This window comes from Pelobates fuscus, chromosome 1 (assembly GCF_036172605.1).
Source record: "Pelobates fuscus isolate aPelFus1 chromosome 1, aPelFus1.pri, whole genome shotgun sequence".
NCBI classification, from domain to species: domain Eukaryota; kingdom Metazoa; phylum Chordata; class Amphibia; order Anura; family Pelobatidae; genus Pelobates; species Pelobates fuscus.
The window spans coordinates 121313636-121457814 of record NC_086317.1 but is presented as its reverse complement, the minus strand read 5'-3'; the positions used below and the strand labels follow the sequence as shown (position 1 = coordinate 121457814).

At 43.7% G+C, this 144179-nt stretch overlaps 1 protein-coding gene across 1 annotated transcript; it reads left to right on the top strand.

The window, feature by feature from the left end:
* The first annotated feature begins 46002 nt into the window (after window positions 1-46002).
* Window positions 46003-108059, top strand: LOC134588810 (organic solute transporter subunit alpha-like). The gene is made up of 8 exons (XM_063444295.1): window positions 46003-46645; window positions 81509-81660; window positions 86414-86487; window positions 88837-88995; window positions 91690-91801; window positions 94461-94607; window positions 96109-96214; window positions 107670-108059. Exons 1-8 carry the CDS (start codon window positions 46561-46563, stop codon window positions 107858-107860), a joined length of 1026 nt encoding a protein of 341 aa, XP_063300365.1. The 5' UTR covers window positions 46003-46560; the 3' UTR covers window positions 107861-108059.
* Window positions 108060-144179: the final 36120 nt, after the last annotated feature.

Here is a 144179-nt window from a genome sequence, read left to right as displayed (position 1 = left end):
TCTATTTATGCAGCCGTAGCCACACCTCCCCTGGCTATGATTGAGAGAGCCAGCATTGAAAAAAAAAAAACTGGTTTCACTTTCAAACAGATGTAAATTACCTTAAATAATTGTATCTCAATCTCTAAATTGAACTTTAATCACATACAGGAGGCTCTTGCAGGGTCTAGCAAGCTATTAACATAGCAGGTGGATAAGAAAATCTTAAAGGGAAACTCCAGTGCCAGGAAAACAATCCGTTTTCCTGGCACTGGAGGGTCCCTCTCCCTCTCACCCCCCAATACCCAGTTACTGAAGGGGTAAAAAACCCTCAGTGACTTACCTGAGGCAGCGGCGATGTCCCTCGCCGTTGTCTCCGCCTCCGCAACGCTCCTCCTAACCATTGCGTCTGTCGGTGGGCGAGACTGATCTCGCCCACCGGCCGAGGGGACCTAATGCGCATGCGCGGCAATGCCGCGCATGCGCATTACGTCTCCCCATAGGAAAGCATTGAAAAATCATTTCAATGCTTTCCTATGGGGTTTTGAGCGAGCTGGAGGTCCTCATACAGCGTGAGGATGTCCAGCGTGCTAGAAACCAGGAAGTTCCCTCTAGTGGCTGTCTAATAGACAGCCACTAGAGGTGGAGTTAACCCTGCAAGGTAATTATTGCAGTTTATAAAAACCTGCAATAATTACACTTGCAGGGTTAAGAGTAGTGGGAGTTGGCACCCAGACCACTCCAATGGGCAGAAGTGGTCTGGGTGCCTACAGTGTCCCTTTAATTAAACAGAACTTGCAATAAAGAAAGCCTAAATAGGGCTCTCTTTACAGGAAGTGTTTATGGAAGGCTGTGCAAGTCACATGCAGGGAGGTGTGACTAAGGTTAATAAACAAAGGGATTTAACTCCTAAATGGCAGAGGATTGAGCAGTGAGGCTGCAGGGGCATGTTCTATACACCAAAACTGCTTTATTAAGCTAAAGTTGTTCAGGTGACTATAGTGTCCCTTTAAGCTTTCTGTCAGCTTAGGTTAATGCAGGCTGGGAAACCCCAGCAAAGGTGCCACAAAGTGATCCTATAGAGAGTGTTGGTTGTTGCTTAAGGGTTTAGAGGAGTTTTGTAAAATGTTTCTCTATGTGTGTTGCACTCACCTAAACATACTTAAATGGGATGCTGCTGGGGGCCAATAAGTACAGTAAAAATTTAAATCCAGCGCACTCACTTATCTACTAAACAGTTATTTTAGTGCTGAACAATTTTGTTAGTTTTATTAAAAACACCTAATCTAGGCAAAAAATAATGGGAGTTTAGTTACATTATATGATCATACATTGCATAAGCCTGCCACAACGCCAATGTACCCCATCTTTGGCAGGTCCTACTCTGTCTGCTAAATTAGCTACTCACTTGGGGAAATCCTTCCATCTCGAGTTCTTTGCAGTACAAGGCTAGTAGGGTTAGGGGTAGGGTTAGGGGTATGGTGAGGGAATTGCCGAAGTCCCGAATTGCCGAATTCCCGAATTGCCCAAGTCCTGAATTTCGGAAGTGCCGAACCGAACTGAATTTTTTGAATGGCACATCCCTATTTTTCATAGACTGCCTACTTCGATGCCAGCCCACACATTTATCACATTTGCCTATCTAAAGTGTTATTTCACCTCACTATGATTTAATCTGGTTTGACATACATATTCGTGACGCAGCACTGATTGTAGTATGTCTTTATTTAGCTTGATTTCTTACTTTACTTAAGCATGTTCATAAAAAAACTGGAATATGCAGATTGCTTGTCTTGAACGCTTAAACATCTTGCTCTTCTTCTGACAGTTTGTCAAGACTATCAAAATGTTATTTTTCATACACAACCAAAATAAAGAATAAAAAAAAACAACAAAAAAACGCGCAAGATAGTCATAAGGCTATCCTAGCTATAAGGGACTAATGAGAGTATTTAGAAAATTGGGCAGACTAGATGGCCCAAATGGTTCTCATCTGCTGTCACAGTTTATGTTTCTATGTCATTAGTTTTTAAGCCCAATGGCACATTTTTTATGTTTCACTTTTTGAAATGGCTCAGGAGTCACCTTTCAACCTGTAGCAGTATATACATCTTTGTCCATTCGTGTGTGTGCTGGTTCAGGACCACAGGATACCAAAGATGGACCCTTGACCTCGCCCTAGTCTTAGTGTTTGGCATGTGCAATGTCTCCAGTCTCAAGCATTAGGTTTGAAGACTTTATAAGAAATACGTATTAGTTACCAAATAGGAACTCATGATGCTACAGGCCTTATAATAAAAATGCATTTGCAGTATCAGTGCCATTTACGTTCAAAATCCAGCATGTTGCCTATTGCAAGAACTCTGTGGTCTTTCCCAGTTTACACATTTTGCCTCAGTCCTGTATAGTCCTAGCTATGTATAGCATTATATATATATGTGTGTGTGTATGACCCCATTGTACTGAAGAATATCTTTAATGACACTGGACTAAGGGGACAGAGTATTTAAGGACTAGGTGGACAAGGGATTAGAGGGACAGTGACACAGTGCTAAAGGCCAATAGGATGGGTGGTGAGTGACTGGAGCGGTACTTACCCGGTCCTCGTGCTGGCTGGGGTCCTCTGCTCATGTCGCACGCAGCTTGAACACTCCTGGCGGCGGCGCGTGCCGAAGGTCTGATTAACCCCTTAGTGACCAGACCATTTTTCCATTTTCGTACCGTTAAGGACCAGGACTCTTTTACCATTTTTCTCGCCATTAAATGGTCATTCTAAAGATACCATTATTTTCATGAAATAATTTACTATAAAAATATTATAAAATATTGTTTTTTTTTTTTTAAAATACACTTTCTAACTTTGACCCCCCAAATCTGTTACGCATTTACAACCGCCAAAAAATACCCATGCAAAATAGTTTCTAAATTTTGTCCTGAGTTTAGAAATGCCTAAATGTTAACATGTTCTTAGCTTTTTTTTGGAAAGTTATAGGGCTAAAAGTCAAGTAGCACTTTGCTATTTCCAAACCATTTTTTTCAAAATTAACGTTACATTGTAACACCGATATCTGTCAGGAATCCCTGAATAACCCTTCACATGTATACAACCTAAGATATTACATTTGGGGTATTTTGACTCTTTTCATGCAACCATTTTGCCACCAATCCATGCCAAATTAAAAAATAAATAAAAATTGGTGATTTTTTTTTTTCACACATAGCAATTTAAGAATACATGTACGGAGAACTTTAAGGGTTACTGCCAAAGAACACTCCAATATGTGTTCAGCAACATTTCCTGAGTATAGGGATACCACCATGTATAGGTGTGTCGGGTTCTCTGGGGTCTAAAAGACCTTATTTGGAGGGTGCTCATTCCTGTTTTCAAACTTGGAATTTTCTCAGCTGGTCATCATGCACCCATGTCCTATTTGGGACATTTTTGAAGCAGGCCAGTGTAATTTACCCCCATCAAACCATATATTTTCGAAAAGTAGATACCGTAGGGTATTTCAAATGGTGGTATTTTAACACTTTCCATGCACTAATTCTACCACCAGTCTTTAGTAATTTTTTTTTGTGTTATTTTTCTCTCACATTGTACTTTAGGCATGGATTCTCATGTCCTGTTATGTGTTACTGACAAGAACCCCCTATTCTTGTGCCCCCTATGTACAGGTCTTATGTGTTTTTGCAAACTTACAGTGGTCCAATGTAAGGCTCTCTCTCCTCTTTTCCATGTTTTGACATTGAAATTTGCCAGATTGGTTTTCTGGGCCTATGTAGCTTTTAAGACCGTATAGCAGGCCAGGAATGAAAATGAACCCCATCATGACATACCATTTTCAAATGTAGACAACTCAGGGTATTCCAAATGGGGTATGTCCAGTCTTTTGTTTTAGCGTTCATATTTGTTTTTTGCATTTTTTTTACACAAAAACTGCACTTTTACTGGTGATTTCATCGTCGTGATAAGTTTTACTGTTTTAAACACTCATTTTTGTGTTCAGAGAAGCCTCCCGAGTATAACAATACCCCCCATGTACAGGTTTTATGGTGTTTTGGAAAGTTACAGGGTCAATTCAGTTTGCCAGATTGGTTTGCTGGGTCTGTGTTGCCTTTTGAGACCATATGGTAGCTAAGGAATGTGAAATAATTCCATTTTGGCTATGCTTTACTCTGTCTAACGTTAAGTCCGGCCACTCTAAGGCCCGGTAAGACTTTTATATTTCCACTGTTGCTGCCATGTGAGTGACATCCAGGTTCTCTAAGACAGGGAGAGACTGTCGGCTGTCCCAAGCTGGGGGGAAGCTTCATCAGGGTGGTTTAGGGGGCTGCTAGTCCTGTTTTATATTCTACCTTGCCACCAGGACACCTGGGGATCTAGGAGGACAGCGGAGAAAGTTGTGCCTTCATGACATCTTTGGATGAGCCAGCAAACACCATTGCCATGTTGGAGCCCAAAAAAAACAAAACGGAGTTGAGCTGGTGGCTAGGGGGTTCGGATTTGTGTTCCCACAACCACAGCGTGGCATAATAAAGAAGCACTGGCCCTGAAAGCTAGTGGGGAATGGTGGGAGAAAGCGAAAGACAAAAAACATGGGGACGTGAGTGAAAAAACTGGATGTGAAAGAATGGGGAAGAATGCTGAAATATTTACCACTTGCCTCTTAAAGTATACAACATCAATGGATTAACTATGTCAGTATAACCTGTCCGCAGTATATATAAATATGCAATGGAAGATCTATGCCTTGTTCAGTATTATTTATATACAGATCTCAGTTTTTCTAACTTTGTTCTATTTGAGTATTTGAAGTTTTGTTTCTTGTATTCCTTCCTCCCTTTCTCCTCTTCTCTAAACACAGACGGTTTTGAAACATGTATGTTTGGCAACAAAGTATAACTAAGCATGCTATGTGTAATCAGCAATAGGGCCTGCATTTATATAACCGATACTATGGGATTTAATCACTGAATGTAGTGATTTGGAAACGGAACTGAACAATTCAGGCTTTAATAGCCAGATTATGACTATAGATAGACAAGTAAAAAAAATTTGCAGGGGGGGCGGGGCCTAGCCATCGAGCAAGCTGGTCGCACTACACCAGAGCTCCGAGCAGGAACCTGCAAATAAGCTACATATTACTAATATAACGCGACAAAACTACTATTTGGGTGCACCAGAGAATCGGCGTTACCCTGAGACACATTTGAGCGACCAGCCGTGCTCGGTGAGACACGTTGAAGCTGACACAGCGTGGAGGCCTACCAGCGGATGCAAGCGTGGGAGAGGCGGCTGACCTCCCTGCGAGCAGCCAAGCGGGAAGCACTGGAAACCCCGTTTCTCCCACTTGCCGGTGAAGGATATCCCGGCACAATCGTTATGCCTACAGACTCGACCACGAGACGAAAAGAGGAACCAGGGAACTCACCTGATCCTGTCTCACCATACTGCTACACAGCCAGAGCTAAGATGGCGGCTGCTATGCCGACGACATACGGCCTGCTGGACAATTACGAACAGCGGCTGGATGAACTCTTCGGAGCCTTGTGGCAAAGTCTGTGGGGCAGGGGGACGTGGACACAGGGGAAGCAGAAAACGACCGCCAAGCAGCAGAACTTACCTCCTAGTGGCTCGTACCACGAGGCTGATGGGCCTCGGAGCATACGGCCAGGCCCCAACCCACAGAAACCCAGGCATAAAAGAGCCAGCTTGAAAGCAGCACCCGGTCCATTACCGCCCACCGCTCGCTTCCACCCTTAAGGGTCGAGAGCCCAACAAACGGGACGACCAGGAGGCCGGCGGCCTAAGAGAACGGCAGCCACCATTAGGCAAAGGCGTTTTAAGAGTGAGCCCTCCCGTAGTTTATGCAGAAGAGCCGCGGAGGCCACCCTGCGCCTCACCACTCGGAGTATCCAGCAGCTGCGTCCCGCAGCCCCCAACGGACTACCCACAGGCCTCATCCACCCACCGAGAGACCGACCCTCACTGTGGCAGGCAGGCAGGCCTACACAACGCCACCAGGGGAGACAACAACATACCAGCAGCTGGCGTGGGTTAAGTGACTCTCGTGAACTCTAAATTAACTGCCCTAATTATGCCGACCTACTCACTGTTAGTCAGCTTAGTACAGTTGATTTTGCCTTATATTTTTTTTTGGCTCTGCCTAAATGTGTACCCTGGCATACCTCTAAGATGTTTCTTGAAACACGATATAAACCTTAGTACCAACATGATCTACTTTGCCCTATCTGTCAATATGTCTACTATATACCAAGCCTCTTCAAACATAAGATAAGATGTAGCTCAGAATTGTTTTCTCTTATATGTATAACCTTGAGTACCAAAGTAGTCAGGAAGCTACAAACAAATCTACTCTTAATTTGATTGTTATCGCATAGGCATATCTACTTAAGTAACTTTACCCTTAAAAATGTGCATGTTTTCAAGGCCACTGTTTAACATATCTATGTTCCCATATTAATGAACGTTGTTGTGGCGCACATTTATACTTTGTACTCACCTGCACTACAAAAATAAAGAATTAAAAAAAAATATATATTTTTTTGCAAGTCATCTCATATTATCAAATATTTGCAGTTTGGTTTTCACTTTTGTAGAAGAGGAGCACCAATAAATGCAACTTAGACCGCTATTAACCTTAACGTTGTGTTTTTATCTCGCTGCCTCCATTAAAACAAGAGGACATTCACTAATGAGTTTAAACTTTATATACTTATATGATCATATACTATATTTTGGCTTTATTCACTAATAGGTGAATGGTAGGTTTGTTCTACAGTAAAACAGTACAGTCAAATGCACTTGCTGGTGATGTGCAAATTAGTTTGTTTATTTTGGAGTTTGGTGTAGTATTGATGATAGATCATGCATGACAGAACATCTACACATGGCAGAACCCGCAGAATGCACACACGCACGCACGCACGCACGCACGCACATGCACACACTATTATAAAAATCATATTAGCCTAATATTTATTGGAAACACTGGATGAATAGCTAATACAGTTACTAAGAATCAAATCAATTAATGTAAAGAAAATTTAGAGATATTTAATAGGTCTTTTAAAACTAGCTGAATCATAGCACACCAATCACCTATCACTCATCACACCCTTAAATCATACTACAGACTGAATTCTTTTCAATTAGTGTTCAATTAAAATGTGATGTTTATGTGTGTTGTCACTCATAATATAATAAGTACATTTATCTGTTGTCACACAAGATATATTTTTGCTTGATATTTGGTATACTATTGTGATTGTAATTTATTCATTATCAATTACATTGTTATTTTAGCTAATCTGCACATATATAATGATATAAAAGGCATCTAATGTATTACGATTTGAGAAAGGTCTGTTACAGGGGAGCAGTCAATTCCCATGATTTTTTAATATTCTGTTTGTTCCCTGTCAAATCCTCATTATAAATATTTTGCTTTTCTGTCATTGAACAAACTAGAACAATGTTTCTGACCTGCTCCTCATTTTCATTGCGTGTCCTGGCAATGCCTGTACTCAAATGGCTTATATATATTTAAAGTTCAGCTAATCCATGCACTGCATGGAGTCGCTGAACACTCCTTATAGAGATGCATTGATTTTGCTTTGCTAACCCTTTAATAGTTTTTAAATTATTTTACTGTTGAAAATGGGAGCACACACACATATATATACACCTATATGCCAAAAAAAGAATAATAATCCAGGGTGCACCCACAGGACTTTTAACTCGTGGTTCAATGGGAAAACAAAATGACATCCGTAAAAATGATCTTGAAAAAGACCCATCTGGGTCAAAACGTTAATATTTTTTACGGATGTAATTTTGTTTTCCATTAAACCGCGCGTTAAAAGTCCTGTGAATGCACCCTGGATTACTATTATTGTTTATATATACCGACGCGTGCAGCACCCGGGCCTTTTATATATTTATTTTAAAAGTAAGGAGAGTGCCAAGCTTTCATAGTTTTTATATATATCCGGATGAAAGTTTGTAAGTAAACGTGAAACTTTGACTACAATAATTAAGTTTTCTTTACTTTAAGAAGTCCCTGAAGTGTTATCAAGTTTTTTTTATTTTGTATATAATATAAACATAGTCAAGAGGAAAGTACTGGCACAACTGAAATTAGATGGCCTACACATAGGAACATGCATAAGTCATGCGAAAAAGAAGAAACTCTCACACCTATACTTACAGAGGGTTGGCAACCTGCACCTGTGTTATACAATGAAATAGCTGCAGATATAAGAGGGACGAGCTTAGAAAAGCTAGCAGTTCTTTATTATACAAAATTGCAAAATCGTAATTGGTAATAACACAAAAAAAGTATTCCACCAGTTTAAACAAAAACGAGGCCGTGTTTTATGAGCAAAACGTTCTAAAAAATTTAGACTCACTGGATAATCAAGCAAGCTATGTTGCCAGGTACAAAAAGTAATACCTACCTAACAAAAAGCAAATCTTCTTATTCTAATCCATTGTGACTAGAAAATGGACTCAATTCAAAACATATATCAACATGAATAGCATTAAGAACAGCACAAATTTACATATAAATATGTAAAATGTATACAAATATTTACATATGTCAAAGCACAAAGAGGTTTATGCAGGATAATAATCAAGCCGCATGTCATAACTGAAGGCAGTGATGTAGAATTATTAAAAAATCTTTATTGAACTTGTATTGATTTATTGCACTAACTCCATTTTAACCTGATACTGTGACAAATCCTCCATTTTGTCCTCATAACCTGACTTCTCCATTTCAAAACTACATTACATGACAGAATTTCCCAACACAACTAACACAATAGACAAAGATTGTATTTTTCCATAAAGACATGACTACCCAGGAACTGCTGAATTTCCCCTAACTCGCAACATAGTATAAAGACAAGGCCATGAGAACACTGTAGTAATGAAATGTTCTATTCATAAGAGACCTTGCACCTGACCACAAGACCTGACATCACTGACCGTGTAGAATGACGCTCAAGCCCCCCTTGTCCCCACCCGTGTCCAAAACAATACCACCTCTTGGTGGGTGGACACGAAGCTAACCACTTAGTTTTTGAGCCAATTAATTATACTGATAGGTGGACACTAATCCAGACACTTAACAATTAATCCAATTAATGATGTTTATTCACTGATATCTTGATAATCAATGATGACGCAAAATGCCTCTTAAAAGGGCAAATTATCCATACCCCTTTCCCCAAGCCACTCCCCAGGTTCCGGTCATGCCCAGTCCGGTAGAGTCTGCCCCGGATGTGCCCACATCCAATATGGCCGCAGCTTCTTCCCTTAACCCCAATGCAACTTCCTTCCCCGCCTCCAATATGGCGGCCCCCAGTCATTCAGCACCCCTGATGCCGGTGCTTCCCGGTGATTACCGATCCCAAGATTATGACCCAATGGCTACTCCCGCCTCCGGGACCCCCTCTCATCCCCCGGCTCTGTCACCTCAGGTGATCCCCTCACGCAGAAGGGCTCAGATCATAGAATTAGACGAGGAAGAGGATGACAGGCTGTCTCAGGATTCATTGGAGGCTGCGGGAGTCTCGGCCCACCGCTCTATTGAAGATCCCTTCGGCCATAAGGGTCGGGGAGAACGGGCCCCTCCTAAATATGTTGCCTTTAACCCCACACAAGCTAGTGCTTTAATGAAATCTCTCCGCGACCCAGAAAAGCAGCCTATGCCTTTTTACCGAGGCATAGTTCAGATTCAAAAGACTTATTCCGCCGCCTGGCGTGACCTACTGAGTATTTGTGCTATTAAAGCAGGGGATGCATATTGGCCTAGCATGGCCCGCCACCTCAGTACAGATCTGCTTACAAGTGATGTTGATTACCCCTCCGGAGTAACTTTTTGCAATCAATTGAAAGATTGGGCTAAGGACAAACTTGCAGATCAGGCTGCTGGTCTTACTGATGTTGTGCAAGACAAAGGAGAATCAGTGGAAAGGTTTCATGCAAGACTGTATCAAATGTTTACAGATTTGGGATTTGATCTTACTGACAAAATTCATTCACAAATGCTGTCAGGTGCGTTTGTCCAAGGTGTTAAAGACTCCATACGGGGTTAAATTTAAAAAAAAAAAATGTATTAAATATGTGAGTGATTGAGTGTGTTTGTATGTCTGTGTATGTCTGTTAGTGTGTGTGTGTATGTCTGTTAGTGTGTCTGTGTGTGTGTGTATGTCTGTAAGTGTATGTCTGTAAGTGTGTGTGTATGTCTGTTAGTGTGTGTGTGTGTATGTCTGTTAGTGTGTGTGTGTGTGTATGTCTGTAAGTGTATGTCTGTAAGTGTGTGTATGTCTGTTAGTGGGTCTGTGTGTGTGTCTGTTAGTTTGTGTGTGTGTGTGTGTGTTTGTGTGTATGTCTGTGTGTGTGTGTTTGTGTGTGTGTATGTCTGTCAGTGTGTGTATGTCTGTTAGTGTGTCTGTGTGTGTGTCTGTTAGTGTGTGTGTGTATGTCTGTATGTGTGTGTGTGTGTGTGTGTATGTCTGTATGTGTGTGTGTGTATGTCTGTATGTGTGTGTGTGTATGTCTGTATGTGTGTGGGTCTGTGTGTGTTAGTGTGTGTGTATGTCAGTGTGTGTGTCTGTAAGTGTGTGTCTGTTAGACTGTGTGTGTCTGTTAGACTGTGTGTGTCTGTTAGACTGTGTGTGTGTGTGTCTGCTAGTGAGTGTGTCTGTTAGTGTGTGTGTTTCTGTTACCTAGTGTATGCGTATTTGTCAGTGAATGTGTGTGTGTGCTTAGAAGGCGAGACGGGGGAAGGGTTCGGTGGGGGTGGCGCGGGTGGGGGGGGAGGGTTGGGTGAGGGTGGCGTGGGTGGGAGGGGGGCGCCTGAGTTTTGTCCTGCCTAGGGCAGCACAAAACCAGGATACACCACTGCTTGAGTACCAAAGTAGTCAGGAAGCTACAAACAAATCTACTCTTAATTTGATTGTTATCACATAGGCATATCTACTTAAGTAACTTTACCCTTAAAAATGTGCATGTTTTCAAGGCCACTGTTTAACATATCTATGTTCCCATATTAATGAACGTTGTTGCGGCGCACATTTATACTTTGTACTCACCTGCACTACAAAAATAAAGAATTAAAAAAATATATATATTTTTTTGCAAGTCATCTCATATTATCAAATATTTGCAGTTTGGTTTTCACTTTTGTAGAAGAGGAGCACCAATAAATGCAACTTAGACCGCTATTCACCTTAACGTTGTGTTTTTATCTCGCTGCCTCCATTAAAACAAGAGGACATTCACTAATGAGTTTAAACTTTATATACTTATATGATCATATACTATATTTTGGCTTTATTCACTAATAGGTGAATGGTAGGTTTGTTCTACAGTAAAACAGTACAGTCAAATGCACTTGCTGGTGATGTGCAAATTAGTTTGTTTATTTTGGAGTTTAGTGTAGTATTGATGATAGATCATGCATGACAGAACATCTACACATGGCAGAACCCGCAGAATGCACACACGCACGCACGCACGCACATGCACACACTATTATAAAAATCATATTAGCCTAATATTTATTGGAAACACTGGATGAATAGCTAATACAGTTACTAAGAATCAAATCGATTAATGTAAAGAAAATTTAGAGATATTTAATAGGTCTTTTAAAACTAGCTGAATCATAGCACACCAATCACCTATCACTCATCACACCCTTAAATCATACTACAGACTGAATTCTTTTCAATTAGTGTTCAATTAAAATGTGATGTTTATGTGTGTTGTCACTCATAATATAATAAGTACATTTATCTGTTGTCACACAAGATATATTTATGCTTGATATTTGGTATACTATTGTGATTGTAATTTATTCATTATCAATTACATTTTTATTTTAGCTAATCTGCACATATATAATGATATAAAAGGCATCTAATGTATTACGATTTGAGAAAGGTCTGTTACAGGGGAGCAGTCAATTCCCATGATTTTTTAATATTCTGTTTGTTCCCTGTCAAATCCTCATTATAAATATTTTGCTTTTCTGTCATTGAACAAACTAGAACAATGTTTCTGACCTGCTCCTCATTTTCATTGCGTGTCCTGGCAATGCCTGTACTCAAATGGCTTATATATATTTAAAGTTCAGCTAATCCATGCACTGCATGGAGTCGCTGAACACTCCTTATAGAGATGCATTGATTTTGCTTTGCTAACCCTTTAATAGTTTTTAAATTATTTTACTGTTGAAAATGGGAGCACACACATATATATATATACACCTATATGCCAAAAAAAGAATAATAATCCAGGGTGCACCCACAGGACTTTTAACTCGTGGTTCAATGGGAAAACAAAATGACATCCGTAAAAAATGATCTTGAAAAAGACCCATCTGGGTCAAAACGTTAATATTTTTTACGGATGTAATTTTGTTTTCCATTAAACCGCGCGTTAAAAGTCCTGTGAATGCACCCTGGATTACTATTATTGTTTATATATACCGACGCGTGCAGCACCCGGGCCTTTTATATATTTATTTTAAAAGTAAGGAGAGTGCCAAGCTTTCATAGTTTTTATATATATCCGGATGAAAGTTTGTAAGTAAACGTGAAACTTTGACTACAATAATTAAGTTTTCTTTACTTTAAGAAGTCCCTGAAGTGTTATCAAGTTTTTTTTATTTTGTATATAATATAAACATAGTCAAGAGGAAAGTACTGGCACAACTGAAATTAGATGGCCTACACATAGGAACATGCATAAGTCATGCGAAAGAAGAAACTCTCACACCTATACTTACAGAGGGTTGGCAACCTGCACCTGTGTTATACAATGAAATAGCTGCAGATATAAGAGGGACGAGCTTAGAAAAGCTAGCAGTTCTTTATTATACAAAATTGCAAAATCGTAATTGGTAATAACACAAAAAAAGTATTCCACCAGTTTAAACAAAAACGAGGCCGTGTTTTATGAGCAAAACGTTCTAAAAAATTTAGACTCACTGGATAATCAAGCAAGCTATGTTGCCAGGTACAAAAAGTAATACCTACCTAACAAAAAGCAAATCTTCTTATTCTAATCCATTGTGACTAGAAAATGGACTCAATTCAAAACATATATCAACATGAATAGCATTAAGAACAGCACAAATTTACACATAAATATGTAAAATGTATACAAATATTTACATATGTCAAAGCACAAAGAGGTTTATGCAGGATAATAATCAAGCCGCATGCCATAACTGAAGGCAGCATATTGCAAAAAAGCAGAATGTGGATATTTTTCACCCAAGATCTCTTGACTGCACTGGATCTAAAGTCCTTATCCATAAAAGCAACTTTTTATGGTCATTACTTGTGAATTTCAACATTGGGAGAGTATGTCCTTTTTACAATAAGTGTTTCAGTGCCGGCAGTTAGGTCCTGCTATCTCTACATGCATTTCTTATACTAGACCAGTGGTTGCATGTTCTTTCATAGTTATATAGTTACATAGCTGAAAAGAGACTTGCGTCCATCAAGTTCAGCCTTCCTCTTATATGTTTTTGCTGTTGATCCAAAAGAAGGCAAAAAAAACTCAGTCTGAAGCGCTTCCAATGTTTCAACAAACTGGCAAAAAAATCCTTCTTGATTCCAAAATGGCAGTCAGATATCTCCTTGGAAAAAAAAGTTACCAGCGCTCTTTCCACATCCCTATGTATTTTTAAACAAATTGAGGTTTTTAGTTACCTCCAATGGCCATGAGAGGGTAAGCCCACCTGCCACATCAAGGCAGACCTCCCAGGTGGATCCTAACTCTAACCATTCACCTTGCTTCCTTGAGCTTCTGGCAAAAATATCTCTAATGAGACAGAAAGGGGTATTTTTTTTATATACATCCCTACATTAACCCTTAATAGGGAACAGAACACATGGGATGGGCAGCAGCATTGCAACCTAGCTGTGTAATACAAAAGTGAATACAAATACAAAGAAACAAGTCCTGCGCTCAAACTCACATTACTCCTGGGCGGCAGCAATGACCATAGTACACATCAGCCTAAATACATATAGTAAAAACCAAAGGAAAAAAAGTTACCTGCGCTCTTTCCACATCCCTATGTATTTTTAAACAAATGCAGGTTTTTAGCTATCTCCAATGGCCATGAGAGGGTAAGCCCACCTGCCACATCAAGGCAGACCTCCCAGGTGGGTCCTAACTCTAACTATTTGCCTTGCTTCCTTGAGCTTCTGGCAAATATATTTCTAATGAGACAGAAAGGGGTATTTTTTTTATATACATCCCTACATGCTTATTAACCCTTAATAGGGAACACATGGGCTGGGCAGCAGCATTGCAACCTAGCTGTGTGATACAAAAGTGAATACAAATACAAAGAAACTAGTCCTTGGATCAAGCAGCTATTACCCCACTAATTATAAGTTATATCCCCGTATGTTATGTTTTTGGAAGTATTTATCCAATTGCTGTTTAAACATCTGTATGGACTCTGATAAAACCACCTCTTCAGGCAGAAAATTCCATATCCTTATTGCTCTTAATGTAAAAAACAACAATTTTTCTTTGTCTTAGATTAAATCTCTTTTCTTCCAGCCTAAATGCCTGACCTTGTGTCCCATGTATAGCTCTGTTTATGAATATATTTCCAGATAATGGTTTGTACTGGCCCTGAATATATTTGTATAATGTTATCATATCCCCTCTGAGGTACCGTTTTTCCAAACTAAAGAGATTTACATATTTTAACCTTTCTTTGTAACTAAAGGATAAATCTGTTTTTCCTATATTGGCCAGATCGCAGGGGTACATCAGTTTATATACAACATAGTCTGTGGTACAAGTGATTCTATGCTTGATGGAATATTTCTTGCCTGTATGTGAATGTTGGAAATATTTTCCAAGAATCATATGTCCACAAGTAGCATACCCTAAGCGTCAGAAACAGTCAAGGTTGTGATGTTTCCTTCGGGTTTATAGCAATAGGTAGGATCTGTGTGTACCAAAAGATCCTTAAGGTTTTTACCGCTCCTAAAGTCCATCATAGGAACTCACAGAATTTATCTGGCAAAGTAGGGTAATTTGCAACCATCCGCCAATTATTCTTCACTATATTTTATAGCTGGTGAGATGCTGTAGTATATGTCGTAGGGGACATCAAATGGTCCTGGTGGAAGTCACCCCGAGAGAGGAGGGGTATCCACCTCCAGAGATGTCCTTTTTCCCTACTGTGGGTAGTGCTGCAGTATTCCCAAATCGATCTCCAAGCATACCATAGATCCAATATAGCTGTATAGCTCTTATAAGAGCTAGAGGTTATAGCAAGTATAGCTGTTCCCTTTACTCATGAGACGAAGCTGCGTGTTGAGGGTGAAGTGAACTGATTTTAATGGGGCCACACTTGGCCTTTTATGACAATCCCCATGCAAGGGGTACTCCCACCTGGACCTGATGGAAGACTGTATTACAAAGTCACAGACCAATGACAACAGTGTTACAATACATGACGCTCCCATACATATCAAACAATCCCTCCCCTCTGCCTGGGAGATAATTGAGTCAAGTACTGTATTAACTCAATTATCTCCAGGCAAAAAAGAATACAATTTACAGGTAACCCAAAAGTATCACAAAAACTCACATAAACCCCACAAAAAGTATATCCCCTGATAGCCCCAATCTGGGTGAGCAACATATCCATAAATCACCCAGATCGGTTCAGGATTTTCATAGAAGTCTTAATTCTGACCGACCGCACACGAGGCTCCTACCAAAAGGAGTTCCATAGATTCAGGTTGTACGGTCGGTCTCTTTTGGGAGCTTCAAACACAACAAAATACCAAAAGTAGCCGTTGGTGGGAAAATTAGTCGTGTGCCCCTCTTTCGGGAGTTTGGTTTCACCGAACACTGCTTTCTTCTGATGAATAGGAACGAACATAGGTGAGAGTGGAAGTCTCAGCGGTGTTCGAGCCGTTGAGTGTCCTACAATAGTGCCATACACTCGATGCCCAAACACCACTGTAAGCGTTCGCCAAAACAAGATTGCCGTCAGCTCGTGTTCGTCCATATAAACGGCGGCCACGCAGCCGACCACTTAGAATGTTCAAGTGTTTGCAGTTTGTGGAGGTGTTAGTGATGTCAAGTGGGTTAATTAGCTGCACACGATTGTTCTGGGTGGCCCATGTGTTCTGTACTTTGTTTGGTGTACAAAACAAATGGGGGCAATCTGTTCGGTTAGGTTCGTATACCGATCTGGTACAGAAAAAAACACTATTTTAACAAACAAGTGTCAAATTAGTGAAAGTGTGTAGCGCTAAAGGTAAATTACTTACTCCCAAAATGAAATAGGGATGTAGGAATTATGCAGATAACTGCAGAGAAAAATAATGATATATAGTGTAACACTATTAAACTTAGAGTGGAAGTATATACTTCAATTGGAAGCACTCACGTGGTCTAGAGCCTATTATGGACTGGCTCTAATCACTTGCGCCGGTGTGCACTTGAGGTGGCACACACCCTATGAATCCACGTATAGGATATTCCTCAGAGACATGTAAACAGAAAAAGGAGGGAAGAGAGACAGGGAAACTTGCCCTGGTGCAGAAATCCTTAATCAAGTATGGTATAATACAAAGGTATACAGGTTGCTTCTCACCTTAAAAAGAGCCTGCCACTTGGCTCTAAGTATAAGAGTGTATGAGTCCTGTTCCAGGGTGACTCTGCCCTTCTTGTAGCAGGATAAATGGTCCACCATATTGTATATTAAAAATGTTTTCTATTTATTCTATCCAAAAAATCTTATATAAAATCAAATACAATACATCCACAGTGGTAGTGTGTCCAAAACGCGTTTCGACGATTCTGTTCGGCTTTCTCAATTGGTGATTTGCTTCCTGCTCTTTTACATATATATTTCCCTATCTGTACATAGATTGCTTGCAGGAGATCGTGGTACAGCCAATCATGAGTATTCCTGTGGAAGAGGGGTGTGTATATTCAACTTGCCAATAATCTATCCCATATTCGTGACGTCATCGCGCACGTATGAGCATGTGCGTGACGTCACTTCCGTGAACTTGGGAGACGTGTATTCGTCTCTATGTCTTCCTAAGTGTAGTAGTTTTATAGGTGTAGCGGCTGAGAAAACATTGTGTGGGTGCTTCAAAATTAGTGAAAAACAAAGTACTAAGTGTTTAGGTGACAAACCCCTAAATCACAAAGTATATTCAGTGCAGCGCTTAAAAGTGCATTTATGGTACAAAACAGGGACTTCACCCCTCAATAAGTAGGGTAAAGTGAAGAACACATGTAATAAAAAACAGGAGAAATATATAGTGCAAAACTGTAATGTAGTTTTGAAATATCTGTTAAGATGCATAAAAACAAACTCGCATGGTATAGAGCTCTTTATTAAACTAAAGTTAAAATAACAATGAGTAATATAAAAACAAATAGTTGAATAACTATAAATAAAAGTCCTTGAGTCCTCCAACTTCCGAGACGCATTTCTCGTACTTCGTTTTCAATCTGTCCCTGTTTTGTACCATATATGCACTTTTAAGCGCTGCACTGAATATACTTTGTGATTTAGGGGTTTGTCACCTAAACACTCAGTACTTTGTTTTTCACGGGATGTGTCTTTCGACATAGTTGTTTAAGAAATGAGAAGCTACTAATTGCATCAGTTGGGGTTAAATAACTTGTTGCCAGCTGAAAGATCATTGCGCATGCAGTAACTATCCAATAGGAGGCTCTTACCTGTTTGCTCAGTTAAATACAGGTGGCAACTTTTTTTTTGGCCAGGCAGTGTACCTAACCTTTGCTAAAATCATCGAATCCTTGCCTTTTGATGGGTTTTGAAAAAGAGAGAAAAAGAGAATTGCATGTTTTAAGGTCTTTTCTGTAAGCTGTGCATTATAGATGTGTACCGCACACCATGTTCTTTGAATTAAATTAATACAGATGGTTTAGAATATTTTCCCTGTTTTTTTATCTAGCTAACATCAAATTCCAAATAGGTTCCATTTAGAAAGAGTTAAACCCTTTATTCATATAACTACATGGATACTATTATGATTTGCAATAAATGTTGACTATATAAAGAACGTGTCTACCCCCATATGATACATAGTTAAGTGGCGTCTCCATAAAGAAGCAATTAGAGGCAACAACTCAACGAACAATATTCATTTTTCTTTTTGATTGAAGTACGAACACTTTAGTTGTGTAACCACCTCCCCACAATTCTCCCAAAGCAAATACTGGATAAACTTCCATTATTCTGTAAAGAAAAATGATCTTTGATCTCAATCATTGGAATAATATTCTTCTTCAAGAGTCAGAAGCAAATCGATCTTCACAGTTTCAATTTTGTTACAGGAAAAAGTGATAAAATGTAGCGTGCTCTGAAGTTACAAATGCAATTGGGACCACATAAGAATTGTACATTTAACCATCATATAGATACTTATCTCAAGATGACTATCTCTGTGCCCTTCAGTGTAATAATTCTAACAGCTGTGAATATGATAGAGAGCTTAAATGTTATGACTCATTTGTATCTACCAACTCAAAAACTCTTAAGAAAAAATATATTGAATAACACAAGGGGCTCTCAGGCAGGCTGCAAATGACAAGCCATTAGCATAAAATGTCACCTATTATTGCCGCTCACATTCTAAAGTATCTAGTTTAAGTCAGAAATGTAGTCAAGCTTTCAAATGAATTATTTTATCATCATATCACAAAAGTAATAGAATTCATATATCAATGTACAAGGCATCCATACGTAATGCAAAAATCTGCGGCTTTTATTACTTGTTGAGAATAAAACAACAAAAATAATAAAGCAGTAGTTTAAAGGAAGTAATATCTTATGTATATGCATGTAATTCATAAAAGTTCTTTGCTTGGTTATAGACACTGGAGTATTAATTTGCATACGTAAATCATGCTGATGGGTTGATTTACGTGGAGAAAACAAATTGTAAGAGTAAACATTTATTTTTTTACATGGTTTTGGTACCAACACTATGGTGATGAAAATACGATTGCTTGAGGTAATACTAAATTTAGCACACATAAGAGGCCGAGATTTGAGCCATGCATAAAATACAGTCAATGCAGCAGATACCCAACATAAACTACAGAATGTTCATGCAGGTATATCTAGGTATATTAGGGAATTTAACCCCTTAAGGACACATGACATGTGTGACATGTCATGATCCCTTTTATTCCAGAAATTTGGTCCGTAAGGGGTTAAATAGGACTCACTTATGCATATTACATAGTTACATAGTTACATAGCTGAAAAGAGACTTGCGTCCATCAAGTTCAGCCTTCCTCACATTTGTTTTTTGCTGTTGATCCAAAAGAAGGCAAAAAAAACCCAGTTTGAAGCACAATTTTGCAACAAGCTAGGAAAAAAAATCCTTCTTGAGCCCAGAACGGCAGTCAGATTTATCCTTGGATCAAGCAGCTTTTACCCTACATTGAAAGATTATATCATTGAATATTCTGTTTTTGCAAGTATGCATTTAGTAGCTGTTTGAACATCTGTATGGACTCTGATAAAACCACTTCTTCAGGCAGAGAATTCCACATCCTGATTTTTCTTACAGTAAAAAAAACCTTTGCTTTGCCTTAGACTAAATCTTCGTTCTTACAGTCTAAACGCATAACCTCGTATCCTATGTAAAGTCAGTTTGTGAATAGATTTCCACACAATGGTTTGTATTGGCCCCATATATATTTGTAGAATGTTATCATATCCCCTCTCAGGCGACGTTTTTCTAAACTAAATCGGTTTTAATTTGTTAACCTTTCTTCATAGTTGATATGTTCCATTCCTTTTATTAATTTTATAGCCCGCCTCTGCACTTTTTCTAGTGCCATAATATCCTTCTTTAGAACAGGTGCCCAAAATTGCACAGCATATTCAATATGTGGTCTTACCAGTGATTTATAAAGAGGCAAAATGATATTCTCGTCCCGAGAATGAATGCCCTTTTTCATGCATGACAATACCTTACTGGCCTTGGCCACTGCAGATTGACATTGCACATTGTTGCATAGTTTGTTGTCTATAACAATTCCCAAGTCCTTTTCGTGTGTTGTTATCCCTAATTCGCTTCCATTAAGAGTATACGTTGCTTGTGTATTCTTTACGCCGAAGTGCATAACTTTGCATTTTTCAACATTAAATTTCATCTGCCATTTGAGTGCCCAGTCCCCCAGTCTATCTAAATCCCTCTGCAGCAAAGTAATATCTTGCTCACATTGTATTATTTTACAAAGTTTTGTGTCATCTGCAAACACTGAAACATGACTTTCAATGCGGTCTTCAAGATCAAGATAATTTCGAAACATGTTAAATAGAACGGGTCCCAGAACAGACCCCTGAGAGACACCACTTGCCACCTCTGTCCAGCTTAATTGTCCATGTATGAGAGTACTTTTAACTTTTATTTAATTTTTATCTGTTTTCATTACTGGGTACTTGTTTTTGTTCTTCTTAACTGGAACTTTTCCAGTCTCAGCAAGCAAAGTATTTTTTGTGCTGCAACTAGTAAAGCAGAATGTATGACGATAGAAGAATAAATAAATAAATGAACGTCTTGTATGACATTGTATTTGTGACATTTGGGGCTATTTTATGCTCAGGTATTGTGCACGATGCTATCATTATTATATCATTATATAATATTATTCTCACCCAGCAGCGGAACTACCACTGATGCGGCTGCTCTGGGATCCAATCAGGTGGCCCATGCACTTAGGGCTACCCAGTGAGTATTGCTGAATAGGGGCTGTAAGGCTGGATATTCCCCAGGGTACCAGAAACTGGCATGGACTTATCAACAGGATTCTGCTTTTCCCTTATCTCTCTGCAGCGCTGGTAAAAGCCTGTTAGAAATAAAACACACAGCACAACGCACTGTATTTCAATCAAGCCTCTAATTTAATTCCTCACAGCAGAGAGGATATATAGGTTTGCAGTCTGGGGTGATACACATTATTCAACCAGTAGCAGTTCTAACATTACGCACTATTCTGTATGTCAGGAGTAGAAAGGAAAGCCTGCTCAGCACAACTCAGGGTGAGGTTTAGTATGTGCTTTGCAAGCAAGGGAGAAGATCCGGATGAAAGCATTTTAAAACATTTCACTGAGACATCTAAAGAGTATGCAATCAATATAAATTATTTGATATGTTAAACATAAACAGTCAGGCGCTGCGGTCCTATAAGAGCGAGACTGGGCCCCTGTAATATTGGCAGCCTGGAAGGAAGAGAGAGCTGGTAACTTCCTTCCAGATATAGAGAGTGCGGTAGGGAGAGGATGCACAGGCAGCAGGGGGAGGAAGAAGGAGTGAGCCAATCACATGCTTTCTATAACTCTTTTCAAAAGTCTATATACGAGGGGGGGCAGGGCCTGACTGTAATGGAGGAAGGTCGCATCTCTACCGAGCTCCTCCATAAACCTGCTATACATAGCTTATTGTGACCTTCCTGGTTCGTAATTCAACGACCCTTGGAGAGATTAATATCCCCCGACCTTCTCGACACTCCTGAAGTCCGTGTGTGGCTCATTGGAGGCTCACACAACCCTCCAGAACGCATGAGGCCTACAGTGCACTGTGCGGGAGAGGCGGACGCTCTCCCGGCTCGGAAGTGCAAGGACGGAACCACCGCAGATCATGAGCCCCGTTACCCCCCCTTTGGACCAGCGGGGGTGATCCCGGTCCGCCCCAGGAGGGCAATCAAGACCCAGTAGGAGAGTGGGGTGAAGCGCGGCACAATGGCGGGGTCCACGGCAACTCACCAAACATGGCGGAGGTCACGTGTTGCTCAAGCGACATTGAAAACAGGCTGGACAGACTCTTTGAAGCTTTCTGGCAGAAGCTGGAACGAAGAATGCGCCAGAATGCCCGAAAACAGCCCAGTGGTCTCCCACAACTCCAGCCAGCAGCACATGGAGGTCAGCAGCCACCAGAGCTCCCTGTGCAGAAGGCCCAAACATGGCAGCAGGTCGGAAGGGGAAGCCCACCGAAACGCACTGTGCCTCAGCACAGCGAACAGCAACGACCCACAACAGAGCATCCAGAAATGAGGGAGGCATTACAAGAAGCCCAGATCCCTGTGCAGAAAGCCCAAACATGGAGGCAGGCCGGAAGGCAAAGCCCACCGAAACGCACTACACCTCAGCACAGCAAACAGCAGCGACCCACAGCAGGGCCTCCAGAAACAAGGGAGGCATTACAAGAAGCCCAGATCCAGGCTTATGTCCTCTCCCACCACCCTGCACGGCTTGCTGGCCTGAAGATTTACTCTGCAGTGCTGACCCGGGTTTTACCCATAGCAGCCTACAACACAAGTCACAACGCTGACCGGGAGGCAGAGAGGATGGTAACCGGCGGGCACAACAAGCAGAGGGTCCAACCACAACCCACAGGAGGGGGCCAGAGCGGACTGTCCAAGGACCTACGCAGCTTACGGCCCGACCGACTCCCACCCTGGCAGGAAACCCAAGAGGCCTACACACGACTCCAACGGATAAGCAGAATAGGCGTTGGCTGACTACAGTCACCACGGTGGACTGAGACGGAGACACCCCGTCCAAGGAATGGAGAGGGACCTGCGCAACATCATGGACTCTCAGTATTATGCAGCCCCATGGTTTTATTTTTTCTATGTTTTCTAAATTTTTCATACTCTCTATATTTTTCCTTCTGTCTTGCCTATAATTGCCTATAAATATGCATATGGTGATCAAATAGTATTTGCAGAGCCGATAAGCGACTATCGCCTGCGCCCCTTACTAGGGGCACAGTTAGACTGAACATTTCTAATAACACCTGACTAAACACTAACAGATTTATACCCTATATTTCACAACATACTAGATGTTAAGAGACCATTGCCTGTTCCTCTTACTCTTCGCACAGATAGACCTTGCATACCTCATAAACTAAAATGGTATAACTACTAAAAATGGTATAACTACTCTCTAACAGTTTCATATCTGATACCTTGCAAGGTGCTAACCGTTATGCGACTCTTACCTACCCCTCCTATTGTTCGCACAGGTAGAACAATCTTGTTTTCTACTCATTTACCCATAGACCCACGCTTTGCGTATCACTATTGTTTTATAATATATAAAAATGTGCAGATATACTACTTGCCATGTTTGAAAATGTTTGTTTGATTATGCGTGTAATTGCTGTTGTGGCAACACACGTGCGTTGTTAAAGCATGCACAACAAAAATAAAGAATTTAATAAAAGTCTATATACGCTACCATTGGTTTGCCATTGCTATGTACTGAAGAAACAAATTATTTGACATTTCTGTCTGTTCAGGTTTAAAAATCTCTTTTTCAGGAAGAGTGAAGGGAAGCTATGTGGGCCACAGCCATGGGAGGTGTGTTTAGAGCTGCACAAACAAAGTGATTTAACTCTTAAATGGCCGAGGATTGAGCAGTTAGACTGCAGGAACATGATCTATCCACCAAAGCCACTTAATTAAAGGGACACTATAGGCACTCAGACCACTTCAACTCATTAAAGTGGTGTGGGTGCAGTGTCCCTGTTCCACTTAATCCTGCAATGTAAAACAATGGAGCTTTTGAGAAACTAAGACTGCCTCTAGTAGAAAGGACCTAATGTGCTCATGACGCTTGTCGCGCATTCAAATTAGTTCCCATCATCAGATGGAGGTGAAGCCCCGACCCAGTGCCAAGGGACATCGGCGCTGGAATTGGGTGAGTAAATAAGGTTTTCTTTTTAACCCTATATGTGCCAATGGGGGTAGTGAGATGGAGGGCAATACTATTGTTTTCCTAACTATATAAAATGCCTTTATGCTAAACTTGTCTTTGGTGCTTAGAGTGTCCATTTAATTAATACAACTCTCTTTAAAAATTCATTTTCAAATATATCAAAGGCATGTCCAGAACCTGAAATAGAATGCAATAGTTCTAGGTGGTGTGAAGGCCCAATAAACGCAGACATAGATACCTCTTTAACACAGATATACACTGTTATCTTCAGGAATCTGAGATGGGCAAGAGTTATTTCCGTATGGTGTTTTACATACAATTTCAACATCTTATGATCAGTCAGATAACAAAAATATGTTGTAATTTTATGAGTTACTTGATAGCTGATGGTGAATATCTAAAGCATCACAATTTGCTTCTTTTTTTAAATTTTTTTTTATCACTTTATGGTAATTACTCCCGGATAGAGATTTTGACATAAGATGAGGAATTTCATTTCAGATCATTTTTTAGATAAACTAAGACAAGGCCAATAACCTGTAATTCAAGGTTAACATTATTATTATTGCAGTCTTATAGTTCATTATGCTAGGAAAATATTTAATCTTGCCATGCAATTGAGTTAAATATTTGCCAAAATGTTTTCATGAATGGTAGCTATACATTTCATTTTTTATATTGGATTTTTTTTCATAGGTTTTTCTTCCAGCAGACCAGCACAGTGTGTTTACTTCACTCCTGTTCTGTTAATTAAACTTTAAATGAACATAGGAGGTTGCTGCAGACAAAACCAACATAATTCCATCAAATGAAAAAAAAATTATATATAGTCCAGTAAATATAACAATATGATTAAAAAAAAAACAATGTTTAGAAGTACAAAACAGGGACAGATGAGAGTAACGATGAGAAGAAAGAGAAGAAAATAGGGAAAATGAAAAAGAAAAGGGCTCCTCCAGTTTATTTTAGTTGTACAAACAGAAATAGCTGTAGACGCACATATAATCAGTTTGACGGAGGGGATGGGAAGTAGAATGTTTTAAACACAGAATATTTATGAGGGATAGGGAGAGTCAGGTGAAATGTCCAAGACAGATTGATGATATTGAACATTAACTGCCACTGGATATCAGCAGACAGACGACCACCTCATGTGTGCATACATTTCAAGGTCATTTCCAGTCAACACTATTGTGTACTGTAGATCTTAGGTACATGTAGCACAAACTGAGAACAATTTATAATAAATGCTTTCCTTTATTAAGACATTCTCAAAAATGGTGCCTCATTCAGAATCTGACACAATCAAATTCAGATATGTCTTCCACAGGGATTGATACTGACAAAGGGACAAGGAAATGCGTTGAAGGAGGATGGAGTATGGCAGGAATATTAGATACAACAATCTTCTTCGTGTGTCTCATATTATCTTAACGGATGTATTACATATAAGTAGGTTTGTCCTACAGATGTGGGAATAAGAATCCACACCTGATATAAAGATGACTTATCAACTTCCATTTTCTAAAATGTGCCCTGAGCAGCAGAAATCAACAATAACTTGCCAAGCACTGTCACAGAGACTGTTCTCACAAGTTCTTCACCATAAATGAGTGGTGAGTCAACAAGCAGAGCTAACCACTAACATGAGAATTGCAGGGAATTTAATGGGAATTTCAACTAAAGGGTCAAAATAGCTGCACTGGAAAAATTCTCCCAGCCATCAATGCTTTCAGTTCAACTACTTTGGCCTTTAATTTTAAATTCACTTTGCATTTCCAATTCTCACCTTAGTGAACAACCCTGTAGGTCTGCCGGGTATGGCTAACACGGAGCGAGCAAAGTGTCCATGACAAAATTCAAATACAGAAAACTGATCAAGATTAAAGCCTTAGAATAGAAATAAACCAAATAATTAATGCAAAGTTATTCAGTCAATTCTTAATCAAGAATCTTTTTTATTTTTATTTTTTGTAAATCTCTTTTTTTATTGAGTGGCATGTGTATCAAATAAACAATCCAGAATTATCAAACGGGTTAATAATGCCAGTTGTATTAAATGGTGCATACCTAAATAGCAGATTGTTATTAATTGTCATTAAAGTAGGTTAAAGTAGACCATTCTTTTTTGTTCCGTTTTGTTATTTATTTTTTACAATGTCTGAAATCACATCCTAATAGAAGGCACATCAGATATTGCATGAAGGGAAATAAAAAGAATAAACATATTGTAACAGTAGTCACCATCATTGGGGACTAGAGTTCAGCGGACACCTGGATGTTCGGGTCCGGTGGGTTTGGCCAAACTTTCTTTTAAAAAGTCCGGGTTCGGGGGGTCGGAGCCTAACTGCCAAAGCGGACGGACGCATGCCTCTGCAGCTCCGGACACAAACCGACTAAAAAAGCTTTTTTCACGGGCAAGAACTGGCGATATCGAGAGCCCGGACAGCACACCTGCACATTTAATCAGCATGGGGCGTAAGAATAAGAAAGCCAAACCAGATCGTCCCAATATGGGAATGGATATTGGCGAACTATGGCGCCAGGCGCAGGGCGCGACTGGGCCCAAGATGGCCGCGATATCTGGCGGCTGTTCCGATTTCTCGGAGGACCTAGCCTCAGAGGAGGACGAGACCTTCCTACTCACACCGACGAAACCCCTGCCAAAACGGACAGACCTGGACACATCTCCGGTCACCATATCGGCACTAAAAGGGCTCCTAGCGGATCTACAGACCACCCTACAGGCAGACATAGCCACGATAAAGGGAGGCCTACAGGGCCTAACAGACCGCATGGGGAACATGGAAACAAACGCCCAAAGAGACTCCCAGCGGATACAGGCGCTGGAGGGGGCAGTACGGGACCTCCAACAGCAGAATCAGGCCCACGAACGCCGCTTTGCGGCCCAAGAAGACCTGCGCCGCAGAAATAATTAGAAAATAAGGGGGGTACCCGATACGGTCCCCGAAACGGAGGTGCCGCATTTAATCAGGAGGATGATGGGGGACTTACTGCCGCCAAAACAAGCCAAAGCCACTCCTCTGGACGGTCTCTTCCGAATCCCTAAGCCGGCCAAAGCCCCTTCAACCGCCACAAGAGACCTGATCATTCAATTCCGCAATGGAGCGGATAAGACGGCAATACTGAAGGCACTCAGGGGCAAGCCGAACTACAGGTTCGAAAACATGGCACTAGAATTCTACAGCGACTTGTCGGGCAGCACCATGGCCTGGAGACGGTCACTCAGACCCCTTACCCTATTGCTCCGCCAACGCAACATCGGATACCGCTGGCGGTCACCTCGCATGCTCCAAGCAACACACGGGGAGACTGTTTACTCTATCCAGAGCCTGAACGATGCAACTGCGCTCCTACGAGACCTGGGACTCTCACAGGACTACCTGTCACAGCCACAACCGCAACCCAATAACAGACCCACACACGCCTGGGACCCGAGTAGGGTCACACCGTTCATCCCACGAAGACCCACGGCTGAGACGTCGGCGGCGGCACCCACATGAGGCCCTCTGGGGCTCCCTGATAGGACCTCACCATGACCGGGACACTCTCCTGCTTATCTTCCGCTACTGATTTTTTTTTTTTTCTCCTTTTTCCATCTCTCCCGTTGTGTTCGGGGCTGCCTTGCAGTTTACGTTATTTGACATGCTTTTGCCACTTATGGCGTTATAACTCACGAGTGTTATATGTTATGACTTTATCTTTTCACGCTAATGGGACGACTCACGCTGCCACAGTCAGAGACACCCATAATCGCGAAAGCGAACTTGCTTAAACGAGAACCTCCCCTGGAGCTATAGCCTACCTAGGCCCCCCACCCACAGCGAAGGCGCACTTAGTCATCCACTCACACCGACCTGCACGACCTGACTCCCGACTGGAAACTCAGACACATAGACAGGAACCATATCGGAGGACACTTAACATTAGACCCCTCAGATAACTCAACACACAGGGCACAGCCTGTACCTAGGCCTAACCATCCCCACTCTCACCTAGACAGCACAATTTATCTCTTAGCTGACCAAGCCGCAATACCAATAGGACTGTACCCTAAGTGCCCACCATACTTAACACTACAGCGGTAATTCTCTAATCTAGTTTAAACCTGAAATGCTCCTAGCGACACGACTCCTCTGGACTTAGCCTAATATTATCAAAAAATAATGTGCTGTTAATCCGTATGCCATATTGACCAATTGTCTACACTCACCTTTCTAATGCTGTTGTGGCATGGGAAGAAAATGTTATATGTCTATATCTGCACAACAAAAATAAAGAATTTAATAAAATAAAAAGTCCGGGTTCGGGCTCGAACTTGACCCCGAACCCGAACCCCATTGAAGTCAATGGGGACCCGAACTTTTGGCCACAAAAATGGCTCTAAAAAACTCCTGGAAAGGGCTAGAGGGCTGCAAAAGGAAGTAAAATGGGGGTAAGAGTAGGACAAGTGCCCTGCAAACAAATGTGGATAGGGAAATCACTTAAAAATATTCACACGGTATTAGAGAGCTATCTACCAAAAGGCTGAAAGACCTAAATAGGTCACCTAAATTGGTCTTTCAGCCACATTTACTAATACTACTAACGATTACTTAGTATTAGTAGATTCAGACCCTACTCGCTATACCGCGAGTAGGGTCTTGTCTAGTAAACATTAAGCAGTCAGTGGCTGCTCACTGTAAAAACAAAAACAAAAAAAACTATTGCCCCCAGCCCTGTGCGACGGGTGGGGGCCCTAAATAAAAATGTGGAGGGAGGGACCTATTGTCCTCCCCCCAGCCCCCACCCCTGCGCGGCGGGTGGGGGCCCTAAATAAAAATTGGGGGGGGACATAATGTCCTCCCCCCAGCCCCCACCCCTTAGCAGTGGGTGGGAGCCATAAATAAAAATTGGGGGGGACCTAATGTCCTCCCCCCCGGCCCCCACCCCTGCACGGCGGGTGGGGGCCCTAAATAACGATAGGGTGGAGACCTACTGTCCTCCCCCCCCGGCCCCCACCCCTGAGCGGTGGTTGGGGGCCATAAATAAAAATTGGGGGGGACCTAATGTCCTCACCCCTGCCCCCACTCCTGAGCGGTGGGTGGGGGCCATAAATAAAAATTGGGGGGGACCTAATGTCCTCCCCCATGGCCCCCACCCCTGCGTGGCGGGTGGGGTCCCTAAATAACAATAAGAGGAGGGACCTAAGGTCCTCCCCCTCGGCCCCCACCCCTGCGCGGCAGGTGGGGGCACTAAATAACAATCAGGGGGGGACCTAATGTCCTCTCCCCCGGCCCCCACCGCTGCTTCACGGATGGGGGCCCTAAATAACAATAAGGGGGGGGACCTACTGTCCTCCCCACCCTGGCTTCCACCCCTGAGCGGTGGGTGGGGGCCATAAATAAAAATTAGGGGGGGACCTAATGTCCTCCACCCGGCCCCCACCCCTGAGCGGTGGGTGGGGGCCCTAAATAACAATAAGGGGGGACGACCTACTGTCCTCCCGCCCCGGCCCCCAGCCCCCAGCCCAGAGTGGTGGGTGGGGGCCATAAATAAAAATTGGGGGGGGACCTAATGTCCTCCCCCACGGCCCCCACCCCTGCGTGGCGGGTGTGGTCCCTTAATAACAATTAGGGGAGGGACCTAATGTCCTCCCCCCAGCTCCCACCCCTGCACGGCGGGTGGGGGCCCTAAATAACAATAAGGGGGGTACCTACTGTCCTCCCCCCCCTGGCCCCCACCCCTGAGCGGTGGTTGGGGGCCATAAATAAAAATTGGGGGGGACCTAATGTCCTCACCCCTGCCCCCACCCCTGAGCGGTGGGTGGGGGCCATAAATAAAAATTGGGGGGGACCTAATGTCCTCCCCCATGGCCCCCACCCCTGCTTGGCGGGTGGGGGCCCTAAATAACAATAAGGGGGGGACCTACTGTCCTCCCCACCCTGGCTTCCACCCCTGAGCGGTGGGTGGGGGCCATAAATTAAAATTAGGGGGGGACCTAATGTCCTCCACCCGGCCCCCCACCCCATTCATAAAAAAGTAAAGCATTTTTATAAACCGGGAACTAGCGATTGGCTTAGAGTGTCATCTGACCACTCTAGTCAATCAGCGGCACCCATGCCTGATGTCAATCTGCACTTCCTAACACTCAGAACCCGAATAACACTGAGCGACCTGGAGATCTGGAGCTGGGGGAAGCCTTTGGGGTTAAACCAACTGAGAACGGTTTAACCTCTTAAAGGAAAGAGAGCACCCAGGTGCCTCCTGGCATCATAGCATTTCCATTTAGATAAAGTTGTTATGATGACCAGAATGTTCCTTTTATTTGATTAAAAATGCATTCCTGACACTATAGTTGTGAAAACGCTATTCACCCTGGCTTTATGTGATAATGACTATGCCCCTTCCAGGGCCGGATTTAGATGAAAAGAGGCCCTAGGCTATTCCACTTATGAGGCCCTTTCACCTCCCATTTTTAAGTTTGTAAATTACATGAGAGACAATAAAATACATCATTACTGTGATCTATATCAATATGTTAAATGAAACATTTTTTTTTTTTTTTTTTTACACACTACTCTTAGGGTTGCCAGATATTTCTCATGTATTTCTTAGGGTTTCCAGGTATTTCTCAGAAGTATTTCTCAGGTATTTGAGGCTGCCTAGCTGGTGCCGGTATTGCAGTAATACCGGCAACACAAATGTCTGTCTCAGTATAAACATAGATTATTCTGCAATACCAGCGCCGGCCAGTAGGGGTCGCTGTTTGTGTGGAGAGAGGCAGTGATAAGAAGTTATGGCATCTCCCTCCCTGCCTCTCTCTACTCACTGATCCGCGGGGGAGCAGCTCTGCACAGAGTGTCCAGACAGCAGCTCCGAGACATGGGGACGCTGATACATTGGGACACTGGGGAACATGGGGACCCTGAGCATGGACGTCCGCAGGAATTTTTCCGTGGGGGGGGGGGGGCATAATTGTAATGACATCCATGCTTGGCCCCTTTTTGACAGTGTCATGAAAGGGAAGGAGCATAGTCATTTTCACATAAAGCAAGGATGAATAGCGTTTTCACAACTATGGTGTCAGGAATATATGTTTGTACAGTATATGTTTGGAACACTATAGTGTTCCTTTCATCAAATTACAGGAACATTCTGGTCACCATAACAACTTTATCTAAATGAAAATGCTGTGATGCAAAGAGGCCCCTGCGTGCTCTTTCTTTGAAGGGGTGACACTGCTCTCAAATGGTTTACCCCCAAAGGCTTCCTTCAGCTCCAGATCTCCAGGTCGCTCAGTGGTATTCGACTTCTGAAACAGAGTGTCAGGAAGTGCAGATTGACGTTGGGCATGGGTGCCGCTGATTGGCTAGAGTGGTCAGCTGACACTCTAAGCCAATCGCTAGTTCCCGATTCATAAAAATGTTTTAGCCAACAATGTTTTAGCCAATCAGCGGCACCCCTGCCCAGCGGCCCTCTGTGTTTCCTGACACTCAGTAAATAAAAGTGAACACATTAACACTGATATTGTTTCCTGTTCCCTCTTCCTAATCCTTGCTGCCTCTTCCTACTCCTTGCTGCCCCTTCCTACTCCTTGCTGCCCCTTCCTGCTCCATGCTGCCTCTTCCTACTCCTTGCTGCCTCTTCCTACTCCTTGCTGCCTCTTCCTACTCCTTGGTGACCCCTCCTGCTCCTTGCAGACTGTCCCTACCCCTTCCTGCATCCCCTTCCTATTCCTTGCTGACCCCTCCTGCCTCTTGCAGACCCTTTCTACTCCTTGCTGACCCCTCCTGCTCCTTGCTGACCCCTCCTGCTCCTTGCTGCTCCTTCTACTTTACCCTCCTGCTCCATTAAAACCTTTCGACCCCTTATTGCTTCTTGCTGCCCCTTTCTATTCCTTGCTGACCCCTCCTGCCCCTTGCAGAACCTTTCTGCTCCTTCTACTTTACCTTCCTCTATGCGGTCTCCCCCACCCCCCCATCCCTCACTTACCTGCTCTGTAGGCTGCCTTTGTGCTGCTCCCCTGCGGTTTCAGTCATGAGAGAGAGGCAGGGATTAGCTGTAGCTTTCTGCCTCTCTCAATTCACAGCGCCACCTACTGGCCAGCGCTGGTATTGCACTGTATTCTCACACTAAAATGAAAAATAGCAGCACAAACTGAAAAATCCGGGGGGGGGGGCAAGTACCCCCCTTTACCCCCCCCCATTCGAACGCCCATGACCCTGAGACACTAGGGACACAGTGGCCCCATGTCTCCCAGTGGCCCCTAGTCTGTGTCCCCATGTCTCCCAGCCACTGTCCCTAGTGGCTCAGTGGCCCCATGTCTCTCAGTGTCCCCATGTCTCTAAGTGTCCCCTAGTGTCCTAGTGACATCAGGACACTGGGAGACATGAGGACACAGACTCTAAGGGACACTGGGAGACATGGGGATACAAACACTAGAGGACACTGGGCGACATGGGGACACTGAAAGGCATGGAGACACAGGGAGACATGGGGACACTGGGCGACTTTGAGACATAGGAGACATGGCAGTGTCCCCATGTCTCCCAGCCAGTGTCCCTAGTATCTCAGTATCCCCATGTGTCCCTGGTGTCTCTCAGTGTCTGTAGTGTGCCAGTGTCCCTAGTGTCTCAGTGTTCCCTAGACTCCCAAAGTCCCCTAGTCTCCCAATGTCTCTGTGTCCCCATGTCTCCTAGTGTCTCAGTGTCCCCTAGTATAAAAGAAAAAATCTCAGGCACTCACTGTGATAGATTTAGGCAGGTTTATTGGACACCGCAACGTTTCGACCTGTACCCAGGTCTTTATCAAGTCTCCAATGTCCCCTATGTATCAGTGTCCCCTATGTCAGTGTCTCAGTGCCCCATGTCTCTATGTGCCCGTAGTGTCTCTGTGCCCGTAGTGTCTCTGTGCCCATAGTGTCTCTGTGCCTGTAGTGTCTCTGTGCCCGTAGTGTCTGTGTCCCCTAGTATAAAAGAAAAAAATCTCAGGCACTCACTGTGATAGCTTTAAGCAGGTTTATTGGACACCGCAACATTTTGACCTGTACCCAGGTTTTTATCAAGTCTCCAGTGTCCCCTATATATAACAGTGGCTCAGTGCCCCATGTCTCCCCGTGTCCCCTCGTGTCTGTCACCCAGTGTCCCCAAGAGTCTCCAATTTCCCAGGTCTCCCAGTGTTCCCTAGTATCTGTGTCCCCATGTCTCCCAGTGTCCCAATGTCTCTCAATGTCCCCTAGTGACATAGGGACACTGGGAGACACCGAGGACACAAACACTAAGGGACTGGGAGACATAGGGACACAAACATTCCCCCTTTTTGTGTATGTTCGCCCTTTCAGCCGTTCTGGTTAGGTGATTTGTGTCAGTAGCCCACCATTTTACCGCATCCATAGACTTCCTGCTTTACTGGACACTGCTGTTAGGGGGTATGGGTTTACTTGAAAGATGAAAGCATGAGATTAGCAAAGGGTATGTGTTTTCTCATAGTTGCATCCTATGAGTTTCCCTACAGCATCATCTCCATCAGATACATGACGCTTAGGAGGTAGGACTGTTTTAGTGTTTTTGGTCAATAAGATTTTGTAATTAGGCCCATCATAATTATCAGCACCAGGCCCACTGGGCTCTTAATCCGGCCCTGCTTATTATACATTATCCTCCCATAGCCAGTAACCTGTGTTTATTATACATTATCCCTCCCATAGCCAGTAACCTGTGTTTATTATACATTATCCTCCCATAGCCAGTAACCTGTGCTTATTATACATTATCCTCCCATAGCCAGTAATCTGTGTTTATTATACATTATCCCTCCCATAGCCAGTAATCTGTGTTTATTATACATTATCCCTCCCATAGCCAGTAATCTGTGTTTATTATACATTATCCCTCCCATAGCCAGTAACCTGTGTTTATTATACATTATCCTCCCATAGCCAGTAACCTGTGTTTATTATTTACATTATCCCTCCCATAGCCAGTAACCTGTGTTTATTATACATTATCCCCCATAGTCATTTATCATCGGACCTAGGCAGCATGATGTCTTAGGCCGGCCCAGAGAGTGAGTGAGTGAGTGAGTGAGTGAATAATATAATATATATGTTCAGAAACATATTAGTAATATATGTAAATCGGGTTCATGCAAAGAGGGTGAAAAGGTATTAAAGAAAAACACACTTATTGCATCAAATTTACAAAGCCAAACTTTTAAAAGCTTTCCTCATTTCTTTCTCGGGATGAGGAATATATCGGTTGTAGACTGAGGATTTCCATCTGCCCAATCTTTTAATAATATGCACTGGAGTGTCAGTGTTGAAGGAGACCGAAGCTGCCCCTATTCTAAATGAAAGACCCGAGACATGGATACAACCCAATCTTAGGAGTAGTGTTGTGATGTAGAAGATGAATTTAGCCGTAGTCAGAGGGATTCAGTGAGAGTAGTGGTGAAATGAGTGTGGCATGACTGAGTGTGGGTAAGTAAGAGTCAAGTATTTTAACTCTTAGTTCTAGGTGGGATAAAGTGGTATAGCGGATGGATTTGTAGTTTGGTTCGTTTTAGAGGTTTGTAGAGAAAGTATATAGTGATCATGATTTTTAGCGATATCAATATTTTTAAGGTGGTCTCAAACAAACATAAAATGCTATATAAAATTTGTGGCAATATCGAATAGTCGTGAACAGTAAATCAGAGAGGGCTCAGAATATCGAACCATCGATGGGATGAAGTAGGAGGTCTATCTGTTTTATTAAATACGCAGTAATATGCTTTTAATGGGATAGGACGTTAGGAAAGGTGTGTGATTGGGATAAGTGGTTGTGGCAGTATTTACCTTATCCTGGGACCGACCTGGCTCCTAAGCTTGAGCCGTGCGTGGCTGGATCACTCCTGCCTCCACACGAGCCTCATGCGGCTTGATCTCCTCTTCTGACTTAGCCGCGTGCACTGACCACAGTGATCGGTCACGTAGCCCGTCTGGCACTAGGAGCACGGCTCGAGTCACTGCCTGCCAGGGCACAGTATCACACCAGTGCAACTCATATCTGGTGTAACAGTAGTGTACATTTAAAAAAAAAAAATACAGGGGGCATGTTGTCACCTTTCGAGGACCCTTGGTGTTGTACGTGGCTGGGTGGAGGAAGAGACCTTCAATGACATCAGTGAGGACAAGGAACGGGACATGGCTAGCTTGGTATCCAACCTTGTGCAAATGGGGAGTTTGCGGTTGTGCAAATGGACTGTTTGCGGTTGTTTGCGGTGCGTTAAACAGGGAGTTTGGTCTGTCACTGTGAAGCAGGTGTAACCCTTACACTACCTGATCGATACAACATCATACCTGATGTTTTAAAGCATGTTATTCCAAACAATTTAGGAATGTTAGGTGATTTATGCCCTTTATGGATTAAAATCAGACTCTGCATCAACTATGTAATTTTCCATGGGAGTTTTGCCATGGATCCCCCTCTGGCATGCCACAGTCCAGGTGTTAGTCCCCTTGAAACAACTTTTCCATCACTATTGTGGCCAGAAAGAGTCCCTGTGGGTTTTAAACTTCGCCTGCCTATTGAAGTCTATGGCGGTTTGCCCGGTTCGCCTGTTCGCGAACATTTGCGGAAGTTCGCGTTTGTGAACGGAAAATTTTATGTTCGCGACATCAGTACCATTTATATATTATATATTTAATATATAATATATACATGATTTTTTTTTACTTGTCCTCCTCTTTCTCTCTATTGGTTACCGTATATACTCGAGTATAAGCCGACTTTTTCTGCACATTTTTTGTGCTGAAAAACCCCAACTCGGCTTATACTCGAGTCAGTGTCAGTGTCATTGCCATAATACAGACTGGGGGCTGGCAGCGAGCGCTTACCTCTCCTGCAGCTCCTGTCAGCTCCCTCCTCCTCCTCGCCGATCCTTTCAGCACCTCTGTCAGCTCCCAGTGTAAGTCTTGCGAGAGCCGCGGGGTCATAGTGCGGCTCTTGAGAGACTTACAGTGTGAGCTGACAGAGTAACTGCGCGGAGGAGAAGGGAGCTGACAGGAGCTGCAGGAGAGGTAAGTGCTTCCTGCCAGCCCCCCTCCACTGAACTGCCAATGCCACTGGACCACCAGGGAGTGAGAGCCCCCCCTGCCATGTATCAAGCAGGGAGGGGGGACGAAAAAATAATAAAAATATTAATAATAATAATAAAATAAATAATAAAATAATAATTAAAAAAAATATAACAAAAGAAACTATTAAAATAAAATAATACAAAAATAATAAAAATGCCTACCCCCACCAAGGCTCTGCATCACACACTCAAACACTGCATTCATACACACACACTGCATTCATACACACTGCACTCATACACACACACTGCACTCATACACACACACACTGCATTCATACACACTGCACTCATACACACACACTGCACTCTTACACACACACTGAACTCTTACACACACACTGCACTCATACACACACTGCACTCATACACACACACTGCATTCATACACACACACTGCATTCATACACACTGCACTCATACACACACACTGCACTCTTACACACACACACTGCACTCATACACACACTGCACTCATACACACACTGCACTCATACACACACTGCACTCATACACACACACTGCACTCATACACATACTGCACTCATACACACACTGCACTCATACACACACTGCACTCATACACACACTGCATTCTCATACACACACACTGCACTCATACACACACTGCACTCATACACACACTGCACTCATACACACACACTGCACTCATACACACACTGCACTCATACACACACACTGTAAATAAATATTCAATTAATATAATTTTTTTAGGATCTAATTTTATTTAGAGATTTACGAGTAGCTGCTGCATTTCTCACCCTAGTCTTATACTTGAGTCAATAAGTTTTCCCAGTTTTTTTGGGTCAAATTAGGGGCCTCGGCTTATATTCGGGTCGGCTTATACTCGAGTATATACGGGTACTTATTCTCACCTGTGAACCAAATGGTTTACCAATTTGCTTTACGGTGATTGGCCCATTTGTGTGCCCTTTTTTGTTTTGTCTGAATAATTTCACAAATATTTTGCATGGATGATATTCAGAAACCACCTCATGGATGATCGGGCTACCCAAACAAAATGTTATTTTCAGACAAAGCGATTAGGCTGAACTGAATTTTTCTGTAATGCAAAAGTCTGAAACCCAATTCCTTACAAGTTACAAGACATCTGGCACCGTCACCCTGCCATAGTAAATTATCAGTCACCTCTCTGTGTAAAGTCTTAGTCAAATATTTGACAAAAGTTCACTTTAATGAGCCATTAAAGGAACATTACAGCGTTAGAATTGTAAACATGTATTCCTAATGTTATAGTGATCCCCTACCTATTAAGGAGTCCCCCCATATCGATTTGAAAGATGAGTTTCACTAACTTTTCTTCCCTTGCTGCGTTAGTCTGGTTGCACTCCTCCACCATAGCTGAGATTATCAAGATTCATGATCTCGGCCAATCCAATGCTTCCCCATAGGTAACATGAAGATGAACATTGAGATAGTGATGCCTTTAGTGGTCCTTTAAGCCTGAGTAGGTTAAATAAAGTTCAGTTTTTTCATGTACTGGACTAATTGATTACTGGAATAATTGCATTTGCAGTCTTAGAGGTTCTCGTAACTGTCCATCATTGAGTGCAAGAATTGTAGGACTGGGATTCTTAGGACAATGGTTCAAAGACATTAATTTGCTTTGCAATACCAACTGAAAACTGCTTCTGCAAAAAAAAAACATCCTGTTAAACTGATCAACTTTCCTTAAATGGATGCTCAGAAATGGTTCAAGCATTAATATTTCACAATAGCTGTACAGGGAATATCCTTGCATTGTCAAAGCTCGGTTTCCCAAATGTATACTGAGCAATCCCATATGATTATGGTTTTTGCATGTGTGTGTGAGACGGCTGACGGCTGTGTTTTTTTTTTGTGTATCTGATACTTTTTCCTTGTGCTGCCAAATCCTTCAGCTTTTTAAAACTTTTTACTTGTGAAAATGACCTACGACCTTAATCATTAGAACAAAGGTCCTTAATGGGCAAGAAAGAAAGACAATGGAACTACTTTAAAGCTATCAGAAATAAATATGCAAAACTATCCTTATTTCTGCATATAAATTACTTTTCTTGATGAATGGAATGGCTCCAGTCATGATTATTTGGTGATTCCCATATAAAATATCTTAAAAGAATTTGAAGGATCGGGGTTGAGGAGGAAGATGTTATCTCTAGATCAGATGTAGGCAACCTTTGGCACTCCGTATGTTGTGGCCTACATCTCCCATAATACTCTTACAGTCATAACAAAGCATCAAGGAAGATGTAGTCCATCACATCTGAAACGCCGAAAGTCATCTACTTCTGCTCTAGATAACAAGAAGATGAACTAGAGAAGCAAACAATATATTATGCCCTTGTGTTAAATAGCACCAATATTAGCTCACTGGCAACCTAATAAACCCCATCTGCCATGAAAGAAGCAACTAAATGTTTGGGATCCTTGAGATCTCTTATAAATTAGGCAAAGCATACATGTAGAAAACACAGATGTAGAAAAAAATTACCCTCTCCGTTTTTAGCACCCTTTCCTCTATGGTTTATAAGATGGATGACCCAATATTTTGGGTTGTGGACCCCTAATGAATTTAATAGGGAAAGCATATTGCATATGCAATCAAAAGAATGACTTCCACCTGCTCCTTATTTACTTATGGTGGCACATGTATTATGTAAGGGGCTCGATGACTCACTGATTCACTGTTCTATTTATTATTACTCCATCCTAAACCACCTGTTGGAATAAGCTTGACAGGGTTTTGAATATATTAATCATATACATAAACATATTCTGCACAGCAGTACAATAGGTAATCAAAACATACAACTGATGACAATCTAACTTATGAATATGGGAACTAGATGTGATGGTGAATCTATTTAGTGATGCTTCCTGTCTAATGCTAAATTAAGGCAAAATATAAGACATATATATATATATATATATATATATATTTCCATTTTTTCAGACGTGAATATAGTTTGCCTGCTGTAAAATCCACTTCAAACTATATACAATGTGTGTATACATTAAATAATATACAATAACTGTACAGATGACATAAAGCACGCTGTAGGAGGGCAATACTTATTTTTGTGAATATGCAGTATTATTTGTGATTATGCCATATAATCCCTGTTTTGCAATGGCAATTGAGTGCTGTTGACAGAATAAATGGACTGCGTTAGATTTAACTTGCTAACATGAGAGGAGATACAGTTCAGATGAGAATGGTGAGAACCTTATACAGTGGGACCTCGGTTTACAAACGCCTCGGTTAACATAATTTCCGGTTTACAAATGAAAATCCATTGAAAATAATGCCTCGGTTTACAAATTTGTTTCGCAATACAAAGCAAGTTTCCCCAGGATGCATTGCACCTGGGAGGTTTATAGCACCGCCCCCTGCATGCTGGAGCCTGTGGGTAGCAGGTGGCGTCGAGTGTGGAGGTGTTGAAGCGGCTTTTGCATCGAGTTTTGGAGCCATTCTGGAAATTGTTTGCAGTTGTTTTGGGACATTTTGGTGCATTTCTCAAGCTGTGGAAAGGTAGCGAGCTGAGCTTCATCGTTTGCATGCCTTTTATTGTGTATTCTGCATTGTTGGTTGGTTTCCATGCCAGCTCATTTTTACTTTTTTTCTGACCTCCAGAACGGATTCATTGGTTTTCAATGCATTCCTATCGGAAACCGCGTTTCGGTCTACAAATTTTTCGCATTACGAAACATCCTGGAGAACGCATTAAATTCGTAAACCGAGGTCCTACTGTAATTGAGAAACAGGGTTTTAGGTTGAATTGTCATAAAGCTGTTTTAAAGGGGCTCTCTAAGCACAATAACTACTACAGATCATTTTAGTTGGCATGGTGCAATGAGCCTACGGCTCCCATCTCATTGTTTTCTCTCAAACATTTTTACAGCATTTGGCAAAAAAGAAAGATTGTCCTGACTCCCATTGCCGGCCAATTAATAGCCACACACATACAATTCCATCCATCCTGGACAGCTATAATAGGCTATGTTGCTAAGAATTCCCTTTAAAGGGGCACTCCACCACTAAATAACTTTAGCTTGCCAAAATACTTCATGTATGAAGAGTGCATCCTCTTTTTTTTTTTTTTTTAATTTTACAAAAAATACAGATTTCAGACAAAAGGTCCTGTCACTTCCTGGTTGTTTAGCTCAGTGGAGCTAAGATCTGGAGGCAGCAATTGCCCAGAGCACCTGACTTACAAAGACTTCTCATTGAGCTGCATTAGGAAGTCTGTGATTGGACAGTCACAGAATGCCTGAGCTGAGGAAGAAAGGGAGGGCTTCCAAAGGCAGGAGACAAGAGAACTGCAGCTTTTGAAAGCTGGTGTTAGATATAGCCCCAATGAAAAAAAAAACATAATTAAATGCATGCTTGTTTTTATTTGGGGTATATCTACTAAACAGTGATTTTTAAAAGCAGTATTCTTTAAGGAGTACAGGGGCAACATGTCAGAAGAGCAATAAAAAATATACATGATTGATGTAAAAAAAAAAAAAAAAAATATATATATATATATATATATATATATATGATTTTAGTATTTAGCTAGATGATCAGAAGTACAGAACCAAAAGTATTATTGCACCGTATCTTAGCCAGATAGTGTGAATGGAATACATAGTATAATGGTGTATCAGCTAGTTTGGTAGTGATTTTGAGCAAAATAGGGAAATGGGAAAAAATGACTTTTATGAAGTGAAAATAATAATTTGGAGACAGAGGAGAGACAGTTTTCCTTTTTACCATTCCCCTCTTTCTGGTTATGTGTTTCCTTTAAAAAAAAAAAAAAAAAAAGATCTTTATTTGTGTTGTGCAAAAGAGGTACATACATACAAGGGACACACGGGAGCAGGCTGCTGGGTTAGAGAGTTGGACCGCTCTTGCTGTTCATGATGCTCAGTTAAATGATTGCAAGTGGTGACAGGTAAGTCCTCTGCTGAGGCCATCTTGGGCCGGCCCTGTTTTTGGAGCATGGTCCCACTATCCCTGTTGTCAGCTGGGGTACTGGGTCTCTGGGAGCCATGCCCCATTGCAGTCATTTGATCAGTCGGTCCAGGCTGTAGTTGAGCAGGGTTATCCAGATCCCTGTCCACATAGGCACAGCTGAGGAGGTTCCCCAGGCCTTGTAATCTGCATGGTGTAGACCAGGGGTAGGCAACCTTTTAGCAGCACTGTGCCGATATAGGATTGTGATGTCCCGTGGCGTGCCGGTCCTATTTTTTTAAATTGAGGTGTGTATGTTGCCGTATTCTGCTTGTGTTATTTATACTGTAAATGCTTTGTATCGTTGTATTTGTGCGTATATGAGCTATTATATTGTATATGTTCAGGAGTAGTTTGTGGTATCGTGTAAGATACATATGAATGTGGGCTGTGTATGGGGGCTGCTTGTGGAATTGTGTGTGTGGATGGAAATGCCACATTGTGTGTTTGGTAGTGTGTGTATGTGTTGGGGCTGTTTGGGGTTGCATGTGGGGTTGTGTGCATGTATGTGGATTGTTAGCGGGTTACGTTTGTGCGGATTGTATGTATGTTTGTTTGTGGGCTGTTCGTATTATTTGTATGAGTAAATCTAGCAGTGTGGATGGCTTCCCTAGGTTCCAGTGGGAACCAGGCTGGCCAGGTACAGGTCAAGGACAGCAGCTGCAGGTTGCTCTACTACAGTGTGGATTCCCATTCACTTCCTCTATGTGCTGCAATGCATAACTTGAGGATTGTCCTTCACCACCTTTTCGTATTAGCAGATATCTGCAGTTTCACTGGGACTCCTGATAGGCCAGAGCCTGTTTGGCTGTAGCAGCCTTGAGTGCCGTGTAAAGACACCTCGAGTGCCGTGCATGGCACTAGTGCCGTAGGTTGCCTACCCCTGGTGTAGACCCTGGATTTATGTCTCTACTTAGACGTTTTAGGCGTCAGGAGAAAGGGCATCAAATGATGTGGCCGCAACCCGTTGTTTCCAGTGAAGGGTCTTTGGAATGTGTAGGCTGAGATTTTGACAAGATTGGGATAGATTCGATGGGACTGTCAGATATGGTGACCGATCAGCTCTGTTGTTGGCTTCGCCCCATGTTTTTCCCCTTTCAACTGGGTGGTTTCTCTGCACCCTAGTCCTGAGATCTCGTGGAACCAGGATGAGGGTTGGAGGTGCCATCCAAACAAAAAAGGAGCGCGGTGGATGGATATCTATTGTTATTTGACATTGACTGTACTGCATAAAGTGACGTACTCTTACTGTTCACATATTGCAAAGGAGTTTAATATATGTTTTTTTATTCTGTAAATGAATTCATCTGTGCTCTACTGCAAAATAAAAAAAAATAAAAAAAAAAGGAAACTCCATATTGAGAGCAAGGGGTGTAGAAGTAGGCTTAATTAACTATGACCTATGTTTAATTAAGTGTAATGGCATAATAAACTGAAACCTAATCTATATATTGTAAAGAACGTGCCTTGACTGTCCCTGTAAAGTAAATTTGAATGTGGAATTTATTGTTGTAGATTGTATTTGATATAATATGTCTCTAAGACATGGTTTAACCTTCTTAAAACCAGCATGGCATGCATAGTAAGACAATGGTAGGATGTTAGGTTTAGGAATGAAATTGCCTTTTTATTGAAGTCAGGAAGGAATTTGCTGTGTTTTTCTTTTTTTGCTCAAAGGAAATTTGATATTACTCAACTGAACAGATCACTGTCAGTAACCCTTCACTTGCCCTGTTTTTTTTTTTTTTGGAATTGTTTTTTTTTACAGAAAAATAAAACCAAAAACAATAGTTCATAAAGTCAACATACCTTCAAGGCATTTTAACAGAAAATGCAACAAGTATATTATAACTGTTATGGCTGCTGACCATGCATTATATCATGTATCTGCTTTCTATGAAAGAGTTACAAATGGAAAATCGAAGCCAAAACACAGCAATCTGCTCTTTTTGTATCAGGATGTCCAAATACACATCCCATTGCCACCCTAACACTGATATTATTTGCAGAATGCATTCATTGTTCAGAATAGATAAACGATTTAACTCATTAATGAAAGAAGTTGGCTGGATTTATTTAATTGGCCTGATTAGTCACATGATATCACACAAATCACTATTCTTGACAGAAGAGTTAATGGGGAATTGCAGAACACAAAAAACATTACTAAACACTTTTAATTTATACTCAAATTGTTACAGGTGGTCTTCCAGTTGTGTTGTTTAATACGTACAATTTTATATGCAGAAGATTACTTTAGGTGATCCAACTATTCACTTGAAGGTGACCATAATTATATTGACAGCAGATGTTGTTTATAATTTTTTTTAATATTGCTTAGACACCTGAGATCAATATAATGTCTCCAGAAGTCACAGGTAAAATTAACTCTCTTTCCATGTAATGAACTAGCACATAGATGCCAGTGATGAAGAGGAATAAATTAGGTCCCTTGCTGAATTTGTTTCAATGTGCTAATCCATCACATTAGTAATGCTTTATAGTTACTACAGAATTATTATTTTTTTGACCTGTAAGGGAATATTTTTTGTGTCTCTCTTCCTCACCCGGCCCCTCAGTGTATCTCTTTGTCCATCACCCCAGCCCTGTGCATGGCTCTTTGTATTTCCCAACTCCTCCGTGTGTCTCTTTGCCCCCCAGCCCATCAGTGTGTCTCTTTACTCCACCAGCTCTCTGTGTGCCTCTTTACCACCCACGGCCCTTTTGTATGTCTGTTTGCCCCTCTCAGCCCTCTGTGTCTCTTTTTGCACCTGTGTGTCGTTTTGTCCTCCAAGTCCTCTGTGCTTCTCTTTGTCCACCCTAGTCCTTTTGTGATCTTTCCCCCCTTGTGCCTGCTCACTTCCCTCTACGAGCCTCGGACCGCGTTAGAGAATCTTCTGTTTCCTCTCCCTGGTCTGACTGGAAGCTGTTTTATGCTCTCTGACACTTCCTGTCAGACCAGGAAGAGGATACAAAAGATCCTCTACCGCGGTCTGTGACTCGGCCAAGCTACATACAGTGACAGGCTGTAGGGGAGCAGTCACCCGGACATTGCTTCCCCCGGGCCTTTGCGCCCTACGCGTATGCCTTACTTTCCTAGCTGTTGCACAGGCCCTGCCCCTAGAAAACTGAGAAAAACAAAATGAGTAGAGGCTTCTCCTATGCCAGAAAAGTGACCCCACAGTGGGTTAGGATTTTTATGTTCTAACGGTGAATGCTAAGCTGGCAATCTAAAAATCAGGAACAGGTATAGGGGCATAGACGTACCTATGTTTCATGACACTAGGCTGGAAATGTATTTTGGCACTGCCCCAAACTGTAGAATTTGTCTAACGATGCACCCTCAACCACTTTTTGTGAGTTTAATTCCATGCAATACTCACATTCGTATACATACATATTTACACTTACTTTCATACATTCATGCAAACACATAAATTCAGAGATATACACATACACACAGACACATATAAACACACATTCATAAACACACAAACTCATGCACACATTCATATAAACACAGAGAGTCATATACACACACTCATATATGCGCACAGCACAGACTCATTTACACACTCTCATAAATATTGTATATATTCATAGTTTTCACCTTATATGGAAGAACTGTAGTGGGTCAGTGGGTTCAATGACTGCCCTGCTCCCTTCTGTTCTATACATCCCAGCTCCAGCAGGGCCCACTCTGAAGCTCCATACAACAGCCGTATAGCAGGCACCTGCCGCATCACCCTCTCCAACAATGTGTCGGTCGGCAGGTGCCTGCTCTATGCACTCCCTGCTACCTGTCACCTGGGACAGGCTACTTCTGAACAGCGTACAAAATATTTTACCATATTTCACCCTTTTCTAAGCAGTAGGTACCGTTATACTATAATATATGTCTTTTCATATGTATTAAGGCTGTTTGGCCTGTATTTGTGGGAGGGGCTTAAATTAATTCACTCCCCTATATAAGAGACACCCCTTACCTGACTCATATCGCTTGAGGTCAGCATCAGAATGACCCTCCCACCCACTCCTCATTTCAACACTTTCTCTTTTCTTTCCATTTACTTTACTTTCTTACTCCTTGGTGGGCCCTCTTTATTTACAGGCCTACCGTATCGTCGGTCTCGGCACACCACAACCGACTTGCTCCCTTTATACTATCCTACGCTTATGCTGGATCCTTACTCCATATACGGCTATTTGCCCCTTACACAAATACATATATTCATAAATATATAATACATGTTTATATATTGTGTCTTTTATGTATAACGTATATCATATGTTCATTTGTTTGTTTCATTAGAAGGTGGAGTCCATGTGTGGGATAGCATTTTCAGACCATAGATACTTTTGAATAAATAGTTCAATGATAAATGTGACTATGATAATTTGTTTACAGTTGGTTATTTTAATAGCGGCTCCCTGATGCCCCCACTTTATATACAATATCCCGTAAACGGTGCAGCTGTTACTTCTGGGGGCCCAAAACAGCTGCCCCATGGACCCAATACCTGCACAAATTTGGAGGGGTCCATCAAGTATGTGTCTGAGAGTGTGTGTGAATGTGTGTGTATCTGATTGTATGTGTGTATGTGCCAGTGTGTGAATCTGTGTGTCTATGTGCCAGTGTGTGTATCTGTGTGTCAAGGTGTGTGGATGTGTCACTGTGTATATCTGTGTTTCAGTGTGTGTATATGCCAGTGTGTGTGTTTATGTGTCAGGGTGTGCAGGTGTGTGTCAAGGTTTGTCTATGTGTCAAGGTGTGTGTATGTATCCAGGTGTGTGCATGTGTCCAGGTATGTGCATGTGCCAGTGTGTTAATAGTGTGTGTAATTAGTTGCAATATGTTGTTAAATAAACAGTCGTGTTCTGTCATAATAAAACACCATGTCCTTATTCATACATGTTTGGTGGCTGTGTGTGTGTGTGTGTGTGTGTGTGTGTTTGGGGGAGGGGGGCACAGTAGCCGGTGAAGCCACCTCCCTAAAATTAGTTTTTCATGTTGGAATGTCTGTAATATCCGTAATAATAATATAGCCTGGCCTTACCTACAGAAGATTGTAAATTTAATATGTGTATACCAGTGATCAGAAACCTTCTCTTAGGGACATATAGCAGCCTATTGTCTTTAATTAACTGTTACACCACACTGTCTGAGTGAAAGACAAGTAAAGGCTGCTAATATTCCTATTCCTGATTGTCTTTATCTTCTCCCTCCCACTCTTCAGTTTGGATTATGTCATTGTACAGTTCAACTTCAGCTCGTCTTGTGCTCTTTCAAAGTACTTGGATAACTGATTTACAACCTGCTTTTATATTCCTTGGTTGATGTTTACCTGGACTTGCCCTGCATTGAAAACTTGTGTAGCAGACTATAAGAAGTGCAAAAAAGAAATCTGCCTCCACAGTGAGTTAGAAAAGTTATATTTATCTGAGCAGCCGTGGGCAATTTTCTTTTAATCCTAGACGTTCCTTGGGGACAGTAGGGAAAGAAGCGGAGCTGACTTCCCCAATTTTTCACTGTGCTACCATTAACAGAGCTGTGGATAGACCGTTCAAATAAGGAGAGACAGAATTAGCAGCCAAAGAGAACCCCACACAGAGAGCACAAAGATGAATGACACACAAAATGGAACTACTCAAATTAACCCCATATGTAGAAACAGGCAAGCGCCTTATTCTTACGAAATCATCCAAAGTAAGTTCAAAATTGTCTTTATTATAACCACGCTGTAAGTTTGGTTGGACTCATTTTCCTTTGTTTTCTTTTATTATATTTTCATTTTCCTTTGCTTTGTTTTTTTGCTTCTTTTATAATATTTTATATTCGCCTTTTTAAGATCAGGATCAATATTAAAAAAACTCCCATTTGCAGGAACTCATTCAATGAATGTGAACCAGGTGCACCAGTTTCTGTTGAACATATGTGACAACTGCATCAGCTTGATATTTATTGCGTGATTGTTATTTTGTTTAATATTATATATATATATATATATATTAAAGTTATTAAACCTTATGAAACTAAACGTTGGAGGTAAAATAATGGGTCACATTGCATAAGCCTGCCATAACATAAATGTACCCCATGGTGACATGTATACATGAACGTTCAGACCTTTAGTACACTTTGTGAAAGCTAATATGTTATGGTTATCTCTTTCTATCAATACTAAAGGCTTGCTCCCAATATTGCCAGTGGTTACCACCAGCCACATGCTACTATGTTTAGATGCCTGTTGCTACTAACTGTGACATTTGAACAGTAGCGACTTTATCTAACACCAGATGCTTAGTTGTAGTTAATGGTTCCTATTATTCTCTATACTAGCAGTTACCTGATACTTAATGACTAGTTTTCAACACAGGCGCTACTGTTTAACAGCTACCGCTAACCCTCAAACACAAGCCTCTTGCCTGGTAGAAAGAACAATATATCCTATAGAAAAAAAATACATGTTATAGCTATATGGAATTATGGTAAAACCGTATAACACATATCAACGCATATTAGACCATATGTAAAAAAAAAAAAAGTATGCCAGTATGAAAACCATGATATAAAAATATAGTTATTCTTTATATAAGGTAAGTATAGTACTAAACCCCCATCATTTTTTGCCCAGGTGAGGTGTTTTTAAATAAAACTATTACAATCTCTAAAGATTAGAAATCACTGTTTAATTAATAAGCGAGTGCCCTGGATTTTGTAATATATATATATAATCTATGTTTATGAATCAGGATTACTCAATCTGGGGTAGCAAGACATAGCCATATTTTAAATGTTATAAAGGGATATTTAACATCCTCACTAAGGGATATATAAATATATACTTTTATTATTGGTATGTTCCTTTTTTAATTATAAATATTAGTAAAAAATAAGCATACTCACATGCAGGCACAGACAATCTCATTGACACACACAGACAGGCAATCTCACTGACACACACAAGTTCATTGACAAACACAGACAAGCTTACAGGTACACACAAACTTAGTACAGGCAAACTCACTGGTATACACAAAGATACTTACTACAGACAAACTCACTGACACACACGCTCACTAGAGACAACCTCATTGACACACACTCTCATTACAAGCTCACTGACATAAACATGCTTACTACAGACATGCTCACTGACACACACATACATGCTTACTACAGACATGCTCACTGACACACACATACATGCTTACTACAGACATGCTCACTGACACACACATACATGCTTACTACAGACATGCTCACTGACACACACATACATGCTTACTACAGACATGCTCACTGACACACACACACATGCTCACTGCAGACATGCTCACAGACACACATACATGCTTACTACAGACATGCTCACTGACACACATACATGCTCACTACTGACGTGCTCACTGACACACATACACAGGGCCGGACTGGGGAAAAAATTCGGCATTCGGCATTTTTTATTCACAGCGGGCCACTGAAAAGGAGGCGGGGCCAGATAGGGTGTGTTTTATCACCCCCAATGGCAAGCGCGCCCCATCTCAAAGTGAGCGTGTTGGTTCAATGCTCTTCCAGGGCATGAGAAAAAGGCCCTGTATTTGTTCTGCACAGCGCAAGCAAATTTAAAAACATGCTTGGGCTGTGTTTGCTTGAAACTTGTCTCAGGGGTTTCCATAATTGGGATACTCACTGTATCCCATTTATGGAGACACTATGTGTTTGCTTAAATGGAATCTAGTGTGTGCATGGGGGGATCCAGAGTGTGTATGTCAGAAATGTAGTGTGTGTGTAGGTTGTGCAGCGTCTCTGTGTAGGGGATCTAGTGCATGTTTGAAGGACTCATGAGTGTGTATAGGAGATCTAGTGAGTGTGTGTGTGTGTGTATAGAGGATTCAGAGTGTATATAGAGATCTAGTGTGTGTATATATGTAGATGATTCAGAGTTGGGTAATGAATCTAGTGTTTGTCTGGAATTTAACGTGTGCAGTATGTGTGTGAGGGGTTCTGTAGTATATATACATATATGTTTGGAAGTATTGTGTATGAGTGGTGCAGTGTGTTTGGGGGCTGCTGTGTGTATGTGTGAGGTGTGCAGTGTGTGTGGGAGGGGTGTAGTGTGCATTTGTGAGGAGTATAGTGTGTGGGGGGTGCAGTATATGTGTGTGTGTGTGTGTGTGTGTGAGGGTGCTGTGTGTGTGAGGTGTGCAGTGTGTCTTAGGGTGCTGTGCAAGGGTGGTGTGTGTGTGTGTGTTAGGGTGCTGTGTGAGGGCTCTGTGTGTGTGAGTGAGGGTGCTTTGTGTTAGGGTACTGTGTGTTAGGGTGCTGTGTGTGTTAGGGTGCTGTGTGATTAAAGGTGCTGTGTGTGTTAGGGTGCTGTGTGAGTGAGGGTGCTGTGTGAGTGAGGGTGCTGTGTGAGTGAGGGTGATGTGTGAGTGAGGGTGATGTGTGAGTGACAGAGGCGGCTCTCTAATTAGGCGGTTTAGGCGGCCGCCTAAGGCCTCGCGCTGGCGGGGGCCTCGCGGCCGCCTAAACCGCCTGTTGGCAGAGTGTGTCAGGTCCTCGGTCACTGACCGAGGACCTGACACCAGGAGGGGCCCTGGCGGCTTGCCCGGTATGCCGCCGGGTGCGAGGCCCTCCTGGCTGCCCGGCCACCATCGCAGACACTGGTCTGCAGCTCCGCAGTGTGCAGAGCTGCAGACCATGTGACTCGCGAGAATTGGCCAATCAGAGCGTTGCCGCGGGTTACCACGGCAACGCTCTGAAATCTCGCGAGATTACACGGTCTGCAGCTCTGAGGAACTGCAGACCGTGAGCAGTGGCCACCGGATCACCAGGGAGACCACTGGACCACCAGGGAAAGGTAGGCTCTCCCTCCCATCACCCCCCACCACCCTCAGGCTCACCCCCAGCTTCACCACCAACCACTCTCAGCCTCACCCCCACTACCACCATCAGCCTCACCCCCACCACCATCACCCCACCACCCCTCCCCACCCTCACCTCCACCACCCTCAGCCTCACCCCCCACCACCATCACCCCCACCACCCTCAGCCTCACCCCCCACCACCACCATCACCCCACCACCCTCAGCCTCACCACCCACCATCACCCCCACCACCCTCAGCCTCACTCCCCACCACCATCACCCTCAGCTTCACAACCCACCACCATCACCCCCACCACCCTCAGCCTCACCCCCACCACCATCACCCCTCCTCAGCCTCACCCCCACCACCATCTTCCCCCACCACCCTCACCATCACCCCCCACCACCCTCAGCCTCACCCCCCACCACCATCACCCACCATCACCACCCTCAGCCTCACCACCATCATCCCCCACCACCCTCACCATCACCCCTCCCCACCATCACCCCTCCCCACCCTCACTCCCACCACCCTCAGATTCACCCCCCCACCACCGTCACCATCACCCCCCACCACCCTCACCATTACCCCCCACCCTCAGCCTCACCCCCCACCACCATCACCACCCTCAGCCTCACCAACATCACCCCCCACCACCCTCACCATCACCCCTCCCCACCATCACCCCTCCCCACCCTCACTCCCACCACCCTCAGCTTCACCCCCCCACCACCGTCACCATCACCCCCCACCACCCTCAGCCTCACCCCCCACCACCATCACCCACCATCACCATCACCACCCTCAGCTTCACCCCCCACCACCATCACCCCTCACCACCCTCACCATCACCCCTCCCCACCATCGCCCCCACCACCCTCAGCCTCACCCCCACCACCCTCAGCTACACCCACCACCACAGTCACCATCACCCCCCCACCACCCTCAGCTTCACCCCCACCACCATCACCCCTCCCCCCCTCAGCCTCACCCCCACCACCCTCACCATTACCCCTTCACCCTCAGCCTCACCCCCCACCACCCTCAGCCTCACCATCCCCCATAACCCCCCACCACCCTCAGCCTCACCTCCCACCACCCTCAGCATCACCCCTCACCATCCTCAGCTTCACCGCCCACCACCACCCTCAACATCACCACCCTCAGCATCACCCCTCTCAGCCTCACCCCCCACCACCCTCAGCATCACCACCCTCAGCATCACCCCTCACCACCCTCATCATCGCCCCTCACCACCCTCAGCATTACCCCCCACCACCCTCAGCATCACCACCCTCAGCATAACCCTCCGTCACCACCCTCAGCCTCCCCCACTCACCATCACCCCCTCCTTCTCACATTACCCCCTCTCACTCTCACATTACCCCCCCACTCTCACATTACCCCCCCACTTTTACCTTACTCCCCCACTCTCACATTACCTCCCCCTCTCACATTACCTCCCCCTCTCACATTAGCCCCCCACTCTCACATTACCCCTCACTCTCGCATTACCCCCTCTCACTCTCACATTACTCACTCTCACATTACCCCCTCTCACTCTCACATTACCCCCTCTCACTCTCACATTACCCCCTCTCACTCTCACATTACCATCACCCCCCGCTCCCTCTCACATTACCATCACCCCTGCTCCCTCTCACATTACCATCACCCCCCGCTCCCTCTCACATTACCATCACCCCCCGCTCCCTCTCACATTACCATCACGCCCCGCTCCCTCTCACATTACCATCACCCCCCGCTCCCTCTCACATTACCATCACCCCCCGCTCCCTCTCACATTACCATCACCCCCCGCTCCCTCTCACATTACCATCACCCCCCGCTCCCTCTCACATTACCATCACCCCCGCTCCCTCTCACATTACCATCACCCCCCGCTCCCTCTCACATTACCATCACCCCCCGCTCCCTCTCACATCACCATCACCCCCCGCTCCCTCTCACATTACCATCACCCCCCGCTCCCTCTCACATTACCATCACCCCCCTGCTCCCTTTCACCATCACCCCCCGCTCCCTCTCACCATCACACCCCCCGCTCCCTCTCACCATCACACCCCCCGCTCCCTCTCACCATCACCCCATACACATAGGGTCTCAGACAAAAACGCAAACATGCTCACAGAGACATACATTCGCACACACAAGGATACTCTCTGTCAGACACACTCTCAGGCACATACACAGGTAGACAGTGCATCAATGTGTATATGTGACACTTTTTTGTTAGTGGGACCTCATGTTTGTGTTTCGCCTAAGGCCTCATAAAGTCTAGAGCCGCCTCTGGTGAGTGAGGGTGATGTGTGTGTGTGTTAGTGTGCTGTGTGTGTGTGTGTTAGGGTGCTGTGTGTTAGGGTGCTGTGACATAATTGCTCATATTACTCCCTCACCACAATACCATTTTACCAAAATAGAGACTACCAACCCATCTTATCCTCTCCTACCCATATGCTAGCCATACACATGCTACCTTATTAAGTCAACTTCTCCTACCAGACATACACACATACACCAAGCCACCTGTTCAGTCACCCATCTAGTTACATAGCATGTTTGTTTACCCATCCATGCAGTCACATAATATCCCATTAATGCACTGCACACATAAATGTAATCACCTAAAGAAATACCCGGTTACCCACTCGTTTACCCCACACACAAAGTCACATGTCAAGTCACCAATTAAATAATATGTAAAAATACGAGCATATACAACCCTAGTCATAAATGCACACATTATATACACAGATGCTATTACCTACACACATTACACATATATACAGTATGTTGTAAAACACACATTACATATGTATTTAAAAAATAAGTAGTGACACACACAACTTACAGAATCACAGACTTTAGAAACCCCCCCTCCCTTCTTACCTGTAGCCTGGAAGGGGAGGTTGTGCTGCTGCCATCAATCCCTGGTGGTCCTCATGGTAAGTGAACTCTAGCCTGTGAGGCTAGAGTTCACTCTCGCGAGACCGGGACCGTTGCCATGGCAACGGTCCGGATCTCGCGAGAGAAACCTGGCGGAGCTGCAAGTTAGAGCTCCGCCGGGTCCTCCTCTGCTGACTGGCTGTCTGCCTCCGTCTCTCCCCGCCGGCGGCCCCGTTTGATTGCATGTGGGCCGGTGAGGGAGATCTTTGATCTCCCCACTGGCCCTTCATGGAACACAGCGGGGCCGGCGCTCGGATAGCGCCGGCTCTGCATGGATCTCCCCGGCCGGCCTCGGCCCGTGGCCATCGCGGCCCACCGGGAATTTGCCCGGTTTGCCCGATGGCCAGTCCGGGCCTGCACATACATGCTTACTATAGATGTGCTCACTGACACACATACATGCTCACTATAGACATGCTCACTGAAACATATACATGCTTACTACAGATGTGCTCACTGACACACACATACATGCTCACTACTGACGTGCTCACTGACACACATACATGCTTACTATAGATGTGCTAACTGACACACATACATGCTCACTATAGACATGCTCACTGTACTAGCAGTTACCTGATACTTAATGACTAGTTTTCAACACAGGCGCTACTGTTTAACAGCTACCGCTAACCCTCAAACACAAGCCTCTTGCCTGGTAGAAAGAACTCAACAACGCGTAACTGAAAATATATCCTATAGAAAAAAAATACATGTTATAGCTATATGGAATTATGGTAAAACCGTATAACACATATCAACGCATATTAGACCATATGTAAAAAAAAAAAAGTATGCCAGTATGAAAACCATGATATAAAAATATAGTTATTCTTTATATAAGGTAAGTATAGGTGTCATATAAATGAACAATTCACACACAAGAAATTAACCTCAAAAGTTACATAAATGTGTCCTTGGCATAGCACAAAATCACAGTTTTATGCATTGTATACATTGTCATAGTCTGCTGCTAAGACAGGTTGTGGTTGTTATGGGGACAACGTACACACCATGTGTTTCTGTACTTTACCAGCGAAAGGAATGCAAGTGGTTGGTATCTTTGCGAGTAGACATTTTTGGCAGTCAACTGATAATGTTGATGCAATTTTAGAATTCAGTCAGTAATTAGAGGCCACTACTGTTATAATAAACAGGTTGTGGTGGCTATTTACCATTTAGGTTGGAAATAAGCCCTAAACTATTCTGCAAAGTGTTGGATGAGTGGATTTTGTGTAGGGGAACAGTAATAGAGTATTAGAGAAAGAAACTGATACATAGGATGCATGCGGCTGCTTTTGGGTGGCCCAGGAGGGATGGAGGGGGGCTCAAAAACCGCCCTGTGCCTTGGGGACCTTTCACTATGTCAAAGTAAGCTACACTGCCCAAATGTACCAGGTCCAAGGGTGGTGTGCAGGATATTCTTCAACTCTAAATATCCCCTTTCTATAATTGTAAAGTATTGCAGAATATGCTGGTGCTGTATACATGCTAATAATAGTAATAATTGTCATAACTGAGCACTGCTTGGACAGCTCCTTCGCACACCATGAAGTGATGCTGGGAGCCAGGGCCGGACTGGGAATGCAAAGCCCAGGAATGCAAAGTCCTGGAAATCAGTATATGCCAGTCCCATAAATCACTGTGCCACTGTAGTGTGTGTGTGTGTATATATATATATATATATATATATATATATACATACACAAACACTACCATGGCAGAATGACTTATAGGGCTGGCATACATTTTATTCCATAGAGTATATGTGTATATATATATATATATATATATATATATATATATATATATGAAACCAAGATGGCTGCACTCACCTGAACATGCATACATTGTAGGGTGCTGCTGGGGCCAAAATATACAAAATACAGAATCCTCCTCCCTGTTACAGGTGCCTCATTCCAGGACCCTATATAGCTTTGACTTGCAGAGAGTCCCAGTAAGGAAGTATTTCCCAAGTAAGTGAATTAATCTCATAAGAGCAAGCATTAGGCTGCTACTAGGATAGGACCTGCCGAATATGGGGTACTTTGACGTAGTTGGCAGGCTTATGCAATGTAGGATCATATAATGTAACTAAACCCCCATCATTTTTTGCCTAGGTGAGGTGTTTTTAAATAAAACTATTACAATGTCTAAAGATTTGAAATCACTGTTTAGTTAATAAGCGAGTGCGCTGGATTCTGTAATATATATATATAATCTATGTTTATGAATCAGGATTACTCAATCTGGGGTAGCAATACATAGCCATATTTGAAATGTTATAAAGGGATATTTAACATCCTCACTAAGGGATATATAAATATATACTTTTATTATTGGTATGTTCCTTTTTAAATTATAAATATTAGTAAAAATACGCATACTCACATGCAGGCACAGACAATCTCATTGACACACACAGACAGGCAATCTCACTGACACACACAAGTTCATTGACAAACACAGACAAGCTTACAGGTACACACAAACTTAGTACAGGCAAACTCTGACAAACACACAAGCTTACTACAGACAAACTCACTGGTATACACAAAGATGCTTACTACAGACAAACTCACTGACACACACGCTCACTACAGACAACCTCACTGACACACACGCTCATTACAAGCTCACTGACATAAACATGCTTACTACAGACATGCTCACTGACACACACATACATGCTTACTACAGACATGCTCACTGACACACACATACATGCTTACTACAGATGTGCTCACTGACACACACATACATGCTCCCTACAGACATGCTCACTGACACACACAGACATGCTTACTACAGACGGGCTCACTGACACACACATACATGCTCACTGCAGACATGCTCACTGACACACATACATGCTTACTACAGACATGCTCACTGACACACATACATGTTTACTACAGATGTGCTCACTGACACACATACATGCTCACTACTGACGTGCTCACTGACACACATACATGCTTACTATAGATGTGCTCACTGCCACACATACATGCTCACTATAGACATGCTCACTGACACACATACATGCTTACTACAGATGTGCTCACTGACACACACATACATGCTCACTACTGACGTGCTCACTGACACACATACATGCTTACTATAGATGTGCTAACTGACACACATACATGCTCACTATAGACGTGCTCACTGACATACACATACATGCTTACTACAGACATGCTCACTGACATACACATACATGCTTACTACAGACATGCTCACTGACACACACATACATGCTTACTACAGACGTGTTCACTGACACACACATACATGCTTACTACAGACGGGCTCACTGACACACACATACATGCTCACTACAGACATGCTCACTGACACACATACATGCTCACTACAGACATGCTCACTGACACACATACATGCTCACTACAGATGTGCTTACTGACACACACATACATGCTCACTACTGACGTGTTCACTGACACACATACATGCTTACTATAGATGTGCTAACTGACACACATACATGCTCACTATAGACATGCTCACTGACACACACATACATGCTTACTACAGATGTGCTTACTGACACACACATACATGCTCACTACTGACGTGTTCACTGACACACATGCATGCTTACTATAGATGTGCTAACTGACACACATACATGCTCACTATAGACATGCTCACTGACACACATACATGCTTACTACAGATGTGCTCACTGACACACACACATACATGCTCACTACTGACGTGTTCACTGACACACATACATGCTTACTATAGATGTGCTAACTGACACACATACATGCTCACTATAGACATGCTCACTGACACACACATACATGCTTACTACATACGGGCTCACTGACACACACATACATGCTCACTGCAGACATGCTCACTGACACACATACATGCTCACTACAGACATGCTCACTGGCACACATACATGCTTACTACAGATGTGCTCACTGACACACACATACATGCTCACTACTGACGTGCTCACTGACACACATACATGCTTACTACAGATGTGCTCACTGACACACACATACATGCTCACTACTGACGTGCTCACTGACACACATACATGCTTACTATAGATGTGCTAACTGACACACATAAATGCTCACTATAGACATGCTTACTGACACACATACATGCTTACTACATACATGCTCACTGACTCACATACATGCTTACTACAGACGTGCTTACTGATACACACATACATGCACACTACAGACGTGCTCACTGACACACATTTTTACTTACTACAGACATGCTCACTGACACATATACATGCTCACTACAGATATCCTCACTGACATACACGTACATGCTTACTACAGAAGGGCTCACTGACACACACATACATGCTCACTGACACACACACATGCTTACTACAGACGTGCTCACTGACACACACATACATGCTCACTACAGACATGCTCACGGACAAACATACATGCTTACTACAGATGTGCTCACTGACACACACTTACATGCTCACTACAGACGTGCTCACTGACATACTTACATGCTTACTATAGATGTGCTCACTGACACACATACATGCTCAATATAGACATGCTCACTGATACACACATATATGCACACTACAGATGTGCTCACTGACACACATACATGCTTACTACAGACATGCTCACTGACACATATACATACTCACTACAGACATGCTCACTGACACACATACATGCTTACTACTGACATGCTCACTGACACACACATAACTTGCTTACTGCAGACAACCTCACTAAAACACACATGCTCCCAACAGCAGGCTCACACACACACACACACAAAAGATAACTCTCACTCACTAGCTGCAGTGCATTTGAAGTCTACCTGGCACTGCGGGCTGCTGCTGTGGAAGCCCTGGGAGGTGAGGATTCCATTCCCTGGCCTCTTGCTGGCCTGAGGTCACCAGCTTGTGGCTGGGGGCAGAACTTGAGTGCCAGAAAGCTCCCTCCCTGCAGTGCTCCCTCTGGCCACCCCATCCTTAATGCGGCCGCACCCGCACCAAGCTTATCCCTCCATAATTCCCTCAAACTCTCACAGTCTGAGGGAAAACTATAGGTAATAGGGCTTTCCAGTCTCTCCCCGGCTCCAAGTGCTGCGGCCCACCGGGAAATTTCCCGGTATCCCGGGGGCCAGTCCAGCCTTGCTGTGAGCCAGCAATGTCCAAATCATTTTGTGTGTGTAATTATATGTATTTCATGATGTATAAAAATATATGTGTTGGTGTGTGATTATTTGTGTGACTATATGTTTGTCTGTGTGATTGAGAATGAGTCTGTTTGAGAATGAGTATGTGTGTGAAAACTTATGTGTATCAGAATGTGTGGGTGTGAGTATGAATATTTATGATAATGTGTGTGAGAATGTTTTGGGGGTGCACTCATATTCTGCTCTTACAGTAGCATTAAAAGTAAAATCAGTGTGAGAGTCACCATTCGGTGTGAGAGTCACCATTGCGTAGCTTTCACAGACATCCTAATTGCTGGGCACCATGCTCATGATATGTGCATGAGAGCCTCACAATTAATGGGTTAAGGGTGTGAGAAATGTATCTACTCATGTGTAGCCAAAATCCTTGCATAGGCCCTGCTGTAAACCTGTGGTTTATATCAGCAAACAAACTGAATTTTTAGAAGATAGTCTGTGATCTGTATAGAAACAGCAGCAAAAAGTACAATTATTTACATGGAAAAAAAGAAAAAAGAAAACAACCTCATATAGTAAGTACGTTTCTGTTAGCTAATTATAAAAACGTTCCGGAGGATATGATTATTTTCTTAGCATTTGGTCTTGTGTTGGTAAAATACGATATGTTCTTGAACAGTGAATTTCAGCATAGAAATTGCTTGTTTTAGCATAGAAATCTGTTGTTAAATAGTAGGTATGTATTCATGAGCCACTATACACCTGCAAGCATAATAATGGTCTGTTTGCAAAGAATTTCCTTATTATTGAGTAAGCCTGCTTTTAACTTTTTTCAGACAGTACATTATCTGTACATTAGTATATTATACGCAGTTGATAGCCCTATATAATATAATATGACTCATACATTATTGCTTACCTATCTGCTTGCTAGTGTATTTTCAGAATGTACCTTGGCCATTAAAATCACATTCTGATAAAATACCCCGCTGATTGCTCTACATGGTGTAAACTCAAGTTGGACAGGAAGAAAACTGTAAAATCCCATTAAAATTGTGTAAGATGTTTGTACCTTTTAATTAGAGACAAAATGTACTTTTCCAGGGAGGGTAGTAATAAAAAAAATAGATACTACTCAGCTTCATTAAAATAAATTCTTCTCTCAAGAGTATTTATTACCCGCTTCCCTTTCTTCTAGAGAAATGTGGTAATTTTATCTGTGTTGGTCAAAGGCTCTTAATGAGGAAATACGATCATACCTCATCATCTTCCATTGGGAACCAATAGTTTCCACAGATGTGACTCCAAGAAAAGAATATACAAAAAAAATCTGATTCAATCCTATTGTTATACTAGGACATAGTCATTAGTGGTAGAACCAATACAGTTTAATACATACAGGAGATCACATGGAATTTCTGGAAATTTCATTAACAATGTTATAATCATGTTTAGTCACTTTTAGGTGGGAAGTCTTTCTGAACTCATTACCTCATTATCAGGAATTCTGTGCTATCTTGAAGGCAACAGGTATATAACTGGTTGGTGCAATCTTTTGGGTAAGGATGAGAAATGGCAGTTCTCAGTGATTTTTGTGTGTGTGGGGTGGCAAATAAGCAGCTTACTTTCCAATGATGGGGAAGAGGGTGGACTTTTGTCCAATCAAAAGGTAGAAAAAAAAAAGAAGAGGATTGATGGTTATGACGACAGCCACTAAATTTTGATTTTATTCACAGATCAAGTGAATTGACCAATAGAGTGGACAAAAGGAGGAGCAACAAAACAACTATACTTTCAAGTTGGATTTTTAAGACACTTTGACATTAGCTATCCAGGGAGACAGACCAGCAGTAATACAGTGTGTTTGAGATTTGCAGCCTGGGTCTTGTATTCTACTTTGTGATTAGCATTAGCTTATTCTGTACTGCCAGAAGAAAATTTTGAGCAGGAAATAGGAAATTGACAAAATACCTGCTAACCTGAATGTCATTGATCTTAGTGTGAGACTAGTTTACAAGTATACAGTTGTTAAAAGCGGGTGGGGTGGGTGGGGGGGGGGGGGGGGGGGGGGGCTTGTAGGCAGAGGGAGCAGGAAGCAGCATAGCTGAGCTCCTCGACAGAAAGTCACAATAATAGCGATCTAACGGGATTAATGGGGCCAATTTTTGTAATACTCATCATCTACTTGAACAGGAACACACTTTGGCTCTGACCCCAATTAAGTTCCTTTAAGGAATACCTGGGGTGTGGTGCTGCATACTTGCCTGCAGCCTGCTAGCTGAAACGAGGTGGGGGAAATGGCCGATTCTCCGCTCACATGCAGCCTTGAAGTCCCGAGCTCTGTTCTTCCCCCTCTGGGCCGGTCGGGGTCATCCTGGTCCACTTCTGCACTGTCCTTGACAGGCTAAAAGCAACAAGGCCTCTGTGTTGGGGCATAAGAGCATTCAACTCTACTTACCTAAAATGGCAGCTGACTGCACAGTGCTGGTTACTGGAGGCCACACAAAACAGGCGCAGCCCCTTAGCAGCTTCCTTGAATACATTGATAGTCTGTGTGCTGCATTCTGGGAAAGGTGAGGCAGGAGGCGGAGGCAGGACGATGGGGATCACGGCTGCAGCCTCAGTCTTCACCACGTGGCCCATTCAGATTTTGGAGAGAAAAAGAAGACATCCTCCATATTCGTGAAGGCGACCACCCGGGAATCCTCATAACCAACATGGCCAATGAGTCCGAGGGGAAGTGAACCGCGATGCGCTGACACCTCTCAGGGTAACTGTAACGGATCGCCTGGCACCCCGACTGGGAACCTCCGTTTGACGGATGCGCCTAGTGCTTCCCTAGGGCTCCAAGCACTCCACTAGATACCATAACCACCACAGACTCCATAAACCGCCGCAGCTTGGTTGGGGTCTCGCCGTCTTCCTCCCACTCTGGACCCAAGACTAGGATCCAGCTTCAAGAAGGCAGACCTCTCTTAGAATCCAGAGAGCAGGAACAGGAACAAGCTCTTACAAGAGCTTAATCTGGAGAGTATAGTGATTATAGCAATCCCCAGAGTGTAGGTAGTTCTCCAATACCCCAAACATGAGCCAAGACTTCATGAAGGGTAGAACAGGTCTGTTTAATGAGCACAAAGGCATTTCTTTTATACAGTTTTCCCCACAAGGTTACCACCCACGTGGACCTTGTGGAGCACAGGACACAAAGTCACAACAGCCAATCAACACAGTATTGAACAGTTAGACACTCCCAGCTAATGTACACAAACCCTCCCCTCTGCCTGTGATACAATTTCCAAACACAATGGACTAACTCAATTACCACATGCAGAAAATATCTAGTTTTACCCAAATTCCAGAAACACCCCAAAACAACAACATATCCCCACAAATTATACATCCCTGGATAGCCTTGATCTGGGTGAACAACATATCCAAAAATCACCCAGATCAGAGCAGGGGTTTAAAAGTTTTATGGAAGTCACATTTAACCGACCGCAAGCATGGCTTTCATGCCCAAAACAGTTCCACAGATTTAGGCTGTGCGGCCGGTCTATCTTCAACTCTATCCTGGAGATAATTGGCTTAAGTGGCTGTGGTAACGTAATTATCTCCAGGTACAGGAAATATCTCTGTCAGAATCTGTTACAAAAAACACATCAAAATACATAACTCTTATAATACAATGTTTAACCTATATGTCCAACATATCCCCAGGTAGCTTGGATCTGAGCGCTCAATATGTCCAATGTTAAAAGTGCGCTATAGCAGTGCTCCCCAACCTTTTTATCGCCGCGGACCGGTAAACATTTGATAATTTTTCCGTGGCCCGCTTGTTTTGATTTAATAAGAAAAAAAAAAACCAAAGTCACATATATTAAAAAAAACACGCAGACACATACATAGTCAGAAAATCACAAACACAGTCACATAAAGACATAGACTCAAAATTGTGTGTATGTGTGTGTGAGCGGTGCAGTGTGTATGTGAGGGTGGCAGTGTGTGTGAGAGTTGCAGTGTGTGTGTGGGGGGCAGTGTTTGTGGGGCAGTGTGTGTAGTGTGTGTATGGGGGAAATGTTTGTGGGGCAGTGTGTGCAGTGTGTGTATGGGGGCAGTGTTTGTGGGGCAGTGTGTGTAGTGTGTGTATGGGGCAGTGTGTGTAGTGTGTGTATGGGGCAGTGTGTGTATGGGGCAGTGTGTGTATGGGGCAATGTGTGTAGTGTGTTTATGGGGCAGTGTTTGTGGGGCAGTGTGTGTAGTGTGTGTATGGGGGAAATGTTTGTGGGGCAGTGTGTGTATGGGGGCAGTGTTTGTGGGGCAGTGTGTGTAGTGTGTGTATGGGGCAGTGTGTGTAGTGTGTGTATGGGGCAGTGTGTGTATGGGGCAGTGTGTGTATGGGGCAGTGTGTGTAGTGTGTTTATGGGGCAGTGTTTGTGGGGCAGTGTGTGTAGTGTGTGTATGGGGCAGTGTGTGTAGTGTGTGTATGGGGCAGTGTGTGTATGGGGCAGTGTGTGTATGGGGCAGTGTGTGTAGTGTGTTTATGGGGCAGTGTTTGTGGGGCAGTGTGTGCAGTCTGTGTATGGGGCAGTGTTTGTAGTGTGTGTATGGGGCAATGTGTGTAGTGTGTGTATGGGGCAGTGTTTGTGGGGCAGTGTGTGTATGGGGACAGTGTTTGTGGGGCAGTGTATGTAGTGTGTGTATGGGGCAATGTGTGTAGTGTGTGTATGGGGCAGTGTTTGTGGGGCAGTGTGTGTAGTGTGTGCATGGGGGCAGTGTTTGTGGGGCAATGTGTGTAGTGTGTATGGGGCAGTGTTTGTGGGGCAATGTGTGTAGTGTGTATGGGGCAGTGTTTGTGGGGCAATGTGTGTAGTGTGTGTATGGGGCAGTGTGTGTAGTGTGTGCATGGGGGCAGTGTTTGTGGGGCAATGTGTGTAGTGTGTGCATGGGGCAGTGTTTGTAGTGTGTATGGGGCAGTGTTTGTGGGGCAGTGTGTGTAGTGTGTGTGTGTGGGCAGTGTGTGTATGGGGCGTAAGGAGGCTTTTTTAAAATTTATTTAATTAAAATTAATATATTCATGTCCCCCCTCCCTTCTTACCTTTACTGGGAGGAGGGGGGACATTTCTTAGTCCCTGGTGGTCCGGTGGGGATTCCCTGGTGGTCCGGTGGTGGTGAGGTGAACTCTAGCCCAGTTACAGGGCTAGAGTTCACTCTCGCGAGATTTGGAGCGTTGCCGTGGTTACCGCGGCAACGCTCCAAATCTCGCGAGAGGAGGACCCGGAGGAGCTGCAGGTAAGAGCTTCCGGGTCCTCTCTCACTCCCCTGCCGGCTGCCAGCAATGTGCCTGCAGACCGGGGAGGGAGATCTCTGATCTCCCCTCCGGTCCGCAGGCACATTGCAGGGCTGGCACTTGGGCAATGCCAGCCCTGCATTAGCCGGCAGGCTCGCACACCCCACACCCCTGGGCGGCCCGGTACCGTTTGATCCACGGACCGGTACCGGTCCGCGGCCCGGGGGTTGGGGAACACTGCGCTATAGTACAAATAAGGGTGGGGTCAGAAAATAGCAAGGGCTGATGGGAGATTGAAGAGGGACAAAGCAGCCAGTTTAATCTGGTCTGGAAGTGTCCTTGGGACAACGCCCTGCTGGAGAAACAATAGGACCGGAAAAAGGAGGAGGGGAAGAGGCACATTTTCCCATGGATTTAAAGGGGCAGAAAAACATCCAATATGCCCAAATAAAGCTTTTAAAAGGCAATACATCTCAGGGGCCATAGTCACAGGGCAAGAGGCTGGCAAGCAGGCCTCTCCAAATCCCAGTGACGAAGGTGCTGTGAACTTGGAGATGACTTTCAGTGCCAAAAGAGTTCCAGCATCCAGATGAGGCTGCAGCTTCACTCCAGGCTCACATATCGGGCCTCCAGGATGGGCATCGGCTAAATGAAGCAAACTTCTGTGGGGACTTACTTTACTCACCACTGATTTAATGCATGATCTGACCGCATAGCCTGTGGTTAATTTCCCCAAGTTTGATCAGTTCTAGTTTGTGTTCTTTGTGCCTCTTAGCTTGCTTATACATAACAGTCTGACTTAACTATGCTGGGCCCTCATCCTTCATAGCAATTGTTCTGTTGTCGTGGTCCCACCTTGCTGGCACCATTAGTAGTTTCTGCTACACCAAGAGAGGGAAGCAGGGGCACACAGGAAGAATAATGTGCAGCCTCAGACAGGCCAAAGCCCACACAGGGCTCTTCAAGATAAGACTTATGAAACAGGTGGCAGAGAGGGAGGACAAAGAGGAAGCTGGAGATTATGCCTTCTGTGTGTGGTGCTCTGTGGGATCCATCAGCTGACTGGCTGTCACCACAGCTGAGATGTGAGGTTAAGAGAGTGGTGACTATCTAGAGCCAGCACACTGCAGATCTAGGTATTAATTACTGAAAGGGTGGGGAGGGGTGAACTGGAGGCAATGGGGTCTAGGAGGAGAATCAGAGGCACTCATGCTGCCAGATTGTGTGAGTAACTGACAGTCACACTTCTCATCCATGATTCCTACTTCTGGAATTATAAAAGAGGTGTGAAAAATATCTGATGTCATCTAGAGCCATCTCTATACTGCAACCACAGACTCCCATCGAGCACCTACTGAATCCAGATCCCACAGGACCCCAGGGAAGCAACCCTCATGCCCCAAGAAGGGTGAAATTATGATTTGCGTGCCTTTGTGTGTAAGTGTGTATCTGTGTGTGTTTGTGAGTCAGTACCTGTGTGATAGTATTTGTGTGTGTCAGTATGTGTGTATGTGTATATGTGTATATGTGCATATATCCTATCATTCAAATGCCAGTGCTACTTACAAATACACCCTGATATTCAAACACTAACACTACACACAAACACACCACTGAAGTCCAACGCTAACACTACACAAGAATACACCACTACATTCAAATGGCAACAGTACGATCAAATACACAACTGTATTCAAGCACCAACACTACACAAAAATACGTCCATACATTCACGCACACATACTCCATACTAAAATATGCTTACATTTAGGCACAAATACACTGCTTACAAATACAGCCCTGCAAGGAAGGGCAAATTGTAGACCCCCAGGTGGCTAAGCATAATGGGAGTTATACAATAGCTCAGGATATATCTTTTGACTACTGTTGCGATAGAGGAGGGCCCAAAAAAATGATTGCGCCAGAGCCATCTTTACATTCTGACACTTTCTTTCTATTTATATTACAAGTGTTTTGTGGATAAAATATTAAATAGTTTAGCTGGTTTTTATCTTATTGGTGGATTTAAATGGGTCACAATAGTTAATATTTCAAAAAATTTCTCCTTTATTAAATATATGTGGATGCACACTCTAATAAAATGTGCATCCGTTTGTTTTTTTTATTAATGTCAGTAACAAAGCAACATTTTATATTGTGTGTGGAACTGCACTCACTCCCATCAATCTGAGCCAGGGTGCTTACTGTACCAGAACCAAACACCAGATTCATAGTTTAGTAGAATAAAATGAAAGAGGTCCAGGCACTCCTTGGTTCAAGACAGGCACTTTATTGGAACCACATCAACATTTCGACCCAAGGGTCTTTGTCAAGCTTGACAAAGACCCTTGGGTCGAAATGTGGCTGTGGTTCCAATAAAGTGCCTGTCTTGAACCAAGGAGTGCCTGGACCTCTTTCATTTTATTCTAGTAACAAAGCAACAGTCATGATATAACATAATGTCAAAATGTTAAGATCATACAAAAGAATTGCTTGCATATACTTCAGCTGCATCTGCTTTTTTGAGCGTGTCATTCCCTGTTCTTAGTCGCTGTTGTCTAACAGTTGATTGTATTATGTTATGCAAGTATTGGTATTTCTGTTTTGATGTTTTGTGTCATAATGACACAGGAGACCGTAGCACACCAGCAACACTGCAGTAATATGAATGATGATTAAAGAAAATGTTATGCTGCTAGTTGCACATGTAACACGTGTAATATATTTGTAAACCTTCCCTTACCAAGAATAGTAAACCGATTTGATCTCCTTGAGTGCCACAGAGGTTGTTCACCCTTCAAAGGGTTAAAGAGAGATGGGTCACTGATCTTCTGTACTGATTAGACTCCAAATCAGATAGTATATGTAATAAAAGCAATTACTGATTGCTTTGCTTGGAACCTGCTGTGATACAAATCTTGCTATCAATGATGATATCTTTCCACTGAAATACTGGTTAATATGAAAAAAAAGAGACAGAACCTTGTGGCTGGAGTTACATCTACTGAATCTTCTGACCCTTCTGACAGTAACTTGATGTTTTGGGACCTCTTGGTGCATGTCCAAACTGTATTGTCTCTAATGACTATAAGTATTCTTATATGAGCGGTCCAGCAAGCTAAGTTGATAATAATCACACCCTGCAGCTTGCAGATAACAAGACACTGGTTGTGCTCAGTAAGTGTAAAGGGGTATTTCGGCGTAACCCTTGTCATGTGGTTCGAGGCTCCGAGCAGCATTGATGCAATTACTGTGATTAAAGATAAAGGTTTAATTAAAACTCTGTTTTTGGTTGTAGCAAGCCTTTCTGGCATGGCCTCCTGCCTGTAAAAAAAAAAAAAAAGAAAGAAAGAAAGAAAAACATATTTGTAGTCCCATGCTGAGGACACATTTCACCTAAAGCTAGATCCCCATCTGGTGACTGGTCACTCCCATCACTGGGGAGGGATGTCTCGAAGACCAGACTAAGGGGAGGACCAAGGCAACAAGAAGGTGGGTGGCGTGCTGCCATTGGTTGTATGTCACCAGCATGCTATGCATGCTGATAACAAACTCATTTTATGAACATAAGCCATCCTGGAACTCTCACTTCAGGCTGGCTATAGACCCTAGGCGTTGGTAGGTTTGGGGGCTGAAACCCCTGATGCTCCAGATCTCTATAGTTGTTGTAGGAAGTCGGCCGTTATTTCAGGAGATAGCCCCAGATGAAGTATTTCACACCAAAACGTGCACATATGGCATGTCTGGAGCTAGGAATATGCATTGAGGTTATTTAAAGAGGTCTCTACTACAAATGGTATGTAGGAGTATTTTGCTCCAAGGTATTAGGAAGTGTTTGGTCCTTTGGTTATTTACTTTTTTGCTCTCCACATATTCCCCTGTTTATTGTTAGGGTGATAATAACATAAACAGGACTTTCAGGGCACATAAGGGGCAAGGGACAAAAGTAGGGGGGCAGTTATAAATTGTGTGTATATATATATATACAAAATGTTCAGAGTCTGGCACTCTACCTTTAAATAGAACAACAGGGAAAAAAAGCCTCGGTGCTGCACAGCGTAAATGTATATCCAAGAAAAGAGTAGAGCACTCCAGAGGACTTGTTTCAAGCAATTTATTCCGTGAAGAAAATCGACGTTTCGACCCGCAGGTCTTTATCAAGATACAAAACAGAGTACAACCGTGTCCTTATATACCCTAACAAATTAAAGAGTAATCACTTACCCTGAAAAAGCTGTGCGCCCGAAAGCCATGTGTGCTCACTGGACTGTGATTGCCGAACCCGCGGTGGCGATCCCGTCGGTGTGTGATGACGTCACCAATAGTGCGACAGGACGGAAAAAAACGTGGTCATGCGTCTAAGTAACCCAGGGAACCAAGTGTGGGCAAAAAATTTTTACGTGATATATGTGAAGTGCGAGCATTATGAAAGTTAAAGATATATGGGAAAAGAATACTTTTGATAATAAAACCAAGTATTGAGATGGGCGTGTAGTGTATGCATAAACGTAATGATCCTGCAGTTTAGTCAACCCGGTGCAGAGCAGCATAATATGTATGTGTAATGCACATAGGATAAGTAATGTAAAGGATACTGGTCACAAAGGGCAAGTGCAAGAGAAAGAGGGCTAGATATGCAAAGAGTATAGGAGAATGGGGAGAAGCCGAGTGTGTGTAGCAAACGTGATAAAGCAAAAAAAACGAAAACGTGACCATAACAATGTATCCATAAACGAACCTGTGGAGAGTGGTCCTAAAGTGCTATGTGTGTAAATAAGAGTGTGTAAAGCACTGATAGAGAAGTGTGGTGACATGTAAAGAGTTATACAGCTGGTGGTTGCGAGCTGGGAGCCAAGTACTGAGTGTAAAGCGAGGATAATAGTAGTGAGAAAGATAGGAAAAAAGTGAAAAGAAAGTAGAACCCGAACAGTGACCATAAAATTAATTTCATGCAATACCTAAGTATATACAGGTAAATATATGCAGATGTATAAAGCAGGATCCAGCGCTACAACAGGAGCGTGTACCAACGCCCAACATGATAACAGACGATATTGTGCAGAGGTTAGGCAGATGAATGAACAGATGGATCAAGAAGGGGTCAAAAGCCCTGATCAAGATGAAAACATAAGAAGATATCCAAATACAAGTGAGTATGTATCATAAGAGAGTAAAAAAGTAAAGAATGGATAAAAATAACACTAATGAACATGAAAGGTAAACGTAAATGACGAATGTAAAATAGTAAATAATAAATAAATAGTGAAAAATAAATAGATAGTGAAAGGTAATAAATAAAAACAACTACAAATAAATACAAAAAATACAAAAAATAGATACAAAAAATACAAAAAATAGATATCCCAAAAAAAGAAAAAATAGACAAAATAGAGAAAATAAATAAAAATAAATAAAAATAAAAACAGAAATGAGAGCGTGTATAAAAATACTATAGACGGCCATAATAGAAGCTTCTGAGTACCGATAGACATAATGATGCACAAGTTTTTGGGAAAATATTCAAAAAATTCAAAAGATTCAGAAATTGTTCCAAAAAGGGGGACTCAGCGAGTGTCCAAAAAGGCATGAAGGGAAATGTATTCGTTAAGTCCCCTCGGATGTACGGTGTCCAGTGTCTTAGTCCAGTATGCCTCCCGTTGGAGCAGGATCCTAGAACGATCACCCCCCCTAGACAGAGGGGGGATGTGATCAATAGCTGTGAATTTGAGCGTGGGTAAGCGGTGGTTCATCTCCAAAAAGTGCTTGGCCACCGGTTTGTCTGTCTTGTTGTCCCTGAATGCAGTCATGATTCCTGAACGGTGGCCCCGCATTCTGTCTCTTAGTGTAAGATCAGTTTTTCCCACGTAGTATAGTCCACAAGGGCAAGATATTAGATAGACTACGTGGGTGGTGAGACAGGTGATGTGGTGTTTGATGGGATATCAAACACCATAGCACTTTAGGACCACTCTCCACAGGTTCGTTTATGGATACATTGTTATAGTCACGTTTTCGTTTTTTTTGCTTTATCACGTTTGCTACACACACTCGGCTTCTCCCCATTCTCCTATACTCTTTGCATATCTAGCCCTCTTTCTCTTGCACTTGCCCTTTGTGACCAGTATCCTTTACATTACTTATCACATTACATTACACATACATATTATGCTGCTCTGCACCGGGTTGACTAAACTGCAGGATCATTACGTTTATGCATACACTACACGCCCATCTCAATACTTGGTTTTATTATCAAAAGTATTCTTTTCCCATATATCTTTAACTTTCATAATGCTCGCACTTCACATATATCACGTAAAAATTTTTTGCCCACACTTGGTTCCCTGGGTTACTTAGACGCATGACCACGTTTTTTTCCGTCCTGTCGCACTATTGGTGACGTCATCACACACCGACGGGATCGCCACCGCGGGTTCGGCAATCACAGTCCAGTGAGCACACATGGCTTTCGGGCGCACAGCTTTTTCAGGGTAAGTGATTACTCTTTAATTTGTTAGGGTATATAAGGACACGGTTGTACTCTGTTTTGTATCTTGATAAAGACCTGCGGGTCGAAACGTCGATTTTCTTCACGGAATAAATTGCTTGAAACAAGTCCTCTGGAGTGCTCTACTCTTTCCTTGGATATATATATATATATATATACATACACACATACACAGGGCTCGACAAATTCCAGACGCCTGGTCGCCAATGGCGACTAGACATTTCGCCCTGGCGACTGGCATTTGTCAGTCCTTTGCTAAGCCACGCAGGAAACATTAAAGCCGGCCGCCGCGGGTAGCATGGAGGCGGCGTGTGAGGGAGCAGTAACCTTCCTGCAGTTCCCCTCTGCTCCCTTGCACGCTGTTTAGTTACATGAATTTGCCCCGGCATCACTACAGAGAGTGCACAGAGAAGCAGAGAGAAACTGCAGGAAGACTGACACACTAGACGCCAGGGAAAGATCCACTCAGCTCTCCCAGAGGCTGGGTGGATTTAAATTAAAATAGCAATTTGTGAGTGTGTGAGACAATATGTGTGTGTAGAGGTGTGTGTGTGTGTGCTCTGAGAGGGCCTGTAAAGTGTGTGCGAGTGCATCTAGGGGCTGCATTGTGAGTGTGTATGTATTGGAGTTGCATTGTGTGCTTATCAAGGAGCTGTAGTTATTTATATATATATATATATATATATATCTGTATATATATATATATATATATATGTGGGAGATATATGAGATTTGGTGTGTAATGGGGTGGAACATGTATGTATGTGTGTGTGGGGGGGGGTTAAGGTATGTGGGGAAGAAGTGTGTATGTGGTTGAAGAGATGATGTGTGTGAGGGGTGCATTGTGTGTGTTTGCAAAGGTGTACTCTGTGTTGGTAGGAGTGTACTGTATGCAGGGGGTTCATTGTCTGTAAGGGTGTACTGTGTTCAGGGGGTGTAGCGAGTGGGATAGGGAAGAGCTTTACAATTTTTACTTTAATAATTGTTTAAAAAAAAATAAAAAAAGAATATTCCATTTTCCCTCATCTTACCTTGCAGGGAGGGGGTGGCACAATAAGATCCGTGGTGGTTGAGAAGGCTGCCTATCCATCAGGTACAGGGGAGGTCATGAGATGAGAGGTATCTCTCTTGGAGCTCAAGCACTTACAGAGACTGACCCATACACATACACAGACTGACCATACACACAAACACACTGCCCCCACGCACAGACTGACCCATACACACACACAGACTGCTTCCCTACACAGACTGACTCATACATACACAGACTAATCCTCCTCATACACAGACTGACCCATACACACAGACTGCCCCATGCACACACACACACAGATTGACCCCTCCACACACAGACTGACCCATACACACACACACACACACACACACACAGACTGACCCATACACACACACACCCCACACAGAATGACCCATACACACAAACTGACCACCACACAAACAGGCTGAATCCTCCCCCCCCCCACACACACACACAGACTGATCCCCACACACACAGACTGACCCCCACACACCCATACACACTCAGACTGACCCATACAAAAAGACTGACCCCCCCACACAGATTCCCCCCCCACACACACACAGACTGACCCATACACACATAGACTGAATCTATAACTACACCCTCTAAGCTAAATTGGAAAATATTGTAGCCAGTTCCATATAAGTGGATGTTACTTTCTATGCAACTCATTAATCCCAAAAGGCATTTATTTAAAGGGAAATTGTGATGGAGATCCTGTACCGCAGCTGAGTACCACCGCCATGCTCACTCCCTAGCTGGAACTGGGAAACCCGAAGCACTTCTGCCTCAGTTGCCCCAGCTTGACTGTGGTCCTTCTAGAGGTTTTTCACTTGACCAGGCTGCAGCTCTCCTTCCAGGCAGGTATCATCCCATCTGCCTATTCCTCTACAGCTTTCCGTTGAGGGGTATCTTCCCCTCTTCCTATTACTCTGGAGCTCTGCTTATAGTGCTTGCTATTGCCTTTACAAAGGCACTTGTAGCTCTCAGGCCTAGCTTTATTGTCTTATCCCAGAGCAAGAGGGGTTCTAGTTGGTAGCAATCCTCAGCAGTACAGGAGAGCAGACAAAACATTTAACAGTATACACACCCATTATAAACACCCTGCACCTATAATGGGCACAGGGTGACTGAGACATAGGAACCATTTAGAAAGCATTGTAAAGTGTCCTTCTGCTCCCAGTGATGGTGACTACCTCAAGGGATTTAGAGGACATATCAAGAGCATATATAGGATGTTATTCGGATCAAGTTGAGATCCTATGGTCAGAAATAGTGATTAATCTAGTTATATCCACTTGAGTTTGAATTATGGATGATAGATAGAGATGTCGCGAACATAACATTTTCCGTTCGCGAACAGCGAACGCGAATTTCCACAAATGTTCGTGAACCGGGCGAACCGCCATAGACTTCACTAGGCAGGCGAATTTTAAAACCCACAGGGACTCTTTCTGGCCACAACACAATAGTGATGGAAAAGTTGTTTCAAGGGGACTAACACCTGGACTGTGGCATGCCAGAGGGGGATCCATGGCAAAACTCCCATGGAAAATTACATAGTTGATGCAGAGTCTGGTTTTAATCCATAAAGGGCATAAATCACCTAACATTCCTAAATTGTTTGGAATAACGTGCTTTAAAACATCAGGTATGATGTTGTATCGATCAGGTAGTGTAAGGGTTATGCCCGCTTCACAGTGACAGACCAAACTCCCCATTTAACGCACCGCAAACAACCACAACAGTCCATTTGCACAACCGCAAGCTCCCCATTTGCACAAAGTTGGATACCAAGCTAGCCATGTCCCGTTCCTTGTCCTCACTGATGTCATTGAAGGTCTCTTCCTCCACCCAGCCACGTACAACACCAAGGGTCCCCGAAAGGTGACAACAAGCCCCCTGGGACGCCTGCTGTGTTTGGTATTCCACCTCCTCAAAGCCACCTTCATTCTCTGACTCCTCTTCTTCAGACTCCTCTTTCTGCATTGCCTCTCTCTGCATTATTATAAGGTGTGTTAAGTAGTACTATTCTTATCAGTTTATTCCCTGTTACGTCCTATCGGGGGACGTGTATATGGCATTGATTTTAGGAACCGGGAGATGGAAAAATATGCTTGGTTGGTCCTCCTACTCCAAATTTGGGGCACTGCGCGTGTAATCTAATGTGCCACCAGATAGGAGTGGTGTGTTAAGTAGTACTATTCTTATCAGTTTAATCCCTGTTACGTCCCCTATCATGGGACGTGTATATGGCATCGATTTTAGGAACCGGGAGATGGAAAAAGATGCTTGGTCGGTCCTCCTACTTCAAATTTGGGGCACTGCGCATGCAATCTAATGTGCCACCAGATATGAGTTGCACTGGTGTGACACTGTGCCCTGGCAGGCCCTGAAACGCACACGTGTGAAGGAAACTGACTGCTATTATTTCACAGTCAAATTTCTATTTTTTTTTTTAATGTACACTACTGTTACACCAGATATGAGTTGCACTGGTGTGACACTGTGCCCTGGCAGGCCCTGAAATGCACACGTGTGAAGGAAACTGACTGCTTTTATTTCACAGTCAAATTTCTATTTATTTATTTTTAATGTACACTACTGTTACACCAGATATGAGTTGCACTGGTGTGACACTGTGCCCTGGCAGGCCCTGAAATGCACACGTGTGAAGGAAACTGACTGCATTTATTTCACAGTCAAATTTCTATTTTTTTTTTTTTTAATGTACAATACTGTTACACCAGATATGAGTTGCACTGGTGTGACACTGTGCCCTGGCAGGCCCTGAAACGCACACGTGTGAAGAAAACTGACTGCTATTATATTACAGTCAAAAAAGTTTTGTTTTTTTAAATGCAAGCTATTGTGACACCAAATATGAGTGGTGGCACTGGACAAGTGGGCACAGTATACGCTGTGAGCCTGACACACACGCTGGCAGGCAGGCAACTGCAATTAGATTACACAGAAAAAAAAAGCAGACTGATTCTCTAGCCCTAAAAAGGGCTTTTTGGGGTGCTGTCCTTACAGCAGAGATCAGATGAGTCCTTCAGGACTGCAGTGGACACTGAATACACTAGCCTAGCTATCGATTTCCCTATTAAATCAGCAGCAGCACACTGTCCCTCCTCTCACTAAGAATGCAGCTTCAGAATGAATCTAAAATGGATGCTGTCCAGGAGGTGGGAGGGTCTGGGAGGGTGGGTCTGCTGCTGATTGGCTGGAATGTGTCTGCTGACTGTGAGGTACAGGGTCAAAGTTTACTTAATGATGACGAATAGGGGGCGGACCGAACATTGCATATGTTCGCCCACCGTGGCGAACGCGAAAAAGCTATGTTCGCCAGCGAACTATTCGGGACATCTCTAATGATAGATTACGGGGGAACATGGTCTATTGAATACATGTCGATCCCGCTCAGATAAAATGTTTAGTAGAGACACCCCTATTTTAAATGCCTCGACAAGGAGAATTCCAATAAAGACTGAACTATTGTAAACAGGATTCCATTCTCATTTCATGTTTGGTATACTAAATGAATTGGAAACATTTATAAACTCTTTTTCTCTTTTTTTGGTGTGGATGCATATAATATTTATTTCTTATTAGGAAGCACACACACTTTTTTTAATAAGACTAAGTAAAGTTTGTCTGTATAATCAGGGAGTATCCAGTTAATCCTCTATTGGGGATTTTTTTTGCTATCTCTTAAACTACTCAGGGTTAGGTCCTTTCCTATATGGGATTTCTTTTCTGTAGGCGATCTTTCCTCTTCCTTTCTTTTCCGTTTTAGCTTAAGGGCCTGACACTCGAAGCTTAAAGGGTCACTCCAGATCCCTAAGCAACTTTAGCGTGCTGAAAAGCTCCATGTGTGACAAGTGTGTCCTCTTTTTTTTATTTTACAAAAAATGCAAATTGACACTTTTATAAATAAACCTGGTTACACCCCCTTGGCTTTCAACGCTACTTCCTGGTTTTGTTAGTGCAGCTGACATCAAGAGGCAGCAATAGTCCAGAGCTGTATTGGAAAATCTGTGATTGGACATCCACAGAAAGTCTGGGCTGGGTTAGAAGGGGAGGGTTTGCAAAAGCAGCAGACAAGAGATCTACAGGTTTTGCAAGCTGATTTTAGATATACCCCAATGAAAAATGCACAATTAAATGCATGTTAGTTTTCATTTGGGGTATATCTACTAAACAGTGATTTTTATTTATTTTGTATTTGGGCAGTGCAGTGTCCTTTAATACTGGTGCCCAGTCCAAGGTTTCCTCATTGAAGCCAAGGACTTCATGGAAAAAGAGGGGCAGAGCGAAAAGGCAGCATCTACACAAGGTTAAGTCATTTGTTAAGGTAAGACAGCGCCTAAGACTGGTTGTGCATGCATAACCAGTAATATATATTGTGTAATATTTTTGTTTTTATTGTACTTTTCACATCCTGCTCTATGCTTCCTGTTTCATACATTTAGACGGATGTAGTCAGATCTTTTGTTAAATATCGGGAATTCATTTTTATTTTAGAAGTCTTTCAGCTGGGGCAATAAAAAAAAAAGGAAATCCCAAAAGTAGTCTCTAAAAAGATTTCATTGTTGTACAACTACTAGCAAACTGCAATAATGGGTAATCCCAGTAATGTACTTTTGATAAATACACTTATATAGCCTGAGAAAAATCCTGTAAATATACACAGTATCTCACAAAAATGAGTACACCCCTCACATTTTTGTAAACATTTTATTATATCTTTTCATGTGACAACAATGAAGAAATGACACTCTGCTACAATGTAAAATAGTAAGTGTACAGCATGTATAACAGTGTAAATTTGCTGCCCCCTCAAAACACTCAACACACAGCCATTAATGTCTAAACCGTTGGCAACAAAAGTGAGTACACCCCTGTAACGGATCGACGGGCACCCCGTCTGGGTACCTCCGTTAAAGGATGCTCCTAGCGTTTCCTGAGGACTGCAAGCACTCTGGCAGACACCACAATCACTGAACCGGAGAAGCATATGAGTACTTTCCAGCATATGAATACTGTACACAGCTGAATAGGAAAAACCCTGCAAATAGGTTTACACTCCTAGCAGTCAAACTGGAACAGCATACAATAAATCCTCCCCCAATAATGAGACGACACTTTACTTTGAGGGTTAAGCAGGAACTGACTGTACTGGCACATACAGCCTCTTTTATTCACAATCCACAAAACATAGTACTGCCCAAAGGGTTTTGCTGAACAACCAATAAACACATTACAACACATACAATGCAAGTACAGCAGCCAATCAGGCACAATGGGACAATAGAAACACACCCAGCATATTCCTCCCCTCAGCTTAAGAGATAATTGAGTCAATTACTGTATCTACTCAATTATCTCCAAGCTGAAAAGTTACACTTTTTATACATTTTTATAACTTTGCGAGTTAACATCGTACATACATAAAACTTATATTATTTTAACCAGTATAACCCGGGGACAAACATATCCAAAATTCACTTGAATAGGTTCAGGGGTTTAACGGTTAGGTCGAAGTCCTTTGTTTTCACTTGCAAGCATAGCTTTTCCTGCCCAAACCAGTTCCCACTGGTCTGGTAGTGTCCCTGGGACAACACCCTGCTGGAGAACAATGGAAGAGGAAGTGTCCAAAAAGTTTCAGTATGTCCATACACTGTTTTTAAAAGGCCAGCACAGTACAATGAAAGTCCATTCACTGGGCTTAAAGGGCCAGTAGTCGCACAATAAAATACAATATGCCCAAATATTGCATTCAAAGGTACAACTTTACCAGGGGCCATAGTCAGCAGGTAGGAGGCGGGCAGTCAGGCCTCTCCGATGCCCAGTGGTGAGGCGGGTTCCACCACAACCCCTAAGTGGAAATGTCCAAATTGGACACTCTCTCGTACTGGTCACTGGAAGTTCAACATGGCACCTTATGGCAAAGAACTCTCTGAGGATCTGAAAAAAGAATTGTTGCTCTACATAAAGATGGCCTAGGCTATAAGAAGATTGCCAAGACCCTGAAACTGAGCTGCAGCACGGTGGGCAAGACCATACAGCGGTTTCACAGGACAGGTTCACTTAGAACAGGCCTCGCCATGGTCGACCAAAGAAGTTGAGTGCACGTGCTCAGTGTCATATCTAGGTTGTCTTTGGGAAATAGACATAGTGTGCTGCCAGCATTGCTGCAGAAGTAGAAGGGGTAGTTGGTCATTCTGTCAGTGCTCAGACCATACGCCGCACACTGCATTAAATTGGTCTGCATGGCTGACGTCCCAGAAGGAAGCCTCTTCTTAAGATGATGCACAAGAAAACCCGCAAACAGTTTGCTGAAGACAAGCAGACTAAGGACATGGCTTACTAGAACCATGTCCTGTGGTCTGATGAGACCAAGATAAACTTATTTGGTTCAGATGGTGACAAGTGTGTGTGGCGGTAACCAGGTGAGGAGTACGAAGACAAATGTGTGTCTTGCCTACAGTAGTGGGAGTGCCATGGTCGGGGCCTGCATAGGTGCTTCCGGCAATGGGGAGCTACAGTTTATTGATGGAACCATGATTGCCAACATGTACTGTGACATAATGAAGTAGAGCATGATCCCCTCCCTTCACCTTCCAGGATAGGCTAAGTTCATAATCTATGACACACCTCTCAATATCAGTGCCGTCTTTAATATTGATTGGACTCTGGGCAAAGCATTTGCTTGGGCCCCCTGGACCCTGTACCCCTCCCCAGGCGTGCAAACACGTTATCACCCTTAACGCAGTGGCTACCTAAAGTAGAGAGGTGCAAGAATATTTTTTTGGGCCTCCCTACTGCAAGGATGATCCCCATCTGTCATGCGACTCCAGCAATGCCTTGACAGCTGGGGCTCTACCATTTACCCATGTTTGCAGGTTTTTATTTAGCCCTAAGCAGTTTTTGTGTGTATCAATGTAAACAGGTTTTTGAATGGAATATGTTTGTATGTGGTGTTGGCGTTTGAATGTAAGCATGCATTTATGTGTAGGAAGAAAAGCTAAATACCCCAAAGGGGATTAGCTTGATGTGTGCCAGGGGCGGCCAGGATAGGGGATAACCCTCACTTTAATGGAACAGGAAAGGAGAAACAAACCCAAAAGGTCTGAGTGAAGTAGGTCGCCCCCTTGTGGATATGTATATATTAAAACTTAGCTTTTAATAACTCAATAATAAAATAAAGTCCTCAAAAAACAAAAATACAGTAAAAAATGATGATAAAGTCAGGGGAAGTAGAATCTAGCTTCTTACATGGGATATAAACCTTATGAAGATGCTTCCAAATAAGCAAAACAATAGGGTCTTCAAAATAAGGAAAATCCCATATAGGTGCTAAAATCGTTCAGATATACTGCTACTGATTAGAAAGGGATGGGGAATAAATCCCATCAAATTGTCAGTGCCTTACGATCTCTTAATAAATACTTGCAGGATCTAATAGGACTATTGCAGTATATATATATATAAATAACACCGCGAGCATAGAGTATGGATAACCTGGAAAATTGCTACAATGTAGCTACAAAGAATATACAGTGATTAAACTGTTACTGTTGCAGTCTATGAAATAACCAGGAGGATCTGGTCTGGTGCAGTAGGAGCTACTGTAGAATATTCAGGTGGAAAGGGGGAGAATCATGGAGGAACGAAATCCCTGACAAAAATGCTCATATAACCACCACCTTTTACAGCTTCACTCGATACCCAGACTGAACCCCCAAGTTAGCAAGTGGGCTGGCAACAATGCTAATGAACGAACCAGAGAAGCTACCAAATCTATCTAACTGACAGCTTGTTGTGAGAAAATAGAACGATGCACGAGTGGCTAAGTCCCCTGACTAACTGTCTGCCTGACACGTGTTTCGGCGCTAGACACAGTGCCTTCTTCCGAGGCTATACAGCTGTCCGATGGCACCGACGGTTTCTTTATACCGTCGGTGCACCAATGGGAGAAGGGGTGTGTGAGGGAACTTTCGCGCCCAAAGACGGGCTCGAAATAAACCACGCCCCTTCTCGTGTTCTCCAGTATGACATCACATAGGGACTTGCAGTTAACCCTAGACATACCTCACTCAAGAGGCTAAATCATCAAAGAAGAGTGCCTCTGTGTCAATAAACACTAGGTAGCCTTAGACAAGGGCATATTAGCACTATGTAAAGAGGGAATATTAAACCAGCTATACCAGCTAGGTAAAATTATATTATAGTTGTAAGTACATGTGCTGCTACTAAAAAGAACAGCAGATGTATTATTATGAACCCTAAAGAATATTATAGAGAGCCGTGAGTATAAGGTTGTAGAAAAATAATAACACAGACCACCGTGTTTTGGGTTAAGTATCCGAAAATGAGAAAAATGGAGAGACCATAGGTCTAAATGGACAAATAATAGTTAAAATCAAATAAAAAGTATTTGGAGAAAAGAATATAATGAAGAGAACTAATAATATACATATACATATACACATATATACAGATTAAAGTCATGGTGATCCGATTACTCAATAAAAGGGGTGAATGTGAAACCCTCATTTAATCCATCAGGGGCCAATGTTTTTGCATTTATGTGTAGTGTTGGTTTTTGAATGCAGGGGTGTGTATACATATAATGTTGGTGTTTAACACAGACGTGTATTTGTATGTTGTGCTGAAGCTTGAATGCAGGGGTATATTTGTGTGTAGTGTTAGCGTGTGAATGTTGAGATGTATGCACAAATACACACACAAACACACACGTAGATATGCACACAACCTGACACACAAATACACAACCTGACACACATACTGAGAACGTACAGATACACTGAAACACACAAAGACAACATACAGCTACACACTGACACACATACAGACACACATCCTGACATACACAAAGATACAAACACTGACACACATGCAGTTACACAGACACACATATACACACCTGACACACTTGCAGATACACACACACACTTCATACAGATACACACACATATATATATACACACTGACACACACACAGATACACACAATGACAACCTATAGATACACACACACATAGATACAGACACATAGAGACAGACAAACTGACACACAAACATACACTGATAGACATACTTACACAGACACATAAACTGACAGACATGCTGACACATTCACCAACACACACACCAACATACTGATACAAAGAGTCATACTGATACAGACATGCACACACTGACATACATATGGACACACAGTGACACATACACTAACAAACATGCTGGCACACATATACTGACAGACATACTGACACATTCACAGATACACACACAACATTTACACTATTAAACCCACCCTTCCTACCTTGGAGGGTGGCTTTCCCACTTGTGGCTGAAGGTGCTGGGAGTTGGGGTCTGGCTAGCTCGGCCCAGACCCCCACCGCTCTGCCTCTTTCCCCTCCCGCGCGCTCCTCTCATTATTGGAGGAAGTGACTGCCACAGGCGTCACTTCCTCCCAGCCGGCTGCCGAAAAGCAAGAGGGCCCAGTCGCGCTCTTAAAGCGCCAGAGCGCAGAACCGGGCCCCTGCTGACAGAAGCCAACCGGGTGGCCCTTAGTGCATGGGCCACCCAGTGGGCCTCCTTAGTGCGCAGCGGTGGGAGAAATGCTTGAGGCCAGCGGGGCCCACAGTGCAGCTGCTTCGAGCCCCCCAGGAGTAACTGGGCCCGGGGCAACTGCCCCGTTTGCCCCGCGGTAAAGACGGCCCTGCTCAATATAAAACACTTATGATCATAGTAGATTCTTTCGCTCTGTGCTCCAATATGCTGTAAATAAACGGATGACTCCAATTGCACAATATAAATTCACAAGGGTATCTTCCACCTCCAGTGATAAGACCCTTACTCACCATTGCACTTATCCTACAATGATCACACATCCAAGTGATGTCCTTCACTGCTTACTTCCCAGCTCTTAATAGTTAATCTCCAAACTACCCTAGGCTAGGCATGATATACTACAAAACAGAGGTAACTCCAATTGCGCGGCTTAGTGTACTAAAACAATCACCTCCACCTCACCTTTAAACATTAAGGTGGACTCTCACCTTTATCGAGGACACATAACCTGTCACGTAGTATATTTCAATAATGCACCAATAATGTATGCATGTTCAGGTATTTGGAGCTGTTCCTTTGCACCTCACCCTGTCACTGATGCCTCATTCCAGGGCCCTATTTAACCTTGCACTGCAGGAGGATGGTTTTTCAAAAAAATGAATTAATCTGATAAAAGCAGACATTCGGTTACTATGATAGGGCCTGACAAAATTGGGGTTCATTGGCGCTGTGGTAGGCTTTTGCATTGCATCATATACTGTAATTAAATCCCCATTATTTGACAGGTGTTTTTTTTTAAATGCTGTTTAGTAGTGAGTGGGTGTGTGTGTGTGTGTGTGTATATATGTGTGTATATATATATATATATATATATATATATGTGTGTGTGTGTGTGTGTGTAGTTTTATTTATGATGTGCCAAAGTATTCCACAGTATTCTATCATTATGAAAAAGTAACAAATGGTAGAATAGTTTGCATTTAATGTGACATTCTTCATAGAAAATCCTTATTTAGATATATAGCAAGATATCAAATTTATATCCAGACTGTATATAAATGCATAAATTTATTATTTTTTTCCTTTTTTCTATATCTAGATCTTGACACTACAGGAGCATTGTTATTTTCTCTTATAACATTAATGACAATATTCGCATTCCTGGTGTTCTTAGAAGAAGCATACTATATGTATAAGAAAATACCTGGCTCAAAAAAATCTATAATGATTTGGATAAATGCAGGAGCACCAGTAAGTAACCAAAAACATTTAACAATATTTGGGCATGGGTGGAAAAGCAGGGCATTTTAAAGACAAAAAAAGAACCATGAATCATCCATGCTAAATTGGCATAGTTCTTTTAGATTTCTGTTAATTAGAAAGTTTTAAAAGCATGCCAACAAGAAGTTTACAAGTCAACAATGTACTAAACACTGTTGTAATTGTAGTTGACTTTCAACTTGACAACCATGATGTAGACTAGAGTAACAACATTTTAGACAAAGAAAAAAAAATTGCTGAACACAAATATTAGTGTTTCAAAACAGTAAAACGTATCCCAACAATTATCGTCAGTGAAAGTGCTGCTTGTGTGTGAAAAATGAAAAAAAAAAAGGCACTTTCACTTACAAGATCATCGCCGTGATACGTTTTACTGTTTGAAACACTAATATTTGTATTCGGCAAAGTCTCCCGAGTATAACAGTACCCCCTATGTACAGGTTTTATGGTATCTTGGAAAGTTACAGGGCTTACGAAATATAGGGCTTGCGAAGTAAATTCTCTGGACTTTCTGCCTGGGTTGTCAGGCAGGCTCCTCAAATAGTAATTAATACAATTGTTTATTTATGTAAACATATTACATTAATATATACATAGAATTTAAATATATATGTATATATACATATATATATATATAATTTTTTTATTCTAAATTTATTTATATATATATATATATATATATATATATAGATAGATAGATAGATAGATTAATACATACATAGTACAAAATTACACATGTACATGGTTTTAAAAAAAGCTGAAATGAGAATGTGACAATTCTCATTTCAGTTCACTACAATTTGGTGTTTAGTGAATAACCCTGATTGAATGATCCACCAGTATGATTTTTAATGTCACATAGGTGCTTAATTTCCTCAGTGAAAATTGATGTAACTTTTTACTTTCTTACACTTGCTTAATAACACTCTTAATTCACATTGAAACCCCACAATTTAAACTTTACTGAATAACCTTAGAATGTTATTTTTATTTTCTTTAATTTTAAAATCTATTTTTTAAAATGTATTTCACATTTTTATTGAAGAAATGCAAGGTACACATGTCACAAAGTACATCACAAAAATTATTAACATATTTTACTAAGCCAAAGCTATTCAATGGTCTATGTTACAATCAGGTGGTAATTGTATCATATTAGTAATGATTAGAAGTAGGTAGGCATACCTAGTCCGATTTTGACAAGAAAATAACAACACAAATTATTCTAAGCTTAGATGCTCACTTAGATAAGGTTGTATTCCCAAAGGGCCAAGTACAATTATATCATATAGCAGTACACTCCTTTTTTAATTATTTTTTAAAGATAATTGGGGGACGGACACTGGACTGAGGACTTAAGGGCAGTGTAAAAACTACAGATACACAGTAAATTGTGTAACAAGTGTGATATAGAAGGCGCTTAGAAGTGAAAAATCTATGAAAAGCAACTATAAACACTCAGCGGACACTCAAAAAAAATCCACTAACGTAAACAAAATACAAAAAACTAAAACCCAATGTTTTCGGTGATATAGCCCACCAACTAAACATTAAAATGTAAGTGCAGCATTAAAAAGTGTAAATAAAAAAACTTACCCTTAAAATATTATGGGGTTTAAAACCATAAGAAAAAAAGGAAAAGAAATCCCAGAATAGTGTATTATTGTGTAACTGTAAAAACAAATAGTGAAGTAAGTGATGGAATATCTACATTTATAGATCCTTTTGTGGGTATAGGGTCTAAACACAAGAGCTTCGGTGCCTTTTAAGGCGTCAACCAATACCTTCTTTAAGAGGATCTTCAGTATTCCTCTCCACAGATTCATATATAAAAGTGAAAAGAGCAAAAAGGATCAAATCTAGGTGTACTGGGTTTGGTATTAATATATAAAGCAAAATTAGGATAAACTGAAATGAAGTGGATAAAATAAATTAAGACTAATTTTTAAACTAATTTCTTGAATAGTATTTTTATATTTACATAAAATAAAGTCATACATTATACAGTGTGTGTGTGGGGGGGGGGAGTATTTGATCACCTGCTGATTTTGAACGTTTGTTCACTGACAAAGAAATGATCAGTCTATAATTTTAAGGGTAAGTGTATTTTAACAATAAGAGACAGAATTTAAAAAAAAAATCCAGAAAAATGCATGTCAAAAAAGTTATAAAATGATTTGCATGTCAATGAGTGAAATAAGTATTTGATCTCTTATCAATTAGAAAGATTTCTGGCTCCCATGTCTTTTATACAGGTAACGATCTGAGATTAGGAGCACTCTCTTAAAAGCAGTGCTCCTAATCTCCTAGCATCTGTCCACAAAAGCAATCAATCAGATTCCAAACTCTCCACCATGGCCAAGACCAAAGAGCTGTCCAAGCATGTTAGGGACAAGATTGTAGACCTACAAAAGACTGGAATGGGCTACAAGACCATCGCCAAGCAGCTTGGTGAGAAGGTGACAACAGTTGGTGCGATTATTTGCAAATGGAAGAAACACAAAATAACTGTCATTCTCCCTCGTTCTGGTGCTCCATGCAAGATCTCACCTCGTGGAGTTTCAATGATCATGAGAATGGTGACGAATCAGCCCAGAACTACACGGGTAGATGTTGTTATTGATCTCAAGGCAGCTGGAACCATAGTAACCAAGAAAACAATTGGTAACACACTACTCCATGAAGGACTGAAATCCTGCAGCGCCCGCAAGGTCCACCTGCTCAAGAAAGCACATGTACAGGCCCGTCTGAAGTTTGCCAATGAACATTTGAATGATTCAGAGGAGAACTGGGTGAAAGTGTGGTGGTCAGATGAGACCAAAATCGAGCTCTTTGGCATCAACTCATCTGGATGTGTTTAGAGGAGGAGGAATGCTACCTATGACCCCAAGAACACCATACCCACCGTCAAACATGGAGGTGGAAATACTATGCTTTGTTTTTCTGCTAAGGGGACAGGACAGCTGCACTGCATCAAAGGGTTGATGGATGAGGCCATGTACTGTCAATCTTGGGTGAAAACCTCCTTCCCTCAGCCACGGCATTGAAAATGGGTCTCACTGTGAGGTCTCTCACTGTTAAAATACACCTTCCATTAAAATTATAGACTGATCATTTCATTGTCAGGAGGCAAACATTCAAAATCAGCAGGGGATCAAATACTTTTTTCCTCACTATTTATTTTTTACTTGTCTGATATGGTTTAATATGTAATAAAGTACAGTATGTTAATCAAATCCAATATTTTTTTTATTGTAATACACTTCCATGTTTAATATATATGTTTAATATATTTTTCTCCTTTTAGTTTTATGTAAATATGACAGACCGCAAGCACATTTTCCTGCCCAAAACAGTTCCATAGATTTGGGCTGTGCGGTCGGTCAATTTCACACTGAATGGGACTTAGTCTCTGCGGCTGAAAAATCATTGTGGGAGAAGGTAAGGCTCAGCGGTGTTCGCGGAACTGTGTAGCCGATTTCAGTTCCATGAATTTGGGTCCACACACCGCTGACCGCATTGAATAAAAAAAAGATGGCCGCCGCCACGTGTTGGTTTGCACGAACTGCGGCCACCCAGCGTTCGGCAATTTACCTACAGCAGGCTCCCAGCCTGGGAGGTAAATTGCCTGCACACTTCCACTTCTGGGTTGTCCGCCTGTGCAGTGAATGGTTCGGTAAACCCCAATTACCGAACCATAAGGGAAAGAGCCATTTAAGTTATTTCCAAAGTCTGGGGACACCGTCTTAAAGGAGCAGTGTCCCAAACAAGTCTGGGGACACTGGGGACACCGTCTTAAAGGTGCAGTGTCCCAAACAAGTCTGGGGACACAGTCTTAAAGGGGCCTTGTCCCAAATAGGCCTGGGGACACAGATTTAAAAGGGCATTGTCCCAAAAGTCCCAATATGTCCACGGATGATTCTTAAAGGGCCAGCAGCAGCAATATAAAATACAACCTGCCCAAATATTGCACCCAAAAGTATAAATTCCCCAGGGGCCATAGTCAGCAGGTAGGAGGCGAGCAACCAGGCTTCTCCAGTTCACAGTGGCGCGGTTGGTTTCGCCACAAGGACAATGCTCCATGCCACACAGCCAGGCCAATCAAGGTGTGGATGGAGGACAACTAGATGGATTATTGCAAGCCATGAAACAAAGAGAGGCCATTTTTTTAAACCAGGAGAGGCATAAAGTCACCAAAAAGCAATGTGAAAGACTGGTGGAGAGCATACCATAACCATGAAAGCTGTAATTGAAAATCGGGGTTATTCAGCTAAATATTGATTTCTGAACTCTTTTTAAGTTAAAACATTAGTATTTTGATGTTTAAACATGTATATACATTAATTGAATCCTGAAAGCGCTGCATCTTTTTAATTTCACCAATTTTCATTTTCTTCAAATAAATATTCAAAAACTGAATATTTTATTTAGGAGTCACTAGTTCATTTTACTCAAACACATACCTATAAATGAAATTGTTTATTTTGCAGAGGCCTTTGAATTTTATATATATATGTCTTTTGAATTTCTATTATTTTATTCGTTAAAGGATTTCTGCTGAGCTGACAAACATATATATATAAATGTTATATATCAGAAATTTACCATCATTGCCTATTTTATAAAAAAAAGTTTTGTTAGCCTTGTTCTATCTAACTATGCCAATCTGATAAGTTGCAGGTCATAATGCAGGTTCTTTAACACCTTCTAATTTATTTTATAGATTATCGCGATAACAGCATGCGTCGGAATGTGGATACCTCGCAGCACTATGTTCACTGACTTCACTGCATCTGTGTATGTATATCTTCCTTAAGCAATATAATCATCCATTATCTGGAAAACCAGTGATAAAATCTAGAATATAATTCCAGAAAAATATTTGAAATTATACAAAAAGTGTGAAGAGCTTCATTAGTTATTATGGGTTACCTGCTGATCAACAAAATTCATTTGGGTCAGCAATAACTGTTCTGATTCATGATTGGAGTCATAGTAGTTCTTTGACTTGCAGCTGGAGATAATCTGATTACTACTTTTGTGGCCAAAAATATACATCCCCTCGCAGCAACTATGGACAGTGGCTTGGATCAATTATATATTCTTTTGATTTGTCTGAGTTTATTGAAACGAAAGCTCTAACTCACAGCTGTATGAAGGTTTTTTTAGTGATATTATCTTCCAAATCCAACCAACCTAACTCTGTCCACATCCTATATGGGTCTTATCTGAGCCAATTGTGTAGTGGTTAGTGTTAGGATAGTGTCAGGGTTAATAGTTGGTGTTAGTATGGTGTAAAGGTTATTATTTAGTGAAGTGTAGCGGGTTAATGTTTAGATATATTGTAGGAAATAATATTTAGTTTATAGTTAGTGTAGGGCTCAGTGCATAGTGTGTTAGAGTAGTGTAGGGGTTAAGAAGAGGACATTATTGTAAGAGCAGCCTACATATCTCAGTGCTGCTTGATATTACTGGAAGTCACGGTCAAAACCGACAACTATTTCTGCTGTTGTCAACTCAGTATTGTGATAACAGCTAATCTCAGACAGACCACGACACGCATGTCTCAGACTGCACAGGGATGATCCATGCAATATTACCTATTCATTATGAGATAACATTGCCTTGTGTGCAGGATTGTAAACATGCTTTGCCTATTAACAGAACAGATACATACATACTTACATAGTCCACAGGAATTCCTTGCTCACAAGCTGAAAATCCCCTGTATTGCCGGGTGCCAAAACCAAGCCTTTAATAGATAAAAATAGATAAAAATTTACTGCATTTTTTCCTAAAGAAAGTCACTGGGAGGACTGAAATGTTGAATTTTAATTGCATAAATAAAGATAGGATTTTTTAAAAGACCGAGAGTGCAGCCTCACCATTTATCATTATATGTATATATTTATATAAATGTATACACTGAACAAAATTGTAAACGCAACACTTTTGTTATTGCCCGCATTTTTCATGAGCTGAACTCAAAGATCTAAGACTTTTTCAATGTACGCAAAAGGCCTATTTCTCTCAAATATTGTTCACAAAATATAAATGCATTGTTTTCTTGCTCTTAGAAGCTTCAGCACTGGATAATATACTCTGTTGCCTCACAATATTGAGCAATAATATTGTAACATTGTGTCCACTATGAGAGTTGGTTATATTAAGTATCTGTATTTCTTACCGCATGCATATTCCTTAACTCACCACTTGGGGCAGACTTTAAAAATATTTTTTTCTTTGGATGTTGGGCGGTGTTCACCTTTTTGATTTAGGCAGGTAAATTGCTTTTCACTGAGATTGGCCTTACTTCCTTTGGTAAGGGGGTGGGCATGCTAAGGTACACAGGTGTCAGGTATTATGAGGTGCCTATTTAAGTATTTTGTATTTCATCATACTTCCCCTTTATAAAGCTCTGTGTGTCAGAGGTGGACTGATTTTGAATAAAGCAGTTTATGCTATTTTGCATTGAAGAACCGTGAGAAAAAAAAATATCTCTATCGCTTTTTTTTTTTTTTTAAATGTTTTTATTTATATCTTTTTTTTCCAATGGATCCTGGATCCTTGCACTCTGACCAAACAATTTAGTATAGTGCCGGGTCCTATAAGCCAAGGCCAATAAGTATAAAAATGCCAAGGAGGTAGCTTGCACTCACGGTCTTTCCAGAGATTAAAATGCAATACTTTATTGATCTTGATGAAAGTCCTGGACGGGGACTGAAATGTTGATCTGCATTTTAATTGTTCTTCAATAAAGTATAGCATTTTAATCTTTGGAAAGACCGTGAGTGCAAGCTACCTCTGACATTTATATATATATATATATAGAGAGAGAGAGAGAGAGAGAGAGAGAGAGAGAGAGAGAGATAATACTGTTGTACATCACCTACATATCTCAAGTTTCACTTCTGGAAGTCCTCTTTGGGCACATAAACTCAAAAAAATCATGTTTACACAAATATCCCAGAGCTCCAAACCTGACATGCAAATGAGCGCAGGCATTGTGTTTAAAATTTCACTCTGCATTTCTGCAGGTACCCTTATCATATATATATATATATATATATATATATATATATATATATATATATATATATATATACACATATACTATACTCATAAACTCTTTTTCCCAATATACAGATTCCTTGCCGTGTTCATACACAAGTTTCAGCAGATGTTGGTGAGTGAATGTGGTGGTAGACGAGAATTTCTTAAGATGTTTTCAGAGAAAAAACTGCAGCTGAGCACAGGTCCATGCTGCTGCTGCTGTGTCTGTCTGCCCCGTAAAGACATTAACAGGTGAGTCAAAAATACTAAACAAAGAGGATCTAGATGTTCCTTAAATTGATGTGTTAGAAGTAGTCATACATCTATACTGAGTGCCTGCCACAGCAGCCGGGCCACCTGGCCAGTTTTAACACTCTCTGCTAAGTCAGCCTGGGTGGTCCAGTCAACCAGACAAACCCAGACTCCAGTCAAGTCTCTGCCCTACACTGGCACCCCCCCTTGAGCTGGAGCCATAGTCCACTGCCTAAGTGGCCTATATAGTAGCCGCGGCCATGTCCTCTGGTTTATCATTAAACACACATCACTGGTCAAAAGTGACCAAAAAAAAAAAAAAGGAAGCATTTGCGCACAGAACATTTGTGTATACTTTCTGTCATGCATTTTCCTTTATCGCCATGTTTTTTTGCATCACTATTCATGATCCATTAATGTGACAACAAATAACAGCTGAAGGCGTTTGCGTTTTGGCTTTACACTATTTTTGCCCGTTTTTTACTACTGTGGAAAGCCCGTGGAGCTGCCATGCTTTCTGCAAAAAGTGAAAGCTATACTGAAGAGGACTGGGTTGCATTTTTATTAATTTTTTTTTTTAGTATGGGGACTGACTCAAAATAAATACCATTTATAGTTCAAAAGCACATACTTAACATTTCTTTTCATTAAAAAAGAAAATAATGTAAAATTAAAATCAAACTAATATCATGACACATGTACTGAACAATCCTGCATATTTAGGAAGACCAAGGTGGCTTAAGGTGGACAACTATTAGCAAATAATTTATGGTCCTTTGTGACTGTATGTTGTCTCCTACAGCTCTGTACAGCACTTTGTTAGTTGAAATAAGCATTAAAGAGAATATACCTATTTTGTGCAAACATGAGAGGGCTAGCTACTATTCATCTTTTCTGCAAACAAATAGTCCACCACACTATATCCCCTTTCTTAATTTAACATTAAATGATTGATATTAAAGGACCACTCTAGGCACCCAGACCACTTCAGCTTAATGAGGTGGTCTGGGTGCCAGGTCCCTCTAGGATTAACCCTTTTTTTTATAAACATAGCAGTTTCAGAGAAACTGCTATGTTTATAATAGGGTTAATCCAGCCTCCAAATCCTCTAGTGGCTGTCTCACTGACAGCCGCTAGAGGCGCTTGCGTGATTCTCACTGTGAAAATCAGTGAGAGCACGCAAGCGTTCATAGGAAAGCATTGTAAATGCTTTCCTATGAGACCGGCTGAATGCGTGCGCAGCTCTTGCCGTGCATGCGCATTCAGCCGAAAGGGAGAATCGGAGGCGGAGAGGAGGAGGAGAGCTCCGGCGCTGGAATAAAGGTAAGTTTTAACCCTTTCCTCATCCCAGAGCCGGGCGGTAGGGGGACCCTGAGGGTGGGGGCACCCTCAGGGCACTATAGTGCCAGGAAAACTAGTAGATTTTCCCGGCACTATAGTGGTCCTTTAACACTGCAGAGACTAGAGTACACAAAGAATAAAACAATACTATTACCTAATATATTTTAGAATCATACTTTGAGGCAGCAGTCCACAATCATCACTATGCTAGTGGCCCAGGGTGCAATTGAATGCCTGTCCGCCTTGGTAGTCGTCTCATGTGCAATCTCTGGCTTATTACTTAAAGGGACTCTCCAATGCCAGGAAAACATATCCATTATCCTGGCACTGCAGAACCCTGCAGTGCCCCTCTCCCTCACCCACCCCCCATCCTATGTTGCTGAAGGGGTTAAAACCCCTTCAGTGACTTACCTGAATCCGCCCACACTCCGACATCAGCCATTCAATGCTTTCCTATGGGGATTCCAGCATAGCGTGAGGAAGTCCAGCATAGTTTAAAACACTTTTCGTGTTCTAAGAAAACAGAAGTCCCTCTAGTGGCTGTCTGATAGACAGCCACTAGAGGAGGACTTAACCCTGCAATAATTACACTTGCAGGGTTAAGAGTTGAGTTTTTATAATCTGCAATAATTACCTTGCAGGGTTAAGAGTGGTGGGAGTTGGCACCCAGACCACTCCAATGGGCAGAAGTGGTCTGGGTGCCTGGAGTGTCCCTTTAATGAAACATTAGATTTGCTAATTTTGAATTTTAACAGAGAGTGTACACCAGAAGGGGACACCACTACAGGAATTGTCTAAAAAAAACAATGAAATAGAAAATAAAATTAATGAAACATTTTATTTAGACATCGCTTAATTTATTTATTATTTATTTATTATTGCCATTTATATAGCGCCAACAGATTCCGTAGCGCTTTACAATATTATGAGAGGGGGATTTAACTATAAATAGGACAATTACAAATAAACTTACAGGAACAATAGGTTGAAGAGGACCCTGCTCAAACGAGCTTACATTCTATAGGATAATAAATAAGTTGTAACAGGATGAAGAATACACACACATATTAATGTGAAATTACATAGAACTTGAGAATGGATAGTACTAGTGAGAATTGTAATACCCTAAACAGCAGATAGGTTCAGGGGGGTGTAGATATTGACACTATAGCAAACTACCCCCAGAGGTCTATCTGAATAAACAAAATATCCTACGTTCATTTCAGAACTAGCAAGTTATATTTTACAGCGTGTAAACAGAGATCGAATCTTATTAATAATATTAATTATTTTATCAAGTCACAATTGTCTAACTAGTAAGCACTTACACAGTTATTTTTTTTTATTTTGCAGCCGAACATTATTTATTCTGAAACTTGGAACCTTTCAATTTGCATTCCTGCGGCCTGTGCTTATGTTTCTCTCAGTAGTGCTTTGGACCAATGGAACCTTTATTTTAGGAAGTGTGAGTATATTACATAATGACTGTAATGATCAGGAGTGACTGCCAAATTTGCCACCATTACTTTTTTCCTCTGTGCCGTACTGAATGACAGAGATGAATTAATGTTCCTGGTCTGTAAATCTGGGAATGTTCCTTAGTAATGAGTGTAACAAAGGAGACATTGGACTCTGGATATATTTGCTGGGCTACATGTGACCCATTTGCATCTGAAACTCTATGACCACTATTTTTGAACCACTTGTTGTATGATATAGTAGTAGTATTATCATTACGCTTAGTATTATTATTATCAGGTATACACTGTTTTAGTATTAGAGGGATGTGGTTTTGTGGTCTGCAAGTTAATATTTAGGGTATACTGAAAACTAGAACATTAACATGTTCTTAATGCAGTTAAATAAGAAGCACACTGTTATGCTACAATTAAAAAAAAACAAAGAAAATAAACAAAAACAAAATAGCCAAATCCTCTAGGAGCATTAGTTTGCTAATGTTTTAAATAATTATTCAATGTCAGTTAGAGAATGGCTTATCTTCAACATTTGATAAAGGTGCAATAACATTTGGTTTATCTGGGACTAATTAATGATTTACTTCACTGCCTGTGGGTTTTTGAGGTTCTGAACAAATAAAAAGGTTCCCATTTAGGAGGTGATTACACTGTTCTATAGCCATACCATTTTTCTACCAGCAATGTGCTGCGGTGATAGGTCTCTGATGAGGTCTCAGCCAATAGCCGCAGTCTATTGCCACTCAAGCGAATGGTTCCTCATTACTTCGAGCACCTACTTGTCTGTGTCATCGGAGTGGCAGACTATAAACAGTATGGATTAGGAAGAGAGACAAGCTAGAGAGTCAATGATATTCAGCTCTTAATTTGGTCATCTAGATGGCTACCAATCAGCTTAATGTCTACCAACTGGAACACAACATAGCAGGAATATCTTTAACTATTTTGCCTAGCCATTATTTAGTGTTAGCTTTTAGGTTTTTACTCAACACAAAGTAGCTGAAGAAAAACAACCAGACACGGTGACATCTGGGTGGCCACGGCCTCACTCACTATCTGTGTAAATCACAAGGAGCAAGCTTATAAAACACTACTCTGATGGTATTTTACACCCCTTAAACTAAAACAGATGGGCCGCACGGACTCAGACGCATGCTGGAAGGGCTGCGGAAATAAAGGTACATATATTCACCTGTGAATGGAGTGCCCCCGCATCTCCCAACTTTGGGCTGAAGTCTCCGACCTCACCTCCAGAATCTTACATACAGACATACCCACAGATCCGTGGACCTGGCTACTATTCAAACCCTATGCCCCCCTTACCAGAGCAAAAAACAAACTGGTGGTAAAAATAGCACTGGCCACCAGGAGAACGATTGCGGAACAATGGGGCAACCAATCCACACCTCTACTAATGAACATGCTCTGTAAGGCAAGAGAAACCATGGAGATGGATAAACTATCAGCCCTACTACATGACACATAACTTCCACAAAGTCTGGGACCCATGGATCCTGGGTCAACAGCCCGTCACTTGAGAGGGGTGCCGGAGGCGACTGAACGCCAACCGGGAAACACCCCGTTGCTGACCCCCCCCCAATACTACCTCCTTCCCTGCTCCCCGATATGCCCCACCCTCCAATTCCCTCCCCTATGCCAAACACCAACCCCCCCACCCAAATCACACACCTACCAATCCCACTTTAAGACAGAAACCTTACCCAATGAGCACACAACCTCCCAGAGGAACATTGACTAAATAACGACCCCTAATCGGAGGTGCAAGAACAATAATACACAACACCCACACCCAACACGCTACAACCCATACAATTGCCATGAATTACTGCCCACATGGATCGAGGGCAGGAACTGCCCTGAAAATAGCCAGGACACACCACCCTCCCCTGAAGACAACTCCACAGGGAGGCCAAAGTCAATTTTCCCATCCCCACCCCCACTCCACCAACACTCAACTGATATGAACCCAATACCCCAGACTGCATCACAATTACCACCTGAACGCAATGACAACTCACATAACTTAGGGAGACCCTCCTACACCTTTAGATGAGACAAGTCGTATGCCAAAGATCCCATGGGGATACTACCCACCACAACAAAATCAACTAGAGATTGTTGTCTGAATACCACCACTGTTAACGTAATTGTTGAAAAATTCTATCTGACTATAAAAAGACTTGTACCCACTCCATATTTTTCATTCTGTACCCCACAATTACCATTGATAAAATTTGAAAATAAAGAATTTACACCAAAAAAAACCAACCAGACACATCGAGTCGGAACCGAGACAGATTTTTGAATAGTGGAGTTTGGTTTACAAAGAGACGAAATGTCACTGCTTATCCAATAAATCTGCCTCTCTGCAATGTTGAGCACTTGGTCGGTATGGTTATTACTGTGGTTTATTATTCCTTCTTGTTCTTTCATTTTACCCCAAAATATAGTCACAGAAGGCAATTTTAGTATGGCTGACATAATGACATTAGGAAGCTAAATTAGTTTTATGTCATTTTGAGACTTGCATTTCAAAATGATTTCATATGTAAAGGCCCATTTTATTAATGTTCTAGAATCATCAATAAACATTTCCTCTACAAATTCAAATGTTCTGTTTTCTTTCAGTCATCAATTGATGGAGCTACAATGTATATTAACATCATTCTTGCTATCATCACAATCACAGCACTTTGGGCTGTTGGAATCATGTTTAATCTGGTCAGACCTTCCTTAGCGGACAGGAACATTATTCCTAAATTTGCAGTATACCAGGTAAGAAACTACACTGTGTGTTTACATGTATAGCCATTATACAATCTATAAACAAATGCAATTATGCAAAGAATCATCTCAATTCACTCAGCCCATTTTATCAGGCACCAATTAGCTTTTCCAGCCAATGACTTCAATAGCTGGAAATGTTTTCTTAACCTGCAGTATCCATTTGCAATGTTACAAAGAATGAATCCAAGTTAGTAAATACTTAATAAAAATAATGCTTAGATTTTCAACATAAAATAATCAATTAAATTGTGAAATTGTTTTGAAATATAGACCTCAATTTAAATATTTTTGAATACGCTTTTCAAATGATTTTCTTTAGGATAAATGTTTAAAATGATTTAATATTTAGAAAAATATTTGAATATTGTAATATTATTGATACATTGACAAATTTTGTATTACATATGTTATATTGTTTTTATATTTTATTATTTTGAAAGAAATCATTTTCAAGGCTTATCCAAAAATATTAAATACAGATCTTAATTCTGGATAATACTACACCTCAATTTCAAAATACAGAAAACTATTATGGAAGCTCTGATTTGCTTGTTTTACATGCTTTTGATTTTTTTCTTTAGACAGACAAAAATCTTCCTGTAGGAGACCAGGGTGCTATTTTCAAATATTTCACTTAGAAGTTTTTTATTATGAGCCCCAAACGAACAGCACAGCTCTAGAGAGCAGGGATGTGAATTGAATATGTGTAACTAGAAATTCCTGGACACTAGTGCAAATGGTCTAAAGAGACATGCTAAATGCAAATACTGCATTTGGGGTACATTTTACTCCTGAATAAAGGCATTTAACAAAGTACCATGCTGCATTTATTCAACATAAAGGCATTTTCCATTTGGAGGTGATTTCTAAATATGTGTCCATCCCCAATATTCCACCCTTTTATTGTAATGAAAAAACAAAAGAAAAAAGATCCACAGCGAATACAATTAACCCTTAATCTAAAAATAATTATCCTTTAGCACTGTGTACTACATCTATCATCACCCATCACCCATTTACAAGCTGCCGGTAATGGGAGCTGCAGACCGGGAAGTAGTCTGAGCAGGAGGGCATGATACTTAAGGAGTTAAATTTAAATCATTAATTTTATTTATTTTATTTATTATTGCCATTTATATAGCGCCAACAGATTCCGTAGCGCTTTACAATATTATGAGAGGGGGATTTAACTATAAATAGGACAATTACAAATAAACTTACAGGAACAATAGGTTGAAGAGGACCCTGCTCAAACGAGCTTACATTCTATAGGGGGGTAGCCTTTATCACTTCAGCTGGGAAGCATGATAAATATAGTCCACAACAAATCGGGTATCATAGGTTAGCCCCGACAGATTTACATTATCTTTCAGTTTCTTTGCTTTGGGTATTTTTAGCACTGATGTACTTAAAACAATATTTAGAAAATAATATATGTGAGTGCATTAAACTGACATACCCTATGTCAAACCTTTTCTTTTATTTACAGTTTATTGTCATTCTAAGTCAGCTGCAAACCTCTATCATCAATATTCTTGGAACAATGGGTGTTATCTCATGTGTCCCACCCCTACCAGGACCATCAAGGGCCTCATGTAAGTACAAATACAATATGGAAGCCAGTGCAACACTACCCATTAAGACCTGGTGCTAATATGCAGTGGTATAGTAAAGTGGAATTTTATTTTGCATTGTGACTTGATTACTTTTCTTTTTCCAATTAATATAACAATACTGCAGGAATTCAGGAACGTACTTAAAATAAAAGGTTTGGTGATTTGAATGAGTCATTGTGTGCAGTTTCTGCTTGAAACACTGCAAATTCCGAGATATTTGCAATTTTGAGCCGTGGTCTAGTTATACCCCTGGCAACGTGAGTTCTGGACTGCTAAATGTCAATTTTTTGCACATATTATGTCTGTTGCCAGCGTGCATTGCGCACTGACAATAGAGGTAACAATATTTGCCCTTGAATAGGGGCATGTATCTTGACAGTAACTAACAAAGTAATACACACGGTAATGTTAAACACATTAAAATCCTTCTTATCTATGAAAGATAGGGTTTGTACTCCACAACAATATATATTTTTAATGCTCTACCAGAAGACAAGTAGACAATCCATAATAACCCCATGCAAACAAAGACTTGGTACATGGGTTGTCACTTGTCACGGCAGCTTTAATAAGGGTTACAAAAAAACATATTGCTTTAAAGCTGTATTAGCTCAAATTTCTGTGCACTTTAAAAACACTTGGCGGAATTCCAATTTTCATATTTGTAAAACTCTAGCTACAAAGTGTTTTAATATAAAATGGTAGTGAATCCCTCTCTGTCTATATTTTTTGTACCAGCTTTTCTTTTATTCATATTCCTAATTTGTTTCCTTTTTCCGAGTTTCTAGTAGCAGCCAGTGTCTCTTTTTTGGGTAATTAACATAAACATGTCTCATTAGTGGTGAGCGGTGATCAGATAACCCTACATGCAGGGGCGTACCTAGAGCATATGGCACCCGGGGCGGGTCCTAGTTTTGGCACCCCCCTTCCCCCTGCACTTTAAAATGTACAAAACACCCACAATTTTTTTAATGGATGTAGCATTGAGCAGTGCTTGCATGTTTCAATGTAAGCATGCTTTTGTATGGAGTAAGTGTGAGTGAATGAATGGGTGTGTTTGTATGTAGTGTTGGCATTTTAATGCAGGCATGCTTTTGTGTGTAGTGTTGGCGAGATGCAGTGGTGTGGTTATATCATAGGCGTGCGCACGGGGTGTGCCGGGTGTGCCTGGGCACACCCTAATCCCCGTGGCACGCCTATGTATTGAGTCCTGCAGGAACAGCGTTCCTGCACTTTTATTTGAGCAGGAACGCTGTTCCTGCAGGCACTCAGCTCCCCCTTCCTCCCCCTATGTTCCCCCTGTCATGGGGGGGGGGGCAAGAGGTGAAGGACCCACACCCCCCCGGTCAAGCGCCGGTCTCCACTCAGCCGCGGCGAGGGAGCTGTGTGCTCTCTGCTTCCTCTCGCCGCGCGCTGTTTGCTGATGCCGGAGCCGGAATATGACGTCATATTCCGGCTCCCAGCTAAAGCAGACAGCCCGCGCGGTGAGAGGAAGCAGAGAGCACACAGCTTCCTCGCCGCGGCTGAGTGGAGACCGGCGCTTGACCGACCCACTGGACCCCAGGGACAAGTCCACGCCAGCACTCCAGGTAGGGAGGCTGGGTGGACATTTTTTTATTAAAAAATAATACTTTGTATGTATGTGTCTGTGAGTGATTGTGTCTGTGAATGTATGTATGTGTGTGTATGGGTGTGTGTGTCTGTGAGTGAGTGTGTCTGTGAATGTATGTATGTGTGTGTATGTGTTTGTGTGTCTGTGAGTGAGTGTGTCTGTGAATGTGTGTGTGTGTGTCTGTGAGTGATTGTGTCTGTGAATGTGTGTGTGTGTGTCTGTGAATGTATGTATGTGTGTGTGTGAGTGAGTGTGTCTGTGAGTGAGTGTGTCTGTGAATGTGTGTATATGTGTCTGTAAGTGTGTCTGTGAATGTAGGTGTGTGTGTCTGAGAGTGTGTGTGTCTGAATGTGTGTGTGTGTCTGTGAGTGTGTGTGTGTGTATGGGTGTGTGTCTGTAGGTGTGTGGGTGTCTGTGAATGTATGTGTGTGCACGCGTATATATGTGTGTGTCTGTGTATGTGTGTCAGTGTGTGTGTGCACGTATATATATATATATACACACACACACACACGTGTATATTATTTTTTTTGGGAGGTGGGAAAAGAGTTTCCACACTTTATTCCCCAGGACTTCACTGGAGATCTCCGGATCTCCCCTGTCGGCTCACGCAAAGTCGGCACTATCTGAGTGCCGGCTCCGCTCTAAGCCTCCATGGGCTGGCGGGGAGATCAAAGATCTACCTCACCAGCCCACAGCAACATGGAGGGAGGCAGTAGAGGACCCGGGGAGCTCTAGACAGCAGCTCCGCCAGGTTCCTCTCACGAGATCTGAGCATTGCCACGGCAACACTCAGATCTCGCGAGAGTTAACTCTAGCCCCGCAGGCTAGAGTTCACTCTCCACTGGACCACCAGGGATGGCACATGGCAGCAAGGATCCCCCCTCCCTATATAAGGTAGGGAGGGGGGATATTTACTAATCTGCCCCCACCTCCACAATCCCTCCAAACATACAGCCCGCACGCTCACACACACACACAGTACACTAACCGCACCCTCACAAACACACACAGCACCTTTACAAACACACAACACCCTCACACACAGCACACTAACAGCACCCTCACAAACACACACAAACAGCACCCTCACAAATACACGACACACGCACACGCACACATCACACAAACAGCACCCTCACACACACAGCACAGTAGCAGGACCCTAACAAACAAACACCCTCACCCACATAGCACACTACCAGCACCCTCACACCACCCTCACACAGCACACGAGCAGCACACACATACACAGCAGTGTATGTGTGTGTGTATATATATGTGTGTATATATATATATATATATTACATATATACACATGCGCCGTGTGTTTGTGCTTTAGGGTGCACACCCTAATGCAATAGGCTGTGCACGCCTATGGGTTATATATAATGGTGATGTTTTAATACAGAGGTGTGTTTGTATGTAGTGTTTGCACTGGAATGCAGGGATGTGTTTGTGTGTAGTGTTGGCAAGATGCTGAGATGTTGGATTGCCATATTTAACCCCTTAAGGACACATGACATGTGTGACATGTCATGATTCCCTTTAATTCCAGAAGTTTGGTCCTTAAGTGGTTAAGGAAACCAAATAAGGGAGCTATCTGCTAAACAGCACCCTAATTTGGTATCTTTACATATGGAATCTCACATAAGGGCACCAATTTAGGGAATTCTCTACTAAACAGCTAAAAGATAAAAATTTAAAAAGCCTTTTTCTTAATTTTAATCTTTAGGTTGTTTAGTAGATAACTCCCTAATTTGGTGTCCTTAAATATGTCAATCCCACATAAGGATAACAAATAAGTGAGTTATCTACTAAACAACCTAACAACCTGGTGACAGGGAGGGTGACTAGGGGGGGTGACTGGTGACGGGGTGACAGGGTGACTGAGGGAGGGGGTGACTGGTGACAGGGTGACTGAGGGAGGGGGTGACTGGTGACAGGGTGACTGGGGAGGGGGTGACTGGTGACAGGGTGACTGAGGGGGGTGACAGGGTGACTGAGGGGGTGACAGGGTGACTGAGGGGGTGACAGGGTGACTGAGGGGGTGACAGGGTGACTGAGTGGCTAAGGGGGGGTGACAGAGTGACTGGGGGAGGGGTGACTGGTGACAGAGTGACTGAGGGGGGGTGACAGGGTGACTGAGGGGGGTGACAGGGTGACTGGGGAGGTGACTGGTGACAGGGTGACTGAGGGGGGGAGACAGGGTGACTGAGGGGGGGTGACAGGGTGACTGGTGACAGGGTGACTGGGGGGTGACTGGTGACAGGGTGACTGAGGGGGGTGACTGAGGGGGTGACAGGGTGACTGAGCGGGTGACAGGGTGGCTAAGGGGGGATGACAGAGTGACTGGGGGGTGACTGGTGACAGGGTGACTGAGGGGGGTGGCAGGGTGACTGGGGAGGTGACTGGTGACAAGGTGACTGAGGGGGGTGACAGGGTGACTGGGGGGTGACAGTGTGACTGGGGGGGTGACTGGTGACAGGGTGACTGAGGGGGGTGACAGGGTGACTGGGAGGGGGACTGAGGGGGGTGACAGGGTGAGGGGGGTGACAGGGTGACTGAGGGGGGTGAAAGGGTGACTGGTGACAGGGTGACTGAGGGGGGTGACAGGGTGAGGGGGGGTGACAGGGTGACTGAGGGGGTGACAGGGTGACTGAGTGGCTAAGGGGGGATGACAGAGTGACTGGGGGTGACTGGTGACAGGGTGACTGAGGGGGTGACAGGGTGACTGGGGAGGTGACTGGTGACAGGGTGACTGAGGGGGGTGACTGGGGGGGTGACAGGGTGACTGGGGGGTGACTGGTGACAGGGTGACTGAGGGGGGTGACAGGGTGACTGGGAGGGCGACTGAGGGGCGTGACAGGGTGAGGGGGTGACAGGGTGACTGAGGGGGGTGACTGAGTGGCTAAGGGGGGTGACAGGGTGACTGAGGGGGGTGACTGGTGACAGGGTGACTGAGGGGGGTGACAGGGTGACTGAGGGGGGTGACAGGGTGACTGGTGACAGGGTGACTGGGGGGTGACTGGTGACAGGGTGACTGAGGGGGGTGAAAGGGTGACTGGTGACAGGGTGACTGAGGGCGGTGACAGGGTGACTGGGGGGGTGACAGAGGGGGGTGACAGGGTGAGGGGGGGTGACAGAGTGACTGAGGGGGGTGACTGATGACAGGGTGACTGAGGGGGGTGTGACAGGGTGACTGAGGGAGGGGGTGAGAGGGTGACTGAGGGAGGGGGTGACAGGGTGATTGAGGGGGTGACAGGGTGACTGAGGGAGGGTGTGACAGGGTGAGGGTGTGACAGGGTGAGGGGGGTGACAGGGTGACTGATGGGGGGTGACTGGTGACAGGGTGACTGAGTGGGGGGGTGTCAGGGTGACTGAGGGAGGGGGTGAGGGGGTGACAGGGTGAGGGGGGGTGACAGGGTGACTGATGGGGGGTGACTGGTGACAGGGTGACTGAGTGGGGGATGTCAGGGTGACTGAGGGAGGGGGTGAGAGGGTGACTGAGGGGGGATGACAGGGTGAATGAGGGAGGGGGTGAGGGTGAATTTACAATAATATTAACTTACCATGATTCAGGGGCTGTGTCTCTCCATCCCAGCGCAGGCAGTGCAGGAGGTGCAGGCAGAGTGGCCGCAGGGGAGAAACCTTGCAGAATGCACGCTCTGCACCCCCTGCTGGCACACTCCATAACAGCATCCCTGGTGCTCAGTGATGACTCAGAACACAGGCTGGGAATCCCCTCCCTGTGCTCTGACTCACTCACTGAGCGCCTGAGCCGCGAGGGAGAGGACGACCAGCAGGAGGGACAGAGTGTGGCACCCCCCTACTGGATGGCACCCGGGGCGGACCGCCCCCCCCTTAGTACGCCACTGCCTACATGACAGCCCACAGAGCCTTAGATTCTTTAGCCAAATGTGTAATTTGCTTTTTTGAAAATTTACAATAATTTTTATGTTTTCTGTTCATAATTTTACTGATAGCAGGAAGTAATTGTAGTTTTAATATTTATACACTTAAAAGTAAATTAACTATAGCTACAGCCTCATTACAAGATTAAAAAAAAATGTGATTTGCACAAAAAAAGGCAAAAAAAACCCAACCTGTGGCTATTAAAAGGGGAAACGTATATAAAATTAATATAAATACCCCTAAATAGGAAGTGCGAAGACTCCTCAATGTCTTCAATATCTTAAACATAAAACCATAAATAGCACGCCAAACATAGAAGTAAAAAGGCAGGGTATAACCAGTTTTCTTCAAGTGCTTCTTCTCTTCTTGTATATGAAGATGAGTACTTAAAACAAAGCACAGAAAAAAAAAAACATAGTGTATAGCTGTATGGTATTCGAAAAATTGCTTTATTATATACACTTACAAAATAAAAGTAGTAAAAGGGCTCATCAATTCAAATCAACATCCGCTGTCTACCACCAGGAACAGATAAAACCGCCAGGATATGGAGACAAAGTAGATAAGAAGAGTCCCTGAGGAAGTCATTTAGACGAAACGCGTAGGGTGGCAAGCTTTATTTCACTATTGAATTTTTTTATTGTGGACTCTTTTTATCTACTTTGTCTCCATATCCTGGCGGTTTTATCAAGAGAAGAAGCACTTGAAGAAGACTGGTTATACCCTGCCTTTTTACTTCTATGTTTGTCGTGCTATTTATGGTTTTATCATTACAAGATTAGCCAAGACTATAAGTTGTCTAAAATGTAGTTCTGGTTGTAATGAATGTTTAATAATTGGCATAATCAGTCTCATGTCTAGAAGTGAAGCAATTACTTATTATTATTATTGTTATTATTATTTCTCTAATTCAATTAAGTAATTAAACTTCAATGAGATGTGTGCTAATTATTAATCACACTGTTTATCTTTGGCCCTAATATTTGTTTTGATTCTTTAATAAATGCAGATTACATTTAGGCCACTTCCACTAATAGAATTTCAAAGTTTGTCGTAGAGAGAAACAGGAGTTAGGACTATAAAAATAATAATAATTATACATTGATCAAACACATCATTAAAACCACCTGCCTAATATCATGTAGCTCACCCTTGTGCTGCCAAAACAGTTCTGATGCCTAGAAGCATGACCTCCACAAGACCTCTGGACATGTCCTGTGCAGGGGCGGACTGAGAACCCTCAGGGCCCCCGGGCAAAATAAATCAAGGGCCCCCTTACAGGCCCCACCCATACTCCGCAGCAAGCGCCACCCATGTCCCGCCTCCATGCACCGCCTCCAGCCACACCCTACACAATCTTTAGACACAAGGAACAAAAGTGCAATAATCCCTTCGAGGCCCCAGTAGAGACTACAATTGAGGGCTAATGAGCCATGGAAGGGGGTCTTTCTAGTAGAGGCTATCTCAGTGTCCTTTAGAGAATGTGTTAGAAAGAATCCCCTCCAGGCCCTATTAGAGACTACAATGGAGTCTAATAGGCTTGGAAGGGGGTCTTTCTAACAGAGGCCATCTCAGTGTCCCTGCTGGAAACAGTCGCATACAGGCCCCAGTAGAGATTACAATTGAGGGCTAATGGGCCATGGAGGGGGGGAGCATTCTAGCAGAGGCTATCTCAGTGTCCTTTAGAGGGTGTGTTAGAAAGAATTTCCTCCAGGTCCCATTAGAGACTACAATGGAGTCTAATGGGGCCTGGAGGGGGGTCTCTCCAACACTCTGGTTCCTATTCACAATATAGCAACACAACATAGCTCGCTGATACCTAGGCCAAGTTGGCTCCTCTTACCTTAATTACTGTTGCTGGCTGGCAGTCTGTGGGCTTGCTGGAAGGCTGTGGGCTTACTGGCTGCGGCTGGCAGGCTGTGGGCTTGCTGGCAGGCTGTGGGCTTGCTGGCTACTGCCGGCAGGCTGTGGGCTTGCTGGCTGCGGCTGGTAGGCTGTTGGCTTGCTGGCTGGCAGGCTGTGGCTTGCTGGCTTTGGTTGACAGGCTGTGGGCTTGCTGGTTGTAAGCCTAACTGGTGGCCTGTGGGCTGGCTGGCCGGCCTATGGGCTGGCTGGCTGGCTGGCCAGCCTGTGGGCTGGCTGGCTTGCTGGCTACTGGGGCACTTGTAGATTATTTAAAGAAATAATCCCTGCACAATAACCACTACCGCTCTGTGTAGTCGTTATGGTGCCAGGAGGGCCGGGCCCCCCTTTCAGAGTAAGTAGTCAAACCGTTTAAGAACAGTTTGACAACTTACCTGGGGTCTGCTGGGATATGAGGCTGTAGTAGGGTATAGGAGCAGTGGTGCAATGTGTAAGGGGTGCAGTGTGTGTGTGAAAGGTTCAGTGTGTGTGAGGGGGTGTAGTGTGTGAATGTGTAGGGTGTGTGGGGCAATGTGTGTATGAGGGGGCTGTGTATGTGTGTGGCAATGTTAGTATGGGGGGCTGTGTGTGTATGGGTGGGCAGTGTATGTGTGTGTGTGTGAGGCAATGTGTGTAAATGTGTAAGGTGTGTGTATGGGGGGCAGTGTGTGAATGTGTATGGTGTATGGGGGGCAGTGTGTTTATGGGGCTAGAGTTCACTCTCACCACTGCGACCACCAGGAATCTCCAGGGCTAGAGGAAGCTCCAGGGCTAGAGTTTACTCTCGTAAGAGCCGTAACGTTGCCGTGGTAACCGCGGCAACGATCTGTGCTCGCGCAAGAAGGACCCAGAGGAACTGAAGACTGAGCTCCCGGGTCCTCTCTTCCTCCCTCCCCTGCAGGCTGCCCGCACGGTGCCTGCGGACAGGGGAGGGGGCAATTGCCCTCCTTACTCCCCCCTCACTCTCTTCTTACCCCCCTTCTTACTCTCCCCCTCTTCTTACTCCCCCCTCCCCTTCTTCTTACTCCCACCTCTTCTTACTCCCCTCCGCCCTCTTCTTACTCCCCCCTCTTCTCACCCCCCCACCCTATTTCTTCTCACCCCCTTCCCTCTTTCTTCTCATCCCCCTCCCTCTTTCTTCTCATCCCCCCTCCCTCTTTCTTCTCATCCCCCCCTCCCTCTTTCTTCTCATCCCCCCTCCTCTTCTCATCCCCCCCCTCTTCTCATCCCCCCCTCCCTCTTTCTTCTCATCCCCCTCCCTCTTCTCATCCCCCCTCCCTCTTCTCATCCCCCCTCCCTCTTTCTTCTCATCCCCCCTCCCTCTTTCTTCTCATCCCCCTCCCTCTTTCTTCTCAACCCCCCTCCCTCTTTCTTCTCATCCCCCCTCCCTCTTTCTTCTCATCCCCCTCCCTCTTTCTTCTCATCCCCCCTCCCTCTTTCTTCTCATCCCCCCTCCCTCTTTCTTCTCACCCCCCCTCCCTCTTTCTTCTCACCCCCCCTCCCTCTTTCTTCTCACCCCCCCTCCCTCTTTCTTCTCATCACCCCCTCCCTCTTTCTTCTCACCCCCCTCCTTCTTTCTTCTCACCCCCCTCCTTCTTCTCACCTCCCCGTAGCGTGGCCGAGCTGCTGTGCGGTCCGCGGTGCCCGGCCGGAGTGATAGGAAGGCGCTCAGTGTGCACCTTCCTGTCAGTCCGGCCGGGTACAGGAAACAGAAACTCCTGTTCCGCGCGGAACAGGAGTTTCTGTTTCCTGTACCCGGCCGGACTGACAGGAAGGTGCACTCTGAGTGTGCACCTTCCTATCACTCCGGCCGGCACCGTGGACCGCACAGCAGCTCGGCCACGCTACGGGGAGGGGAGGTGAGAAGCTGCAGCCGCCTGAGGCTCTTAAGAGAGTGCTCAGGCGGCTGCAGCATTTAAAGGGGCGGCGGGCCCCCTAATGGCGGGCCCCCCTCCCAGCCGGGCCCTCGGACCATGTCCGAAGTGCCCGACCGGTCAGTCCGCCCCTGGTCCTGTGGTATATGGCACAAGCCATTAGCAGCAAATCATTTAAAGGACCACTATAGTGCCAGGAAAACAAACTTGTTTTCCTGGCACTATAGTGTTAATAGGTCCCCCCCCACCCTTAGGGTCCCACTCCCGCTGGGCTCTAGGGGGAGGAAGGGGTTAAACTCTTACCTTTCTCCAGCGCCGGGTTCCCTCGGCGCTGGGGACTCTTCTCCTTCTTCCGACGTCATCGGCATGAGCCGCGCGCGCATTCAGTCAGTCCATAGGAAAGTATTTCTCAATGCTTTCCTATGGACGCTGTTCTCTGAAACTGCTATGTTTACAGCAGGCAGGGTTAACCCTAGATGGACCTGGCACCCAGACCACTTCATTAAGCTGAAGTCGTCTGGGTGCCTTTAGTGGTCTTTTAAGTCCTGCAAGTTGTGAGGTGGGGCCTGCATGAATTGAATTTCTTGTTTCATCACATTAAACAGACAGTTGCTAAATTGGGTTGAGATCCTGGGAACTTGGAGGCAGAAGCAAAGCCTTGAACCTTTTTTCATGTTCCTCAAACCATTTCTGAACATTTTTTGCTGTGTGGCAGGGTGCATTATTCTGTAGAAATAGCACACTGCCACTAGGGAACACCATTGCAAGGAAGGGATGTACATGATCTCTAGGTAGGTGGTACATGTCAAAGTAACATCCACATGAATGTCAGGACCCAAGGTTTCCCACCAAAACAAAGCCTAGAGCAGGTTTTCCCAAACTCCGACCCTCCATATGTTGCTGAACTACAACTCCCATGATTCTATGAATGAAATAGATAGGCTGAGAATCATGGGAGTTGTTGTTCAGCAACTTCTGGAGGGCCGGAGTTTGGGGAAGCCTGGCCTAGAGCATAAAACTGCCTACACTGGCCTGCCTTCTTCACATAGTGCATCCTGCTGCCATCTCTTCCCAGTTAAACAACACACATACAACCGGCCATCCACCTTATTCAAAAGAAAATGTGATTCATCAGACCAGACAACCTTCTTCCATTGCTACATGGTCCAGTTCTGATGCTCATATCCCCATCGAAGGCGTTTTCTTCATTGGACAAGGGCACTCTGACCGATCAGCAGCTGCACAGTCCCATACGCAGCAAACACTGATGCACTGTGTTTCTGATACCTCTGATATCATGGCCAGCATTAGGTTTGTCAGCAATTTGAGCTACGGTAGCTCTTTAGTGTGATCGGACCAGCCAAGCTAGCTGTCACTCCCCACATGCATCAGTGAGTCACATGACCTTGACAATGGTTCACAGGTTGCACCACTTTTGGTAGGTACTAACCACTGCATGCCAGGAACACACTACAAGACTTGCCATTTTGGAAATGCTCTGACCCAGCCATCTAGCAAGATGACCCATACAGAATATACATACATAAAAGAATACCTAACAATCCTGAACTTAAATCTAGTGACCTATTATTTTATAAGTACATAGACAACGTTCCACCTGGAACTCCATTCTTATCAAATCTAAGAACAGTTTCAATAAAGTTCAGAATTTTTGAATTATGATCTATAAATGTTATGTTATGTTTCACACAATAGCAGATATAAAATAGGATGAAGGTTTGGATGTGATCTTAAAAGTGGTATTTTCTGTGTGAACTTAATACAATAATACATTATTATATTAGATTCAGATTTTTGCTGGGCTTAATTTCTAAACAGTGAGTTGTGGTGAGCTGCTGACCACCTTTGCAAAATTTAAACCAAAAGCTGTAGGTGTTTCTCCAGTTTAATATTATTTGGTTGTTAAGTTTTGCAATTCCGTTAACAATTCACCCCAACACACTATATAATAATAATCATTTAAAGTTCCTTATGGCCGGTGGCCTTTCACCTCCCTGTTCTATGGTGCAGTAAAATATTGGTTGCTTGAACTTTGTGCAGAATAACATTACAATGTCTTGCAATTAACAACACACTTATTTTATATTTGTTGTAATGTGTTTAACAACAGACATGAATCAGCAGCTACTCATAATGGAAATGTTTCTCACTACACTCCTCTGCCGTATGTTATACCGCCGAAAATATGATACGTTAACTAACCAGGAAGAGAACGATAATCTAGAAAACAACACAGTGGATTTGAACAGCAAAGCTTTGGAAGAGAAGCTACATTACGAAGATAAGATACAATATGCCTAAAGACAATTTAACATTGTAGGACTTTTTCTGAAAATGTACCAACTAGAAATGGATGGATCTACATATGCATTTATTTGATTGTATTTTTTACTTTATCTGACTAACATATATAGTATATATAAATATAGGATCCATGTAAATAAAGTTAATTTGGTCTTGTATTTTGGGCTATATGTCTGTACCCAGTAAGTTTAATAAATTGTAAGTTAAAATTCACCTTATTATATTAATTATTGTTTGCTGATCTAATCACTGGTGGCTATGTCAGCTACATCACAAGATTTTAAAATAATGCAAGTGTACGCTCATCAGAATATGGTAAATTTGTGAAAGCCTTTATATTAAAAACATATTTTTAAAGCAGAAAATGATGGCCATATAACAGCTGGACCTTATATAATTATTTGAACAGCTCTGGGTAATCACTGAACTGAAGATGTTACCCCATCTTCTATTATGCTGTTATGCAACCTCTTTGCATCACAAAGTGCTGTCAGTACCATTATATTCATAGTCCATGATTGCAATATATATGTATATTTAAGTTGGGAAACAATTTTCATAATTTTGGACAATTAAATAACATTTTGGACATAAATAAAATGTTATTTGTAATAGTTTGTCAAGAATCCGTTGCAGACAATGACTACTTGAAGTCTGGAATGCATGGACATCACCTACCGCTGGGTTTCCTCATTTGTAAAGCTTTGCCAGGCCTTCAATGAAGCTGTCTTCAGTTGTTGTTTGTTCGTGGATCTTTCTGCCTTAATTTTTATCTTCAGCAAGTGAAAGGCATGCTCGATTGGGTTGAGATCAGTTGATTGATTTGTCCATTTTAGAATATCCTACTTTTTTGCCTTAGAAAACTCTTGGGTTACTTTCACGGTATATTTTGGGTCATTGTCCAACCATGAAGTGAAGCACCATCCAATCAACTTTGCTGAATTTAGCTAAAACTGAGAAGCTATATCACTATTCACTGCATTTCATCCAGTTGCTTTTGTCTTCTGTAACATGATCAATAAAACACTAGTGACCCAGTGTCATGGGAAGCCATGCATACTCATGACATCCCACTACCTCCACCGTGTTTTACAAATGATGTGTATGCTTCAGATCATAAGCCGTTCCAAGCCTTCTCCATACTTTTTCTTCCCATCATTTTGGTACAGGTTGACCTAAGTTTCATCTGTCCAAAGAATGCTGTTCCAGAACTGGACTGGCTTTATTAGATGGTTTTGGCAAAGTCTTATTTGGCTTTTCTATTCTTGAGGCTTATGAATGGTTTTCACCTTGTGGTGAACACTCTGTATTTGCTTTTATAAAGTCTTCTATTTATAGTAGACTTGGATAATGATATGACTACCTCCTGGAGAGTGTTTTTCACTTGGCTAGATGTTATGAAGGGGGTTTTCTTTAACATAGTAAGAATCCTGTTTTCCGTGGATGTCTAGGACGTTTTGTCTTCCAGAGCTCACATGTACATTCTTTCTTTGAATCGTGTGCTTACTACATTTAACAAGCTGGTTTTCAACTTCAACATATTTCCTTCTGAATAAAACTTTAAAAAGGCATAGATAACTGTGTAGCATACAACATTAGAAAAGTCTTGGTTTCTCATTTTAGGTGTGAATATTTCCACTGGGTTAGCCCCAGTCTCTGGTGATATAATAGGGTTCAGCTGCATTTTTCTCTATTGAATATCATTTCCCATGCACAGCAGTAAGCCTTGTGAGATCAGGCAAGAGCTTCAGGAAGCAGCATGAGCTTCAATACCTCCTATTATCACAGGGCAAGGGAGGAAAAGGTGGGCAGTCATTATATAACCCAGTGGCTACTCTATTATATATACATATATGATTTTACTTGGCATTTTGTAGAAATCTTCAGAACTCCCTAACCAACCTACAGCCGTGACAACTATAACCCACCAGGTGTTTGCACAGTTTGCCCAATGGCCAGTCTAGGCCTCTCCATAAGTATTCACTCCTTGTTATGAAACCACTAAATACAATCTTGCTCAACTAGTTGCCTTCCAACTTAGAATTCACTATCCTGAAAGAGACCATCTAATTGGCGCACAGCATCAGTTTGCCTTGTATGCGCACTAGGCTCCCAATGCTTTCCTATCAGAAAGATATTTGATTGGCTGAGACCATACAGATATTAATATTGATGAGGAAGAACAGCTATTAGAGCAAACTGGGAAAGCTGCACATTTGGGTAACACATTAATTAATGGAGATTTTAATTACACGGACATACATTTGGATAGAGGGACTAGTAGTTCAGCAAGGGGAATCAGGTTTTTGAACTAGTTAAATGACACATTTATGTCGCACCTGGTACAAGCACCAACTAGAAAGGATGCTTGTCTGGTTCTGGTTAAAGCAAACAATGTTGATCTTTTGACCAACATTCAAGTAGAGAAACACTTGGGAAATAGTGATCACAACGTGGTGTCTTTTAAAATAAACTCACAAAAGCAAAAGAACATGGAGTATACTAAAACATATAATTTTAAAAAGGACGATTTCAATAAGATAAATGCAACTCTACAACATATTGACTGGAATAAACTCTTTAGGGGACAAAAACACTGTGGGTAATTGGAATATCTTTAAACAAATATTAGATATAATATTAGCTATCATATCTCAGTATGTGCCATTGGGTAATAAATAAAAAAGAAACAGAATTATATGTGACTTTATGTGACTTTGTGGTAAAGTAAACTAAGAAAAGGACAGTTAAAACATTAGATTGGACAAATCAGAGACCTCCTATATATGATATAAGGAAGCCAATAATGCATGCAAAAAGACAGAGTGGCTAAACTAGAATGAAAGATTGATTGCCAGAGAGAGCAACACCAACCACCCAAAAAGTACATCATTTCTAAAAAAAAAATTAAAAAAAATGAACGTGTAGTTGCACTAAAACCGGATATAAGGACCAGGAAAATGCAGAAATTTTAAATAAATATTTTTTATATATAAAAAGGAAGATCCTATAGCATGAGACATGCAAATGATAGCTGCAAAAAAATTAAGCAAAATTGTGATTGGATGACTCAATACAAGGTACTGCAGCAGCTAAAGAAAGTTCATTTGAATAAAGCTCTGGGGCCTGATGGTATTCACACATAAGTACTTAAGGAGCTAAGTGTGAACATAAGTGAATCTCTGTATTTAATCTTTTAATATTCTTTTCTTTCAGTAATTAGAACAGAGGATTGGAGGAAGGCAGATGTGGTTCCTATATTCAAAAAGGGCTCAAAAGCTTTGCCAGGAAATTATAGACCTGTGGGCTTAACTTCTGTGGTTGGGAAAGTATTTGAACGGTAATTAAGGGATAATATTAAGGAATTCATTCTGAAGAACATTGTTACTAGTAATAATGAGCATGGTTTTATGAAACATAGGTCAAATCAAACTAACCTAATTGCATTCTACGAAGAAGTAAGTAGAAATATAGATCAGGGTGGTGCAGTGGATGTGATCTATTAAATTTTTTCCTAGGCATTTAAACTGTAAAAAGGGGTAAGTGGTGTCCCTCAAGGTTCTTTTCTGGGACCATTTCTATTTAACATATTTATAAATGATATAGAAATAGGCATTAAAAGCCAAGTTTCAGTGTTTGCAGATAACACAAAATTCTGAAAATTCATACAATGTGAGCAGTATATTGCTTCATTGGTGTTCTCATTTCCTGGGACTTAAAAGAATATCCCTGATGGTGTAATTAAGTCAAGCTGTGTAGGTAGAACATAACCAATGTAGTATTTACTTTAATTATACTTGGTCCAGTGAAATTAGAGCATTCAGAGGCAAGAACATTGTCAAACTCTTGCATAAGTCATAACCAGTTAATCCATCTACAATGGCGTTTAAAAAGCTGTGAACAAAGTTTACATAATAAAAGGTGGTGACTATATCACAAGTTTAAGTTTTGTATGGCTAACTGAAACTAGTGACTGAACACTTGAGACAGAAAAACTATTAAATCTGGTATTGTGAGATAAAGAATGTTTACCAAAGTTTGCAGTTGTTATTACTAAATCTTCTGGCAGTGCAGCACTAAAAGTAATTTTTTACTGGAACAATTGTTCAAGAATAATTTATAAATAGGATCCACTATTTCTTATTTTACAGAACTCTACTATGTGCAATAAGGTAAACAAACATACCACAACAATATCATCACAGAACATGCAAAGACATGTGTGTTACATGTGTTAAGGGCAACTCTTTCGCTACATGACGGAGAGCAACATTAATTTAAAGGATTGCTCCAACCACCAAGACCACTTCTGCTTTTAGATGGTGATAGAGATGTGAATGTTTGGCACATCCAGAGAAATATGTACTTTTGTGTCAGAGCTAGTTGAGACCCCGGCACACATAACCCAGATATTTTGTCCGGTGTGCCTAATGTTGATTCTGTGCAAGAATTATGAATTTTTTTTTATTATTATTATTATTATGATCTTTTTTCACTTGGGCATTCTTGGCAAAGAATACACATGTATACATTAATACAAACCACAAACAAAAGAGAAACAACCATAAAAACTGCTGTAAGACTGGTTCAGTCAGAGCCAAGAGTATATATATTTTTTTTAATTCTTTATTTTTTCGTACTCAATAGCATCAACAAGCGCATAACAATTTGCGGGCTTACGCAGAAGCCAACTTCATCAACATTTTGGCAGAATACAGCGTGACGATCACAAATATTATGAGCCCCAGCTCTCTTATCCAAATCATTAGTGCCTGTCGGCTATTGTGTTATTTTTAAATTTTTAACTGCTCATTACCCCTGTCTAGAATTGACATCAGTTTACAGTTGACTTAATAATTATACAATCATTGCCAGGTCAACATTGAGGCCATGTAAGCTACAAACCAGCATACGGGAACCTTCGTAAGCAGTAAAGCCGCAGATCGTAACTGAAATTTTGGCACTCGCCATGTATTGGGGAAACTTATGGTACAAAAAAGCACAGGCTAATGGGCTACAAATAAGTATCAATCATGTTGTGACAGTTGATCTCACGACCAAGCTGCCTTGTTCCTCCGAATGCTTAATCTAGCCGGAAATAGAAGTATAAATCGAAAAAAGAATGAAGATAGTAGAAGGTGAGGGAAGAAGAGACAGCAAAAGAAGTATAAATTCAGGAAAGGAAAAAGTAAAGGAAGAGACAAGACAAAGGGGGGGGGGCGAGGGGGGGCCAGCGGATCCACCAAATCACCATTAGCAGCGGAGCCCAAGTCAACGGGGTGACAGGTTGGCCTGTATCTGCAGAGGTACGTAGTCAATCAGTTCTCGAGCCTATTACGCTATCGTCCCAAGGTTCCCATAGTTTGTGGAATGCCTCAGTTGTCCCTCTCACCCGTGCAGTAAGATCATCCATAATTCGACATTCTTTAATCCTGGATATAACTCCAGTGAATGTCGGACCTTCCGGAGTGAGCCAAGCTGTCGCTATCGCTCGGCGTGCACACAAAGTAATCTTGTGTACCAGTCTCTGTTCCCGTGTTGTCCATCCGTCTACAGATCTGTTCAACAAGTATACCCACGGGTCTAAGCTCAGAGGTCTGCCAAATATCTGCTGCAACAAGTCTTCTACAGACTTCCAGAATCCATGTATCTTCGAACATTCCCACCACATATGTATATACGAACCTTGAGTTCGGCAACCCCTCCAGCAATTGTCATTCTCTAGTTTGTGCATTCTAAATAATTGGATCGGGGTAGTATACCAGCGGAACATAGTTTTCCAAGCCTGCTCCTGTAGAGTGACACACATTGAGACCTTAGAATTTGCCTCCCATATCTCCCGCCACTCAATCCCCTCCAGTGCCTCCCCAAGGTCATTTTCCTATTGAACAGTGTACGTCAATTCACCCCATTCTCCATTTACGTCACTGAGATGAGCATATAACAACGTGATCAATCCCTTGGGGGCTACTCCGTCCGAACAGATCCGTTTGTAGAAGGTGCGGGTCTCTAAGGCAGCCTTTTTAATATGAGGCTTTTGGGCGAAATCCCGTAATTGGAGGTACCGGAAAAAATCCGCCGGTGTTAGGTGGGTGCCCGACTGAAGATCCTCAAATCGGACGACTTCTCCACCATGAAACAGCTGATGTAGCCGTTGCACTCCAGCTTGTTCGATGTTGCGGAAGTCCCTGGGGGTCATGCCAGGCGGGAATTCCCCATTCCTGAAAAGTGGGGTCAGAGGGGACGGGGACGATGCCAGTTTATATTTAGTCTTACACATGTCCCAGATTCTAATTGAATTGATTATCGCTGGGCATGTAGTCCGCATCGCCGGTCTGTGTTCCTTAGGGACCCAAGCCATAAAACGAGGGGCATCACCGTCCGCCATCATGGATTCTATATCCACCCATCGTCTCTCTTCCGTAGCGGAGTGCCACATGGCTATCTGCGTCAATTGCGCCACTAAATAATAGAAGTAAAGGTTTGGCAGGTCCAAGCCCCCTCTATCCTTACGTCTGTATAATATCCGTCTGGAAGTTCTGTGCCTCTTGTCCTGCCATACAAAATTTCCTATTGACCTTTTCAAGGGGAGTAATTGCGTCTTTTGACTCTGATGGGTAACGCCTGAAAAAGGAACAATAGGCGCGGGAGGACATTCATTTTTACTGAGTGTATTCTCCCTATCCAGGAGATAGGTTTATCTGTCCATCTGTCCAGATCCTCCATCAACATTCTCAGCATAGGGGCGTAGTTAGCTTCAAATAAACTCTCCGGGTCCGCCGTTATATGAACCCCCAGGTATTTCAGGGAGTCCGTTTCCATATGAAGTTGGTACACCGCGCGCAACCTGGCCGTGTCAACCTGTGACAAACATATCGGGAGCGCACCGGACTTTTGAATGTTCGCTTTATATCCGGATAACTCGCCATATTCCGAAATGACTTCCATAAGTGCAGACATCGATGTTAGCGGAGACGTGATGGTTAAGAGGACGTCATCTGCGTAAGCAGATACCTTAAAATTGTTATCTCCCACCTCGATTCCTGCGATATTCGGATGGTGACGTATCGCGTGAAGCAGGGGCTCTAATGCCAAGATGAACAAGAGGGGCGAGAGTGGATAGCCCTGTCTCGTTCCGCACGTTGTTATACATAGCTTTCGTCGTAGTTATGTATTCTTCAGGGAAACCCATGCACTTGAGAACTGGAAAGAGAAATTGCCACCGGACTCTATCGAAAGCTTTTTCAGCGTCCAAGGACACTACTAATGTGGGGGTCCGTGAGGACACCTGTTTCCAGATTAAGTCAACATTCCTCCTAGTATTTTCGAACAATTGTCTAGTAGGCACAAACCCGACTTGATCTGCATGAGTGAGTGAAGTCAACAGCGGGTTAAGTCTGTCGGCCTGTACCTTCGCCAAGATCTTCAGGTCGTGGTTGATCAGCGAGATGGGCCTGTAGTTTTCCGGTTTTAGGCAAGAGTACTATGGTCGCCAATGTCATGTCAGATTCCAGCTGTCCGCCTTGCCTTAAACCGTCGAAGAGTCGAACCAAGTGTGGTGTTAGCTCCTCCCTGAACGTTTTGTAATACGAGCCGTCGAAACCATCCGGTCCCGGTGCTTTGTTGCCATGTAGATTGGAAATAGCCCTGTCAACCTCGTCCTCCGAGATGTTTGCTGCCAGGGTACGTGCAGCCTCTCCGCCCAGTTTAGCTAACCCTAGCCTGTCAAGGTATCGGGCGATATATTCCTCTTCATGCAACCCGAGTGGGCTTCCTTCCGGAGTATGGTTGTAAAGTCGTTCGTAGAACTCTTCGAATATCTTTGCAATCTCCGCCGGTCCCGTTCTCGTTGTGCCATCAGGATGTTTTATTGCTGTTATATGGGACCTGCCTTGCCTCGGCCGAAGCGTCCTCGCTAGGAGGGTGTCCATTTTGTTGGCTTTTTCGAAAAAGGTCCGTTTTGACCAGGTCATGGCTTTAGCAGCGTCGTCCAGCAGTAAAGTGCGTATGTCCCTTCGTATTGCCTCTAGTTGTGTAAAAATGCTCGCAGATGGTGCCATTTGATGTCTGTGTTCAAGGGTTCTAAGTTGACCCAGCAAAGATTCCAATGTAAAGTGTTTCATTCTCTTTTTCCTGGTAGCCAGTTTAATCAAGGTCCCCCTGATAACCACTTTGTGTGCCGCCCAAACCGTACTCGCGCTCACCTCGGGGGTGGTGTTCAGTGCGAAGTATTCGACAATTCCCCGCCTAGTCTGTGCCAAGATCTCCGGATCCTGAAGCAGGGACGTGTTTAGTTTCCACGTCCATGGTGTAGCAGTTCAGAGGTTTCCCAGCGTGATGGAAATGTCCGCGTGGTCAGACCACGAGATGTTGCCCACCGTTGATCTGGCTGTTCGGGCCAAGCCCGCTGCATTAGTCAGGAAAAGGTCTATCCTAGAGTACGTCCCGTGGGGAGCCGAATAAAATGTGTAGTCTTTAACCCCTGGGTGATGAGCTCTCCATATGTCCACCAGACCCGTGTCAGCCATGAAGTTCTTAAGTAGGCGATCCTGACCGCCTCTACCCTGCGACCTAGGAAGACCCGTCCGCGAACTTCTGTCAACGGCAGGGCACGGGGCTGCGTTGAAGTCGCCTCCCACGAATAGCATCCCGTGAGGTAGCGCTAATATTTTCTCCTTGATCTCTCTCCAAAACCCGGCGTCCGGTATATTCGGTGCGTATATGTTGATCATATGGATGTTGTGAGAAAATAGGACGCCTGATACAATAACGAAACGTCCCTCCGTGTCCGCTTCGTAATGCGTTTCGCTGAAGGGGCAACTACTTCGAATAAGGATCGCCACCCCACTGCGTTTACGATGGGACCTAGCTTCATAGGAACCGGTAAAAGCGTGGTCTTTTAACCTGAACTTGGCCTGTTTGGGCAAATGGGTCTCCTGTATAAATGCAATGTCTGAATTTGTTCGTTTCAATTCTTTGAATAGAAGTCTGCGCTTCCTTGGGGCGTTCAAGCCCTTAACGTTCAAAGAGAAGATCTTAATCTCCATCAAGCTGTCTGGTTAGGGCCGCGCAAAATGCTCTGATGCCGCTCATCTTCGCGCCTGCCCGGCCTGGGCTCCGTGAGAGACCCCTCGACAGCCCCCCGCCCCTGCAACCCCCCCGGAGAAGAAAAACAGGGTAAAAGGAAGGGACAGAGAGAAAGGAAAGTATAGAAAGAAGACAGCATTCGGACACAGTCCAATGCACAGAGATTCTGGTCTTATCAAATGCCAGAATAATTTGGGGAACGTCATCCCATTTCCCTGCCACGATCAACGTTAGGAGGAACAATGGGTTCCCGAACTCCACCACCGAAGGCACCGCTTACAAGTTATGTGGACCTCTACATCTGCATGTAATACAATCGTAGTAAACAGTCTATAAGTATTCCCTTCTCCCCTTCCGCTAATCTTAGCACTGGTCTAGTACCTCAGCGCCATCCTGCCGCCCCCTCCGGGCCCAAAAAGACATCTATGAACGGCCACCCCCTCTACCCCTCCGTGTCTCGGTACCCACCCTCCAGGCGAGCCCGTCTCCCTTCCGCTTCCCCGTGGGGAGACCCTAAAACATTGCACAGCATAATACAAAAATCGTGTGCTATATTGCATTAGAACAATGCTCCCCAAACATTCTGCGTGGTACCCTCAACAAAAGGAAAAACAATAGTTTGACAGAGAATGGTTGCAATGGTATGCTTTAAGCGGTGCAATTAACATATGCATAAGTGTTACAACAGTATACATTGAAGTTTAAACGTTGGGCCATTACAAAACTTGTGCGGGTCATGGGTGTTTCTACGCATTATCTCCATCCCTCTATACGTGTTTTGTTAATTTTGGACTTTATCACGTTTTCATTGCAATTCCTTATTTGCTTTTCCATTTTAAAATTTGTACCTCTTGTTTTCGTTTTATGTTTTAACACATTATTCTAGTTTGAACTATGAAAAACCGGGAAACTTTTAAAGGCAGATTATTGGTTTTGGGGTCAACCGCCTACCTTGCCGTCTAGTGTAATTGCAGTCCTCAAGCCTACCCCCGTCCTTAAGCCAACCTATCCACGTCTCAAGACGGCTAAATACCCCCAGCAGGGGCGGTCAAAACGTATAGGACGCGTGGCTTGCACTACCCCTCGCCCGCGGTCGTCAGTTACACAAGAAGGGGACAGGCTCACCTAGTTGCGGAAAGGCCGCCCCACCCATCCATATCCACCATCATACAGCCCAGGAGACATAAAAGGGAATTAAGGAAAACACAAAAATACTCTACAACCTGCATCACCCCCACCCAGCTGCTCTGCCATGTTGTACCCAGCCCACACCGCCCGGCCCCTATAAGAGGATCTCCGGACCGACCAGCGGGGGCAAGCGACCGCACAGGAAGCGACCCCCCGAACAACCAAACACATGTGGCAAGCCCCACCCGCTGTTCACATAGTAAATACGTGTGAAACTACGTAAAAGGGTTAGTGATCGAGTCCTGAGAAAGGCACTAAGTGGAACCTGATAGCATAAAATCCACAAATGACAGGCCTCCCTCTGATAAACCCAGCCGTAACTGTGTGAACTGTCCTGCAGAAGTAGATTATTATTATTATTATTATTATTATTATTGCCATTTATATAGCGCCAACAGATTCCGTAGCGCTTTACAATATTTTGAGAGGGGGGATGTAACAATAAATAAGACAATTACAAGAAAACTTACAGGAATAATAGGTTGAAGAGGACCCTGCTCAAATGAGCTTACAGTCTATAGGAGGTGGGGTATTAGAAACATTAGGATAGGAAATATCAAGTAGGAGTGAAGCAGAGCTGGAGGAGAGAGCAAAGCACTATCCCATAGGAGAGCAAGAGACAGGTATGTAAGGGAGAGATTACTCTGGGAGGCCATACGCTTTCCTGAAGAGATGGGTTTTAAGGCCCTTCTTAAATGATTGAAGACTAGGGGAGAGTCTGATGGCAGTAGACAAGTTATTCCATAGGAGAGGAGCCGCCCGTGAGAGGTCCTGCAAGCGTGAGTTGGCCGTACGGGTGCGAGCAGCAGTCAGGAGGTGGTCGCGGGCAGAGCGGAGGGTACGAGGAGGGGCATACCTCTGGATCAGTGAAGAGATATAAGAGGGGCTGGAATTGTTCAGTGCTTTAAATGTATGGGTTAGCACTTTGAATTGACTCCTATAGGATACAGGGAGCCAATGTAAGGACTGGCAGAGGGGCGAGGTGTGAGAGGACCGACTGGATAGGAAAATCAGTCTAGCTGCAGCATTCATTACAGACTGTAGCGGGGCAGTACGGCTTTTGGGGAGACCAATCAGGAGAGGGTTACAGTAATCCATGCGGGAAATTACTAGAGCATGGACAAGCTCCTTGGTAGCATCTTGCGTAAGAAAGGGGCGGATGCGGGCTATGTTTTTGAGTTGGAACCTACAGGACTTGGCAACAAACTGGATGTGAGACTCAAAGGTGAGACCAGAGTCAAGTATGACGCCAAGACAGCGCGCTTGTAGGGATGGACTTATGTGGATATCACTGACTTGAAGGGAAAGTGAGAGAGGAGGATCAGTATTAGGAGGAGGAAAGACAAGGAGTTCAGTTTTAGAGAGGTTAAGTTTGAGAAAGCGTGACGACATCCAATCAGAGATGGAAGAGAGGCAAGCAGTGACACGTTGCAGGGCGGCCGGGGAGAGGTCCGGTGAGGAGAGGTATATCTGAGTGTCATCAGCGTACAGGTGGTAGTTGAATCCAAAAGAGGCAATAAGTTTTCCAAGAGAGGCAGTATAAAGAGAAAATAGAAGGGGACCAAGGACAGAGCCTTGGGGAACTCCAACCGAGACAGGGCGAGTGGAGGAGGTATCCTTGGAAAAGGAGACACTAAATGAGCGTTTGGAGAGATAGGAGGAAAACCAAGAGAGGACAGAGTCACAGAGACCGAGTGATTGAAGAGTTTGAAGGAGGAGAGCATGATCAACTGTGTCAAAGGCAGCAGAGAGGTCAAGGAGAATTAATATGGAGTAGTGACCTTTGGATTTAGCGGAGATTAGGTCATTAGTCACTTTGATAAGAGCGGTCTCAGTAGAGTGGAGAGGGCGGAAGCCAGACTGAAGAGGGTCAAGGAGAGAGTTGGAATTAAGGAAGTGAGACACACGGGTAAAGACAAGTCTTTCCAAAAGCTTTGATGAGTAAGGGAGCAGGGATATGGGACGATAGTTAGAGGGGGAGGACGGGTCAAGAGATGTTTTTTTCAGGATAGGTATTACAGTGGCATGTTTAAGGTCAGCAGGAACAGTGCCAGAAGAGAGAGAGCAGTTAAAGATGTGTGTTAGGATAGGCACAAGACAAGGGGAGAGAGATCTGATGAGGTGAGATGGGACAGGATCAAGTGGGCAAGTGGTGGGGCGAGAGGAATGGAGAAGTGCAGCCACCTCTTGTTCAGTAGCTGGGGAGAAAGTCTGAAGGGTAGGGAAAGCATGATTTATGTGTGGTTGAGAAAGAGAACGGCAAGGAGGGGAGAATTTCCTTAGCTGTTCAATCTTGTCAGTAAAGTAATGTGCAAAGCTATCAGCTGTAAGGTTAGTTTGGGGGGTGGCCACAGCAGGGCGGAGAAGGGAATTAAAAGTGTCAAAGAGACGTCTGGGATTGCGGGAGCATGAACTAATGAGAGAGGAAAAGTAGGACTGTTTGGCGAGGGCAAGGGCTGCGCTGTATGAAAGCAACATGAATCTATAATGAAGATAGTCTGCCTGGGTGCGGGACTTCCTCCAGGAGCGTTCAGCACAACGGGAGCAACTCTGCAGATAGCATGTTGATTTATTATGCCAAGGTTGGGGTCGTGTTCTCCTCGTGGTGCATGTTTGGAGTGGGGCTGCAGTGTTCAAGGCAGATGTGAGGGTAGTGTTATATGTGGAGATGGCCAGTGAGGGACAGGAGAGGGAAGGGATGGATAGCAGTTGTGAATCAATGTCAGCTGACAGCTGCTGGAGGTCAATAGAGTTAAGGTTCCTCCTGAGCTGAGGGGGGTTAGGCTGAGGTTGTTGGGTGAGGGGGTAATTGAGAGCAAAAGATAAGAGGTGGTGATCAGAGAGAGGAAATGGAGTATTGCAGATATTAGATAATGTACATGAATTGGAGAAAATAAGGTCGAGGGTATTGCCAGCTACATGAGTGGGAGAATTAGCCCACTGCAATAGTCCAAGGGAGGAAGTAATTGAAAGTAGTTTAGAGGCTGCTGGGGTTATCTATCTGGGAATATACATGGTTCTCCCACCCATTACCCCTACGACTCCGGCTTTCCAGTCCCCCCTCTAGAGCAGCCACAACCTGTCCCACCCCTCGTCCGTTACTACGGAACCCCACAAGACCATTAGTTAAAGGGGCTGAAACTACAGTATACGTAGTGTAATGTTTTTTCTAACGTGTTGTTGCAGTCTTAGGGTAGTTTTAATCACTTTTGCCAGATCATCTCTATTTTGCCAGTATAGTTGCGTCTTGTCGTCATTCTCCATCAGTTTATTCTAATTTTTATTTTCCATTTTTATTTTTTCTCTTTTTTAATTATAAATGTTTTTTTTTTTTCCCTTTTTTTTTTTTCTTTTTTTTGGTTATATTGACATATGTGATTTTCGGTTTTCGTTTTTTCCCCTTTTATTTTTTTTCCCTTTTTTCCTATTTTATATTATTGTACGCAACAACCACCAATGCATGGAGAAAACGGGTGACATGCCCTACGATTCCCAGGTAAGAAAAAACATATATTACAAGTATAACAACGATATGCTAGTGTCTATATATTGTAGAAAAAACACTGGGCCTCCAAAGTTCCGTAGGCCTATCCCCTCAGCAGACCCCAACCAAAGCGGCAGACACCCAGCCCCAGAGGTAAGAGCATCGTCTCGAGGGCCTCCAAGCCAGAAATTCGAGGCCAAAAGCACTTCAGATAATGGGGGTACAGTTCACTAAAGGAAACCCCGGGAACAACCGATCAAAAAGAAAATAAAAAATTGAAAAAGGAAAAGTCCGTGCCATGCCCTGTGAACCCGAACCCCACCCAAACAAGTCCACTGCTTCAGCAACCCGTAAAAAGGGGGGGCCCACTCAGCAAACATCTGAAAGGCGGGAGGCCTTCAAAGCGGACAGTAACAGAGCCGGGAAAAAACCCAGGAGTGGCAAACCCGGTGGAAAAAACCCCGGGGCCCGTACCCCCCGCCCCATAAACAGCAGGAACATTGACCAGCCCAAATATAGAAAAGAAAAGGGGACGAAGAATCGAGGAGGCATACGATACCACAAAAAATTAGCGCTGGTTCCTGGTTCCCACTCCACGCCATTCCGTCTGAAGGTAAGGAAGCTCCTCCGGTCCCATCGCCAGGTCTGGTAGGTCTGGGGGTGGTGTTATTCCCAGTCCCTGGAACAGGCGTTTCGAATCACCTCCTGGAGTCAAGATGTGAGTTCTGCCGTCGCGGAAGACCATCAATTTAAAGGGGAAGCCCCAGGCATATTTCAGGCCTGCACCTCGCAGAGCCCCGGTGATGGGTCTCCAGTCCCTCCGTCTCTGGAGCGTCGAGGGGGCCAGATCTTGATAAAAAAGAGATCAAGGCTCCTTCGTGCCGGATAGGCCCATCTCTGCCTTTCTTCAGCAAGGCGTCTTTCGTCTTGAAATAGAGGAAGTTTATTATAACATCCCTCGGAGTGTTGGCCTCGGCCCTTTGCGATTTCAATGCTCTATGAGCCCTCTCGATATGCCATTGTTCCTCCGGGATATCCGGAAGGAGAGGCTTAAGGATCGAATGCAGAAGCTCAGGCAGGTTTTCATCTGGGCCTTCAGGCAGACCACGCAAGCGGAGGTTGTTCCTCCTAGAGCGGTTGGCCATGTCCTCTAGAGCCAGGTCCATGTCAACCACATGGGTAGATAGGCGATTAACTCGGTCAGTCACCCCGTTGTGGGCCTGGGCGGTCGCCTCCATGCGGTCTTCCAGTTGGGCCGTACGCTCACCCAGGGCGCATATGTCGGCCTGTAGTACGGCCGTGGACTTGGCGATTTCCCCCGCGAGGAAGGTTTTCACCTCAGCCAGCTTAGCGAGGATAGTGTGTTGATCTGCGGATGAGGGTGCTCCATCAGCGCTAGGGGAGGAATGCGTGGAGCCCCGGTCGCCATCTTGGCTGTAGGCCCTGCCATGCCGGTGCGCAGTTAGAAGGTCCAGAACGGAGCCCCCGGATTCCGTATTCCTCTTTGCTTGCTTCTTAGATGGTCTCTTCTCCATGATCTAGTGTCTGGGGAGAAGGAATTATCGGAAAAAAGGTCACTTTTTTTAGCTTATGGTGCCGGTGGAGCAGGGCTCTAGTGAAGCACGACCGGTCTCATCGGCTGTCAGGCCACGCCCCCAAGAGTATTTTATTAACCACTAAATACCTCACCTGTAATTTCCAAATATTGTTTCTCCCTCCTTCCAAAATCAACTGGGTTTTCTCCTCTAAGATTGCATATTTTAATATATCTACATATATACTGTATTCCTACAGGGTGATAAAACATTGCCCCCCAAAACAAGGACAGAAAGTGCCTGCAGCAAGTGTGTTAAAAAATGATAAGCTTAGAGTCATGTCTACAAATGCTCGCAGTTTAGGGAATAAGATCCATGAACTTGTGGCAATAATGACAACTGATAATATAGATTTAGTCGCTGTTACTGAGACATGGTATAATGAGAAAAATGAATGGGACATAACAATACCAGGGCATTGTATATAAAGAAAAGAAAGACAGGGCAAGAAAGGGGGAGGTGTGGCCCTGTATGTGAAGGATAACATAAAATCTAGCCTAATAAAAGCAAGTGAGCCAAACATAGAGTTCGTTTGGGTTACGTTACAATTTGGTAATAGCACAGTAACTCGTGTAGGTGTGATCTATAGACCCCCAGGAAAAAAAGAAGAGTTAGATAATCTACTAGTTGGGGGAATAGCTAAAATTACAATGAAGGGGGAAGTTACCATCATGGGTGACTTTAATCTTTCAGAAGTGAACTGGAAAACTAAAATAGCTGCTTGTGCCAGGAGCACACATATTCTAAACTCCCTACTGGGACAATCTCTAAAACAAATAATTTAGGAGCTTACTTGTAAGGAGGCCATACTAGATTTAGTGTTAAAAATGGAGATTTGGTATCATATATTACTGTAGGTGAAAGTTTAGGATCCAGTGATCACCAGTCAATGTGGTTTAATATAAAAACAGTGACTGAGTCACACCACACAAAAACAAAACTTTAAGACCTTAGAAAAACAGACTTTTCTAAAATTAGAATGTGTGTAATGGAGTCATTATCAGAGTGGAGCAATTTAAATGGAGTGTAAGAGAAATTGAATAAAAGTTGCACTACTGAAGGCAACAGAAAATTGCATTAGACTTGTCAGTAAGAGCTAAAAATTGTGGTACTCTGCAGAAGTGGCCAAAATAGTAAAAAAATATACAAGTTAGCCTTTAGTAATTATTAAAAAAAAAAAGAATGAGGAAGATAGACAGATCTATAAGATTAGGCAGAAAGAGGCTAAGCAAGTTATAAGAGCTTCCAAATCACACACACCAGAGAAAATAATTTAGTCAGAAAAAAAGGGGGAAAAACATTTTTAGATACATAAATGAGAAAAGGAAAGTAAAACAAGGATTAGTTAGATTAAAATCAAAAGAATGTAGGTATGTAGAAGAGGATAAAGGTCTAGCTGACTGCCTCAATGAATATTTTTGTTCAGTATTTACAGATGAAAATGAAGGAAAGGGACCTCAGTTGGGAAAAAGGACAAATTGTTAAGCCATTTGTTTCATGTGAGTTTAAAGAGGAAGATGATCTATTTCAACTGTCATAAGTAAAGACAAATAAGTCAATGGGGCGTGATGGAAGGCACCCAACATTATTTAAAGAGCTTAGTGGTATACTAGCAAAACCATTAACGGATTTATTTTACCAATCATTGTTAATGTAGTAGTCCCAGAAGATTGGAAATTAGCAAATGTTGTGCCCATCCACAAGAATGGTAGTAGGGAGCAGTTGGGTAATTATAGGCCAGTAGCCCTCACTTCAGTAGTGGGGAAAGTATTGGAAACCATGTTAAAGGATAGGATTGGTGAACATCTAAAATCACATGAATTTCAAAATCGGAGACAACATGGGTTTACATGGGTTTACAGCGAGGTCATGCCAAACTAATCTTATTGATTTTTTTTTTATACTAAACTTAACTAAAATAATAGATCAGGGTGGTGTAGTTGTAACGAGAATATACCCCTACACGCAGGATCCGGCTAAACAGAAGGCAGTACAGAGGTGAGATACGTCCACCGGACCTTAGAATGGCCAAACTCGACGTATATAGGAGAAGTACAGAGTCAGGAACGATCCGAGGTCAAGGGCACAAAGAGACAACGTAAACGAGGACTAGCCGGGGTCTGGTACACAGGAAACAGCAAGCCGGCAAACAGAACAGACAAGGATAAAGCGAAAACGGAGTCAGAATACAAAGCCAAGGTCAAATACGGAGGAACACAACTGAACACAACAAGCGCTAAAGGGAACTGAAACAGAAACCACGATAGGGCAAGGAACTAAGGGAAAAGGTAAGTATAAGTAGCTTCAAAACTAATGTGATTGGCTCCTGTCACTTCCACACCCCCAAAAGGTAAGGGTATGGGGTGTGTGGGATGACAGGGGCCAATGGGAGCCTTTTGGCAATTTAGGCTCCCACTGTCTCTTTAAGAGCGCGCCCGAGACTCGGGGCGCGCTCTTAGATTCAGGCGGGACACGTGACCGCATCTCGCAGTCACTGCCCGCCTTCCTGCCAGAAGCGTCGGATGAGCCGCAGGAACGCGCGCGGCTTGAAGAGAGGACCACGGCCGGCCGCTGGGAAAGGTGAGTAACGCTACAGTAGTAGAAATTGCTTACCTAGATTTCAGTAAGGCTTTTTACACTGTCGCACATTGAAGGCTTATCAATAAACTGCAATCTTTAAGTTTGGATTCCAATATTGTGATAGGTTAGGCAGTGACAGGCAACAGAGGGTAGTAGCCAATAGAGTATATTCAAAGCAATGTCTTGTTACCAGTGGGGTACCTCAAGGATCTGTAATCTGTAATTTAGGTAAACTAGAAAAACGGTCAGAGCTGTGGCAACTGACATTTAATGTTGATAAGTGCAAGATAATGCATCTTGGACGTAAAAAGCCAAGGGGAGAGTATAGAATATTTAGAGTCCTAAGCTCAACATCTGAGGAAAGGGATTTAGGTGTAATAATTTCAGATGACTTAAAGGTAGGCAGATAGTGTAATAGAGCAGCAGGAAATGCTAGAAGAATGCTTGGTTGGGAGAGGTATTAGCAGTAGAAAGAGGGAAGTGCTTATGCCATTGTTCAGAACTGTGGTGAGACCTCACTTGGAGTATTGTACGCAGTACTGGAGACTCTATCTCCAGAAGGCTATTGATACTTTGGAGAGAGTTCAGAGAAGGGCTACTAAACTAGTTCATGGATTACAGGATAAAACTTAAAAGGAAAGTGTGGCAAACGTGCCTATGCCACAAGCTCCTGGGGGAGCTTGCTAGCTAGCCTCCTGCCCAAGCACTATGGGCTATATACAAAGACCCTGTTTGGGAGTTAAACCTCCCCAGCCGCCATTAGCAGCTTTCCCTGGGTGCCCCTGGTTTGGCACCTTCCCTTCATTCGAATGGAACCGAACACTAGCTCACTGGCGGCCGTTCGCATGAAGAAACACCCAAATTGTCCTCAGCTGCACTTAGCCACGATTGCTATGGAACTAAATTCGGCATGAGGACTTTGTGAGTCCCCGGTCACCTCAGCAGGACTTAGCCACAAATGTTATGGAACTGTTTTTGGCATGAGGTGACCATGCGGCTCCAAGACAACTTGGTCCGGGGTTTTGAACGACTGCAACCCGCCAGCACTTTTTGAAGGGAAGGTGCCTTAGACAACGCTATTCTATGGGGAAAATCTGACGCTGAAGGTCTTCTTGCAGAGCGTGAGGACGTTCAGCGTCAGATAATGGAGCAAAAGTCTGTTTCAATTCCAGAAGTCTCTCTAGTGGATTTCTGGTAGACAGCCACTAGAGGAGGCGTTAACCACATGCGCAATCGGTCTCCCCTGCCGGATGACGTTGGCGGGGGAGGAGCGTGGGCGGACCCAGAACCAGCGCTGAGGGACATCGGCACTGGACTCCGGTAAGTCACTGAAGGGGTGACTTAAGCCTGAAGCCTGGCCTCCGCAAAGTGAACTGTGGTGGCCAGGCTGGTTGCACTGGAAGCAGCGTCGTTCCTCCCAAAGTAGACTCGCTTTGGGGGTGCTCGGACTGCGGTTCTATGAACGGGAGCTGTGGCCACGGAGTTGGGCTGGAGTGGGTCACCCCCGTAGTCCCTGCCAAACCACGAGCCGCAGCTCTCTGCTACCACAACGACCCCACAGAGTTCCATCTTACATGAGGCCAACCTTGTCGAAGCCGCCCATGATAACCGAGACCACCACAGACAGGTAGTACGGCTGTTCTGGAAGAAGAACAGACAGGGGTACTGTAGTGGCCGGAGGGAACATCCACTATATACCCACTGCCCACGTTCAACTGGATTGGGGCGCTGGAGCCCAGAGAATCTAAGTGGGTCTCATGGATCTGCTGCCCACCAAGGTACTTCCCGGCAATGACCTGGGACATCTTGCCTCTGCTTTTGTGCTGGCAATGAAACCATCATCAGGGTTGAGTGCCAGCATTCGAGAAAACCACCAGAGGCTTTCCCAAAGAGGACTACGAAGAGGCTTCACACTCATGAAAACACTCTAATGGCAGTTCTGAGTGCTGCGAAGGAGGCAAGTATCGCTGAGAGACAGTTAAAAAAACGAAATCTTTGTTAATTTTACATCTAATTACCGTATATACTCGAGTATAAGCCGAGTTTTTCAGCACATTTTTTGTGCTGAAAAACCCCAACTCGGCTTATACTCGAGTCAATAGTCTGTATTATGGCAATTTACATTGCCATAATACAGACTGGGGGCTGCAGAGATGTTACTTACCTCTCCTGCAGCTCCTGTCAGCTCTCTCCTCCTCCGCGCCGTCCGTTCAGCACCTCGGTCAGCTCCCAGTGTAAATCTCGCGAGAGCCGCGGCTCTCGCGAGACTTACAGTGTGAGCTGACAGAGGGAGCTGACCGGACGGCGCGGAGGAGGAGAGAGCTGACAGGAGCTGCAGGAGAGGTAAGTAACATCTCTGCAGCCCCCACAGCCCCCCCACTGAAGTACCAACCCCACTGGACCACCAGGGAAGGAGCCCCCCTCCCTGGCCAGCTAGCAAGCAGGGAGGGGGGATGAAACAAAAATAAATTAATAATAAAATAATAATAATTAAAAAAAAATAACATTACAAATAATAAATAATAATAAAAAAATATGAAAATAATAAAAAAAAAATAATCAGTAAATAAAAAAACAATAATGAAAAAAAAATATTAAAATAATGTAAAAAAAATAATAAAATTGCCCACCCCCCCAAGGCTCTGCAACACACACATACACACACACATACTGCACTCATACACACTGCACTCGTACACACTGCACTCATACACACACTGCACTCATACACACACACACACTGCATTCATACACACTGCACTCATATACACACACACTGCATTCATACACACTGCATTCATACACACACACACACTGCATTCATACACACACACACACACACACTGCATTCATACACACTGCATTCATACACACACACACTGCATTCATACACACACTGCATTCATACACACACTGCATTCATACACACACTGCATTCATACACACACTGCACTCATATACACACACACTGCATTCATACACACACTGCACTCATACACACACACTGCATTCATACACACACTGCACTCATACACACACTGCATTCATACACACACTGCATTCATATACACACTGCATTCATACACACACTGCACTCATATACACACACTGCATTCATACACACACTGCACTCATACACACACTGCATTCATACACACACTGCACTCATACACACACTGCATTCATATACACACTGCATTCATACACACACTGCACTCATATACACACACACTGCATTCATACACACACTGCACTCATACACACACTGCATTCATACACACACTGCACTCATACACACACACTGCATTCATACACACACTGCATTCATACACACACACACTGCACTCATACACACACACACTGCATTCATACACACGCTGCACTCATACACACACACTGCATTCATTATATACACACACTGGAAATAAATATTCAATTAATATAATTTTTTTAGGATCTAATTTTATTTAGAAATTTACCAGTAGCTGCTGCATTTCCCACCCTAGTCTTATACTCGAGTCAATACGTTTTCCCAGTTTTTGGGGGTAAAATTAGGGGCCTCGGCTTATATTCGGGTCGGCTTATACTCGAGTATATACGGTAATAAAATGTAACTAAAATTTAAGAGAAAGAAATAGGCAACATGTTCACTTTATTTATGCATAATAGAGCATTAAAAAGTTTTTCAAAATTATTGTGAAACGGTTTATAATAACCCTTTAAATAGTCCTACTTAGTTTTCGAAAAAAACAAGTGCACAATTACATCACAATTGTATTGGTACTGCCCTATACAAGTGTGTCCTTAAAAATAGTTTTATCACTTTATATGATGACAATTGGGTATGACTCATATTTTCAAGACACAAAGTACCTTTAGAACACAATAGGCTTGACTAATTCCTCATGCACCTTACCCTATGTGATAAGGACAAAGCTCCGAGATAAGACATGCAGATTGCCAGCACTGATTGCCTCTTTTTCTAGGAAATGTTTTCAATTAAAAAAAAAAATGTATTTTCTCCTGCCACCATAGTTACCGGAGTCATCTAGACTATAACTGATCTGATTATCACATGGCACTGCTTAAAACCACAGATCTATAATTACAATTTCAAGTCTAGAATAATGAAATGACCTTGATATGGTATAAACACTTCAGGCATCAGTAAAACCATTCTTAATTAAATTATCCTTAGTGCATTTAAAAAGTCCTTGAGCTAAAAAAAGCGGTAGAGAACACACATTCACATTTTCATAAGTATTTTTAGTACATCCTCTGAAAAATGTTAAGCTAATTGTAGTTATTACCCCTTAAAGAAAGATTCCCTGTTTAAAAAGAACTTTTAAAAAAAACAGTCATATTTAGACTAGTCAGGCAAATGTCCTTATTTAAATTGCATGATTTTGCTATTACATGACGAAAAGTCATGATTTTATTAAAGACACGGAGGCGAGTATTGCATATCCCTTTCTTTACTGTTGACAAATAGCAGCAAAGGAAACATACAGAATGAAAAAAGAATGAACATGTGATAACGTAGGCCCCTCCCCCTCAGGTCCCAGTATAACAGGCAGCACTTCCCTTCCATTTCCCTCTTTCTGCAGATGCGACCAAAGAACAATGTCCATAACTAGAGTAATGCGAGAATAAAGTCCCAAGGAATAACAGAAAAAACCGAGGAGGTATAACATCACAAACTGGGAAGTGTGGCCGTAGAATTCATAGGACCGATGGAGGACAGCAGGAGGAGACCAATAAACCGGACCCTTGCTAGACGTCTTGCCAGATTAAGCTGTGGAGACATAAAGGACAGGAGCCAACAGGTTAAAGTCGATACTTGTAACTAGTACAAGGTTACACCAGTGGGAACAAAGACCCTTGTATATACAATCCCACAAAACAATCAATGTTAACATATCCAGTAATATAGAAAACAACAATTATAAGGACGGCCCCACTTACCGTCCCAAACTATAACATAGGTGTATCGTGGTATGAGTAATATGGGTGGGGAGATATATACTTACCAGCGTGAGAGTAACAAAAAAGGGTGGGGCAATACTCGCCTCCGTGTCTTTAATAAAATCATGACTTTTCGTCATGTAATAGCAAAATCATGCAATTTTATAACAAGACACGGAGGCTCATATTGCAAGTTTAAAGCTGATCCATTATTACAGCGAATGTGTGTGGGGCCGGCCGAAAGTAGAATTCTCGGAAGGTAGATTCCCTAGACCAATCAGCTGTTCTCATAATGTCTTCCAGGCGGGCGCCCGCAGACATCATAGAAGAGGCCGAAGCCCCTCGTACTGAGTGGGCGCCGAACACTGTAGTGTCAATGCCCGCTTGGGTCAGCAGCCATTTCACCCAGCGTGATAAGGTAGTGCTGGAAACTGGGTGAAAAGGGGGGCGGAAAGATAAGAACAACTGACGGGAGGCAGTAGATCGGTGTGGTTCGGTGCGAGATTCGTATTCACGAAGGCAGGTCACTGGGCATAGCGAAGGAGAGGCAGGGAAACTAGGGTAGGATACCGCCTTGATGGAAGTCTTAGTGCGTCTGCTGATGTTAAAAGTTACCCCGTCCGGGGTGTATGACTTGGCATCGACATCCAGTGCACTGACATCCGAGACTCTCTTGCATGAGATGAGACAGAGTAGGCACACCAATTTGGCCGACAGCTGTTTGAGGGAGAGTCCTGCGTTAGCGGGCCAGGATGAGAGGAAAGTCAATACAACTGAAACATCCCAGGTCGTGGAGTAGCGGGGCCTGGGTGGCCTTGAAAATCTAGAGCCCTTGACGAGTCGGCACACTAGAGGGTGTTGTCCCGCGGGGCGGCCCTCGAAGCCTTGGTGAATCGCCGAGATAGCGGAACGGTAAAGGTTAATGGTCCTGTAAGCCTTACCGGCTTCGAAGAGAGACGTCAGGAACTGCAGGATCGTTGTTACAGGGGCCGAAACGGGATCCTCGTTCCGAGCCATGCACCAGCTAGCCCAAGCTCGCCAAGCTGACCCATATGCCCGTCTAGTGCCGGGAGCCCATGCTGCCGCCAATAAGAGTCTAGTTGCGTCCGAAACTCCTTGGATTTCCCAGGGTCCCCGGAGATTCGCCACGCCAGAAGTGGGAGAGAGCCCTCCAGCCGGAGGGGATGATAGCGACCCGTCGGGTCTTGTAGCAGGTCGTGGCGACCCGGCAGGAGTCGAGGGTAGTCCAACGTCATCTCGAGTATTTGGGGAAACCAAGACTGCGTCTCCCAGAATGGGGTGACCATGACTAGCTCCGCCCGGTGTTTGCGGGTCTGCAGGAGTGAGCGAGGGATCATGGAAAATGGGGGAAAGGCATAGAGGAGGCCTCCCTTCCACTCTTGTAGGAAGGCATCCACTGCCTCCGCCATTGGGTCCGGCCTCCAGCTGAAGAAGCGTGGGAGTTGAGTATTGAGCCGGGAGGCGAAAAGGTCTATGGTAAATGGCCCCCAAAGAGATGATATGTTGGAGAACACCTTCCTGGCTAATCTCCAGTCGCTGGTGTCTGAAAGATAACGTGAACCCCAGTCCGCTTGGACGTTGTGCAGGCCAGGTAAGTACTCTGCGTAGACCATCAGGTTCCGTTCCAGGCAGAATTCCCAAAAATCTTTCGCCAACCTGGCCAGGACCGCCGACTGTGTACCACCCAGGTGGTTGACATATCTCACCGCCGAAACATTGTCCATGCGGAGCCGAATACATGATAGGGCACGGTCCTTGGCGAAGCTGCGGATGGCGAAGGAGCCTGCCAGAAGCTCCAGGGCATTGATATGTAGCCGGGTTTCGGACTCCGACCACCGGCCCCCAGTTGAGATGCCCTCGCAGTGGGCTCCCCAACCGTGTAGACTCGCATCCGAGTCGATCGTGAATTCCGGCGTTAAGCCGAAGATGGCTTTGCCATTCCACGCAGACAGGTTGAGAATCCACCATCGCAACTCGTCTTTCGTCTCGTTGTCCAGGGAGACTAGGTCTGCGTAGGATGCCCCGGCTCTTAGGTGAGCGATTTTTAGGCGCTGTAGCGCTCGGTAGTGGAGTGGGCCTGGGAACACGGCCTGGATTGAAGAGGCCAGTAGGCCTATGAGGCGTGCCAATTGGCGTAAGGTGAGCTGGGGTCGGATAAGGGCCCTGCGCAATTCTTTGCGGATGGAACGAATCTTGGATATCGGGAGACTCAGCGTCGCTGCCCCCGAATCCACTTGGAAACCTAGGAATTCCAAGCGGGTGGCGGGGGTCAGGCATGACTTCTCCCAGTTGATTATGAAACCTAAGCGTGACAGGAGGTTTATGGCTAGTCGTAGGTGTGAGAGGAGGGTGGAGCGCTCCTGAGCCATGAGTAGAATATCGTCTAGGTAGACGATTAGTCGAACTCCTCGACTGCGTAGCCAGGCCATAACGGGCCGTAGAAGTTTTGTGAAACACCACTGGGCTGAGGATAGGCCAAAGGGCAGACAGGTGAATCGCCATATTTCGTGTCGCCAGTAAAAGCGTAGGAGGTCCCGAGAGGCCTCCGCTATTGGCACTGTCAGGTACGCGTCTTTTAGGTCTAGTTTCGCTAGCCAGTCTCCGTGGAGGAGGAGATCCCTTAGCAGGTGAATACCCTCCATCTTGAAATGGCGGTACCTGACTACGGCATTGAGGGGGCGCAAATTTATGACTGGCCTCGATTGGCCGCCTTTCTTTTCCACTAGGAAGATATTGCTTATTACGCCCGCAGGGCTGGGGGGTGCTAGTTCGATAGCCCCTTTGAACTGGAGGGATGAAAGTTCTTCGTCGATCCGACCGCGATCCTGGATGGAAAAGCGGATCGGTCGAGGAGGGGGAATGTGTGTAGGGCGGCAGGTGAGTTCTATATGGAAGCCCTGAATAGTGGCCAGTACCCAGGGATCTGAAGTGATTTGTGACCAGGCTGGGAAAAAATGTTGGAGTCTGCCCCCTATGTAACCCGGAGAAGAAATGTGTGGTAGAAGGCAACTCACCGTATGGTCGTCTGGAGTTTGGGTTACTCCGAAGGCCTCTGGATCGCCATTGACGTCCACGGGATGGAAAAAACATGGGGCGGGAGGTCTCCTGGTATTGGTGATACTGTTGAAAGGAGCCTCTTCCCGTGCCACGGGATTGGGGGTAGTTGCGGCCGGACAGACGGCTCCTGCTTCTGCCGGCCCTGGTAGAGACCCGCCCCTGGAATACTCGCCTCATGGAGGCCTGGGCCTTGTCTAGAGCCGTGAATGCCCCCACATAACGCCCCAAGTCTTTGATGAAGGAGTCTCCGAAGAGGAGTCCTTGGGCGTCTTTGCCCGCCTCCGTAAGGGCGAGGTTGGCTAGTTTTGGCTCAATTTTGAACAATATGGCTTTACGCCTTTCAATAGACAGGGAGGTATTTACGCTCCCAGCAATACAAATTGCTCTCTGGACCCAACCTCTAAGGTCTTCAGGGTCGACCATGCGGTTCTCCGCTCTGGCGTCTTCCGCCAAGTCAAATAATTTGGCCAAAGGCCCGAATATGTCCAGGTGCTTGTCCTGGCAGGACTTCAAAGCGGACTCTAGTCCTTTACGGGGGTTCCAGCCCAGTTTAGTGAGGAACTGGGTCATTTTTGGATCGACCTCTGGGGTGTCACACACCTTGTTAGGCACCAGAGGCCTAGGACACTCCGCCCTCAATTTGTTGCGGGCCGCCTTGCTTAAGGGTTTTCTGACCCAATTTTCCAGATATGTGGCAACGTGGTCGGCTGGGAGCCACTCCGCCGACCTCGGATGATGAAGGTCATCCGGGTCGAAGAGTGGGACCCCCGAAGGATCCACGAGGGATGGCCCCGCAGCCGCAGGGTTCCTGGTCCCCGTCTCGCCTCCGGGCATCTCTGCCTGAGCAGAGGAAAGGAGGTCGAGAGCGCCATCGGCGGAATCCGCATCAGAGTCGGAATCTGACTCGTTCATAGCCTCCTCATTTGACCCGATTTCTGAGTCGGTGCCGCTCTCAATCTGTGCTCTAGCACATTTCCAAAGCCGCGCCCGTTCTGCCTGGCGCGGAAAGGCTCTTTTGCGTGGATGGGACACGCTTTCTGGGGCGACCGAAGGTACGCCAGTCATGGTGTTTCTGGAGGCAGAGGAGTGTTTAGATTTACGGGCAGCCTTTTTGAAGTCCCCTTTAGATACCTCTCCCTGGGGTGTCGAGGTGCCCGAGAGTTGCTCGTCTGAAGGACGGGGCAAGAGGGCTTGTGAAATGGTGTGGGAGAGGGTGGAGGACATAGACCCCATAGCAGCCATAATGGCGTCTGTCACCGAGCGCTGTAGCGCCAGAAACTGTGGTCCATCGGGTTGGGTAGTCCCATCCGCCATAGACGGCGAAATATCTGAGGTGACAGGGGCCTCAGTTCTGATTACTGGGGAATCCGACTCCCCAGAGTGAGCGGACCCAGTAGATAGTCTGGGTTTAGGCATGATCAAGGACGTATGGGTTAGTCACCCAAACAATCTAAGCAAAGGAAAAAACGCTCTCACCAGGGCCCAGACCAGCGACACACTAAGAGGTAGGGACAGAATGACAGAAAATGGCCGCCGGGAATCTCGCGGGATTCGCGGCACCCGCAAGCTACGCGGAGGAATAATGAGACAAGAAGAAGTGCGCAGAGAGGCGTTCGAGCAGAAGAAACAGACAAGGTTACATAAGCAGGGGAGGTCTGGGCCCTGAGGCTAGTGTATAACGACACAATTACTAACCTTCGAAATAAAAGACTAAATAAATACAAATTAAATAAAATCCATTAAATTATCAATGAATAATATATAAGAGAAAATATGGCATGTACTTATCTTTGTGTCAGAGCAGCAAAGAAAGAGGGAAATGGAAGGGAAGTGCTGCCTGTTATACTGGGACCTGAGGGGGAGGGGCCTACGTTATCACATGTTCATTCTTTTTTCATTCTGTATGTTTCCTTTGCTGCTATTTGTCAACAGTAAAGAAAGGGATATGCAATATGAGCCTCCGTGTCTTGTTATAAAATCCTAAAGCAGATAGCAAAGCTTCATCAGAAATAAAGGCTAATTTAGGGGTTATGTATTTGAAAATGTTTGTTCTAAATCACTGTTGTTAAATAAGGACATTTCAGATATTATAACTGCTGCCATCTCCAAATCTGGACTGGCTTTTTTTTAAAATACCCTTCCTTCAGATGATCACAGTGGCTTACAGGGCCACCATCAAGGCGTGAAGACCACGTGATGGTTGTCACAAACCTGGAGGTCATAAGGGCTCAGCCCCACATTTCCAGTGTGCACATATATATAGCGATTATCACCTTTATATATGTGCCCATGCGAGTCCTCAGCTTTTGTAAAGTTAAGGGAGGGTTCAGAAAATGTGATCTTCAGCTTTCGGAAGCTCTATGAAACTCAAGAGCCTTCGGCCATCAGAGCGTTGGCATTGCAATGGTCCGCGCGACATGTAGATCAAGCTCATGAGAGTTCAAGGAGGAGCTGCTGGCAGCTGTAGATCACATTTTCTGGGCTCTTCCTTCACAATACAGGCAACAGGCAGCCTGCACAATGCCACCGCACCAGGGATTGTAATGTGTCCCCTTCCTGGCCACTGGTAACAGGGAGGAGGAATACAATAAATAAAATAATAAAACATTTTTAAGTAAAATAAAATCCAAAACTTTTCCCCACAAAATTCAGCCCCTATCCAACCCCTCCCCTATATATACACATGTACACTGCATCCACTACACCCACTGTATCCATTACACACATCATCCACTACAAAAAACACACAGCATGCATTGCACACACACACTGCATCCTCTACACACACTACATCCACTAGACAAACACACACACACTACACCCACCAAGCACACTGTGACCACTGAACACACACAGTTTTAACCAGACAAAAGCACACACTACATCCACTACACACACTGTATCCACAAACACTGTATCCACAAACACATACAAATTGCATCCACTGTACAGACACTGCATTCACTAGACAAATGCACAAACTACATTCACTAGACACACTGTATCCACTACACACATCATCCACTGCCCACACACTACATCCACTACACAAACACACTGTATCCACTACACACACACTGCATCCACCACACACACAGCACCCACTACACACACACTGTATGCACTACACACAACATCAACTTTACACACACTGGATCCACTACACAAACACACACTGTATCCACTTAACACACTGTATCCACACCACACACTGCACCCACTACACACACTGCATCCACTACACACATCACCTACTACAAAAAAAACACAACATGCATTACACACACTGCATCAACTACACACACTGCATCCACTGCACACACACGGCACCCACTACTCATACACACACTCTGCATCTACTTTACACCCTGCATCCACCACACAGGCACTACACACACTGGATCCATTACACAAACTCACTGCATTCACTACACACACTCACTTTGCTTTCCTTATGGGCGGGCACAAGGGCTGGTCCTGTGGGCAGACTCAGGGGTGGGCCCTAGGGCTGTGTAAGGGCCTCAAAACATCTGATGGCAGCCCTGGCCTCGAATAAGTACCTCAATTTTATTCAGAGCACCAGACCATATTGCAGGTTGGTATAGGCTGGTAGAAAACCGATTTCTTGGACAAACTATCTTTCTATCCTGACCCTATGTGTTTGGTTGCCCCTCAATGCCTTCACATAAGATCTTTAGAATTTGACTCTCTGAGAGTGGCTCAAAGTTCTTGGAAGATTAACACAAGTAAAGAGTAGACTATGTCAGCATATTGTCAGCATTTCCACACAAGGACACAATCTATGATCATCCTGTCTGACCATGACAACCTATCCATGGTTCATTCATTCTGTTCCCTTTTAGATACTGTCATGATAATCTACGAATTCCTTCCATGGAATGCAGATGTGTAGCGTTTTGTGACTCTGTGAATCGAATTGGTAAGCAAATTGGTTTCCAAAATATTAAGTTATTAACTTAATATACAATATTTAGTTGTGCTCACACTCAGGGCCGGATTAACATAGGGGCTGATGGAGCTGCAGCTCCAGGCCCAGGCCCATGGAATAGGCCCATTGATTTAAAAAAAAACAAAAAAAACATTTTTTTTTCACACACACACACTACTCTTAGGGATTCCACCTTTTTTATTTTATTGGCACAGCCAGTATTTGAGGCTGCCTGGCTGGTGCCAATATTGCAGTGATACTGGCAATACAAATGCTGGTATTTTTCTCAGTATAAACAAGAGATTAATCTGCAATACCAGCACTGGCCAATAGTGCTGTATGTGGAGACAGGCAGGGATAGGAAGTTCCAGCATATCCCTCCCTGCCTATCTCTACTCACTGATCTGCAGGGGTGCAGCTACAGAGAGTCCAGACAGCAACACCCACCCTGCAGAGACAGCCTACAGCTCAGCGAAGTAAGGAATGGGGGGAAAGGCTGCAAGGAGACATACACTGAGGCACTAAGGGACACTGGGAGACATTATGGCAGACACTGAGACACTAAGGGACATTGGGAGACATTATGACACAGACACATGGGGACACAGTGTCCCTAGTCTCCCAGTGACCCCTAGTCTCCCAGTGCCCCCAGTCTGCCAGTGTCTCCATGTCTCCTAGTGCCTCCATGTCTCCGAGTGCCTCAAGTGTCTCAATGTCTCCAAGCTAGTGTCCCTGGTGTCTCAGTGCACCCTAGTCTCCCAGTGCCCCAGTCTGCCAGTGTCTCACTGTCTCATGTCTCCTAGTGCCTCCATGTCTCTCAGTGCCTCAAGTGTCACAATGTCCCCATGTCTCCAAGCTAGTGTCTCTAGTGTCTGTGTCCCTGGTGTCTGCGTCCCCATGTCTTCAAGTGTCCCCTATTTTCCCAATGTCCCCATGTGTCCCAGCCAGAGTCCCCTAGTCTCCCAGTGTCACTGGTGTCTCCATGTCCCTAGGTCTCCCCGTGTCCCCAGGTCTCCCCATCTTCCTAGTGTCCTAGTGACATGGGTACCCTGGGATACATGGGATCACTGGGAGACCTAGGGACACAACGATAGGGGACACTGGGAGAAATGGGGCAATGAGACACTGATACATAGGAACACTGAGACCTGGAGTAATCAACACATGGGGGCACTGAGTCATGAGGGCAATGGGAGACATGGGGGGCACTGGGAGGAATCCATCTATACAGCAGAATCAAACTAAGTAGTTTTTTGGTGATTTTACAGCATTTTCTCTTATGTCACTCCTTGTGATTTACATCATGTGATGTCACCCATACATATTTAATTATGCAAATTAGTAAGGCCGGTATGTTTTTTCCAAGAAAGGCGGCAACCCTAACTACTTTTCACATACTCTTACTTAAGTATGGAAACTTAAGAGGGATGTATGGAAATAAATCTTGTGTGGACTGGCTGACAGTGAATATAGTTAAAGGGACACTATAGTCACCAGAACAACTGCAGCTTATTGAATTTGTTCTGGTGAGTAGAATCATTACAGTCAGGCTTTTTGCTGTAAACACTGTCTTTTCAGAGAAAATGCAGTCTTTACATTACAGCCTAGTGATAACTTCACTGGCCACTCCTCAGATGGCTGTTAGAGATCCTTCCTGGGTCATGGCTGCCTAAAATGCATCCAAACATTCAGTGTCTCCTCCCTCTGCATGCAGACACTGAACTTTCCTCATAGAGATTCATTAATTCAATTAATCTCTCTAAGGAGATGCTGATTGGCCAGTGCTGTGTTTGAATCATGCTGGCTCTGCCCCTGATCTGTCTATTTGTCAGTCTCAGCCAATCCTATGGGAAAGCACTGTGATTGGATCAGGCCACCACTTCTAATGATGTCAGCAGACTGCTTTTCTCTGAGGCAAACAGCATGCAGAGTTACAGCTTCAGGCTTGAATATAGTAAGATTTTTCTATATTTATGGAGGCATGATGGGCCCAGGGGGGCTAGATGGTGGTGTTAACACTATAGGGTCATGAATTCATGTTTGTGTTCCTGACCCTATAGTGATCCTTTAAGGTAATGCTGACTTTGGTCTCTCTAACACTATGGCATGTTCCCTTTCTTCTACACTCACTACATACAGCTTTTCTCTGTCCCAGACTATATACCAGGAGCTTCTGCCTGCTAGTAAGAAGGTAAGGAGACAAGTGGACCAGCGAGTGCTAGGGGACAGTCCTTAGAAAGCGTTGAGTGAACGCATCATTAGATGCATTTATGCCAAGCTCAGGGTACTGTCTGCATAGTATGCCCTTAGTTGGCCAGCTGCATGACTGGCAGGCAGCCTGACATGCATTCATGCCAGGTTGGCCTTCTAATTCTTTGTGCAGACATGTCCTCTTTTTGGGCATGTTCGCCCCTTTTGGCAGGTTACGTGATTTGTGTCAGTGGCACACCCTTTTACCATGCCCATTGACTTCCTGCTTGACTGGACACTGCTGTTAGGGGTTGTGACGAAACCAATCTCGCCACATTGTATTGGAGGAGCCTGGTTGCCCGCCTGCTGCCTTTGGACTATGGCCCTGGGAGATTGGGCCCTTTACAAACAGTATTCGGCCCTAACAGAGTGCATGTCACTCATTCTGGCCCTTTAAATACAGTGGGGCCATTCGGTACTTGCCCTGTGTGAGCAGTGATACCCCCCAGATAGCTATGCCATGGAGCCTATTCATATAATGAAAGACTATGGGAAAGACTTTGGCTCCATGGCAATTAAACTGTATTTGTGTGGTCTGCGTGCCATTCACCTAATAATGTGCACGCAGACCTGAGCTATCTGGGGATATGTTAAATGTCTGTGTTTAATGTATAAAATATGACTTTATGTATTTTAAAGAGTTTTATGTTGTTTTGCAACCATGTGGTTAATGGAGTCTGCCTCTAGTCCTGGATAATTAGATTTCTTCTCCAATTATCTCCAGGGCAGAAGGGAGGAAGCCAGGATGCATTGTGGGGATGTTTTACTTTTACTGTTTGAGCCAGGGGGAATAAAATATACTTTTATTAACTTTTGAACCCCTGGTCTGATTCATGCCATTTTTTAATATGTTGTTCCCCTGAATGGATTGATTGTGGATATGTATTTTTATGTGAATGTGATGTATGGTTTTAAAGTTATGAAAGTTGTGTAAAAGTATATTTTGAACTGTACGCATAATGGGATTAAGTGTCACACTAAGGGGAGGGGATGTGTGGGAGGTAACATCTATGTTATTGGTTATTTTATGCCTCCCCCTGGGTGTGGCCTGTATGTGTACTCCTGTAATAAAAACCAGGCTGGGTGCCCAGCACCTCAGACCACTGCTTGACCTTCAACACGGAGCCTTGTCTCGTTCTTGGGGGGATTCACTGTATGCTGTTGGAGATTTGACTGCTAGGAGTGTAAGCTGATGTCTGCTTTTCCTATTCATCTGCTAGCAGCTATTTGTGAGGTTCCAGCTGGAGTGCTACCTTATTCACCTATATCCAGTTCGTGAGTTCTGATGTTCTGCAGTAGCTGTGCCTTTCTGAGAAAAGGGGATTATCGCCTAAACGGATTTTAACCCCTCATATGCTGAAACGGTCCGTAACAATTGGTGGCAAGCGGCGGGATCGTTCCTACAGCCAGAAGGACAGCTACAGAACACCATTTCTTTGGATTTACAATTTGAGGACAACGCATGTCTGAATACAGCGACCCTGACAGCACCAGGATGGAACCAGCAGTGGAGTACAATAAGGGTGACATGGATGACCGGGATGCAATAAGGAAAGGCATCTGGTACCAGGCCCTGGATAATGTACAATACCAGCGGGGTGAGAGTCTCCCCAGTGAAGAGCAGCGGTTGCAGAAGAAAGTGGCCCTGCGGATGCCCTTCCTGGGAGAGCAGCCCCTGGAGGAATGGGTGAAAGAACTAGAGCACCGGGTATGGCAGGAGCTATGGCTGGAGGATGCCTACCAGGCGCTCTGGTGGTATATGGCACAGTATATACCCTGGACAGCAGAACATGACAAGCCAGAGGGAGAGGAGTTTGATGGTCCTGGCTTGTTATGGGAGTCCTTTGCAGAGCCTGGCTTCGGGAGCCCTGCGCAAACCAGACTGCAGGACATTTTCTATGAGAGGGAGGCTAGGCATGAGTGGGATGACCCCCATGAGGTAGAGCAAGACCTGGCTCACCTAGCAACCCTGGAGTGGGAACTGGAGCAAAACTACCAAGATCTCTTCCACTTCATTGGGAAGGCTCAGCAGGACAGTAAGGTGACAGACCCAGATCCAGACCCCTTCCGCTGGGAAGATATTGTAGAGATTTACTGGGAAGAACCCCAGGTGGCCGGTAGAGATGGGACCGAGGTCTCCCCACCGGTCCTGCAGGGAATTGGGAGCCCAGTCTCCATTCCCCAGCGGCAGGCTGAGTTACAGGGGGCAGAGGTAGTTGGTCCTACCCCCCAGCAGCGGAGTGATATGCCGGGAAGGCAGTGTGAAGTGCAGGGAGAGGAGAGCAGCGTCCTCCCTCCCCAGCGGCAGGCTGAGTTACAGGGGGCAGAGGTAGTTGGTCCTACCCCCCAGCAGCAGAGTGATATGCCGGGAAGGCAGTGTGAAGTGCAGGGAGAGGAGAGCAGCGTCCTCCCTCCCCAGCGGCAGGCTGAGTTACAGGCGTTAGAGGTAGTTGGTCCTACCCCCCAGCAGCAGCGTGATTTTTTGGGAATAGAGAGCACAGTCTCCTTTCCCCAGCGGCAGAGTGTCCAGCAGGGAATAGAGAGCCCAGTCTCCTTTCCCCAGCAGCAGGACACTGTATTGGGAGAAGAGACAGTCGGTCTCCCTCCACAGATGATGGAAGTATGTATGGGAGAGGAGCTTGCTACCACCTCTCCCCTGCGGCGGATCATTGATATGCAGGGAATAGAGAGCCCAGTCTCCTTTCCCCAGCGGCAGAGTGTCCAGCAGGGAATAGAGAGCCCAGTCTCCTTTCCCCAGCAGCAGGACACTGTATTGGGAGGAGAGACAGTCGGTCTCCCTCCACAAAGGTGGAAAGTATGTATGGGAGAGGAGCTTGCTACCACCTCTCCCCAGCGGCGGATCTGTAAGGTGCAGGGAATAGAGAGCCCAGTCTCCTTTCCCCAGCGGCAGAGTGTTCTAGTGGGAGGGGTGCCTGTTACCCCCTCTCCCCAGCGGCAGCTTAATATACCAGGGGGAGACTGTAAACCCCCCACCGGTGCAGATGGGACCGTGGTCTCTGCACTCACCACACAGGGGGTAGGGACGGTCGGTCCTACCCCCACACGACAGAGCTGTGTATCCAAGGGGGAGACAACCGGTCTCCCCACTCAGCAGCAGAGCTATGCAACTAAGGGGGAGACAGTCTGTCTCCAGCAACCAGGCTCCAACCAGACTACTCCGGTGGTAGTGCTGGCACCAGGACAGAGTACCGCTGGTCTCTGCCCACTCAGCAACCCACCAAAGCAGCCTACCAGTCCCCTACACAGCCGTGGTGAGGCACCTGGACATGGACAAACTTCTCCTCTACCCAGGTGTAGTAACTATTTATTGTGGGTGGGCTGTACTGTTTTTTTTTCTTTATGGGTGGGTTGCTGGACTAACAAGGGCACTGACCGGCAGGAGGTCAGGTACCCTGTTAGTCTTTTTGGAAAGGGGGAGAGATGTGACGAAACCAATCTCGCCACATTGTATTGGAGGAGCCTGGTTGCCCGCCTGCTGCCTTTGGACTATGGCCCTGGGAGATTGGGCCCTTTACAAACAGTATTCGGCCCTAACAGAGTGCATGTCACTCATTCTGGCCCTTTAAATACAGTGGGGCCATTCGGTACTTGCCCTGAGTGAGCAGTGATACCCCCCAGATAGCTATGCCATGGAGCCTATTCATATAATGAAAGACTATGGGAAAGACTTTGGCTCCATGGCAATTAAACTGTATTTGTGTGGTCTGCGTGCCATTCACCTAATAATGTGCACGCAGACCTGAGCTATCTGGGGATATGTTAAATGTCTGTGTTTAATGTATAAAATATGACTTTATGTATTTTAAAGAGTTTTATGTTGTTTTGCAACCATGTGGTTAATGGAGTCTGCCTCTAGTCCTGGATAATTAGATTTCTTCTCCAATTATCTCCAGGGCAGAAGGGAGGAAGCCAGGATGCATTGTGGGGATGTTTTACTTTTACTGTTTGAGCCAGGGGGAATAAAATATACTTTTATTAACTTTTGAACCCCTGGTCTGATTCATGCCATTTTTTAATATGTTGTTCCCCTGAATGGATTGATTGTGGATATGTATTTTTATGTGAATGTGATGTATGGTTTTAAAGTTATGAAAGTTGTGTAAAAGTATATTTTGAACT

What these genes read in the sequence shown, in the direction of transcription:
- LOC134588810 (XM_063444295.1), top strand. Translation starts at nt 46,561, where the DNA reads ATGAATGACACACAAAATGGAACTACTCAAATTAACCCCATATGTAGA. An exon ending in TTCTTACGAAATCATCCAAA is followed by an intron (nt 46,646 to 81,508) that starts GTAAGTTCAAAA and finishes TTCTATATCTAG; the next exon opens with ATCTTGACACTACAGGAGCA. An exon ending in AGGACCATCAAGGGCCTCAT is followed by an intron (nt 96,215 to 107,669) that starts GTAAGTACAAAT and finishes GTTTAACAACAG; the next exon opens with ACATGAATCAGCAGCTACTC.